The sequence below is a fragment of the Lactuca virosa genome, chromosome 2 (genome assembly GCF_052849685.1).
Source record: "Lactuca virosa cultivar CGN04683 chromosome 2, Lactuca_virosa_CGN04683_v6, whole genome shotgun sequence".
Lineage (NCBI taxonomy): Eukaryota > Viridiplantae > Streptophyta > Magnoliopsida > Asterales > Asteraceae > Lactuca > Lactuca virosa.
This window is the reverse complement of record NC_136427.1, coordinates 146,924,591-147,068,769: the sequence shown is the minus strand read 5'-3', so window position 1 is coordinate 147,068,769 and position 144,179 is coordinate 146,924,591. Positions and strand designations below refer to the sequence as shown.

At 39.1% G+C, this 144,179-nt stretch overlaps 2 protein-coding genes and 2 long non-coding RNA genes across 4 annotated transcripts; 2 read left to right on the top strand and 2 right to left on the bottom strand.

Annotated features, from left to right (window-relative positions):
• Positions 1-86,346: 86,346 nt before the first annotated feature.
• LOC145157211 (uncharacterized) lies at positions 86,347-87,936 on the bottom strand. The gene is made up of 3 exons (XR_013737172.1): positions 87,915-87,936; positions 87,740-87,824; positions 86,347-86,386 (listed from the first exon to the last, which is right to left on the bottom strand). It is a non-coding gene; the product is annotated as an uncharacterized LOC145157211 (long non-coding RNA).
• A 6,605-nt stretch (positions 87,937-94,541) lies between these two features.
• LOC145157212 (uncharacterized) lies at positions 94,542-96,131 on the bottom strand. Its single transcript, XR_013737173.1, has 3 exons — positions 96,110-96,131; positions 95,935-96,019; positions 94,542-94,581 (listed from the first exon to the last, which is right to left on the bottom strand). It is a non-coding gene; the product is annotated as an uncharacterized LOC145157212 (long non-coding RNA).
• A 15,652-nt stretch (positions 96,132-111,783) lies between these two features.
• Positions 111,784-113,984, top strand: LOC145157837 (uncharacterized). The gene is made up of 2 exons (XM_079076821.1): positions 111,784-111,855; positions 113,331-113,984. The coding sequence occupies exons 1-2, from the start codon at positions 111,784-111,786 to the stop codon at positions 113,982-113,984; spliced, it is 726 nt and encodes a 241-aa protein (XP_078932947.1).
• Positions 113,985-117,515: 3,531 nt separating this feature from the next.
• On the top strand, positions 117,516-118,519 carry LOC145159576 (ras-related protein RABA5e-like). Its single transcript, XM_079078580.1, has 2 exons — positions 117,516-117,979; positions 118,076-118,519. Exons 1-2 carry the CDS (start codon positions 117,646-117,648, stop codon positions 118,396-118,398), a joined length of 657 nt encoding a protein of 218 aa, XP_078934706.1. The 5' UTR covers positions 117,516-117,645; the 3' UTR covers positions 118,399-118,519.
• The last annotated feature ends 25,660 nt before the right edge of the window (positions 118,520-144,179 follow it).

Below are 144,179 nucleotides of genomic sequence, written 5' to 3'. Positions count from 1 at the left end.
TCATGTTTGTTGGACCTTATCTTTTCATTTCATACATCATCTAGCGTTCGAACTTCTAAATACATATAACATTATACAAATTCATGTGAAGACAAATGGGATCCAGTGAGACGTGTCGGTTGACACCACCGAGTGTATGGCCGTAGCTTGTAGTTATAATCAGAGTCTCCTGGAGGGAGAGCGAGATTTTGTGTATAGATCTATACGGGGGTGACTCCCCCACACTTGAGCTGTTCGCTACAGTTAGACTAGGCCAGTCTAGGGTGACAAAACCTTGAACGAAAATCCGGCATTTGGAAAAATGCCAAGACAGGCAAATCAGTCACTATCATGTATGGTTATAACGACTCATATAGAGATCCATTCCCATTAAGACATTACGGAAAAATTAAAAACTCGTAATTCATAATGATACAAAACATTTCTACAGTACAAGGACCGTGACACTTTTATAAATCAGAAAATATCGGATTTTCTGGGGAAATACTATTATTCAAATACTACTTACATACAACAGAAAGAATACAAAGGAATTTCAACTGCATTTATATATGTTACTACTATGAAATTCACACATGCATTTATACTCGATTTTCACATCATTTTTCGGACATTTTACAGAAAATATCGGATTTTCTGGGTTTACAAAAGATACAAAGACTTTTATTCAAATATGCTTATGAACTCACCAACACTATATATGTTGACCGTTTTCAAAATAACTTGTATTCTCAGGTAATCGTTAAACAGGAGGATTTTCAAGTGTGTATGGATTTATTTTGTGTAACATCACTCATCGTGCTATTAATACTTTGGATTTATGTAACCTATGACAATGTACTTGATGTGAACAATATCAGCTGTAATATGTAATGTTTGGTGATGAATGTGTTATGTTTCATGTATATTCATTGTGATGATATTTCAATTGATATTCACAGAGCCGTCAGACGTTTCCGCCGTCTGGTTCAGGGGTGTGACAGAATGACTCTCTCCTCCCTTATACACCTATTCATACTTACACCCTTACACCTATCTCATCCATCCGCCCACATTTCATTCCTACTCACCTATACATTACCCACCCCCATTCAGTGGGTAGGGGTTAGGGTAGTATATAAGTAGGTAGGTAGGTAATGGGTATAAGTGGGTGAGGATAAGTATGGTGGGGTAAGGGTAGATACGGTGGATGTAGACCGAACATATGTGGGTGTAAGTGGATGGAGTGGTATGGGTGGTGGTAGGATATTGTAGGGGTAAGGCCCTACCATACCCCCTACACACACACCTTACCCACCCATCATAACCTATCTACATCTACCCTGATTAGATGGGTAGGGTGGGGATAGGTAGGTGCATGTGGGTAAAGGTGGATGGTTGTAGGAGATAGGTATGTATGGGTGTGGGTGTGTTTATGGGGATGTAGGTGTTAGGGGGTTGATATGTGTAAGGTTGTAGGTATGGGTGGGGGTAGGGGTGGGAGTACATAAGGGTGGGCGTACGTAAGGGTAGGGGATGTGTAGGAGGTATGTGGGGTGGAGTGGATAGGTAAAGGTGGCATGGTTGTGCAGGATGAGTAGGTTGGGTGGTATAGGTGGGTCAAAGAGTGGGTATGGGGTAAGATAATGGTGAGGATAAAGAGGGTGGGGGTAGGTGGGTGAGTTGGGTGAGGACGAGGTGTGGATAACATAAACTTAAAAATGAAAACCAATAGAAAATACACATTCAAAAAACGTTTTAAAATAGAAAAATGAAAATTCAATAAGTTTTGATTAAATGCATTTTTAAATTTTCAATAAAAACTAGAAATAAAGACTCATTTAAATTTAATGAAAACATAAATGAAATACATTTTTTTGTAACTGCGTTTTTTAATTTTTCAATAAAAACGGAAAATAAAGACTCATTTATATTTCATGAAAACATAAATGAAATATAGTTTGTCGTAACTAAACACACACTTATGTTTTCGTCAGTTTTTTTGTATTTTTTCCAAACTTGTTTTTGATATTGGAAATTAATAAAGTTTTCATGGTTTATCTGAAACAAACCATTAAGCAAAACATATGGGTTGGCCATGATTATAAGGTATTTTCGTGGATTCGGAGGGGTTAAAATGATATTTTTCAACTTTTAATATTTATATATATGTTTCTCATGCATACGAGATAGTACATGAGGTGAAAATCGATCTTAAGAAACCACTAAAACCTTGTATTAACAACATATTGATGAAATAATTGACGAAAACATCATTTTTATTATATAAAAATCGTCTTTTTATAAGTTTGAAAATTAGTTTTCCAACCTAGTTTCAGTCAAACCGATTCTAATAATGTAATCCTCGGATCGATATAAACCATCGATTTGATATCAAGTATGATCAATTTCAACTAAATCGGTTCTTAAAACGAATCAAATTTCGATCTACCGGTTGAATAGGAGGCAATTTAGGGGTGAGCAAAAACCGAACCGCAAAAAGAACGAATAATTGAGACCGAAAAAGCGTAACTGAACATAAAACCGATGGTTTGGTTTCTATTTTTTCAAAAACCAAAACATTCGGTTCGGTTATCAGTTTTAGGAATTAAAAACCGCAAAAGAAAAAAAAAACCGCACAAAAAAAAACGCACCAATTTGTATAAATTGCTTATAAATATATTTAATTTACAAATCTGTTTAATTCTATAACAATTAGCAGCATGACAAGTTGGTTAAGGTAGTGACATATAAATTTGATGTATGAGGTTTGAATTCTTTTAGCTTATTTTACATAATTTTTAGGAGTTTTTAATCAAAATGGGGTTATTGAAAAAACTATTTACCAATCTAGTATAGTTCCAAAAATATTTACCAAAATAATATTTTTCTTCATTTTACTTTTATTATTCAGTTTTTTCTTATTATCTTTTTACTTTAAATATATATATATTTTTTAATTTTTTTACTATCTTAAAAATTTTATTTTTAATATCAGTTTTTTTCTTGTTTTTTAAAATCAAAAGTGTAGATGAATATAACGAATACACAAAAATGAATATATATATATATATATATATATATATATATATATATATATATATGACTACATGTCTTATAAAAAATATATGTTAATTAATATCATTACGATATATTAGATGTGAAATTAACGTAATATATAACGACTAATATTTTTGTGCTATTACTTCTATAACGCAATTATATATACTAGTAACAAAGGTTTTTTATTATTATTATATGATCTTATATTTAGATTACCTTTTTTTCTGTTGCTTTGATCAAAGTTTTTTTTTAACATAAAGGGAACAACATAAATATATATAAAACTTTAAAATGGAAATACTAAGCCGTAACAAGATTTGAAAAACCATTAGGTTTATTATGGAAAATAATTGTAAAAATTCAGTATAACTAATCTAGTGCACACTTGTTATTTTGATTCATTAGATGTCTATTTGTTCGATTTTTTTAGCGTTTCTATAGTGATTACAATGTTTTTTTTGAATTTTTTTACCTTAGAAAAAACATTGTATAATTTTGAAGTTTTTGCATCTTCAAGAACATTGTATGTGTAATGGTAAATTTAATTTAAGATGGCTAAAATTTGTTGTTCGAAATGGTTTGTATAATTACCAAAGGGCTTCTAGCCCAACGGTATCGGGTGTTGCCTTCCCTTCTAGAGGTTGAGGGTTCAAGTCTCATTGGAGACATATGCGGTATTAGGTGTAATTTAGGAGTAGTGTAGATTTGCCGTTCTAAAAAAAATGGTTTGTATAATTTGTAAAAATAATGTCAAAGCATTTATGTTAAACATAATTAAAAAACTAAAAAACTGAAATAAAAACTAAAAAAACTGATTTAAAAAAATGAAATAGTTAATATTTAAAAAATAAAATAAAAAAGATAATAAAAAACTGAAAAAAAAGTTTTTAAAATAAAAAGATAATAAGAAAAACTAAAAAATACAAGAAAAATACTATTTTAGTAAATATTTTTCAAACCATACTAATTTGGTAAATATTTTCAATAGCCTCATTTTGGTTAAAAACTCTAATTTTTAGTTGTGATTTACTCATCTCATATCGGTTGGGGTACTAAAAATCATGTATGGTTACTAATGTATTGATCCATTTGGAAACTTCTACACTAAATTACATCGTTATAAATATATTCTATCTAATACACTCCCCTTTCTTGATTATAATGGGAATAGAATAACTTTTGTAGGCCTTTTATTGCTTCGTATATTTCCAACTATGGAGTATTCGAGGCCTTCCGACTTTTGTTGCTGAAATCTATCCTTTCTCCTACTTCTACACACTGTTAAGCCCCTCTAAACCACCCCGAAGCCCCGGTAACACCCCTAGCACACGACGCAAGTCCCGACGCCCCGAATCTCCCGAGAATTTAACTTCTTTCCAGTCGAAGTGCTGCCCGAGTTAAACATTGTTTTCATCAAATTGTCACTTCTACCAAGTGAGTTCATACCCCTACTACAACACTTTTAAATACTTTGTAAATACTTTTTAAACACTTTTAGGGGGAGAATGCAAGTAAACACACGACTAAAAAATCGGGTGAAAACATCAATCTTTTGCTATACTTTTCATGCAGTTGTGTTAACTATCATACGAAAATGTTAGCATGCAAAACATCTCACGATACCACTTTACCCTCACAAGATGAAATATGTTAATGAATAATAACATGTATTATTTATATATGTTTACATAACACATCATGACAAGGGTAACCGTTTCAACTATAATATTTTGTTTATGTAAGAAAACACAACTCATTGTTACGCTTTTATCAATATAGTAAAAGGGGAAATCATTTCGGACATAAACACATTCATTTTCAAGAATACGTGACTTAATTGAGAATCTGTGAGTCATTCGTCTTCACTATACCTGTCAAGGTACCACTAGAAAACCCTGTTTTATAACCAGAGTCTCTGTTGTGAGAACGTCATAAGTGTGTTATAGATCTATACGGGACTGATGATCCCACACCCTGACTGTTAGCTACAGTCTGTGGGGTGACAAATATCATAACGCTTCGACACCTGAAGAACGTCGCCGCAGGCGAACCCATCATAGTACGGTTATGAAAACTCACAGGATAGACAATTATTATGGTATTATGTTTTTACGGGAAAAGTAATATTACAATTATTTTTATGTGAAAATACAAGCTTCCTATAGTTTTGTTTACTAATAAAACTATACATCATCATTTTAAGTATGACATATTTACTTACAAGTTACAGTCTTGGACATTTAAAACTGCTTTTCAACTTTAGGAAAATATAGGATTTTCCTGGTTCAATATATTCCTTTCATACAAACAACGATTCATAACTCACTTTATAAGAAAATATCAGATTTTCTGGAAAACAAACGTGAACTTTCAAATGGCATACATTTACATAAATATCTACTTATGAACTCACCAACTTAATTGTTGACACTTTTTCTTTGAAATAACTTGTATTCTTAGGGAATCGCTAAACACCAGGTTACCAACTACTTTTGGGGACTAATGCTCTGGCGTTAGCAATATATTTTGGAACATCATATTGTATTTGACTTTTGAAACATGTAATACAACAATCATGTAAACTTTTCAAATATATATTATGGTGGTGTGTACTTTCTTTACTATTCAATTGTTATGATACTGTACATGATGTCCTCCGCCCCCGAATGTTTCCGCCGTTTAGGTTTGGGGTTGTGACAGATTGGTATCAGAGCATTGTTTATAGTGAACTAAGTATATCAAAACCATTTTTGATATACACCTATTAACACAACTGGGCCAAAAACACTCTGATTAAGATATATACTTTTAAAAATATAGTTTTATTAAAAGTATACATGCATACATTACATAACAGTAACAGTATCATAAGGAAAACAATATAGAAGTATTATAGATGAGTTGTGCACTACAGGCATGCCTTGGAATATGTAATCGGGACCGGGATGAATATAGTCTGATCAACTATATTTATCCAAGAACCGACTAACATATGTCAGGGAATAGTTGCAGTGGACGACAAGTCTAAAACTTACCAAACTTATAAACTATAGAACCAAACATAACATTTAGAATACTATAGGAGTATTTTGTAAATACAATAGCTTAACCTACATGTTCAAATTTACACGCTTTTGTATTTAGACAATTCTCATATCCCTGTTCTCGTACAGACACAATGGCCGGATTTCACTTACCAGGGGACCCCTACTACCCGAACCAAGGCAATGGAGGATGGATAGAGAATGATCCGGGAAAGGATCCAGAAGAAATTATGGACGAAGAAGAAGAAGAAGAGGAACCAATCGAGGAAGAAGAAGAATTCAAGGAAGAAATGCAAGAGGACTCCGACTCAGATCCCGAAGACAATAACCTACCCTTAGTGACTCCGATCCAAAATCCTAATCCTCGACCGGGATTTCAAGGCTCGACACCTCTGTGGGCAGTGAACCTGAATAGGTGGAGTCACGAACAGGGCCAACCCCTCCGTACAATGGAGACCGGAGCTTCTACAATCTGAGCAAGGGAGGCTCAGCAGACAGAGTCCTTTCTATTCTGGTTCGCCGAATTACTTGCAATGATGAGAAAGGAAGGGCAACTATCCAACGAACCGAGGAGAATGATGCGAACACCGGAGTCAATACAGTTCGCATCCGACAGTTAGGATCATCTCATGGAAGAACCAGAAATCAAAATGAAGCTTTGCAGAGAGAGCTAACTGCAACTCAAACTGAAGTCAGGGAACTTCGAGCACGCCAGGCAAGGTATGAAATGTGTATGCTCGAGATGGAGCGTCAGTTGACAAAACCAAAGGCTCATCAGAACAGTTCCCGTCGCAAGTAGAGGATACTCTACTCGCTCCTTCTTTTGGTTTGTGAAATAACCTTCGTATGTACTCCAAGTAGTACTCTTTTCAAGTAAATATCCCCGTCTAGCAATTACTGTTTCACTAGATCTCTATGCTGTCAAAATTTTCTCATTCTGGTTTGATGTAAGGCCTACTCTTAGGTCATTTTTCCTGAACTTGTTACATCTTTAATACCAATGATATTGACTAACATCAATAAATTGGATCACGAAATCTCAATTGAGAGTGATTATTTCTCAAAATTCGTAAGTCTATTTTATGTAGACTCTATTAAGAGCTACTTTCAAATCTTCGCAAAAGTTGGAACATGATATCCTCCAACCAAAACTAAATTAGTTCGAAGGACACCCGCCTTATGACCATTCTGTAAACTTACTTCTACTCCTATACCGACTATTATAACAGACCTCTTGTTTCCTTTAAAGATCATCACCATCAATTCATACTTTGGCTATGTAAACAGTTCATGTCATAAACTGTTATAGCAACTCACTACACTATCCTTTTTGATCTAATCTATTGTAGTTCAATGTTATTGAACTCGAAATCACTGTCGAAGTCTTACCACCGTGTCATCTTTAACCCTATAGCTGGAAAATGCCGTCTCGCTAATCAAACAGACCCGATCCTTTGATAAATCCAACTTATCGATCACCTACACCCTTTAGAGAAAGAGACAGTTACCATAGGATAACAAATCTCTACAACTTCAACTAGGGCAATCAAAACAATGACGGAGATTCAACATGACTAAGAAAAATCAAGGATACCCTATATAGATACCAGGAGACAACAAATCATTACCACCAAAAATAGGACAGAGAACAGAGGAAACCACTCGTGAAGCATGCGAGGTGGTAGAGAACCTGATGCGTCAAACGAATAATTAATAATTAATATTACCTAGTGAGTTGGTAATTATATTACTCGCGCTATGAGATAGGTATATCACATCCTTCTTCATAACTAGAAATAGTAAGAGGGATGCCCTCTTCCAAAACCCATGAAACTCGATCGACTTAAGATTTCAACATCTATACCCTAATTTGCTAAAACTTAACTTAAATATGATACCTATTTCAACCCTCGTTCATAAATACATCATAAGGATGTAAGTCGAAGCATTAGAAACCGAATAATAGGATGAGGAAATTATACTTATAGAATCCAACTAACAACGATCATAGTTATCTAACCAACTCGTTTCACATCATGTAACAGAATCATGTCTTCACATAGAAATAACCGACCAACCAACGAAACACCACTCCTACATATAGACTCAGCTACTTTTCAAGCTGCGGTCATAGCCGCCGTGACAATCATCATGGCACATCTCAACGCAAGTAAAAATGGGAACGATGTCGACAATTCAAATTTTTGTGACAACCGAGGAAACCAACGAGTGTCTACTTGCAAGGATACTCCAAACCACAAACCTAGTAACACGAAACGAAAATTCTGGAATGAAAAAGGGGGCAGTTCGAATCAAGGATCTACCAAAAGACAACAAGATACAACGATCCTTACCTCCACTCCTGAGCTAACAAAAAGGGACGACTATAAGAGGAAGTCGTGGAGTAAGAAAGAAAGACAACCAACACAAGAAACCTCGAAATGACAACAGAAAGTTGCTATTCATACTGCCACAACACCTACCACTCCAGCACCTACTAGTCGGTATGCTGGAAACCTTCCGAAATGTAATAAGTGTAACTTTCATCACACGGGAGCTTGTCGGAAGATGCGTTGCAGGAACTGCAATAGGAAAGGACACACTACTCGTTTTTGTAAAGCATTGGCACAAACAACCTCTCAGATCCCTGGCTGTTACAAATGTGGGGAAACTGGACGCTTCCAGAGGGAGTGTCCAATAACAAGAAACTCTGGCGAAGATGGAAGACTACTGATGATCACCGCAGGAGAGACTATTCCGGAACCCCTGTGAACAACGATAGGTTATACGAAGCTTAACTTTTTACTGTAGGGATTATATTATGAACCTTCATCATTTTCAATTATCGAAACACCCGTCCGCTAGTAATCGCTAAACGAAGTACAAGGTTCGCAGTAGTAATAGAAAGGATAAACTAAAAGCACTGAAAACATACACATAGAATGCACCATCGCGCTAACGAACACTTTTTCCTAATCAACTTAACACCTGCTACGGTGGGAAGTTCCGACATCGTCATTCGACATGGATTGGCTTGGTCCTCACTATACCAACTCCATGTACTACAGAAAGACCCTTCACGCTAACCGCCAACTAATGAAACTCTTCCAACCTATAACGGCAAACTCGACACAAACCTCCAAATCGTCTCTTGTTTCAAAATTCCGAAGTACTCATTTGAGGAGTACTATATCTTTTGCAATCTACCTGAAGTATTCCCGACAGACCACTTAGGAATAAGCACGCGTACAATGAGTCAAGTTCAAACGCAGAGGCTAGCAATGAATACGATTAACCTATCACTACAAAATGTATATGCGACTTGTATACACAAGGCGATGATAGACGGACCAGGTAGAAATTCAACCATGAACTCCAAGACAAAGCTAACATGTATTACGAGTGATCAATGCTAACATTCAGATGAACATAGAAAAATAAACCCAAATCCACACGACCTCTACCGATCAAAACAACAGACGAAATAAGGAAGGCCCGCTGGAACACCCACGCTAGGATCCGAATTCACTAGAGAATGAGAAGATCAAATGGAACAGAAGTACACTCAACTTTCCTCAACAATTGATGTCCCAGTCAAAATGCGAATTTCGGGACGAAATTCTCTCTAACGGGGGGATAATGTAACACCAGTCAAATTCAGGTAAAAAATAAATTGTTCAAAAATCTCAATTGGGTTAGATAAAGTGGTAGAGATCATACCTAGGTTTCCAAAAATATAAAGAACACTGAAATCCGAGTTATAACGAAGAAGTTATGACCGATCGAAGATCCGCGACAATACTTGTAAAACACTGTTAAGCGTAAAACGCAAAATTTCAATAAAATGCTTTATATCCTTAGGTATCTAAATGAAAGTCGTAGATATCATTAAACCGTAAATGTAGATAAAAAGAACGTCCAAATCTGACTTCATGCGAGGAACTTATGATTTTCCTAAGTTTCGGATATAGCAGTAGACAGCTACAAACTCGAAATAGAGATCGAGAGACTTTTAGCCGACACAACCTAAACGAAAATCTAAGACCTCAACAATAGTAACGCAACGGTAAAAGGACAGACGAAATCGGACGTCGGATGAAGAATTTATGGATTTTTAACAGACTTTTCCAGTCCCGGCCCGTCAAAAATATAATATTAAAAATAAAGTCAAAGCTAGCCGGCGGAGTCTAAACGAAAGTTGTAGATCATAATCTCACCTACGCGTGGATATAAAGAACGTCAAAAACGGAACTCGTATGCGAGAGATATGAATTTATGAAGTTTGGGGCACAAACTTCGACATATGTCAGAGTTCACGTCGTGAGTACAGTGTTCACGACGTGAACAGTTTGATTGACCCTTCCAGAGCAAGTAGACGGATGACGCAAGCCATGAGCTAATCAGGACCAAACTCACGACGTGAGTTTCGTAATTTACCCTATATATAGAAATCGAGGCCTTCCGACTTTTGTTGCTGAAATCTATCCTTTCTCCTCCTTCTACACACTGTTAAGCCACTCTAAACCGCCCCGAAGCCCCGGTAACACCCCTAGCACACGACGCAAGTCCCGACACCCCGAATCTCACGAGAAACTAACTTCTTTCCAGTCGAAGTGTTGCCCAGGTTAAACATCGTTTTCATCAAATCGTCACTTCTACCAAGTGAGTTCATACCCCTACTACAACACTTTTAAATACTTTGTAAATACTTTTTAAACACTTTTAGGGGAAGAATGCAAGTAAACACACGACTAAAAAATCGGGTGAAAACATCAATCTTTTGCTATACTTTTCATGCAGTTGTGTTAATGCAAGTAAACACACGACTAAAATATCATAACGCTTCGACACCTGAAGAACGTCGCCGCAGGCGAACCCATCATAGTACGGTTATGAAAACTCACATGATAGACAATTATTATGGTATTATGTTTTTATGGGAAAAGTAATATTACAATTATTTTTACGTGAAAATACAAGCTTCCTATAGTTTTGTTTACTAATAAAACTATACATCATCATTTTAAGTATGACATATTTACTTACAAGTTACAGTCTTGGACATTTAAAACTGCTTTTCAACTTTAGGAAAATATAGGATTTTCCTGGTTCAATATATTCCTTTCATACAAACAACGATTCATAACTCACTTTATAAGAAAATATCAGATTTTCTGGAAAACAAACGTGAACTTTCAAATGGCATACATTTACATAAATATCTACTTATGAACTCACCAACTTAATTGTTGACACTTTTTCTTTGAAATAACTTGTATTCTTAGGGAATCGCTAAACACCAGGTTACCAACTACTTTTTGGGACTAATGCTCTGGCGTTAGCAATATCTTTTGGAACATCATATTGTATTTGACTTTTGAAACATGTAATACAACAATCATGTAAACTTTTCAAATATATATTATGGTGGTGTGTACTTTCTTTACTATTCAATTGTTATGATACTGTACATGACGTCCTCCGCCCCCGAATGTTTCCGTCGTTCAGGTTTGGGGTGTGACAAATTTAGGTGAAGAAGACAATAAGATTGAAGGTGGTTCACGACTGAAATTTGTAGATAATCATATTCGAAAACAAAGGGCTTTACAAAGGTTTGGGTATTCTTGATTTTCCCTATAATGAAGAACACGAAGTTCGATTTTGTGCTTACGTGTAATAACTCTTGGCTTACGTGGCAACGATGAGTCGACTCGCCACTGAATCATTGTTGACTCACCTGCTTAGTTGGCAGTTGACCAGGCAGTTTAACCTTCAAAAATGTGTAAAGGTATGAAATTAACCGGTAAAACACAAGTTTGTACCCTTTAAAGGCAGACAAAATCTTGAGGGACCGTTTAAACCAATATGCAAAACATTGTTGGCTAAAATGACTATAACCCTAGGAAAGACTACACAATATTAAACCAAAATTCAAGTCAAAAGGGTTTAATAATCTATAATTCAAAGTCAAATAGTTTAATCGCCCACAATCCAAATTTAAGTTCCAATCCACACAATTACTAAAAATGGTTAGCCAAATAAGATCAAAGAATTTCCGAATAATTCAAAAATGAAAATGACATAATTCAATCGATAAATAATAATAATTCAGTATGCATATAGCATATTTCCAAGTCAATCTCAAAAGTCCAAGTTCACAGTGATGGTTCAACATTGGGTCGGTGTAGTCTAGAATCACACTATACGGTGGAATCACTCCACTTAATACACCACATCTCACATGTTCAATTTGGTTGGGCATTTGTTGGACCATCCCACAAGATCCACACAAGGGGTCACAAACCTCGCTTAAACATCACTTGTGCATAGTGATGCTTGTTTAGAAATCTGATTACTCCAACTTTGTCAAATCATGTATGGATATACTAAATGACTCTCATATTCTCCCATCCTAATTGAATGTACACAAGGATGTCATAATATTCACAAACAATACACGAAGTAGGTATTTAACACATAAAGAAAGTTATATAGATCAAATCAATCAAAACAAAGTGTGTACACACACACACACACACACACATATATATATATATATATATATATATATATATATATATATATAAGGTTATCTATTAGTAAACTTTGCTTGAGGTTTTGTAGCTTCTAATACTCCCTTTCCATTCTAGAATGGTTTGAGAATTTAAATGTCAACTATAAGTAACAATAGGTGTGTCAAAATCTCATTTAGTGGCCCATTAAGTCACTTATTAAGCTCTTAATTCAAAAACTTGAATTTTATTGTTTCAAGTCTTCTTTATTTTAAACATAGACATAACAGAAAATAAGGACTGATTTGGAGTTATTATGTAAAAGTTATATCATTTTCCAATTCGTCATAATACTACTCGGGAAAGTTACACTGTCTGTGTTTTTTCTTCACCACTAAAACACGGTCGATGTCTTTTTTTGTTGAGATGATTATTTTGAATATATTTTTGTCATTAAGGCATATTACTTTGGCTATTTTCTTCCACCACTTCTATAATCCATTTCTGACATTTTATGGATAGTTTAACATTAAATAACATCAATTTATGGCATTAATCATTTAACTTATGATATTGACTTAATGACTAATATGTTTATTTATCTTAAAAGCTTAAGGAATGATCATGTAGAAATCAAATACTCTCAATTAAGTCATGTACTCTTGATAGCCTCTAATACTATCAATAATCATTCTAATCGCTTAATCTTCATATAATCTCAATTCCATTCTATAGTTACATGATTCAAATCTCAAACTTGAATTTGAGTTGATTCTAATCCATTATAGTTATAAAGTTACTTATACTTTGGGATAATGTCATAATTCTTTCAAAGTTACTTCTAGCTACTTCATATGATTCTTTTGAAATCTCGAATCAATATTTGTTTCAAAATCACTTCAAATCATTCTAATGGTATATCACTAGTGGAATCTCTAATTTAAATCATAACTTTAATATGTCTCATGGAATAATAACTAAATTGTATATTAGAATCCATAACTACATTACTCAATTTATATTAGAATCTAAAAATGCTTCTAGAACTCAATGTATAGGTCAATTAAGCCTATGTATAAGTTATTCATGATATTTGGATTCAAATCACCCAATTTCGTTCCCGTAAAATGGTATAATCCATCTTAATGGTGACATTATGACACATTAGTGATTCATTTCAAGTAATTAGAATTAAAAAATACTCATAACTAAGATCAAATGATGAAGTTCGAATTCCTCTTCAATACCTAGGGTTTAATGGCTCAATCAAGTTCATTAACCCAAACAATCAAGAAATTGTAGATTGGAGTTTAAATTCATGGAATAATGTTTAGATTGAGCTAAGAATTCATTTTCATTAACTAGATTCAAACAAATTTCTGATTTAGATTAAGCTTCAGACTCAAAATCATTCTATAAGTTGAGTTGGAGAAGTTTTATATCTTGAGATGCTTTGGTGATGAAAACCTTGCTTCAAATCCTCTAGAAACACTTTGAATTCAGTTTAATTTCTATAGATCTTCAACAAATCGCCATACTAGTCTCTCCCCTCTTCTTGCAATTGATCACTGCTTAATAGGAGAGTGAAGCTAGTTATTCTTATAACTTGGGTGTTTTCACAACCAAATCCCTTCTCTTATTAGTTATTTTGTTTAATTTATATGTTAACCTAAAAGGCTTGGTTAACTTTCTCTCATATTTGAAATAACCCCATTTCCATAAAATTCTTGTCATTTTGTTCCTTAAGCCATGTTATGACCAATCAACATAATTTTGGCTAGTTTGACATTTTCAGTCCCTCATTACCATCTTAACAAATTATGGTCAAATATATTATGTCCCTCGTTACTATCTTTACAAGTTATAGTCAAATGTATTATCCAAACTCATATTCTCTGAACTTTACCAATTATTTAATTATTATTAGTTGTAGTAATTTAACTCTACATTTCAATCATTTAATTATTATAAAATAATTTGTTAACAATTAATAAAAATAGAGGGTGTTACACCAATAATTTTTTTATTAAGTCTATTTAAAAGATAGAACAACTTACTTGAATATCTACATGGAAATATCTCAGTTCAAGTGGTTAAGTGATTAGTTTTGTCAAATGTAGGTTGTTAAAGACTCAAAGTGGTTGAACGAAAACCATTTTTGATTCATGAAGTTTATCATTCATCCACAAACCAAATCATTGTTGAAATTCCATGTTTTTTCTTTCTGGTGTAATGATATAACACCCCTCATATGGGCTATTTGAAAGTCTTTTAGAATAAAGTTATTGTGTTATTTTCTAAAACAAAATGATTTGAAGAAAAAATTAAAATTAAAGGTTTCAGATGGTCGATCCCTTAACATTTAAACTCTTAAAGTGTCAAGGAACATGAGGCTGTGACAATATAATCAGGAATAAATGGTAACATCTTACATGCATCTTAAGTCACAATACGACATCTTCTAAGCATCAAAACTATAAACCCTTCATTGTATAACTAAACATCTTACATGCATCCTAAATCACGATACACATCTTCTAAACATCCAAACTCTAGACCATTCATGGTCTTCAACTAAGTCTTCTAATATAAACACGTCTAAAAAGACATAAGTTAGCCTTGGAAATGTTGGAGTAATGTCTAATGTCATAACTAATTGGTAAAACTTTCATTAATAGCATGCTATTTTTTGTGTTGCCCTAAATAATCCAAATAGTATTAGAACGTTACGAGAGAGAAATAAAATAGTTTATTAATTATTCATGTGATGATAAATTAATTAGAAACTAGTTTGGAATTCATTTGGAATTAACTAAAAGTGCATGGACTAAATGTTAGTTATTAAATAGTTGAATAATGGAAGGTTGTGGATCCCTTAATAGGGTGGATGAACTAAAAGTGCATGGACTAAATGTTAGTTATTAAATAGTTGAATAATGGAAGGTTGTGGATCCCTTAATAGGGTGGATGAAAATTAGCAAAGATAACCCTTGAATTTTAGTCCAGCCTATACAAGGAAAGAGATTTGAATTTCAGATAAATTGGATTATTTGATTATTATCTTTATCTTGTTTCCAATTCAAATCAACTTTGTTTCAAAGCAACCAGAAGCTTTAAATGCCCCTCCTTGGCACCTATAATTTTCGTCCCACTCTCCTCTGCTTGACAGAATGAGAGTTTTTCTTCTCTCTTGATTAATTCCTTGGTTAATATCTAGTGTTCTAAGTGTTATTATTCTTATATCTAATAGTTTGGAGTTGTTAGGTGTGAACAATTATAGGTAATTTACTTTGGTTACTCTTTCTTGGCTTGGAGATTTCGAAATCATCATCAAACTTTCTTCAAGCAAATCAGTTTTGCTAAATGTTAGCATTTTTTTGTATCCATCTTGTAATTATTTAGGTTATATATCCAAGTAGGTTTTGAGTCGTTTGCTTGACTTAGATTAAAATACATGTTTCCGGTGCCAATTGAAAATCTAGAGAAGCATATCGGGCTCAACTATTAAGGGTATTAGATAAGGTTAAAAATCTAAATCTATGTATATATGAATTTCGAATATGATATATATATATATATATATATATATATATATATATATATAATGTTTAATATTAATTATTAACATGTGCCTCACATGATTAAAAATTTAAATAGTGATTTAATATTATCTTTTTTAACTTAAAAGTATTATTAGATTTTATTTTATGCATCTTTATATTAGTTTTTTATTAGTGTTTTGCATTATATTTATGCTTTTTCATATGCATTAGTTAAAATAATGTTCAACACATGTTCATCTCTGGAATTCCCCGTATTGCTGATGTTTTTATGTCTTTTTCAAATATTTCGAGTGCAACTGTGATTTGGAAGCAGCTTGGATGCATATTTGGAGCTTAATGGACCTAAAATACCTGAGGTAGATGGAACCTAGGTTAGATTTGCTGAAACTGAAGAGCTCGTGTCTGAAACGCTCGTTTTATGATTTACACAATCGTGTTTTTCACCCCGTGATCGTGTTTTTGATCGTGCTTCACCCTCTAAACTTTCCAAGCCAAAAATCGAATTTCGGGACTTCGTAGAGTTTACACGATCGTGTTTCTCCATTAAAAACAATTGTGCTTATGTGAAATATGCCTAAAACAACATCGTACTTCATTAAACGTGAAAAACAAAAATTTTCGGGACTTCTGAGAAAAAACATGATCGTGTTTCTTCCAAAATCATGATCGTGTATTTCTGAAAATCGCTCTTGATGTTGTTGGCTTACATATAAATATCCCCTATCTGATCAGCTAAAACCCCAGACGTTCCCAGACGACCAAAGATGACTTTTGGAGGCAATTTCTACACTTTTTCATCAATTCCTAAAGATATGAAGGCTATGGATCATCTATTTCATTTAGTTTAGTAAGATTAGTCGTTTAATTTCTCTTTTCATTATTCTAGATCAGATTTTAGCCATGTCTGACTAAACCCTATATTTTGAGTTCTGCAAAGATTATTACTTTTTATGTAGTTAATCATTAGACTTTGTTTTTATCGTGTGATTCTATCTAGTTGTTTCAGTTTTGATCGTAATTAACATATGATTTTTAATTCTTCTTAACCTGATCACCTAATTTAGGATTAAATCATTCTAGTTAATCAGTTATTGAATTCCGTAATTGTTTTGATAGACTGGTAATACGTAACAAGTAACAGATCGGTTCCGTGTTGGAATTTGACTCTATTATAAACTGAAATTTCATATTTTTATGCTTCCGAGCTTGTGAGAAGTATTGAATATTGTTGGGAATATCATAATGCTGCTTTTCTGACTTGATTAAGAGCTTGTTTAATTAGGTTAGCAAAAAGTTAGGATTAAGTGAAGAGCTTGTTTTGGTTAATTAGCTAGGTAAAAGAGAACTTACTAGAGCTTGTTAGTAGCTTTCAATACCTTAGATAGAACGTATCTTAAATAACCAGGTCTATGTTGTGTAACGACCCAAATTTTCCAATAAATCTTTCATTTTTAAATAACCAAAACATTCCCATAAAATATGAAATAACAATGACAATTGTTTTCAAAATCCATAACATCAACATTTTATTTCAATTATCAGAGCGTCCCATCAGATCAAATGTCGAAGAGTGCATGTCGCACCATCAAGCCTTGCCCTTGACCTTAGGTTCAGATGTACCTGAAACAAATCAACAAACTGTAAGCTAATGCTTAGTGAGTTCCCCAGAGCATACCCCACACAATCCACATAATCACATAATCCATATTAGCTATAAAAGCTACATAAACTGTTGAGTCTAGGGTGTTGCGTCTTTGGGCTCGTGTTATAGTCCATTTCGTATTCATGGTTTGGGCCTGTCCAACCGTGTTTTGTCTTTAGGGTTAGTATATATAGTGCATGCATGCTTAGTTATTGTTACGCTTCTCATTGATTGTTTTGCATTGAATAGCACTATAACCCTAGCACACCTCTATAGTCGAAGTTCTTCATCGAGCTCTTCTGAGGCGGAGCTTAATTTAATCATTCGACATCCGTTTGATTCATTCTTGTGTTCTTTTATTGCTTTATATTTGTTTATCTGTTTAGAATCTGTCGATCTAATAACGCATTATTCTCAACAATTGGTATCAGATCAGGAGACTGTGTAATACATACGCATCTCTTCTATTTGAAGAATCCTTTAGGGTTTCCGCTTTTATCGAATCTACAGGAGCCATTGTATCTTTATCGATGGTGTTTCGTGTGTTTGATAAAACCCTAAGTCAAACTTTACAAGTCTGATTCTAGCAGATAAAAGAAGAAGGTCATCATGTCTCACGACGATTCTCAAACCAATCCGATCAACATCTCCAACAGCATTGGATCCACTACTAGGATTACCGTTCTCTACACTCAAGACTATGAAGTATGGACACACCACTTCGAGGACTACGTGGTTGGATCAGAAGACAATGGCTATCTGATCTGGGAGGCGATTACCTTGGGTCCATTTGTTCACTCTGGAACGAATAGAGAAATTAAGACTCAAAAGGAGTATAACCAGCTCTTAATAGATGTGGAGAAGATTCCTCAAGATGAGAAAGACAAGCTGTTGTGTAATGTCAAAGCCATGAGAATGATCAGATTCGCTTTGCAATCTGACACATTTCGTCTAGTAAGCTCATGCACTATAGCAAAAGAAATATGGGATAGGCTGAAAGAGTTGTATTCCACTGATGAGGATCTAGAGCACTCAATCCAAACCTTGTTGCTTTCTGAGTTCGGTGCTTTCAAACAAAAACCAGAAGAGAAACTCATTCAGACGTTCGATCGCTTCAACCATCTGCTTAGTAAAATGATCAAGCATGGTATTGAAAGGAAGGTGATAGAACAAAAAGTTACATTCATGAATGGCTTAAGATCCGAATGGATGGCAGTGGTCTCGACTGTGAAGGCTCATGAGCAATTTAAATCCTATTCACTGGCGAAACTGATGGGTATTCTCAAATCACATGAAAGCGTGGTGTCAAAAGATGCGAAAGTAGTTTCGGGTGTGGGATCCTTGGCCCTTGTTTCTAAGAGAAAGAATATGATAGAAGAAGAGGAAGAATCAGATATGTCAGAATGCGATCTGACAAGTGAAGAATATGCAATGATGGTTACTAACCCAAAAAGGTTTGCTCGTAAAACGTTCCCTGTCAACAAGAACCGAAACTGGCAGGGAAGTTACAATTCTGAAAAGACGAAAGAGGAGACCAAGAACATTTCTCAGAAGGACGAAGAGAAGAAGGAGAGCAAGCTTATGGGAGATTCAGGATATGATTGCAACTACTGTCATGGCAAGAACCACTTTGCTAAGGACTGCATGCTGAGAAAGATGTCTGAGAAGAAGGATGGTGAAGATGATGAAGCTTACTACATGCGTAAGCTGGAGGAACTAAAGAAGAAGAAAGTCTCTAACTGTTCTATGAATGCTTTAATTGTGCAGGAAACCTATGATGATGATGAGTTCGGTGGCGTGGAGGTCTGGTCTACCGACTCCGAAGACGATGAAGTACGAAAGCCCTCGCATGGCAGAGCCTTTGTGGCGAAGAAAGAAAGTGAAATGGTTGCTGGACGATGCTTAATGGTGACGGCTGGAGTATCGCAAATGAGGGGATATACGACCGAAGGTGAGCATGATGAAGCGAAGCAAAAGGAAAAGAAGTGTTTCGCTTCCAAACCTGTGAGTGAAAGGATCAACGATTGCGATCAGTTGATCAAGAAGGTACAATCCACTCTCGAATAACTTAAAATACTAGTAACCAATTATGAAAAAGACTTAAACGAATTAAAATTCAAGTTTTCTAATTTAAGTGGAAGTCTAATGCAAACACGTCTAGCGAATGCTAACCTAACTGATCAACTCAGCAGGGTGTCTTCCAAGAGTGAGGAAAGAAGGATGTGGATAGAGCAGAAGGAATCGGAGTTAGTTAGGGCTAGAGATGAACTTATTTATTTGCAAAGTGACAATTTGAAGTTTTTAAAACAAAGGAATGTTTTTTGTCTGATTGCTAAATGTTTATATACAAATATCACCCAGTTGCATCTAGATTGTGAAATAGGCAAAAAGATTCATAAAATGATTTTGCCCTTCCTTGAATTCAAGGAGGATGAAGTCGATGCTGAATGTTATGAGTGTGAATCTATTCTGTCCTCAGAGAAGGTTTCAGAAACCTACAAATACGGACTGGACAAAATTGAGGTCTTTATTGAGTCCAAAGAACACAAAATCATGCTTAAGAATCTATTGGACGAAAATGACAAATTAAAAATCAAAGCCGAGACCATACAAAAATTTGACTCATCGAATGTCAAATTAAGTTCAGAACATAAGATTAATATGGAAACCACTTCTGAATTTAACGATGATAGTGAGATGAACGAAATCTCTGTAGAAGACGTGGTTGATTGTTCTGAGTTTCTTAAGAACGAAACCGAGCCCATGAAACCACTCATATCTGAAAATTCTGTTGGGTACGCTCGCTTGTCCAAGTACAAATCCAAGGTCCTCAAAGAAAAAGCAGTTGTTTATCAAAAAGTGCAAACTGTGCCTAATCAAGTGTATGCCGTCACAGGGGTAACTAAGAAACAAACAGTGGAGTTGATCTCCTTGGTTGACAAAGATAATGCTGAAGGTTGCAAAAATTACTTCTGGTCCGCCCCCATTAACAATGCTGACGAAACAGTCGGTCTGTCGGAGCGAACCTCATGGAGAGTCAAGGGCAGATACGTGGCTGAACCAATCAACAATCCTTCAAGTTTCGATAAACCCAGTACAAGTGGCACAAAAGAAATACCAAACGAACCACTGAAAGCTTCCAGCGAATCATCAACGATAACCGAAGCTCATGAGAAGAAAACGAAACCCAAAGCCAATATTCACTTGACCCAAGAACAACTTGTTGAACAGAAACGACAGAGGAAAAAAAGATATTTAAAGAATCTTAATGAGAGGAAACAGTTTTGGCAATCCCAAAACCCCACTTATGTTCCCTCTAAAAAGGCTTCCAATCTCAAGATGAAAGAGAAATCAACGGCCACGTCTCCTTCGAACAGTCACTGCCAATCATTCAGTCAGATGAACCGAAAACCAAGTTTCGGTCCCAACACTGGCAGTCACAAGAACCGAAAGCCCAGTTTCGTTCCCAACAACCGAAAGCCCAGTTTCGGTCCCAAAAACCAAAAGCCCAATTTCGGTCCTAAATCCTATAATCCTCAACCAAAGACGAACCTAATGAAGGATATCAAAGGAAAGGGAAAGCTCAACTCTAATTCTGAAGTCAACATTCAGAAAACATCAGCTAACCCTAGGGATCAAAAGACTAACAAACAAACTAAAAATAAACCATGTGAATCACCTCAACCAAAACAAGCCAACAACAAAATCAAAGTGTTTACCGTCAAAAGAAAAGATGAAACCACCTTAATAAAAAGAACTTATATGGTCGATCTTTCTGTTGCAATTCCCTATTCTGTAAAACACTCACGTGGGCCCAAGAAACTTTGGGTTCCTAAATCTGCTTAATTTTGCAGGTTATAAGTGACGAGCAGTTCGACGACGAATGATATATTGATACTGGCTGCTCACGGCATATGACAGGAAGAAAGGAAGAGCTAAGAGAGTTTCGGTCCCTTAAGGATGGTGGATATGTCAAATACGGGAACAATTCATATGGCACGATCAAAGGGTATGGTATGATCACAAATGGTGAATTCTCAATACGGAAGGTAGCATACATGGAGGGATTACAGCATAACCTCATAAGTGCCTCTCAACTAGTTGCGGGAACCGGATTGAAAGTTACGTTCGATGATGAAGGCTCTGAGATAGTTGAAAAGCAAACGAAGAAAGTTCTGTTGAAATCTGAGCGCAAAGGGTAAATGTATCCTCTAAATCTCAATCCAATTAAAGGGAAGCCGACAATTTGCCTGCTGTCGAAGGCGAACTCAGATGAAAGTTGGTTGCGGCACCGAAGGCTCTCGCACCTCAACTTCAAAGATATTAACAAACTGGTGCTTGGTGATCACATGCGAGGACTTACAGTTCTCAAATTTGATAAGGAGCATTTATGTGCTGCATGCGAAATGGGAAAATAAAGCCGAACGAGTCACCCTACTCGCATTAATACAAAGATCATCGAACCTCTTGAGCTTTTGCACATCGACTTATGTGGCCCTTCGGCAATCGAAAGCATCGGTGGTAGTAAGTTCATACTTGTTATTGTAGATGATTTTTCACGCTTCACCTGAGTTTTCTTTCTAAAACAGAAATCAGAGGCGACTCCTAAGCTAAAGATTTTCATCAAGCAAGTGGAAGTGCAACTGCAAAAGGTGGTGAGGAACATAAGAAGTGATAACGGGCTAGAGTTCAAAAACAAAGACCTTGAAGAATTTCTAACTGAAAAGGGGGTATCTCACAACTTCTCTGCTCCCTATACTCCACAACAGAATGGAATTGTCGAAAGGCGAAACCGTTCATTGTGTGAAGTCGCCCGAACCATGTTGAGTTTCGCTTCTCCACCGTTATATTTCTGGGCCGATGCTATAGCCGATGCATGCTATACTCAGAACCGAACCTTCCTCAACAAGCGATTTTCCATCACCCCATACGAAATTATGAACAGTCGCAAACCCGATGTAATGTTTTTTCATGTGTTCGGTTCAAGATGCTTCATTTTCAACTCCAAAGAGCACCGAAACAAGTTTGATGTCAGGGGAGATGAAGGGATTTTTCTTGGTTATTCGCTTACTTCAAAGGCATATAGGGTTCTAAATAAACGCTCAAGGAAAATTGAGGAAACCTACTATGTGACTTTTGATGATAACTACATGAAGAAAATTCGAACAACCGAAGATCCAACGGAGGAAATTTTTCCTGAATCAGGTCAAGTCTCAGTTCCCATATCCAATCTGTTTGAAGAATACATGTTGCTTTTTGATGAACCAGAGAAAGCAATTCACTCAGAAGCAAAAGCAGCAGATAATAAAATCGACAACTTGAAAAAGATTATCGACGAAGCTGCTAAAGATATGGAAAACGAACCTCAAGAACCAACCGAGAAGCTGACCCCAAGCAAACCACTCGAATCAAGCAATCCTCTAACTTCAGATGAAACTCCAAAAGAAAACTCTACTTTCCAGGGGGAGGGTTCGTCAACACCAAAATCAACAGATTTGCCTTTTTAGGGGGAGAGTCCATCACGAACAATAAACCATAGTTATCCAACCGAGGGGGAGAATTCTGAACCTGACATGGGGTTCGGTTCGCCATTTGAGGGGGAGAATGAAAATACAAATGACGAAGGCGATCTCTCAGAACTGGAAGAAGAAATTAATGTTGAGTTGGATCCTGCCTATGATCCAAATTACCCTCCTCTCACGAAATGGACAAAAGATCATCCTAAAACTCAAATCATTGGTGAATCATCTGAGGGAGTTCTCACACGCTCTCAATTGAAGGCGAAGCAAACTGCTTTATTCTCTCAAGTAGAATTCTGCATGTTTAATTCGTTTGTCTCTAAAATTGAATCGAATACGGTAAATGCTGCCCTTGATCACTCCAATTGGGTCCAAGCCATGCAAGACGAACTCCATGAATTTGAACGAAATCGAGTTTGGAGATTGATTCCCACTCCAAAGGATGCATTCGTTGTTGGATTAAAATGGGTCTTCAGGAATAAGATGGATAAAGAGGGTAATGTTATTCGCAACAAAGCGAGGCTGGTGGTGAAAGGATACTGTCAGGAAGAAGGGATAGACTATGAAGAGACCTTCGCTCCTGTAGCAAGGTTGGAATCAGTAAGAATCTTTCTGGCGTATACTGCACACAAAAACTTCTAAGTTTTCCAAATGGACGTCAAGTGTGCTTTCTTAAATGGGGAACTCGAAGAAACAGTGTACGTCGAACAGCCACCTGGATTTGTGAACGAGAAGTATCCAGATCATTGCTACATTCTGGAATAAAGCAGTCTACGGTTTGAAACAAGCCCCGAGAGCATGGTATGAAACTCTAACACGCTTTCTTAAGTTGTCTAAATTCAAACAAGGTTCGGTTGACCCAACCTTCTTTCGCAAGAAAGAAGGCGAACACTTAATGATAGTTCAAATTTACGTTGATGACATCATCTTCGGCTCCACGAATCCTAGCTTAACAACTGAATTCAAGAAGTTGATGGAGACTAAATTTGAGATGAGCGCAATGGGTCCGATTAACTTTTTCCTTGGACTGAATATTAGACAGGGACCAGAAGGCATTTTTATTAATCAGGAGGCTTACACAAAGACTCTGCTAGCGAAGTTCGGTATGATGGGAGACTCTAAAGTAAAGATTCCAATGGCATTCGGCACAAAGTTAACACCATCTCTGGAGAAACTGGCTGTTGATGTGACACTCTATCGTCAAATGATAGGGTCTCTTATGTATCTAACAGCTAGTAGACCAGATATTATGTTCTCTGTCTGTTATTGTGCCAGGTTTCAAGCAAACCCAAGAGAACCTCATATGGTTGCAGTGAAAAACATCTTCCGGTATTTGAAGCGAACTTCGTCTCTCGGTCTCTGGTGTCCTGCAAAATCCGACTTCTTTGTTCAAGCCTTCTATGACGCTGATCTTGGTGGTTGTGGACTGGACCGAAAGAGCACAACTGGCGGGTGCCAATTCCTTGATGGTAAAATCGTAAGTTGGCAATCAAAGAAACAAACTTGCATGTCTCTTTCTACAGCCGAAGCTGAGTACATCGCCGCAGCATCCTGTACGTCACAAGTCATATGGATACAAATCCAACTTAGGGATTATGGCCTAAGCATGAAGAAGATCCCCCTCTACTGTGACTCCGAAAGCGCAATAAGAATTTGTCACAATCCAGTGCAACACTCCAAGACGAAACATATTGCACTAAGATACCATTTCATCAATGACCATGTTGAAGATGGTAATATCGAAGTCCATTTCATTAGATCTGCTGATCAACTGGCTGACATATTTACCAAGGCCCTACCTGAAGCAAACTTTAATAAGATACTCCAAGGCTTGGGAATGATGGAAACTGAGTCAGTACCGAAACCTCTTTCTTCTCATTAAAAATTGTACAAGCGATATAGAGCGAACGCTCGGTCTATTTCGGTTCTGGAATTTTTGGGAACCGAAATGAATCAACACTCGGTCTATTTCGGTTCCGGAATTTTTGGGAACCGAAATGAACCGAACGCTCGGTCTATTTCAGTTCTGGAATTTTCGGGAACCGAAATGAACCGAACGCTCGGTCCATTTCGCTTCATCTTTTCTCTGGATTGAGTTTGGTTGTATTTTTTTTGTATAACTTGATTATCCTTTTGCCTGATTTACTTTGGTATTTACTAATAATTTATTTTCTGTTTTTATTATTTTTCAGAATTTCCAAAAAACCAAAAATATTTTATTTTCTGTTTTTATAATTTTTCAGAAAAATCCAAAATTACAAAAATATTTCTATATGTTTTTAGTGTTTTCTCTCTATTCTTAGCTTGTTTCAAGTTCACAGATGCGACACAAAACGATGATGGGGCAGGTATAACTTTCTTATCTTTGTACTAGCTAGGTGTCCCTAGAAGCATGCTGCTGCATGTAGATCGAAGCCTCCAAAACTCTGAGTGAAGCCTTAATGATTCGATAAACACCAATCGTTTCTTCCTAATCAGGCTGCTAAAATCACTCAAGTCATGAGCTGCCTTACTCTTCTCATATTGAGTAAAGAGTTGTCTGCTTTGTCATTTTCGTATAGCAGAGGTACTTTCGGTTCCTTAACCACCTCCACTCATTTCTCCATTATGTTTCGTTCCATAAACGTAACCCTTGAGACTCTCAGCATTTACCACTGAGGTTTATGGTTACACATCATCTGTGTTAATGATCTTAGTTTCGTTCACCACGTGCTAAGTGAAACCCAATATCCAATACCATAAATGAATTAACGGTGAACGCTTTAATGTTCAAGCTATTACTTGTTACCTCAAGATATCTCTTTTTATTTTTGCATGATCTTTATGAAATTGTCCAACACCAAGACGTTTCTTCCCATAGGATCCAGTTTTATTTTTTTGGGAGATTTCTAAAATACATCAAGTCACTGAATATTTTATCAAACCTACTTGTTCAACAGGCCACATCGGTCTCACAAGTACTTTATCCAACTTTCGGTCTTATTTCAAGCACTGAAGTTCGGATGAAGTTAAACCACCCTTTAAAGCCTTATTTTGAAAAGAATCCTTTCAATGTTTCTTTACAAACATTTGATCGTAATTTAACGGGAAACCAAACAGACACTTCTAAGTCTCTCTTGACTTTGAAGGAAGCGATTCATGCCCGAGATCAAGAGTTTCATGTCTACATTGACATCACTTACATTCCCACAAATCATTTTGCTTTATTTCTTTTTATTGGTACACTCTTGCATGAGAATCCACGTGATTTTCACAAGTCTAGTTCGAGTTACTAATGGTTACTTTCAGACTTGAATCGATTAGATGGGTCAATGTTGGTCAATGAATTTGAAGAGTCTTTGAAGTTGAAGAGGCGGTAACTAGATAAGAATTCAAACCGAGTCACAGGATAAGAATTGGTATGGGCGCGTGAATTTGAAACGGTTTTTACCTTCATGCCTGATGACGTCTTCATAGGGAAACACAGCTGTCAAATCGTGCTTTTTCAGGCGCCGTTTCCGACGATCATGGAATCATTACTCAAGATCTTTTCTCTCTCATGGTAATCGTATAAAAGGTTCAGAATTTCCTCTCTCACCTTTTTACCATTTACTACAACTCTCTCAAGATCACACCGGCGATTATACTGTTCATCTTCTTCTTCAAACCTGCATCAATGGCTGAATCTTCTTCAGTTTAAGAATAAACTGCCTCATCAAATTTGCTAGTCATCAAACCGAATCAGAATCTTCTTATCGACTTGAATCCCTTTCTCTATGATTCCTATATGCTCCAGGTGGTTGAATGTCTGAAATATTCACCACTCGTAACTGCTCTCACTAAGGTGGAATTTGTGCCAATGTCTCTGCTTTCTCAAGTGCATACCTCTGCCGTCTATGACAAACGCAAAGACAAAATCTTTTTCGACATCTTCAATCACAAGACTTCAGTCTCTAAAGCTCGCTTCTGTTCACTGTTAGGGCTTCCTACTGGTGATTCTTTGGTGAATCCTGATTCCATCACCAACACTCAGTTATTCACAATGTTCTACGATATGGGGTATACTGATGTCCTCACTACGGTAAGGAAGTTCAAGAAATCCTGTCTTCCAACACAATGGAATGGAATTTGTACTATTCTAGTTAAGGGTTTATCAGAAAGGGTTGCGGGTTCAGACGAGGCAAGCAAAGGGTTTATGACTATTCTCTATGGTCTCTACCATGGTCTAAATCTCGACTATGGAACGCTTATTTGGGCTCAAGTGGTACAGAGTCCCAATTCATCTTCGAGTGACTCCGAAATTTCATGTGGTCGGTTCTGGACCCTCATCACTCACAGAGCGATTGAGACCTTTCAGGTTCCAGTAATGGCGAATGCCCTGCGCTCATCAATTGCGACCTTTCACACAAAGAAGATTATTGTTACTGATCCTACAAAGTTCTTGTTCATTGGGTCCATTCCTGAATCGATGTACCGAAGTGTTGCTACCGTAAGCAATGACATGGCTGAATACATAAAACTTCCTCCTACGGGACCAAGGGAATTAACTCTGGAGATGCAGAGTGCTCTGGATTCGGTTTAGAAACCAACAAAACGGGGGAAGAAACCGGATCCTAAGAAGAAAGAAACCGAAGGTCCTTCATCACAGGCTAAAACGCCCAAAAAGCGTAAAGCTGACAAAGCAGCTCCTTCGGCTCCAAAGAAGAAAAAGGTTAAGAAGATGGCAAAGAAACTGAAGGCATCCTCGCCTAATGACTCAGATTATGTTCCTTCTGATGGGGATCACGAGAAGTCAGCCGAAGGTGAAGATGTTCACCATGAAAACTCACCAAGGGGAAACACGCCTCCACGTTCTCCAACTCCAGAGGTAACACTTAATGACTCTGTTCCAACCCTTCCTCCTTCTCCAAATCATACTATTGTTCCTATTACCATTGCACCACTTCCACCACCTGTTTCTTCTGTACCCACTTCAACTATACCTCTAGCACCCCCCATCATTACTCAAGCAACTTCAACAACAACAACCACAACCGAAACTCAGGTTCGTGTCAACGTATCTGATACGGGGGCACTTACCTCAGGAACCGAAACCACTGTTCCAAACCCACCTCTATCTCCCTCACCCTCTACTGAATCTGGCCATACTCTCGGTGGAGATGACATGGACTTTGACTCATTTTACTATAGTCCGTATCGACTTCAATGTGACGAAGATGATGATGATGTTGCTCTTACCAAGCGTTACTTGAAGGATCTCAATGACAAGCTTGATCAGCTATTGGGATCTTCTGCTACTTCCTCCACTTCAGCATACTCTGATGTTGCTATGAAGGCTTTGGTTGAGACCTTGATCAAACAGCATGATCAATCTATTGATAAAGTTACTCAAGCTGTTGATGCTGCCACTCTCTCTTCCAACAACGCGATTGGTGAGGTCAAAACTCTCCTTTCTGATTCAAAGTTATTCATGGAATCCTTTCAAAGCACTGCAGAGGTTAATACCAGTAAAGCGAATGAAGCTTGTGCCTCTCTGTCAAAATCTCTTAAGGCTGAAAGAGAAAAATTTGAAGCAGTTCGCCAAGGTCTTCAAGCTGATGGTGCTACTCTTCTTTCTTTTGTTGAATCACGTCTTGCCCAATTTCAAGCAGACCTAGCCATGTATAACCAAGTGAGGGAAGATCTTGCAATCTCCCAAACTCAGATTGCCACTATCTCTTTGGGACTTAGTCAAGCACAGAAGGATATTGAAGCCCTCAAAACCGAACGCACAGTCATTAAAAGCTGTGTGAGTGACGTGCATCTACTTCTTTCAGATCTCTTGGATGCTCACGATTCGGTTCTCACAATCACTGTACGACAACATTTAAAGGAGAAACTTCATCCTGCTCTGGAAATGTTGAGTAGAATTGAGGGTGTTATGGAGCCGATTGCTACTCCGCAACAAGGGGAGAAGATTCTTAAAATTCTCCCAAACAACCGAATCAGCCAAAGGTCACCACTAAACCGAAGGGTAATGAAGCTTGGGGTTCTAGTGTGTTGGACAAAAAGAAGGGCATTATGGGTGAGAGTGATGATGAAGAGGAAAATGAGGAAGAAGCTCTGAAAAGAAAGAAACGTGATAAAGAACTTGATAAAACTCTAAAAGTGGCAAGAGAAGAAGAGAGAGAGAGAGAGAGAGAGAGAGAGAGAGAGAGAGAGAGAGAGAGAGAGAGAGAGAAGGGAAAAAGAGGCGCATGATACGTTGGAGTGCAGGAAAGCTTTATTTCCTTTATGGACTAAGGAAAATCTGATAAAAGAAGCGATTGAGTTTCCAAGTACTCATTGGCTGGAACCAGTTGCTTCCTTTGATTGTGATAACACCAAGGATTCACAGTTTGATATTCCTATCACCCGAAAGGCGTTTGTGTTTCATTGTTTTGATGCGACAGTAAATATTCCTTCTCCAGGCCCAAAGGTTGATCGGGATCTTATTGATTTCTATCTTCAATATTCTCAACCTCAGTACTTGACGTGGAGTGCACAGAAGATTACATCCGTCAAAGTATTGAAGCCTACTTCGGCAGGGCCTTTTGTTAATGTTAGTTTCAGGGTGACCCGAGGGTCAGATGATTCGGTTCATATGTTTTCACTGGCTGATCTACCGAACCTGAATCCCCACGATTGGATTCTTCTAAACAACATTCTGCTCTCCAATTCACAGCAGTACGAGCCAATTATTGATCATATCAAGAGAATGCGAGCTTCCTACATTCATGAGGTTGCTAAGATGGATCAGGAGGTTGATCTTGTCATGAGGAAAAAGCCTACAGTCAAACCCATTGGAACATCATGCGATGCTACCAAGATGAAGATGGGAAAGACTGATTCTAAGTATCGTGCTGTTATGTTCACCAGACAAGACAATCATAAGTTCGTGTTCTATCTTGATTATAAACACCTGTTTTCCACGGCTTGCTTGGAGCATATTTTGGATATCATCCATAGGTGCAAACAGAACGGTGCAACAGATAAGAAGAACTTCACGGATATGCTTCGGTGGTACATAGGATTTCTTCATACTCTTCTTGCTATCATACCGAAGATCTTCAAGACTGTGAAGAAGGTTTCTGTATCACATATATAACTAGAATACCACTTAGCATATAACCAACTAACATACCACATATTACTACGTCAACTAGTGTACCACATATCACAGAATGGACTAGCCTTGATGCCTTAGACCCATTGGTATGGTGAGGAGACTCACCTCTCAAGAATGTTAAACTACTAAGATAAGATCAGATAAGTCCCACACGCAACTCCAACTCAACTGCCTATAATCAATACGTGACTAGTTTTGTCAAAATCCCGAAATACCAAAAATACCCTCAAAGTCAAACTTGGTCAAACACGGTCAATGTCAAGGTCAAAATTAAATATTGACCCAACTCATCGAGTGCATCTAGCAACTCGTCGAGTCCCTTCCGAGTTTAGAAAACCAGGGAAAAACCTAACCAACTCGCCGAGTTGTCTCATCAACTCGCCGAGTTACTCGTTAGACCGAAAACGGGAAAAATCCGATCAACTCGTCAAGTTATCTTATCAACTCGCCGAGTTTACTCTGCAGACCGAAAACGGGGAAAACCCGGTCCAACTCGCCGAGTTGCCAGGGAAACTCGTCGAGTATTCCCTTGTTTTAACATAATCGGTCCTTTTAGTCGAATCCAAGGCTCCATACAACAGATCCATAACCATAGAGACGTCTAGAAGGGTAAAGTATCCAACTTTACCCCCAAAGACCATCCAATATGCCTTAAACCCAAACCCTAGCTCCTTTGAGGAATGTCATGACTCATTAAGCCTTTAAACCTTCATCCCACTGACCCAAAACACAGATCTGCAGTCCAAGGGTGGAAAAATCACGTAAAGTTTCTAACTTTACGTCCATGCATGCGTGAAATACTCTCCAAGATCCATTTTAGCCTTCCTTGTGGACATAATGCATGAATGGGACATGGAGGCTATTAAAGTTTGCAACTTTAATCCTCTAGAGGTTTTATAGAGGCCAAATCTACACTCCTAACCTCTAGAAACCTCTTATCTTGGAACATCCAACCCAAAGTCTCAAAACAAGCCCTAAACTACCAAAGGACGAGATCTAATACACTACATGTCAAGGTTATGACTTTATACCTTCAAAATGCAGTCCTTGATGTAGAATTTTTGGATCCAAGATCACTCCTCTAAGATTGCTACTTCACCCTTCAATGCTTCCTTCAAGAATCAGACCAAAACACTCAAAACTTTAAGGGACAAGAGGGGGAGGTGGTTGTAGGGTTTTTCTGAGTAAGGAGGCTGGTAAGGAGGTGGTTCCAGAATGCAAGTTTCGATCCATCTTCGTGAAATCCTAAGTATTAAACAAGTAATAAGATAAGCTTTGCATATGTACTGGGAGTGCTTTAAAAAACTTCTTATTTTGTGTCTGCAACATGGAATCAACGATCATCAGTTATATTAGTGTTTCTGCGAGGGCCTGACACCCATGGAGTGAAGGTTGATAAATGCTTCAAGTGGTGGATCCTTAGGTAGCATGACACTAGCCGAGATCTCAGAGCTGATAGAAAAACTTGCCAACGAGTTAAAGCATTCCGGTAACGAAGAGGAGTGGTATGCTGATCAATCATGAGGGGTTAAAGAAATAAATTATCCTCATTTGGAAGCTCCGATTTTTGAACTGATAAAAGCAGTTCTGTTGCTGACAAAAGAAAAAGGAATCATGTCTGCAAAGAAACAGTGTGGAATCTGCATGAAGACTGAACACCCTATTGATATGTGTCCACTACTACAAGACGGTGTAGCTGCAGTGAAAGTTATCGAAGGCTATCAACAAAATTTTCGGAATAATTTCCAACAATGACATCAATATCAGAATCTGCCTGGATTCCTACAGCAACAAAATTTCTAACAGCAACCCAGTTGTAACATCCCAAAACTCAAGGCCAAAAATTTCATTTTTAAATAAGTTATTATAAAACCAACAGTATAAGAAAACATCCATAATATCATGTCATGTCAAAACCAAAGTAGAAATAATCAAAACATGTTATCATAAAACAATATCAGAGTGTAATCCCAAAGATCTCATGTGCGGAAAACCATAGTGTGATGCGCTGGGATCGAGCCGACTCCTTTCCTTTGAAAACGAAGTACCTGAAACCAAAGCTGAAAACCGTAAGCACGAATCTTAGTGAGTTCCCCCATCATACCACATACCATACAATCACATAGCATACATACTGCAGGGCAATTCTGGGGTGCCCGACCTACCCGGTCTGGCCATTTTGGGATGCCGACCTACCCATGTCAAGCCATTCTGGGGTGCTGACCTACCCGTGCCAAGCCATTCTGGGGTGCTGACCTACCCTTCGGTCCTAACAACTGAACTCCAAGGACTATTTCACCCCTACTACTACCACATATATCATAACATAAACATACTGTCAGGCATATCTGGGGTGCCCGACCTACCCTTCGGTCCTAACAACCGAACTTGGGGACTAGTCCCCTCCTACTACCACTATCACATATAACATATCATGCTAGCACATAAACATACCAGGTGGTATCAAACCATACAATTATCACAAAGACAATCGTCTCAACTATAATCAACTATTAGTGGGCCGGCCTTGGTGCCTTAGACCCACTTCTACTGAAAGGAAACTCACCTCGAAAACTGAGTGTCGAATCTCGCGGATAGTAGTCTCTAAGAGCTGCTCTAATGACTCCCGTCTAATCATAAACACATTAACACCCGATCAGAGTCTATAACACAACTTGGGGTAAAATGACCATTTTACCCCTTGGTCTAATTGGGACATTCAAGAGTCCCAACTCTAATCTATTAAGCCCAGTCCTCCAATGGCCTATTAAAGACCCCTTAAGGCCCACTAATTGCCCAATTCCTGATTTGGGCCTCATCCCCCTAATTGGGCCCAAAAGCTCCAAGTCCAAAGGTAACAATTCCAAGGGTCCAATCTTGGCCCAATAGGCCCAATGCTCTAGTTCCAGATTTCTAAGTCCAAAGTTGTACTTCTCAGTAGGCCACAGGGCCCTAAGCCCAGGCCTAGATCCTTAAGACCCAAAAGCCCATGGTTTCCATTCTGCACACGTATGCGCGGCGTACCTGGCAAGTACGCCCAACGTACTCTTGGCCGCAAACGGAGGTTGACCGTAAATGGTAACTCGCCGTGAACCACCCCAGTACACGCAGCGTACCAGGGTTTACGTTTAGCGTACTACCCAGGTTCCTTGGGACTTCACTTCTGACTTAATCCATTAAGTCTTTACATCCAAAATGTAGATCCAGGTCCTTTAAGGCCTCCCAAGCCATAAAGTTACGAACTTTAGGTGCTTGCATGCATGGTTGGGGTCAAAACATGATTTTGGTCCATTATATAAACTTTAAGACCATCTAACCCTTGCATGGTTTTGGCTTAACCACCAAGATCCAATTTTTATGACCCTAGGTGATTCTAAGAGTCCAAAAGGACAGCTCTTATGCTCTGGAACCAACAATACTCAAGCACTCCCAACAATGGGGTCAAAAGGACATAAAAACCCCCACATAAACAAGTCTAAGCATACAATGGCCAAGTATGGAACTTGATACCTCAAAGGAGTCAGAAATGGTGTCAATCCTCTGGATCTACAAGCTATTGGTGGATCCTTGCTTCTTCTTCAAGCTCCTTTCTTCTTTTCTCACTAAAACAACACACAAACACTCTCAAATGGCTTCTAGAACACAAAGGCACACAAAGGGAGCTAGGGTTTTCGTGGTGGTTGGGTAAGAGTGAAGGGAGGCTGAACCAACAGGGGTTATGTTCTTTATATAGGGAGCAAACTCTAATTTTAGGGTTTAAGGATCTTCACACGTACGCTGGGCGTACGTGCATGGCTTCCACGTTTCCTTTTCCTGAGTATGTTGAGCGTACATAGCAATGCATGCCACGCGTACGAGATTCCTCAGCCCACCCTTAAGGGCCCAAAGTCAAAGCCCAACCAAAACAACCCATAAATTAATTATGTTAAATACTCATAATACATGGAAAAATCCCGGATGTTACAAATCTCCCCCACTTGAATTAGACTTCGTCCTCGAAGTCCGCTGTTGCTGCTGAAAACAGCTCAAGGTAGTGCTCCCTCATCTCATCTTCCAGCTCCCATGTCCATTCCGAGTCCTTGCGGTGCTGCCATTGCACCTTTGCCAGCTCCACCCTCTTGTTCCTCAAGTCCTTCGACTTCCTGTTGAGGATCTGAAGGGTTTTGAGCATTCTAACACTCCTAAGGTGTACATGCAACCCTAGAAACCTTGGATCTATGTTTTACTAAGATACATGCAAATTTGATTTCCAAGGTTCTTAACCTATCTAGCATGGCATGGGGAACTTGAATCATAAAAGCAAGTAAGAAAACATACCTTTCTTGTTTCTTGGATTCCTTGAGAACCTTGTGAGCCTAGCACCTCAAGTGTGATGCCTAAAATGTCTCACACAACACCACAACACTTGGAATAACCTTGAGAGAAGTTCACTAACACTTAAAATCGGCTAGCCCTCTAGTTCTTCACTTAGTGGCCGATTTTGCTTACCATAGGGCTTCTTATATAGTGTGCCACATGTAGGGTTACTCCATGTAAACCCTAATGTGCATGGCTTTTCATATTCCATGATCCATGGGTTTATAACCTCCATGGACTATCCATGGAGCACCTTATGGGTTTTAGCCCAATTCATATAAACCATGGATCATTAGCCCACTATACAAGAATGGATGATTTACACAATCAACCCCATATATTTAATTAGTCTCCTTTTGATCACTTAATTAATTCCACATTAATTCTTGATCAATACTAATAATATTATTAATATATTAGAACTTATAATATATTAATAAACCTTAATTGTCCTTTCTCTCATTTGGTCTATCCAAGTATTGCAATGCCATGCAACCCAAATGGATCATGCCAACCGGGTCAAGTACATACCAAAAATAGTTATGGACTTAGACACCTTATCCAACAGTCTCCCACTTGGATAAGTCTAATAACTATAACTGCAAGTATGACTTCAGGAACCGATCAACAATCGTAGCTCTTCCAAGGTCTCGCGGAACTGAGATGATGATGATACGCCATTTAAGATAAGTGATCATATAATTCTCTGTTCTGGATATCAGCTGGACAAATACATGGAACATTGTCTTACTTATTGTCCAACAATTTGTTTCCCGATTTCTGATTTGTTTGACATAGAACTTAATCGAACACATCAATTTAGTTCTGACCGGGCCCGGTACATAGGTCAAAACAAAATCATCGAGGGGCCCAGATATCGCTTCTAATCCTAGAAGGAATAGATAAACTTCAACTCATATGCTTGTTCTACTACTTGTTGAATCATACATAAAGGCACATTTTATAACATCGAGTTACCAATGCGTTTTTGTACAATCAATGTATAACCAACTCATAGTCAACAACTCATATCTCTAGGTTTGAAGACTTATATGATATTACCGTCTCACGATCACTCGAGATAAATTCCATGAAGTGATACAAGTGAGCGTGGGTTGAATCCAATACTCTGAACTTATGAGCACTCATGAGTGTTGTAGCAACTCTTGCTATGTCCAACATCTTTGACATCTACAAGCCAACTCACGACTGTGGAGAATTTGAATAATATGATATACTATAACATAATTATTCTGGAAGTCAAAACATGCAAAATGAAATGATAGTAAACAATTGACAGAAGATAGCAACACTTTACTTATAAATAAACAACAACTTTTATTTATCATCAAATGTCAATTACACTTTACAAATTTCAAAGCTATCTAATTATTAAAACTAATATCTTCCTTCAGCCCTATGCGCCTCGTATGCTGGAGATGCTTAACCCTACCCAGTCCCTTCGAGAGGGTTTCTGCTGGGTTCTCATCCGATGATACCCTCTTTTCCACGAGGAGTCCTTCTTCTATTCGATGTCTGATGAAATGGTATTTTCTGTCGATGTGTCTGGATCTCCCGTGATCCCTTGGTTCCTTGGATAAGCCAACTGCACTTTCACTATCACAGAAAATCTCCATAGGCTCCATGATAGCTGGTACAACTCCAAGGTCTCCAATGAAGTTCTTTAGCCATATAGCCTCCTTTGCTGCCTCACTTGCCGCTATATACTCTGATTCGCAAGTTGAATCAGCCACTGTCTCCTGCTTGGAACTTTTCCAAGTAATTGCTCATCCGTTTAAGGTAAAGACCCAGCCTGACTGAGAGCGGAAATTATCCCTATCAGTCTGAAAGCTAGCATCACTATACCCTACTACTCTCAAGTCATCACTCCCACCGAGGGTAAGGACCCAATCCTTAGTCCTCCGCATATACTTGAGAATGTTCTTTACCGCAGTCCAGTGAGCCTTGCCAGGGTTCCCCTGATATCTGCTGACCATGCTCAACGCAAAGGCCACATCAGGCCGAGTACAAGTCATAGCATACATGATCGAGCCTACAGCGGAAGCATACGATACTTGACTCATCTCAGCTATCTCAGCCTCTATACTCGGGCTCTAAGTGTTACTCAATCTGGCGTTACTATGGATTGGTAACTCTCCTTTCTTGGAATTCTGCATGCTGAACCTATTCAACACCTTATCCAAGTAGGTACTCTGACTAAGTCCAATTAGTCTTTTACTCCTGTCTCTCAAAATCCTTATCCCTAGGATATAGGTAGCTTCTCCAAGGTCCTTCATAGCGAAACACTTCCCAAGCCAGGACTTCACTTCCTGCAGAGTTGGGATGTCATTTCCTATGAGTAGTAGGTCATCCACATACAATACCCAAAAGCTAACTATACTCCCACTAGCCTAGACATATACACAAGACTCATCTTCGCTCCTCGAAAAGCCAAACACTTTGACTTTCTCATCGAAACAAAGATTCCATCTGCGAGGTGCTTGTTTCAATCCATAGATGGATTTCTCAAGCTTATACACTCTATTAGGGTACTCTGTGCTGACAACACCCTCTGGCTGACTCATGTAAACATCCTCAGCCAACTTTCCATTAAGGAAAGCGGTTTTGACATCCATTTGCCATATTTCATAGTCATGAAATGAAACAATGGCTAACATAACCCTAATAGACTTAATCTTTGCTACTGGTGAAAATGTCTCATCATAATCAACTTCCGGAGTTTGAGAAAAGCCCTTTGCAACCAGTCGTGCCTGATAAGTGTGTACATTACCATCCATGTCGGTCTTCTTCTTGAAGATCCATTTGCACCCAACGGTCTTGCGACCTGGTACATTATCAACCAAGTTCAAAGCATGATTGTCATACATGGACTGTATCTCGCTGTCCATAGTCTCTTTCCATCTACCGGCCTCAGGGCCTGCCATGGCTTCCAAGTAGCTATTAGGCTCATCCAGACTTACCAGTGTGCTATCACTGATAAGTGTATCACCTTCCATAGTAATATTGAAACCATAGTAATGCTCAGGTGCATTCCTAACTCTCGTGGAACGCCTTAGAGGTACAGACTTGTCTGTCGGATCAACAGGAGTTTCCTCCTCAGGTTGATTGCTAGGGTTTGAGGTTCCTTCACCACTTGACTCTTGAATTTCTTCAAGGTCAATTTTCCTCCCACTGTTTCCTTGGCTTATGAACTCTCTCTCGCGAAAGACTCTTCTTATTGCTACAAAGACCACATTATCACTAGGTCTGTAGAAGAGGTAACCAAAGGATTTCTGTGGGTAGCCGATGAAAATACACCTCTCACTTCGAGGTTCGAGCTTATCGTGAGTCTCGCGCCTCACGAAAGCCTCGCAACCCCAAAACTTGATGTGGTCTAGATTGGGAACTTTTCCAGTCCACATGTTATGAGGTGTTTTGGCAACCTTTTTGGTAGGGACTAGATTAAGGATATGGGCGGCAGTCTCTAAGGCATACCCCCAGAATGAGATTGGTAGCGAAGCTCAACTCATCATGGAACGAACCATATCCAACAAGGTTCGATTGCGCCTCTCAGCCACACCATTAAGCTGCGGTGTCCTGGGAGGTGCCAATTGTTAGAAAATCCCTCATTCCTTAAGATAGTCAAGGAACTCTGTACTGAGATACTCACCACCTCGATCGGATCGAAGCATGTTAATGTTCCTGCCCAACTGATTCTTCACTTCCTGTTTAAACTCCTTGAACTTTTCAAAGGTTTCTGACTTATTCTTGATTAAGTAGACATATCCATATCTACTATAATCATCAGTAAAAGTCACATAGAAGCGGTTAGCATCCCTTATGGCGGTTCTGAAGGGTCCACACACATCAGTATGTATGAGATCCAACAAACCCTCACCCCTAGCAAAAGAACCAATGAAGGATGACTTTGTCATTTTCCCAAGTAAACAAGATTCACAATTATCATCCGACTTTAGGTCAAATGACTCCAAGACTCTGTCCTTTTGGAGTTGGCCTATGCGTTTCTTGCTTACATGTCCAAGACGACAATGACATAATGATGCTTTATCCAAGCTAGTGGAATAATCGATACACAACACATTATTTCCTAGGTTATCTACAACCGACACAGTTTCATACACACCATCACAAGGTAATGCTTTAAAATAAAGAACATTATTAAAGAAAGCATTAATACCACCACGTTCATTATCAAACAAAAAGGCAAACCCTTGTTTGTACAAACCATGAAAGGAAATAATATTCCTCGCCATTTCAGACGAGTAACAACATTTATTCAAATCTAATGTAAACCCACTACTTAGCAACAAAGAGTAAACTTCAATTTTGGTGATAGGTGAAGCTTTCCTATTCCCCATGATTAAGTTATCTTCCCATGCTCCACATTCTCACTTCTTCTTAGTCTCTACAAATCAGAACATATGTGAATACCACAACCTGTATCAAGGACCCAAGAATTAGAATAGGGTGAGTTATTAGACAATATAGTGTATATACCTGCATGGTTGGGTTTTACTTTTCCATCCTTAACATCTTGCAGGTACTTCGGGCAGTTTTGCATCCAGTGCGACTTTTCATGGCAATAGAAACATTCAGCCTCTTTAGGGTTGGTAGAAGGAATGATAGAACCTCTCTTGGTTCCACTTGAAGAGGAACCTTCAAGGGACTTTCCCTTGGTACCCTTCGAAGGGCTCTTCCTCTTCTTTCCTTTACCTTGCTCGATTTCCAAGACAGGGGTCGTGGTAGGAGTAGGAGTGGTAACAACTGATATACCCTTAATACCACTTTCGGCGGTCTTCAAGAGTCCTTGAAGTTTGCTGAGTGTAACTTCCTCCTTGTTCATGTGGTATGTCATTCGGAATTGATCATAACACGAATGTAAGGAGTGAAAAATGATGTCAATTGCCAACTCCTCGGGGATGTTCACATTCAGTTTCAGCAAACGATCCACATACCTTTGCATTTTCTGCATGTGGCTCGTGATGGGTTCACCATCCTTCATTCAGGTTGTTATCATGGAGGAGATTATTTCATACCGCTCTTGACGAGCACTCTGATGGTAGCGGTCCATCAAGTCCTGGTGCATCTCAAAAGGGTAATAGTCCTCATAGGACTTTTGGAGCTCGACTGTCATTGTGGCCAACATGATACATGCCACTTTGGTGGCATCCCTCTCATGAGTTCGGTATTCAGCGATCTCCTCAGGAGTAGCTAAGCTCCTTGTCGAGTACATATTCCTTATCCTCGTAACGAGTGACCATCCTGATGTTCCGGATCCAATCCATAAAGTTGGAACCATCGAAGATGACTCTCCCACAAAGGTTCATAAGAGAGAAGGAGCCGGTAGGGTTTGAGCCAGAAGCAACATTGTTGGAAGACATCTGAAAAAGAAGAAAGACAAGTTTAGATTAGATATAAAGATAGTCCTTAATAAGACACCCAAATGTAATATTAAGGCTAGGACCCAACACAATATTTTATAACTTAGAAGAGGGATGCCGTAATCCAAGCTATAAAATATTTGAATGTAGGTGAATGACGATTCACCAATTTCCACCATGAAAAATGAAATAAATTATTAGGTTTTAATTGGTTTTGAAACTCCTAGATTCTTTGATATTCATTGAACTTTTCAATGGCATGTTTCAATCTCGAGTGTGCCCTTCAAGTTTTGTGACTGGGATGCCGAGGATCACAAAACAAGGTGTGAAGTAACCATGCAAATTACTTGGTACTCTTAATGTTTATCACTCAACCGATGTGCCGGTTAACCACACGCGCTCCACCGATCTATTATAAACCTTAATCCACCCTTTGCCTACCTTGTTAAGTCCAGGTTAGTGTGCCGGTTAACCACACACGCTCAACTAACGACTTAAGCAAAGTGCAAAGTGTAATTTCATGGGTTAGCACCTTATTCACATTTTCCTAAAGTAACTAAGATTGGGAATTTATAAAAAACATTTAGTTACTTTATAACCATCATACTTTTAATGATGATTTAAAGTCATTGTCCTACCCGTTCGGCTAACGACCCTCCACCAGTCAAGGAAGCGGTGGGTGAGAGTGGACACCCATTAAGCTGCCATTTTATAGGCAACAACCTTATACCCTCCTTATAGACCGGCTTCGTGAATGAGGCCTACTAACGGTAAAACGACTTGTTCTTATACATATATATATATATATATATATATATATATATATATTATTAACTTATAATATTATAAAGTATAAGGGTTGAATTCTAACTTTTAAAATTCTAGGGGTTGGAACTAAATTTTATATAGTGACTTTACATGTTCCAAAACTTGAGGGCAAGTTTTGTAACTTTCAAAACTTTTCATCTTTCATAACTTATGAGTTAATGGTTTATTAAAATGATAGACTTTTCATTTTATGTAACCTATGTGTTTCTTTAATGGACTTTAAAAGAGTGACTTTTGGTAATCCATAACTTGAGGACAAATTATGGATTCCATTAAAACACATCAAGATCAAGAATTAAACTAACAAACTATTTGCAACTAATTCCTATGATCTTCTAAACTCATAAGTGTATGAATATTCATATCAACAATTTCAAGAATCATAAATAAACCATACAAAACTTGAAATTTTGATAATAGCCATTGAAAACGGATTAGTATAACCATTACACTGTAACAACGTAAATTTTCAAACAATTTTTCATTTTTAAAACATAATTCATTCATAACAAAATCCATTGTATCACATAATATCTCAATGAACAACCCCAGAATCTCAAGTACATAAATCTTCATCAGTGTGTACAGACCATGCCGACGCCTTCCCGCGATCCTCGCTAGTACCTGAAACACATAACACAACAACTATAAGCATAAATGCTTAGTGAGTTCCCCAAATACCACATACAACACATACGCCTTTCCAGGCCATAACTCTGTGGGACCTTCCGGTCCAAGTGTCTCAGGGGACTTCCGTCCCTAATCCCGGTAGACCTTCCGGTCCTACCCGTATCGACCTTCCGGTCCGTAACCTCTTGACCTTCCGGTCCATATCATCTTGACCTTCCGGTCCTTATCACACATAGCATACATATCACATAACAACATACAGCTCATACATCTCATAGCATATAAGACCTTCCGGTCACACATAGGTACCCTTCCAGGTACAGTATAGTGAGATGACTCACCTCAATGAAGTCGGATAAGCTCTCGTGCTCAACGTCCCGACCTAGCCTCCTCCTATCATTCAAATAACATCCCCGATCAATACTTCTCTCATAGTCTCATCTCTAAAGATTGGGTAGAAGGCCATTCTACCCCTCCCTGAACTCTCTTGAATCAGTCTTGACCAGAATCCTAAGGTCAACGAAAGTCAACGGTCAAACTTTGACCCGACTCGTCGAGTGCACATGGGCGACTCGGCGAGTCCATGCGGGTCCTCTGAATCCTTCTAGCCTCTCTTGGCTCGTCGAGTCATCCTTCCACTCGACGGGTTCCTCCTGTCACGAATCGCGGGGCAACCCCGACTCGACTCGTCGAGTCCACTTATGAACTCGGCGAGTTGCTTCCATGATCATACTCAAATGACCTTCTGAGGTCAGATCTGCTTCTCTAATCTATAGATCTGACCTTCCCAAGCATAATAATCACGTAAAGGTCGAAACTTGGTACACATGCAACACACCCAAAGCTTCTTTTGGTGAAATAACCTCTAAAATGGCCTCCTAGGCTCATAACTCAAAAGGTATGGCATAAAGCAGAGTGGGAAGGACTCTCTGGACCTCTTAAGGTCCAGATCTATGAACCATTTCACCTTGGGACCTCACATACTCCAGATTAAACTAAAAGAGGCATAAAGAAAACCCTAGATTCCACTAGAATCATTATAAACATGAGAATGGCACATATTGTTACCTCCAACAGCTTCCTCTGATCAAATAGAAGTGGATCCAAGCTCCTCAACCCGTTTAGCTTGTTCTACCTCCTTCCTTCTTGCTAAAACACATAAGAAATGGTGAATTAGCCTTCCTCTTGCACCACAAACGATCTCTCTGCTCTCTAGGGTTTCTATGGGGTGTAGTGGCCGCAAATGGAGGCCATAAAGGCCTTTAAATAGGGCACAGACCCCGAGAATTAGGGTTTCAATCCACAGTGCGGACTCGTCGAGTCCACCCTTTCCGACTCGTCGAGTCCGTTCATTAATCCAGTCAGCACACGCGATCCTACTCGACGAGTCTACGCCTCAACTCGTCGAGTCCCTCCCTTTTACTCAAAAAGAAATACTCAAATTGTCATGCCTGGAAATCCGGATGTTACAATTCTCCCCCACTTGAAATAGATTTCGCCCTCGAAATCGTTCCTCACCCACATAGATGGAAACCAAAAACTCGAAAAGCACCACTGAGAGGTTCTCACACCAAAACGATATCCTTCCCCATGAATACCTGGATCCGACCAGGAACTCCAAATTTGGAACAAAATCGGCCCCTCTGTTGCTAAAATACCCCTTCCTGACCTTCCCAGAATCGGGAAAGTCTAGTGGCCTGGCCTGCCGCCAGACCCTCCACTCACGCTATCACCATGATATTCGCTCTTCGAACATCAAACCCTGATAACTCACTGCTCCTCTGATTCTCACAAGACAAAATCCGACCATCGGCTACCGATCGCTCATACCAACATACCAAAACAGCCCGAATCACGCCCCAAGGAACGAAAGGGTTTACATCCCACCAGGGCTCATCCACTGAACTTCTATCAGAATCCATCCGAACAATAAACTTTCAACATCCTGTTCTCTGATACAAGAGAATCATGCTCGCTCAGAAGTCCTCAGACATCTAAAATCATAAGCCTCGGCTGCATCCCTCGTATCCCTTTTTAACACTGAGTATCAGATCTGATCTCGACCCAACAGTTGAACCTCCAGGGTCATCCGTTGCATTATCCCAACCATCTCCATGGTTTCCTTCTTACTATAACCACATCGGCCCAATGTGACAGACAAATGACGAAGTTCGCTTAACCCTAAGCGAATGCTACCTCCCCAACTGGAGATTGACTCAACCCCGACCTCTGTTATCCATTACTCATCGTTCCGTGCGACTTGCGGTACCTCCCGTACCCGAGTACTGACCCACACAGGTCTAAGACATCAGATGACAAACAATACTCCTCAACATGGAACTCACCTCAAAATCCAGAATCTCATCTCACCTATCCAACGCACCACCAGAGCCAAACTCAAACTCGAGAGTTTGATCCGACCCAGAGTTGGAACCACTCGTCCCAATGAAACACTCAACTCATAGCTCATTCCCCGCAACCCATGCGTACCTCACTTATCCCATTCTTTTGGATTGCGATTACCCCCTTACTCAGAACATAATAACTCCCTATCATTGAGGAGACCCCGGTCTCGCCCCTGGTCCGACCACCAGGTTCCCAAGAAAACTCATAAATTGGGGCCACCCCATGCCTAAAACTCTTCTGCGCCCTGCTCTGATCAAAAAGTACTTTATCATGACAACTTCTCGCTGACTAGTGTGTACTACGTCTTCCCGTAGCATCACATCAACCTCTCACTGACTGGTGAGTACTGCGGCTTTCCACAGTATCACCACAACCTCTCACTGACGGGTGAGTACTACGGCCTCCCGTAGTATCACCACAACCTCTCACTGACTGGTGAGTACTACGGCTTCCCGTAGCATCACAACAACCTCTCACTAGTGAGTACTACGGCTTCCCGTAGCATCACAACAACCTCTGACTAGTGAGTACTACGGCTTCCCGTAGCATCACAACAACCTCTGACTAGTGAGTACTACGGCTTCCCATAGCAGCACAACAACCTCTGACTAGTGAGTACTACGGCTTCCCGTAGCATCACAACAACCTCTGACTAGTGAGTACTATGGCTTCCCGTAGCATCACAACAACCTCTCTTGACTAGCTCACAATCCGCGGGTCAAACATAGATAGGTGCATGCACTTACCCAAATTATGCATCACTATATACGGCGGAAATCGTCATAACAAAACACCCTCCTCTGCTGCAATCCATATTCTCGGACACTCTCACTTGCTGACATTAACCGAAAGGGCTCTCACTGGAATCATCGATACTTGACCCACCACTTACCGTCTCCACTCAAGACTCAAAATTATCCGAAATCCAATGCATTAAATTCGGATACCTCGATACACCACATGGGACCTCACGATGTCTCGTGTCATCCACTGATCTTCCTGTTCCACAACCTGAAATTGGTTGTCTAATCAACTTCTGCCCTTTCCAAGCTGAATAACAACCCCATCGTTGAACCAGAATTTCTCAACCGCCGAACTCACCCTACGAGCCAACCATCTCCAATTCACCATTATGACCTTGAAGAATTCCCGTTCACCCCAAGGTCTCCGATCAACGGCCACTTGCCGTGGAGGCACTCATCCTTTTTAAACATAACACATGCATTATCTCGCTCTGCACCTCGTCTCAATCACCAACAACCTTGGGCTCAATGAATTCTCACCGCCGGTCTCTATATCCAGAGCTCTAACCATTCTCGATCGAATCTCTGATTCCCTCAATAAAATACCCGGTTCTCCCCCACTTAGGGTTCGAACCATCCCCAGTTGGCGTACCAGCAGCCTATCACACCGACTGTTTCCACCAGTAATCACCGCACCTACTCTTGGAAGGTGCTACGCAACGCTCGATGATCTCCCGACAGAGATCGAGCAGCTCCAAATGCCCTGAAACTCCGATGAAATCCTCAGAACTTCCCACCATGACTGCCTCTAGTCATTCAGAATCTCACACCATTCCATCACCGGACCTCCCAACTGTCCGGTATTAACCCCGACTCTTAGTCTGGAAGTAATGATCTACCGTACTCCTCATCATCGACTCCTCAACCAACGTTCCATCATGTCACTTATCATAAGAGCAGAAACCATATTTCCGCCCTTAATACCCATCAAAGACAATAAGGGCCACCGCCCTGATATACTCCTCTTGATCATCCGACGCTGCAGCTAACACATGCCCTACTATACTCAATTAGGGTGTATCCTGGTCATTGACCATCTCAGTCCCCACTGACGACCTGTTCAAGCTATATCTTTACCTCGCGGCATATTTACTGCCATATACTCTGGTTAAAGATCACCACCCGTGCAATCCCTCAGGGCTCACCCCCAACTCAAAAACCGAAATCTCAACACCTCTTACGTCTCCCACCGGAAACGGAAATAGCACCACTTGGGTCACAGAAAGTGACCTCTCCACTATCGGCCTGTCGCCCAGCCCAGACCGTATTCTCCCATAATGCACCATCCCTACTCATCCCTGAGTCTTGCGACTCCAACTGGTATATCAACCACAATTCATCGGAGCTCACTCGATTTCCCTTTTCAAGGGATGCTCCACTAAAACTTGTTCATCGTGGCCTTCTGGCCCCGTACTCTATCACTTCGATCTCAGTCTAGACAATCCTTACGGAATAACTTGTAAAAACCAGAACACTAACCGCCACATGTCATGATACTCAAACCACGTTCCCTCTTCTCAATCCACCTCAAATCATGGCACTCGAACCATGACATCAACTCTCGACCTGCTACAACTCATGGGACTCGACCCATGACATCACTTCTCAATCTGCTACTTATCATGGTACTCGAACCATGACATCACTTCTCAATGCTCAAATACCGTCTCATGCGTGCCTGCTCAGACGACACGTGCTCAGGGCAAAACAACGCACTCTCGTGAAACATCCGTGTAATCACAGTCACGGACTCCGTCCCCTGCTTGAGGGACAAGAACTCCTGTGCCAACCATTCCCGCTCCACCGGGGAAACATACTCGTCTCTGAACATGATGGTGAACCTCTCCCAGGTCACCTCCGAAGTCTCTGCAAGAGTGAAGTTCGCCGCCACGAACTTCCACCAGTCCTTCGCCCCCAAGCGAAACTGTTTCAGTGCAAACTGAACCCTCAGATGCTCCGGACACGAACAGGTGTAGAAGCATCCCTCGATATCAGAAATCCATCTCATCGCAACAATCGGATCCTGCGTCCCATCAAACTCCGGTGGCTTCGTGTTGCTGAACTCCCGGAACAGCATCGAGTCACCCCCCCTGAGGTCTAGCAGCATCCGCAGCCTCATTAACCGCTGCGTATCTCTCGTCGCACGTCTCAATCAAAGTGGTCTTGATAGACCCAAACATCCCCGGTATCTCTGCGTGGATAGCCGCAACCCCCCTCGCCGTGGATCATCTGACGAAGCTCCTCGTCACTCACGCCACTGATCTCTGGTCTGTGGCATGTCTCAACCATGATGTCTCCGAAATACAACATAAAAAAATATCAGAGACTCACTCGAGTGTACTCGCACTCGATAACTCAGCCCTACTTGTTCCTTAGTACCCTAAGGATTCTTACTTGGACTGCGCACTGATCCGGTGTTTTCAGTAGTACGGGCACAATACTACCTTCCACACCGCATCATCATTCATTCCAAGTCCTCCTCCTAGGATCCCAGATCACAAGTACTCTACATCTCGCTAAGCATAGGCTACCCTTCAGTAGACTTCTCATAAGCTCCTCACTGCTACCTACTCACTCTCGAAGCATCTCATAGCAGCAGTAATCTCCTAGGCTAAGGCATCACAAATCAGGCCACTCTAGTCCTAATATGAATACCTAGCCTACTCTAGCATGCATAACATATCATATCATATCTCATAACACATAATGTAAGGGTATTTTGGGAAATCACCGTTCGGGCGCTGGCTGATCGTACACACTGCTCCGTTCTGCCTTTCTCAAAATCTTTTACTCTTTTAGAAAAATTGTTTCTTTTTTGAAATTTTTACTCAAATCCTCAGTTTGAGTTCAGATACGCCCGAAGGTGCATCCGAATCCCTCAAACCAAGGCTCTGATACCAACTTGTAACAACGTAAATTTTAAAACAATTTTTCATTTTTAAAACATAATTCATTCATAACAAAACCCATTGTATCACATAATATCTCAATGAACAACCCCAGAATCTCAAGTACATAAATCTTCATCAGTGTGTACAGACCATGCCGGCGCCTTCCCGCGATCCTCGCTAGTACCTGAAACACATAACACAACAACTATAAGCATAAATGCTTAGTGAGTTCCCCAAATACCACATACAACACATACGCCTTTCCAGGCCATAACTCTGTGGGACCTTCCGGTCCAAGTGTCTCAGAGGACTTCCGTCCCTAATCCCGGTAGACCTTCCGGTCCTACCCGTATCGACCTTCCGGTCCGTAACCTCTTGACCTTCCGGTCCATATCATCTTGACCTTCCGGTCCTTATCACACATAGCATACATATCACATAACAGCATACAGCTCATACATCTCATAGCATATAAGACCTTCCGGTCACACATAGGTACCCTTCCAGGTACAGTATAGTGAGAAGACTCACCTCAATGAAGTCGGATAAGCTCTCGTGCTCAACGTCCCGACCTAGCCTCCTCCTATCATTCAAATAACATCCCCGATCAATACTTCTCTCATAGTCTCATCTCTAAAGATTGGGTAGAAGGCCATTCTACCCCTCCCTGAACTCTCGTGAATCAGTCTTGACCAGAACCCTAAGGTCAACGAAAGTCAACGGTCAAACTTTGACCCGACTCGTCGAGTGCACATGGGCGACTCGGCGAGTCCATGCGGGTCCTCTGAATCCTTCTAGCCTCTCTTGGCTCGTCGAGTCATCCTTCCACTCGACGGGTTCCTCTTGTCACGAATCGCGGGGCAACCCCGACTCGACTCGTCGAGTCCACTTATGAACTCGGCGAGTTACTTCCATGATCATACTTAAATGACCTTCTGAGGTCAGATCTGCTTCTCTAATCTATAGATCTGACCTTCCCAAGCATAATAATCACGTAAAGGTCGAATCTTGGTACACATGCAACACACCCAAAGCTTCTTTTGGTGAAATAACCTCTAAAATGGCCTCCTAGGCTCATAACTCAAAAGGTATGGCATAAAGCATAGTGGTAAGGACTCTCTGGACCTCTTAAGGTCCAGATCTATGAACGATTTCGCCTTGGGACCTCACATACTCCAGATTCAACTAAAAGAGGCATAAAGAAAACCCTAGATTCCACTAGAATCATTATAAACACGAGAATGGCACAGATTGTTACCTCCAACAGCTTCCTCTGATCAAATAGAAGTGGATCCAAGCTCCTCAACCCGTTTAGCTTGTTCTACCTCCTTCCTTCTTACTAAAACACACAAGAAATGGTGATTTAGCCTTCCTCTTGCACCACAAACGATCTCTCTGCTCTCTAGGGTTTCTCTGGGGTGTAGTGGCCGCAAATGGAGGCCATAAAGGCCTTTAAATAGGGCACAGACCCCGAGAATTAGGGTTTCAATCCACAGAGCGGACTCGTCGAGTCCACCCTTTCCGACTCGTCGAGTCCGTTCATTAATCCAGTCAGCACACGCGATCCTACTCGACGAGTCTACGCCTCAACTCGTCGAGTCCCTCCCTTTTACTCAAAAAGAAATACTCAAATTGTCATGCCTGGAAATCTGGATGTTACATACACCATCTAAAACAAGTTTTATAAGACCAAAACAGTCTAGGGTAATGTTTCTAGTCCATTTCCAGCAGCAAAACTCGAAAAACTGCGCTCTGGGCATTCTACTCGTCGAGTGCATGAACCTAATCGACGAGTAGGATGATTTTACACATGGACTCGTCGAGTCCCCCCATGGACTCAGCGAGTTCATTCAGCAGAATGCATTTTTTCGACTTTCTTCAACAATTTGCATCAAGTATCAAGAAAACAAGCCTAGGCTCTGATACCACTGAAGGGTTTTGAGCATTCTAACACTCCTAAGGTGTACATGCAACCCTAGAAACCTTGGATCTATGTTTTACTAAGATACATGCAAATTTAATTTCCAAGGTTCTTAACCTATCTAGCATGGAATGGGGAACTTGAATCATAAAAGCAAGTAAGAAAACATACCTTTCTTGTTTCTTGGATTCCTTGAGAACCTTGTGAGCCTAGCACCTCAAGTGTGATGCCTCAAATGTCTCACACAACACCACAACACTTGGAATAACCTTGAGAGAAGTTCACTAACACTCAAAATCGGCTAGCCCTCTAGTTCTTCACTTAGTGGCCGATTTTGCTTACCATAGGGCTTCTTATATAGTGTGCCTGAAAGTCCCCAATCTGCTTGTGTATCAATCAGATCCATTTGATGGTGCGGAATCCCAATCAAACGGATGATGCCAGATCAAACTAAAAGAGAAGGAGAAGAAGAAGATGATGAATCTTGTATGAATTGATTAGAATGAAGATCCAAATACAAGAGATTCACACACACAAAACTTCTCTCTAGTTTCTCTCTCTAGAACATGCTCTCCTTCTCTCTAGCCTTACTTTCCTCTTGCACACACATGCACTCCTCACCCCTTACACCTATATATATATATATGATACATGGGCCGTACACGGGTTTACGACCGTAAACCCGTTTACGGCCGTACACACCAACCGTAAACACATATATAGCCGTAAACACCGACCTGTTTACGGTCCTAGACATAAAAATACATTTTCCTAGAAAAGCAAAGTATAAACCATAATTTTAGACCCAACAATCTCCCCCTTGGTTTATACCTTTCTTTTCTAATTGAACCAACAAACTCCCCCTAAAAAGTAGCTGGCTTTTCTTGTTAATCTTCATTGGGAGCTTTGGCTTCAGCTTTAATATTCGATATCTTCATGACTTCAAGATGAACTTGACGAATCTTCAATGAATAACTTCATCTTGAGGAGTTGGGCTTTTCTTCAAAATTTGACTCTGAACGTACATTGGGCGAGGAGGCTTCTTAATAAGATTCTTGAAAGATAGTGCTTTCAGCTTGAGAATCTTCTGAGAGAACAGAGAACGAAACTTCTGGATCACTTCAGCATGTTCATAGATAGCAACAGACTGATTGAGGAGGCTTCAATGCAATCTGTCACATAATCTTCAAGTCAGCTTCACCTTGCTTCTGGGGTTGAAGGATCAAATGTTGAAAGAATAATCTTCATTTCTTGCTCCTTCGAATGAGAATTCTTCGATGCTCACGGATGAAGCCTTGGCTCAGAAATTTTTGATTCAGTCTCCATGAGTCTCATCTACATCTGAATTCACATTTCAAGACAAAACAAAACTAAAAGAAAATTTAGCACACAATATTTTTGAATTTTTTTAATTTTCTAAAAGAAATAAAACAGAAACAAAAATATTTTTGGATTTTTGATTTTCTTGAACAAAAAATAAAACAGAAATAGCACTATTTTTGGATTTTTTATTTTCTTGAACAAAAATAAAACAGAAATAACACTATTTTTGGATTTTTAATTTTCTGATTTTTGTTTGATTTTTGAATTTTTTTTAATTCTCCCCCTTGGTTTGGGGCTAGCTGTGACTCGGTCCTTCTCAATTATAAGTACATCGGATCCTCCCATTGCCCCTTGCCACATCTCCTTTGCAATAATCTCAGCAACCATTGTTGTGTACTCTTTAGCAGAAAACTCGAAAATATCTTCAGCCACCTTGATCTGATGTAGGGCCAAATGATGAATATCCCACTTTCCAAATTGAAGTAGGTCCTTTTTGTCGAACAAATGAAAGAAACCATCTTGGAACTTGATGATAGCAGTCGCAGTGGTTTCATCATAGACCTAGTATAGCATGTTTGCAAGAGATCCATCACTGAAGGTCTGCAGCACTGGAATTTGTCTGACTTGATTGGTTGGCGGCCACATGACAGTCTGGAAGGGCTCATTTGTCTTGGGATCCAGTACTTTAGGGAAACTTTTAATGAAAGACTCAACAATCTTCATGCCAGTAAATCCCTTCTTTACTTGGTCCTCCAAGAATAGCTTGAAGTGAGTTGCCCGTGGATCTCCTGATGGATTTGCAAATGGAGCATTTGATAATTCAGAAAGATCCACCCTTGTCCATGAACTGAAATCATGGAAATCGCTGTAATACTCTACATTTTTGCTTTTGCGCTTTACTATCCACATGTTCAGCCTGTCATGAAAGCCCCATGAGACAATTCCAGTTCTATCACTGTACCTTTGCCCAAATTTTCTATTTTCAAGATCAGTGACGGTGATTTGTGGTTGACCTTCAGGAGCGTTTTGATCTGAACTCTTTTTGAACATTTGTTTCTTTTTCTTATCGGATGCTGCTAATTTTGCACGTTTGAGAGCAGCAACGCTGGGCGCTTGAACGAGTTCCTTTTCAAAGTGATCAACGATCCGAGTCCTTCTTTGAGTGGGCGGGTCAGCATGAGGGTCTTGAACTTGTTGAGCAGAAGACTGGCCAGCATTGAGATGTTGAACAGATGACTTGAACTTGTCGCCAAATTCTTCTGCTAGTTTCTTCATATTCCATGATCCGTGTAAACACTAATGTGCATGACTTTCATATTCCATGATCCATGGGTTTATAACCTCCATGGACTATCCATGGAGCACCTTATGGGTTTTAGCCCAATTCATATAAACCATGGATCATTAGCCCACTATACAAGAATGGATGATTTACACAATCAAACCCATATATTTAATTAGTCTCCTTTTGATCACTTAATTAATTCCAAATTAATTCTTAATCAATACTAATAATATTATTAATATATTAGAACTTATAATATATTAATAAACCTTAAGTGTCCTTTCTCTCATTTGGTCTATCCAAGTATTGCAATGCCATGCAACCCAAATGGACCATGCCAACCGGGTCAAGTACATACCAGAAATAGTTATGGACTTAGACACCTTATCTAACAGGATCGCCACTGGCCGCTCAATATAGTTCAGGCTGTCATCCACCTGAATATCCTCCAAAGGCACCACTACCGAGTCGTCCACCAGGCACTACCGTAACTGGGAGACGTGAAAAGTACTGTGAATCTGACTGAGTTCGGCTGGCAGGTCCAGCCGATATGCCACCTTGCCCACCCGGGCTATAACCCTGAAAGGTCCAATGTACCTGGGGCCCAACTTTCCCCGCTTCCAGAACCGAATGACACCTTTCCAAGGCGACACCTTCAGGAGCACCATGTCCCCGACCTGGAACTCCATGTCCAAACGACACTTGTCGGCATAGCCTTTCTGCCGACTCTGAGCAGTCTGGAGCCTGCTCCGAACCTGCTGGATCCTTTCTATGGTCTTAAGTACCACCTCGTTACTCCCCATGACCCTCTGACCAACCTCACCCCAGCATATCGGGGTCCTGCACTTCTTCCCATACAACATCTCGAAGGGAGGACGGTCGATACTCGCGCGATAGCTGTTATTATGGGAGAATTCTGCCAAAGGAAGGTAAGTATCCCAACTACCTCCGAAGTCCAGAACACACGCCAGCAGCATATCCTCCAGAGTCTGGATGGTCCGCTCACTCTGACCATCTGTCTGTGGGTGGAAAGCGGTGCTAAAGTGCAAACGAGTACCCAGCTCGTCGTGAAACTTCTTCCAGAACCTGGAAGTGAACCACACATCCCTGTCGGAAATCACCGAGGTTGGAACACCGTGCTGAGCTACTACCTCTCTGATATAGATGTCGGCCAACCTTTCGGCCGAAATGATCTCCTGAATCGGGATGAAATGGGCGCTCTTGGTCAACCGATCCACGATGACCTAAATCGAGTCCACTCCGCGCGCTGTCTTGGGCAGCTTCGTGATAAAATCCATGGTGATATCTTCCCATTTCCACAGCGGGATATCCAACGACTGAGTCTTGCCGTGAGGCCTCTGGTGCTCGACCTTGACCTTCCTGCAGGTCAGGCATCTCTCATCTGACTACCCAACTTCTGATAACTCGAGGTTCCCACTATAAATCAGGACCACAAGCCAAATTATCTCTGCAGGTCACTTATACTCGGCTAAGGCTCAAATAATCCCGTTGTGAGTGACTTGCTACTTCCCAATCAACCAGCTATTCCGTCCGTATTTGCAACCTGAAACACAAATACTAACACTGGCCAAATGCTAAAACTGTCCGAACACTGAATTGCCTGAAGCAATATGTTTCCACACGGCTGCTTTCCAGAATCTACCGAGACCTGCCTGGTCTCGATTCATTCACCAATCATCTGAAATGTCGGGTTCCGGCCCGGCTGAGGGGCCAAAGGACTCCCCACTTTGTTGCCTCACACGACTTCTGAACAAAATATTTCCCTGGAACTAGTTTCCACTAGTTATCATGCCACTGTGGCTCTAACAACCTCCCGATCTAACCGATCGGGTCCATGCGTCGTATCCTGTCATCATCAAATCCAAGGCTAAAAAGTGATTTCCACCTAACCGATGGTAGCCTTACATCACAAGAAATCTTATATGGTCCATTGCTTTCCTGATCCCATAACTGGTGGGGCGGGGTGGTCCTGCTGTATCTCGCTGGTAGGTGATGTGGCAGAATCCTTGCCTGAGTCTTTTTCTTCATCCATGTCATCGTCGGTACCATCAAACTTGTAGTCTGTGTCCGTGTACTCGTCGGGACCCACGCCGTGTTCCCCTCCCTGATCTCCCTCAGGCTCATCCTCGATCATCCCATAGGCCACTAAGACCTGATGAAACTGAATGCCCTGGTTTTCTCCTTCCATGGTGACTGAGAGGAGGTGTATGAGTAAAATATTATTACTACTAATATGTTTTAGTTATTATGAAATTTGAGTTGATGTTCTCTTCTTGGTAACAAGGGGTATGTTGTTAGGTTTACCGACCATAGAGGTTTTCCCGGAGCATGTAATAGTTGTACTTCGGAGAAAATGTAGTTGATCAGGCTACATCCACCCCTTAATACAACTAAGAACAATCCCGACATAACCAAGATGTCAGTATTATCTTATTTGATTTGGTATTATGTTCTTTTTCCTATATCGCACAAGTAAAGATGTTTCTATCGTTGTGTTTTATTTTGTTTTGTTCAGAGTTATTTTAGTCCCTCTTTGTTTTATAGTTGCATATCAATGTGTGGTTAGATATGCCAGTTCACTATAAACAGAGCTCTGATACCAACCTGTCACACCCCCGAAACCAGACGGCGGAAACGTCTGAGGGCTCGCGTGACTTAAATTGAATATCATCACAATGAATATACATGAATCATAACATAAACATCACCATGCATCAATACATTACAACTGATATTGTTCACATCCAGTACATTGTTTTAAATATTACACGTCTACAACCCTAAATTGTTTGAGAATTTTCAAAACATAATATCCTAACATACTTGATATTACCCTTCAGCTTACCTGTTACCTGAGAATACAAGTTATTTTGAAAAACGTCAACATATGAAATGTTGGTGAGTTCATAAGTAAGGTTGTGATAAAAATGATTTGTGTAGTTTGTAAAACCCAGAAAATCCGATATTTTCTGAAAGGCAATAGTTTATCAAAGTGTGAAGATCCATAAGTTGATGCATGAATGATTTCAAAACGTGTATATAAAAGGGAGTTTTGTATTATAGTTATAGAAATTACAAGCGAGTGGTGTTGATTTCCTCGAAAAACCCGATGTTTTCCGATAACGCGAAATATACTTGTTTACGAATTGCTACACCGCCACAACAAATGATTTTTGATTACTCTTCCTTGATTACTCGGGTGGTGTCGGATATTATCAAATTTTTGTGAGTCGTTGTAACCATGCATGGTAATGACTGGTTATAACTACCAACTACAAATGACCCATAGAGGTGTCGTCCGTTATTACTCACTTAATCCAAACCACCTTGATTACTATTGATTAACGACCTGAATTTGTTTACTTTGATTACACATAAGCCTAGCAAATGAGGAGAAGAGAGGAATACAAAGTCCTGCTACTTCCGTGAGTTATTTTAGGCTGTTGGGTATACGAAGGACACGATGGCCCATTTCACATTTGATTACTTGGACCTTACTAGCAATGCTAATGGGCCACTAAGGCCCAATGGCACTTAAAAGCCATTGAAGGTCCCTTTAATATGGAATTGGGTCATAGAAGGCCCAATAACATTGGTTACCATTATCCCTTGGGCCCAACGGTCATGTTAATGGATCATGTTGGGCTTATAGTGTTGCGTCATGGGCTCGGTCCTTAGCCCAGTTTTGGTTGCCGGTTTGGGCCTGTCCAACCGTGCATGTTTTATTCTAGGGTTTAGTATTTAAGCTGCATGCATGCAGTCTTTGTGATTAACGCTTTCATTATTTTTCTCATTGAGTTTTGTAAACCCTAGCTCGCCTCTACAGTGGAAGTTCTTCATCGAGCTCTGCTGAGGCGTGACTATATTTGAATCATAAGCATAATGTTGATTCTATACTGTGTTCATATTATTATTGTGTTTGTTTTGTTTGATCTTCATATTTTTCCTGTAAAAGATCTAATCGATCTGAGATTTATTCTCATCAATTGGTATCAGAGCAGGAGACTGTGTAATTCATACACATCTCTTCTGTCGAAGAAGTTATTAGGGTTTTATTCCGCATTGATTGATATTAATTGAGCCGTCATTCCATATTGATGTATCTCATTAATCGTCAATCTTACTCTAATTGATAAAATTACAAGTCTGATCTTAAAACAGGTAATTGATCAAACGCCGTCACAATGTCCATGGATGATTCTCAAACCAATCCAATCAACATCTCTAACAGCATCGGTTCAACAACAAGGATTCCAATCTTGTATACTCAAGAGTATGAAGTTTGGATGCATCACTTCGAAGACTACGTGATTGGATCTGAAGATAATGGTTACTTAATCTGGGAGGCAATCACTGTTGGCCCTTTCGTTCATGCAAGTACTTCCAGAGTTGTTAAAACTCAAAAGGAATATAATCAACTCATTGGTGATGTGAAAGATATACCTCAAGACGAGAAGGAAAAGTTTCAATGCAACATCAAGGCCTTGAGGATGATTAGGTTTGCTTTGCAGTCAGATACGTTCCGTTTGGTGAGTTCTTGCGCTACTGCTAAAGAGATTTGGGACAGGCTAAAAGAATTGTATTCCACTGATGAGGATCTGGAACATTCGATTCAAACTCTTTTGCTTTCTGAATTTGGTGATTTCAAACAGAAGCCCGAAGAGAAACTGGTTCAGGCTTTTGATCGCTTTAATCATCTCTTAAGTAAGATGATAAAGCATGGGATCGAAAGGAAGGTTATTGAACAGAAGGTTACATTCATGAACGGTCTAAGACCTGAATGGATGGCTGTCGTATCCACTGTTAAAGCACATGAACAGTTTAAATCGTATTCTCTGGCGAAACTGGTGGGAATTTTGAAATCCCATGAAAGTGCACTGTCTAAGGAAACGAATCTGATTTCTAGTTTAGGTTTGTTAGCCCTTGTTTCTAAAGGGAAAAGTTCTGTTGAAGAAGAAGAGGAATTGGATCTTGCCGACTACGATCTAACCGGTGAAGAGTATGCCCTGATGGTGGTCCAATCCTAGAAAGTTCATTAAAAGAAAATTCCCCGCCAACAAGAACCGAAACTGGCAGGGAAGTTACAGCGCTGAAAAGGTTAAGGAGGAACCGAAGATAGGGTCAAAGTCAGAAGAGTCCAAGAAAGAAGTAAAAATTGGTGGAGACTCAGGATTTGATTACCATTACTGTGGAGGCAAGAATCACTTCGCCAAAGACTGTATGCTGAAAAAGAAGGCAGAAAAGACAGATGAAGATGATGAGGAAGCGAGCCTCCTGAGACGACTGGAGGAAATCAAGAAAAGAAAGTCAGCTGCTAACAATAAAACTATGAATGCTTTGATTGTACAGGATACAGGCAACCGTGATGAATTCGGTGGCGTGGAAATATGGTCCACGGATTCAGAGGATGAAGAAGTAAGAAAACCCACTCATGGCAAGGCGATGCTGGTGAAAGAAGAATCTGCTGCTGTAAGGTGTTTAATGGTGACCGAAGGTGTATCTCAGATGAGAGGATATACAACTGATGGTGGGGTAGAAGGCGAGAAGGAACGAGAGGACAAGTGTTTTGCTGCGAAACCTGTTAGTGCACAGATCAACGAATGTGATGAGTTGATCAAGAAGGTACAAAATATTCTTGCTTCTCTAAATATACCTGTTACTAACTATGAAAAGGAATTGAATAGCTTAAAATCTAAATTTTCAAGTATAAGTAGCAGTCTTACCCAAACCCGTGTCACAAATTCTAACCTGACTGATCAAATTAGCAGGATATCGTCGAAGAGTGAGGAAAGGAGGATGTGGATTGAGCAGAAGGAGAAAGAGTTGATTAGGTCTAAGGATGAATCGATTTATTTACAATGAGACAATCTTAAACTTTTGAAACAACGAAATGTTTTTTGTTTGATTGCTAAAAGACTTTATTTTAATATCACTCAGTTGCATCTCGATTGTGAAATAGGAAAAAAGATACATCGCATGATTTTACCCTTCCTTGAGTTAAAGGAGGATGAAGTCGATGCCGAAGCTTACAACTGTGAAAACGTTGTATCCTCTGATGAGGTCTCACCTGCATACAAAATTGGTCTTGACAAAATTGAATCCTACATAAAGTCCAAAGACCATAAGGACATGCTCAAAAATCTGTTAGATGAGAATGATAGATTGAAGTTAAGAACCGAAACCGTACAGAAATTTGACTCATTAAATGCCAAATTAAGTTTAGAAAATAAAATTGATGTTGAAAATGCATCTGAACTTAATGAGGATGATGATCTGAGTGAAATCTCTGTAGAGGATTTGGTGGACTGTTCAGAATTAGTCAAGAGCGAACCTGAAACACGCAAAAATCTGATTTCTGAGAATTCTGTTGAGTTCGCTCGCTCATCAACAGACAAGACCAAAATTCTCAAAGCAAAAGCTGTTGTGTATCAAAAGGTACAAACCACTCCAAATCAAGTCTACACAGTTCCAGGAGTCACTCCACAACAAACCGCAGAACTGACAGCTATGGTGGAAGAAGATAATGCAGCTGGATGTGATGAGTTCTTCTGGTCAGCACCAATCGACAACGCTGATGAGACAAAAGGTCTATCTCAGAAGACCTCATGGAGAGTGAAAGGTAGATACGTGCCAAAACCACTAAATGAGCCTACAAGATATAATGTGCCAAGCACAAGTGGAACCAAAACATCATTGGGCGAATCAGTGCAAACTACTAGTGAAACATCTTCAACAAAGAGCGACAACTATGCTCGTACTTCAAAGAAAAAGGCAAACATCCACAAAAATCCAAAACAGGTGGCAGATCGAAAACACCAACGAAATCTGAGATACAAGAAGAATCTCTCAAAAAGAAAACAGTTTTGGAGATCACAAAATCCTCACTATGTAAGGAACGAAAGGAAGCATAAGTCACAAGAGGAATCAAGGAACCGAAAGGGTAGTTTCGGTCTCTCGACTGAAAGGAACCGAAAGGGTAGTTTCGGTCCCTCGACTGAAAGGAACCGAAAGGAGAGTTTCGGTCCTCAGAACAACATCAACCGAAAGAGTGGTTTCGGTCCTCAACCCAATAGCAACCGAAAGAGCGGTTTCGGTCCTCAACCCTACAAGTTCAATCAGACGAACGGAAGATCCAATGTCACTTCTAAACCCAACTCCTCTCATTCTAACTCTTATCCTTCAAAAGATTTAAAGGGGAAAGGAAAGCTATTTCCGGAAGATGACAGACGTCCAAAAGAGATCCAAAAGAATGCAGACGTCAAAACCTCAAATCCTACGCCTACTGAATCAAACTCAAACAAAATTAAAATTTTCACTATAAAAAGAAAAGTTAAAACAACTTTAATTAAACGTACTTATTTGGTTGATATCTCTCTTACTATTCCCTATCGTGTAAAAGGCTCACAAGGACCCAAGAAACTTTGGGTTCCTAAATCTGCTTAATATTTTGCAGGTTATCCGTGACGAGCAGTTTGACGAAGAATGGTATATTGATAGTGGCTGCTCGCGTCACATGACAGGAAGGAAGGAAGAACTGAGGGAGTTTTGGTCTCTCAAGGATGGTGGAATTGTGAAGTACGACAACAACTCATATGGCGCGATCAAAGGCTATGGAATGATTACGAATGGTGATTTCTCGATAAGAAAGGTCGCATATGTTGAAGGGCTCCAATACAATCTTATCAGTGTATCACAGCTAGTAGTTGGAACTGGATTGAAGGTATCGTTTGATGATGAAGGCTCAGAAATAGTCGAGAAGAAGTCCAATAACATTCTGCTGAAATCGAAGCGAAAGGGGGAAATGTACCCTTTAAACCTCAACCCAATTCGAGGTAAACCAGCAGTTTGCTTACTTACGAAGGCTCACTCAGATGAAAGCTGGTTATGGCATCGAAGACTCTCTCATCTTAATTTCAAGGATATCAACAAGCTGGTTTTAGGAGATCATGTTCGAGGTCTTCCAGTTCTCAAATTCGACAAAGAACATCTATGCGCAGCCTGTGAAATGGGAAAGCAGAGTAGACAAAGTCATCCTTCTATTATCAACACAAAGGTGATAGAACCGTTGGAGCTGTTACATATCGATCTGTGTAGTCCCTCTTCCATTGAAAGCATTGGTGGAAACAAGTATATTCTGGTCATAGTGGACGATTTCTCTCGATTCACATGGGTGTTCTTCTTGAAGCAAAAATCTGAGGCCACTCCAAAGCTCAAGCTCTTCATAAAACAGGTAGAAATTCAACTGAGGAAAGTTGTTTGTAACGGAAGAAGCGACAACGGCTTGGAATTCAAAAACAAAGATTTTGAAGATTTTCTTGCTGAGAAGGGAACGACTCATAATTTCTCAGCCCCATATACTCCACAGCAGAATGGTATCGTGGAAAGGCGAAACCGATCTCTGTGTGAAGCAGCTCGAACGATGTTATGCTTCGCATCCTTGCCTTTATATTTCTGGGCTGATGCAATTGCTGCTGCTTGTTATACTCATAACAGATCATATCTAAACAAGCGATTCTCTATCACTCCTTACGAGATCTTGAACAATCGCAAACCGAATGTAAAATTCTTCCATGTGTTCGGTTCAAGATGCTTCGTCTTCAACTCTAAAGAGAATCGGAACAAGTCTGATGCTAAGGCTGATGAAGGAATATTCTTAGGTTACTCCCTGAATTCTAAGGCATATAGAGTTCTAAACAAGCGTTCTAAGAAAATTGAAGAAACATATTATGTCACTTTTGACGATAGATATGTCAAGAAGATGAAGACAACCGAAGGGGCAATGCAGGAAATCTTTCCAAAGACTAGTCAGGTTACAGCCTCTATTTCAAATCTTTTCGAGCAATATATGCTTCTTTTTGATGAGCCTCAAACGGCAATTGATTCTGAATCAACGGCGAAAGACAACAAGGTTGATAATCTAAAACAAATCATCGACGATGTTGCTCAAAAGATGGCTGCTGATCAACCTAAAGCAACCGAGAGGCCAGACGTGAGTGAACCTCAAAAGGATTGCTCTCATGCTCAGGGGGAGGGTTCGACTGATATTCCAAACCCTGATCCATCATTCCAGGGGGAGAGCTCGACAACCGAAATTCAAATTCCAATGGACAATTCTGAGCCCGAATTTGAGGTGTTATCTCCTCTCATCGAGAAGGATTCTAATCCTGCCACAGAAGATGCATCTTCACTCGAGGGGGAGAATGTAAACAATAACGATAATGACAATCTGTCGGAGTCTGAAGTAGAAGTGAATGCTGAACTGGATCCTTCATTCGATCCTAATTATCCTCCACTCGTCAAATGGACCAAGGATCATCCTCAATCGCAAGTTATTGGTGACTCCACGGAAAACGTTCTTACACGCTCTCAACTAAAAGAGAAACGAACAGCACTCTTCTCTAAAGTAGAGTTTTGCATGTTCAACTCCTTCGTTTCCAAAGTTGAACCGAAGACTGTTAATTCAGCACTTGATCATTCTGACTGGGTTCAAGCCATGCAAGATGAGTTAAATGAGTTTGAAAGAAACAAAGTATGGCGCCTTATTCCAACTCCAAAGGATGCTTCGGTTGTCGGTCTCAAATGGGTATTCAGAAATAAGTTGGATAAGGAAGGGAACGTGATTCGTAACAAAGCTCGGTTGGTTATGAAAGGCTACTGTCAGGAAGAAGGTATTGATTATGAAGAGACCTTCGCTTCTGTTGCAAGATTAGAGTCAGTTCGTATCTTTCTTGCCTATGCTGCACACAAAAACTTTGAAGTCTATCAGATGGACGTCAAGTGTGCCTTTCTCAACGGAGAACTTGAAGAAACTGTGTATGTTGAGCAACCGCCAGGCTTCATGAACGAGAAGTATCCAGATCACTGTTACATACTTGACAAAGCGGTATATGGCCTAAAGCAGGCTCCCAGAGCATGGTATGAAACTCTAACTCGATTCTTAAAAATGTCTAAATTCAAACAAGGTTCGGTTGACCCAACCTTCTTTCGTAAGAGAGAGGGTAACCACCTTATGATAGTCCAAATTTATGTTGATGACATCATCTTCGGCTCCACGAATCCCAGCTTAACAGCTGAATTCAGGAAGTTGATGGAAACTAAATTTGAGATGAGCTCAATGGGTCCAATTAACTTTTTCCTTGGCTTAAATATTAGACAGGGACCCGAAGGCATTTTTATCAATCAGGAGGCATACACAAAGACATTACTTGCTAAGTTTGGCATGATGGGAGACTCCAAAGTTAAAGTTCCAATGGCTTTTGGGACAAAGCTTACACCTTCGTTGGAGAAGCCAGCCGCTGACATGACGCTTTATCGTCAAATGATTGGGTCACTAATGTATCTCACAGCCAGCAGACCCGACATCATGTTCTCAGTTTGTTATTGTGCCCGATTCCAAGCTAACCCACGCGAACCTCATATGCAAGGTGTGAAAAACATCTTTCGCTATCTAAAGCGAACCTCCTCTCTCGGTCTGTGGTATCCAGCCAACTCGGGTTTCTTTGTCCAAGCGTTCTCAGACGCTGACTTAGGTGGCTGTGGATTAGATCGTAAAAGTACCACTGGCGGATGCCAATTTCTCGACGGTAAATTGGTTAGCTGGCAATCAAAGAAACAAACTTGTGTTTCTCTCTCCACTGCAGAAGCTGAATATATCGCTGCAGCATCATGTACATCTCAAGTTGTATGGATACAAAGTCAGCTTAGAGATTACGGGCTGAACATGAAGAAAATCCCACTATATTGCGACTCTGAGAGTGCAATTAGGATTTGCCACAACCCAGTGCAACACTCGAAGACTAAACATATAGCACTGAGGTATCACTTTATCAAAGATCATGTGGAAGATGGCAACGTGGAAATTCATTTCGTAAGGACAACTGATCAACTGGCAGATATATTCACTAAGGCTTTACCTGAAGCAAGCTTCAACAAAATTTTGCAAGGCCTAGGAATGATGGAAGCAGAATCAGTACCAAAATCGCCTTCGCTCCAATAAAGGTAAGAAGCGAAATAGAGCGAACCGAAATGAACCGAACGTTCGGTCTATTTCGGGTTCGGTCTATTTCAGGTGAAGCTTGACCAAGAACCGAAATGAACCGAACGTTCGGTCTATTTCGGGTTCGGTCCTTCTGAACTTGTTCGCTTCTTATTCTTATCAAGGCATTTTGATTGTATTCCTTTGTACATTCTTTTAAATACTTCTTTTTATATTCATAAAATCCAAAAATATTTCTCTTTTTCGTTCAATTGAACAATTTTCACAAAATACAAAAATTATTTCCGTTTTAATCTAATGATTTCTTTTGCATAAGTGTTACTCTCGATGATGAAGATCCATAAGGTATAATTTCTTTTCTATACACCTTCTACGTGTCCCTAGAAGCATGCTGCTGCATGTTGACCAAAGCCTCGACAGATTTTGAGTGAAGCCTTAATAACGTGATACATACAAATCATGTTTTCCCAAGCTAGGCTGCTATATTCACTCTAATCATGAGCTACCTTACTCTACTCATATTGACCTTAGAGTTTTCTGCTTAGTCCTTCTTTTATAGCAGAGGTACATTTGTTTCTCATACCACCTCTATCATTTTTCTTCATCACACTTCATCTCACCAATATAACCCTTGAGACTCTCAGAATTTACCACTGAGGTTTATGGTTATACAAAAATCTGTGTTAATGATCTTAGTTTCGTGTCACTATGTACTAAGTGAAACCCACCATTCAACACCATTAATGAATTGACGGTACATGATCACTATGTTACAAATTTTAAATGAAATTTTTTTATTTTGAGTGATTCTTTTGAAAATTTCCATTACCAAGAACTTTTCTTCCCCCAAGGATCCAGTTAATATTTTTTGGGATTTCTCACCTATCCAACAGTCAATACATATCTTCCCTACCTACTTGTTCAACAGATCACATTGATCTCACAAGTACTTCGTTCAGTTTCGGTCTTATATCAAGTATCGAAATCATGAATTGAAGCGAAAGCCACCCTTTATAAGCTTTAATTAAAAAGATGCCTTTCAATACTTCTTAACAAGTTATTGATCGTTATTTAATGGGAAACCACACAAGCACTTTTAAGTCTCTCTTGACTTTGAAGGAAGAGATTTGTGCCCAGAATCAATTGCTTTATGTCTCAACAAGACATCACCACTACCCACAAAATGTTTGCTTTATTTCTTTATCTTTTACACTCTATGCACGAAAATCTTTGATTTTCCAAAATCTGGTTCTATTAATGATGCTCTACTTGTTCCAGCCTCGTTTCTTCAAGTATTCCCTTGATCGATAAAGTTAAAAGGCAATGACGATTCATGTGAAATATGGGGTGACGTTTGGGATAAAGTTAATGCTGAGTCAGCAGTTATCCAATCGTTTTGACGATTTGAAAAAGCACTTTTTATGGAATGGCGTATAAAGGAAACATCCTTTCTCTTTCCTGCGTCATCATCGGGTATGACAACTGTTCACTCCGTCACATTAGGCATGGTTTCAAATAAATCCAAGATATCAGCCGGATTTTTCTCTCTCCTACTAGTACGTATAAAAGGATCAGGCACGCTTCACTTTACCCCTTTTATCACTTACATACTCTCTCAAAGGCAAAGAGCGATTTCTCTCACTGTTCACCTTCTTCTTCTCAAAGCTTCAACAATGGCAGACTCCTCTTCAGTTCACGACACATCTGTTCACCAAACCCTCCTCACCATCAAACCTCAACAAAACCTGATCATCGATCTCACTCCTTTCATCTATGAACCCGACATGTTGTATGTCGTCGAGTGTCTCAAATACTCGCCTCTTGTCGACGCTCTGTCAAAAGTCGAAGTTGTTCCCATGTCCTGCCTCTCACTCGTCTATTCAACTGCTTACTACAACAAGGTTGCTGAGAGGATTCACTTTGAAATCCACAATGAGAAGACTTCCATCTCCAAGAACCGCTTCTGTGCCCTAATTGGTCTCTCTCAAGCACCAACTTTGGTAAACCCTGAATCGATCACTACTGGTCAACTGTTCTCAATGTTTTATCAAATGGGGTACACTGAAACCCTAACCACCATTACCAAGTTCAAGAAGTCCTACCTTCCTCCTCAATGGAACAGCCTATTCACTCTATTGTTCAAAGGACTTTCTGAGCGAAGCGCCAGCTCAGATGGAGCAAGCAAGTCATTTATGACTGTGCTTTATGGTCTATATCACGGGATAGCTTTGGATTATGGAACCATCATCTGGAAACAACTGGTTCAAAGCTTGGTTTCTTCATCAAGACACTCAGAGATCTCCTGTGGAAGGTTCTGGTCAATCATCACAAAGTGGGCAATGGATCGTCTCCACGTTCCAATCATGGCGAACTCTCTTCTCTCCTCCATCGCCACCTTTAATTCCACCAAGATAATCGTCACTGATCCCACCAAGTACTCCTTCATTGGATCCATCCCTGACACCATGCTTGCCTGTGTGTCTGCAGCAAGCAATGTTCTGCAACAATACAGGGAGATTCCTTCTTCGGGTCCAAGGGAGCTCACGCCAGCCATGGTTCGCTCCATTGAAGAGGCTGATAAACCAGCAAAGAGGGGAAAGCGAACCGCAACCCAGAAAGAAGGGAATGTCGCTAAACCAACCAAGGGTCAAACCCCTAAGAAGCGAAAGTTAGACAAAGCTGCTCCATCACAGTCTCAACCGAAGAAGCAGAAGAAGCCCGCTCGGAGACTCATACTCCAATCTTCAAGCGATTCAGACTCAGAGTATGTTCCTCCTAAACACAAATCTGCTCCTCCTTCAGATTCTGAAAGCGAAAGCTCTGATGATGAGGCTTCGGGTCGTGGTGATACCCCGCCTCGCTCGCCTACCCCAGAAATTCCAGTTCGTTCCCAACCTCCTTCTCCTCCACCCATTTCTGTACCAATATCCATCCCTCCAATATTTCCTATCCCTACCTCTCAACCATCAACCACTATTCCCATCCCTGCTCCAATCTTCACAGACACTACCACTACCACCACTACTACAGGGGCTCATTCTATAGCTCCCACCCCACCTGTTACAACCGAACCACCTGTTACAACCGAACCACCAGTAACAACCGAACCTCCTACCACTACCAAACCCTTATCACCTACCCCATCTACTGACACCACCCCAGTTCTTGGCGGTGAGGACTTGGAATTTGATTCCACTTATTTTAGTCCTTACCGTGTGCAAAGTGATGACGACGAAGATGCACCTGTCACCAAACGTCATCTCAAAGCAGTCAATGACAAACTGGATCAACTACTTTCCTCCTCTTCCACTGGTGCTTACTCCGATGCTGCTCTGAAGTCGTTATTCTCTTCTATTGTCAAAGAGCACGATGCCTCTCTCTCTGCCGCAGCAAAGGCCATTGATGCCTCCAGTTCCCAATGTCAGAAGGCTTCGCTTGCTGTTGAGGCCTCAACGAAAGAATGTAAAGATGCAACCGCAAAAGTCGAAAAACTAATTTCTGAGGCTCAGTTATTCCTCGACTCTTTACAAGCTGCTGCTCAAAAGAATGCTCAGACAGTGAATGCTTCTGTCGATAATCTCCAGCGCTCTCTTGAAACCGAACGGTCTAATCTTGAAGCCGCTCGACAGGCCATTGAAGCTGCTAATGAAAAACTTCATGGTGATGTCAAGGACCGTCTGACTCAGCTGGAAGCCGAACTGGCTGTCCAAAATCGTATCATGGATGAGCTCGACAAAAGGACCTCTCAGCTGAAGATGCAGAACCTCAAGCTTCGCGCTGCCACAACTGAACTCAATGATTTGAAATCTGAGAGGGAGGTTATTCGAAGCTCTGCTGGCGATGTTCACTCCATTTTACTTCACCTCCTTGAAGCCCATGATCCCATCATAACCATTACCATCCGAAGGCATTTGGCTGAGAAACTCAGACCTGCACTGGCCATCCTTAGTCGTATCGAGGGTGTTTCGGTGACTGGTGTCCAGCCGAAACAAGGGGAGAGAAGGTAGCGAAGACTCGACCTCCTCCTGAACCGAAACCAACTGCTGAACCGAAGGATAATGAAGCTTCGGTCAGTAACAGAGACAAGAAGAAAAAGAAGATCGGTGAAGATGACACTGATGATGAAGAAAATGTTTTTGAAGAAAATCCCGAAAAGCCTTATCAGAAAACAAAATCTACTGATAATGAGCTTCAAGAAAAGGTCAAGAAGCAAATGGCTGACCTAGAAAAGAAGCAAAAAGAGAAGGAGCTTTTGGAAAAGAAGAAGTCCATTTTTCCAGAATGGACTATTGACTCGCTTCAAAGAAGCGCCATAGACGAACCAAGTGTTCTTTGGCTCGAACCAGTCATGTCTTTTGGGCTTGAAAACTCCAAGGATGCACAGTTTGACATGCCGATCACTCGAAAGGCATTCATCTTTCACTGCTTCAACTCAACTGCTGCTATCCCTTCTCCAGACCCGAAGGTGGATCGAGATCTGTTGGAGTTCTACCTAGAGTTCGTTCAACCTCAGTACTTGACCTGGAGTTCGTAGAAAATCACAACTATCAAGGTTTTGAAGCCCTACTCAGCCGGGAAGTTTGTCAATGTCAAGTTCCGAGTGACTCGAGGATCTGAAGGCTCGGTTCACCACTTCACTCTTGCTGATCTACCGAACCTCAATCCCCACGACTGGATACTCCTCAACAATATCTTGCTGTCAAATCCACAGGAGTATCAGCCGATCATTGACCATGTCAAGCGAATGCTTGTATGCTACATTCACGAAGTAGCGAAAATGGACCAATAGATCGCCTCTGCCATTCACAAGCGAACCACGATCAAACCAATGGGCAGAGCAGGCGATGTCAATACGATGGTCAAGGGCAAAATTGATTCAAAGTATCACACAGTGATGTTTATCAGGGGCGAAGGTCAGAAATGTCTATTCGCTCTTGTTGACAAACACCTCTTCTCAACTGCTTGCTTGGAGCACATTGTGGAGATTATTCAGAGGTGTAGTCAGAACACTGCAGCCGACAAGAAGATGTTTACTGATATGCTGAGATGGCACATTCAATTTCGGCAGACACTTCTTGCAATCATCCCTCGGCTGTTCAAGGTTGTCAAGACTGTGAAGCCTACTCAAAGAAAATGATCTCTCGCCTCATTTGACGCAAAGGGGGAGATTGTTGGGCTTATAGTGTTGCGTCATGGGCTCGGTCCTTAGCCCAGTTTTGGTTGCCGGTTTGGGCCTGTCCAACCGTGCATGTTTTATTCTAGGGTTTAGTATTTAAGCTGCATGCATGCAGTCTTTGTGATTAACGCTTTCATTATTTTTCTCATTGAGTTTTGTAAACCATAGCTCGCCTCTACAGTGGAAGTTCTTCATCGAGCTCTGCTGAGGTGTGACTATATTTGAATCATAAGCATAACGTTGATTCTATACTGTGTTCATATTATTATTGTGTTTGTTTTGTTTGATCTTCATATTTTTCCTGTAAAAGATCTAATCGGTCTGAGATTTATTCTCATCAGATCACAAAGGTCCAACTAGCATGATTGAAACTTTCAAGTCCAAAGTTTGAATATTTACTTGTTTTAGGTATTGCATAATTGTTGGAAGGTTTGATTGAACGATTGTTATTTTTGGTTCGGCACGAGACCGTTCGGTTGTTTATAATGATGTTTTTAAAAATATAGGTATATTCTTCATTCTGTTTTCGTAAGTTGTAAATTTGTATTCTTTTGACTCAAATATCTTAAAATAAAATAATTGGTTCAAAATATTGGTTTGACCTTTTCAGCCCTTCTTTAATAAAAATAACAATTTTAGTCCTTTATACAAAAGAAAAGACATTTTAAACCCTTAGACCATTTTCTTGACACTTTTGAATCATAGACTTGTTCAAATGATATTTTTAGCTCAAAACTTATTCTTTGGCAGTTTCAGACCTTCCAGCAAAGTGTTTTTCGGTTAAAGTCCAAACTTTTCGCAATTTTTACAACTTTGGCCCAAAATCCAAAAACTTTACATTTTTGATCCTTTTTGGAAAAGAAAAGCATTTTAACACTTGAAATAGTTTTTTTTAACTTTTTATCCCCTGTTTTGAAGAATTTACCATTTCAGCCATTTGAAAGTCATGATTTTCGCAACTTTGGGCTTAATGGGCCGAAAAGCCCAAAAATTAGCCCATTAAGCTAATATTTACATTTCAAGTCCTTTGAAGAGCATAATATTCATAAAAACATTTGTTTTAACTGATTTGACTCTTTTGACCAGTAAGAAAACCGTGAATGGCAATTTTTAACTCAACTTTTGTTTATTTGACAATTTAAGCCCAAAAATTAGTTTTATATTACAATATGTTTATCATAATCTTGGAGGGTAATTTTCTTGACTTGTTTAGTGTAATATACATTAGTTCTTGTTTGTTTTCTTACTCATGCCATAGATCTCAAGTTTTCTTCCCTTTTTGTTTACATATTCAACACATAAGCACATAAAATCACACATACATATATAGAATCATACATAGCATACCCATACACATGGATCTAAACATTTTACTTGTATTCTCCCCCATAAAACTTATGAAAACCGAAAAGAGAGAGGTATGAACTCACCTTGAGTTTGTGGATTCGGTTTAGAAAAAAAATGGAAGAAGTTTGATGCAAATCTCGGCCTAACAAGCTTCTTGGTGGATCTTTGGCTTAGATGTGTTCTAAGATGCAAGATCACGAGTTTGAATAGATTTAGAAGAGATTTTTGATGAAATGAAGTAGCTAGATCATGAATTTAAGCATCAACTTACCTTAGATGATGACTCTTAGGGAGAATCCTACTTGAAAGCTCCTAGATCTCGAAATTTTTGATGAAGAAGAAGGAAGAGTGTTCTTTGAGAGTGTTTGAGTGAATTGTGTGTGTGTGTGTGTGTGTCTTTCCCTTTGTGGTTCTCGGCCGAAGAAGAAAAGAGAGAGGAGAAGAGAGTGTGAAGTGATGGATGCTTGGAAATATGGGAAGGGTGCATGGATACCCCATGTACAATTGTGAGGTGGCAAGTAAAAAGTCAACTCTTCCCCCCATTTGTGTAGTTGGGCCGAGAGAAGGGGAAGGAAGAAAAGAAATTGGGCTTTTTGTGCTTAAGTCCAATATATGGGCCCAATTTACATCAAAGTATGAGTCTTATGGCCTTTTTAAGTTAATTAGCTTTGTTATGGCCCCCTTAGGGTATTTTATTTCATTCTGGGCCCATTATGGCCCAAATTGTTAAAATAAATTAAAGTGGGTCCAATTAGAGTCCATATAGGAGTTCTAAGCCCAAAATAGTCAAATTGGAAGCTTATTGGTCCATTAGGCCCAAATAAGAAAATCCTAATCCAAAATGGACTTAAACCGGGGTTTCTAGGGTTTCCAATTCTTTGTTGACTATTTGCAGTGCTTGTATAAAGTGTTTGATGGAAGTTTGTTGTTATTGAATAAGCATCATACATGCTTTCACATTTTTGGTTCACAAATGTTATCATTGTTGTTGTTACAAAGCATCAAAATTCCTAGTTGTGACACTTACAACACTCTAACACTATCTGGCTGCTAGTGAATGCTACGGCTACCCCCGTAGTCTTACAACACTCTAATACTATCTGACTGCTAGTGAATGCTACGGCTACACCCACAGACTTACAACACTCTAACACTATCTGGCTGCTAGTGAATGCTACGGCTACACCCGCAGACTTACAACACTCTAATACTATATGACTGCTAGTGAATGTTACGGCTACACCCGCAGACTTACAACACTCGAACACTATCTGGATGCTAGTGAATGCTACGGCTACACCCGCAGACTTACAACACTCTAATACTATCTGACTGCTAGTGAATGCTACGGCTACACCCGCAGACTTACAACACTCTAACACACAACTGAACTTGAATCCTAACTGGAGCTCTACCCTGGTTCCCGAAAGTTGTTGTCTGAGAGTCTCGATGGGTGTTTGTTGTTCAGGCCCCCAACAAAGGCCACCGACTTCTTGGTCAATCGGGTCAAAGGAACCGCAATCTCGAAGAAGTCCCGTATAAATCTCCGGTAATAACCCGCTAGACCCAGGAAACTCCGAATCTCAGTTGGAGACCTCGGAATCTCCCACTGCATCTCGGCCTCTATCCTGGACGTATCGACCAGAATACCCTTCTAATTGACAAGGTGCCCAAGAGATTGCACCTCACGCAACCAGAACTCACATTTGGAGAACTTTACAAAAAGTCTCTCCCCCACTTAGATTCGACTAAGTCTTCGCGGTACATGAGAATTGAAGGATTCCCAATCCTTCTTACTTCCTAATAGTCCACTGCCGACAATCTGAGCTTACCAATGCTAACGATCAATTACCAGTCAAACCTTAAGACCGGCCCATCCTCTGAAATCTCAAAGAGTACTCTTGAAATCTGGTCCAGTCTGACACCTTAGTCCATCTACCATGCTGTCAACTCAAGGCCTTAATCTTCACTCTGGCTGACGAATCCTCATTCCCACTTCCAACCTTGCAGCACCACTGAACTCTAACCGAACACAGCCCATGCGAAAATACAATTATCTTGAACATCCAATGACCAACCACTTATGCATCTAACACCCACAACTGAAATTACCATCTTCATGCTACCGATCCTTTCCAAGCAACAGTAGTGCCTTGAACTCCAAAGTTCATCCATAGACAATGGTCGACCACACCCGAACCATGATAGAACCACTAAATGCTGACTTCACTGTATAACTATCGTTCTAACCCTGATCGAGTATCCTCTACATATTACTCCTGCACCGATCTCGACAAAGATCTAGAATGATAACCCAAACAATGACAGAGAACCGACCCGAGATCTAACTTGCCCAAACTCGATCAGAACTCCAAAGTGGTACGTATTCCCAACATCCATCTAGTAGCAGAAGATAACATACCAGCGAACATCTGACGAAATCCTGGTGTTGATAACAGGAACCAACTATAGAATCTTCCTTCCCAAAGGATTCTAAGGGTCCACAGACCTTGGGTTTCTAATGAACCCCTAACTACCTCGTGACAAATCGGGCCCGAAAGGCCCTGAGACGACTACTGAGAGCTCCTAAAGTCCTTTCCCTGGCTGAACGAAAGACCACCGAGGTCCATTCCCATAACTCTGCAAGTAATCTCCGATGAGATGAACTTATGCGATCGCGCATCGACTGGTCCAGACCCTGCTCCTGAGCCAGAACCAGAATCTGAATCTTATTCTTGGGTGCTTAACACCATATTGAACTCACATTCCAAGGATTCAAATATACCCAAGAATCATTATCACCTTTTGCTGACATGACCAACCCCGCTACCTTGTAGTAGCCTAAACCCTTGGAGCGACAACTTTCTTGTGCACTTTCCTGTACATGCTTCACTGACTCCGGCCCCGCTGGCCTTTCCCTCGATAATCAGAAGTCATGGGTCTCTTCCCAGGACCCTCTACTATACACACCTAGCACGACCCTCTCTTCTGAAACAAAATGATTTTCAAAACAGATTTTTCAATTTCAAAAACTCATAAAACATATGTCTCATCATTAATTCTCAAAAACAACCACAATTTTTCAATACAATTATTCAAATCCAGGATCCACAATCATGGCTCCATATCAAGAGTGTGTATACAATCATGCTGGTGCCTTCCTGCGATCCTCGGAAGTACCTGAAACACATAACACATAACACGGTAAGCACGAATGCTTAGTGAGTTCCCCAAAATACCACATACAACACATTCGCCACTCAAGGGTATACTCTGTAAGACCCTCCGGTCCATGAATCTCAGCGGGACCCTCCAGTCCCGTAGCTCGTTGGACCCTCATGTCCGGTCTAGCTCGTTGGACCTTCCGGTCCGGTATGATTGAGAACCCTCTGGCCTCATAGTTCGTTGGACCCTCCGGTCCGGTCTAAGAAACAAATAATATAGCATACAATACATATCACACAATCATGCATAACTCAAGCAAGCACATAAGACCCTCTGGTCACACATAATTACCACTCTAGGTAAAGTATAGTGAGGAGACTCACCTCGTAAGATAGTAAGATTTCGTGCCCGAAATCCTCTGTCTAGCCTCCGCCTATCACAAGATAATATTTCTAATTAATATTCTACTCTTATCTATGAAGAGTGGGTAAAAGACCATTCTACCCCTCTCTGACCCCTTTCACTCATATTGACCAAACCCTAAAGTCAACAGAAGTCAACTCCAGTCAACGGCCCAACTTTGACCAGACTCGTCGAGTGCACTCGGGAGACTCGTCGAGTCCAGTCGATTCATGGAAACCCAAAAAGCTCCAACTCGACGAGCTAACCCCTAACTCGACGAGTCACCATCTGACTCAGTTCATCGGGACAAAACCCTAGGCTACTCGCTGAGTCAGCGGCTCGACTCGGTGAGTCTATTCAGACTCTTTTTCATTCAGCCGATTTGGGGCAAGATACTTTCCCAATTTTCAGATATATGCCCTCAAGGCTCATTAATCATGTAAAGTTTCAACCTTTATGCCCATGCATCACTCATTTAGCTCTAAATGACAAAATACCCCTAAAAATGGTGTCTTTGATTCAATATTCTTATGCAACTGCATAAAGCTGGGTTCTTGGGACTCTCTGGACCTCTCAAGGTTCAGATCTGATGTCTAAGTCTCAAAGGGACTTCATATATTTCATAAGTCAACTTAAAAGAGGGTAAAGAAACCCTAACTTCAAGAAATCTACTAATCATACGAAAACAGGTATAGATTCATACCTCTAACAGCAGCCCTGAATGAAATAGAGAAGGATTAGAGCCCCTCTCGACAGCTAAGCTTGAACCCTCTCCTTCTTCCTTGCAAGAATGCACCAAAATGAAGAAATTAGCTCTCTCTCTCTCTCTCTAAGCTCTCTGGACCGATTAGGGTCTCTCAAGGGAAAGTGTGGCCGCAAATGGAGGCCATAAGAGCCTTTTAATAGGCCACAAACCCAAGCAATTAGGGTTTCCCTCAACAGCGCTGACTCGGCGAGTCAGATACCCGACTTGTCGAGTCCATTCATTAAACACGTCACCAAGACGTGATCCCACTCGACGAGTTGAGGCACCAACTCGTCGAGTCCACCTAAGATCCTTAAAATAAATGCTTAAATTAATATACCTGGAAAACCGGAAGTTACAATTCTCCCCCACTAGAATCAGACTTCGCCCTCGAAGTCTTGCTCCGCAAATAGCTCGGGGTACTGCTCCCGCATCTCCGACTCCGGTTCCCAAGTCAAATCGGACCCCTTCCGATGTTGCCACTGGACCTGAACCAGGGGCACTTCCTTGTTCCTCAGAACCTTCACCTTCCGATCTATGATCGCGATCGGCCTCTCGATATAATTCAGGCTCGCATCCACCTGAATGTCCTCTAACGGTACCACTTCCGTCTCATCAGCCACACACTTCCGCAAATGGGACACGTGGAAGGTTCTATGGATCTGGCTCAACTCCTCAGGTAGTTCCAGCTGATATGCTACCTTGCCTACCCTGGCGACCACCCTGAAAGGTCCAATATATCGAGGCCCCAACTTGCCCCGCTTCCTAAACTGGATTACTCCTTTCCATGGGGAAACCTTCAGAAGCACAAAATCTCCGACCTGGAACTCAAGCTCGGATCGTCGTTTGTCCGTGTAACTCTTCTGACGACTCTGAGTCGTTTGCAACCTCTGTCTGACCTGCTGAATCTGCTCGGTCGTCTTCAGCACTATCTCAGTGCCGCCCATAACTCTCTGCCCCACCTCTCCCCAACAGATGGGAGTACGAAACCTCCTCCTATAAAGGAGCTCAAAGGGAGGCATACCGATGCTCGAGTGATGGTTTTTGTTGTAAGAAAACTCAACCAAGGGTAGGTATGTGTCCCAACTCCCACCGAAGTCCATAACGCATGCCCGAAGCATGTCCTCGAGCGTCTGAATCGTCCGCTCACTCTGTCCGTCTGTCTGTGGGTGGTACGCGGTACTAAAATGCAATCGCGTTCCCAACTCCTCATGGAACTTCTTCCAGAATCTGGAAGTAAAACGCACATCCCGATCCGACACTATGGACGTTGGCACTCCATTCCGAGCCACCACCTCTCGCACATAAATCTCTGCCAGCCTCTCAGCAGAAGAGCTCTGACTAATAGCAAGGAAGTGAGCACTCTTCGTCAACAGATCCACAATCACCCAGATCGTGTCAACTCCACGCGTCGTTCTCGGTAATTTGGTGATAAAGTCCATCGAGATCTGCTCCCACTTCCACTTGGGAATCTCCAAAGGCTACAATGGACCATGTGGACGTTGGTGCTCTGCCTTGACCCGACGGCAGGTCAAGCACCTCTCGGCCACCCAAGCAACATCCCTCTTCATACAGGGCCACCAATAGTCTCTCTTCAGATCCAAATACATCTTAGTGGCCCCGGGATGGATCGAAAATCTCGACCTATGCGCTTCCTCTATCAGAGTGCTACGAGCTCCGCCCGTATAAGGTACCCAAATCCGACCTTGAAAGGTCATAAGTCCCCGGCTATCCGTCACAAACTCGGATACTTGCCCAATCACCCGCTCCCTCTTGTGCTTCTCCGGTCTCACGGCCTCCGCCTGGGCCTCTCGAATGATGTCCAATACCGGAGTCATCACTGTCATCCTCATGCATATATCCCGAATTGGGGCACTCTCCGCCTTGCGACTCAGGGCATCGGCTACCACGTTAGCCTTGCCCGGGTGATACAAAATCTCACAGTCATAATCTTTTACCACGTCCAACCACCTCCTCTGGCGCATATTCAGGTTGGGTTGATCCATCAGATACTTCAAGCTCTTGTGGTCCGTGTAAATGGTACACCGAACCCCGTACAAGTAATGACGCTAGATCTTGACGGCCAACACCACTGCCCCCAACTCTAAATCGTGGGTTGGGTACCTCGTCTCATGAGGCTTCAGCTGCCTCGATGCATATGCTATCACGTTCCCTCTCTGCATAAGCACTGCACCTAACCCTGATATAGATGCATCGCAGTAAACCACGAAGTCCTCCATCCCTTCAGGAAGAGATAACACAGGAGCTTCGCACAATCTCTGGCGAAGAGTCTCAAACGAGATCTGCTGCTCGGGACCCCAAACAAAAGCAACGCCCTTCCGGGTCAACTTGGTGAGAGGAACATCAATCTTGGAGAAATATATGATAAACCTCCGGTAGTAGCCGGCCAACCCAAGAAAACTCCTGATCTCGTTGGGGGATCTCGGCACCTCCCAACTCATAACCACCTCAATCTTGGCCGGGTCGACCAAAATCCCATTCTGATTAACGAGGTGTCCCAAGAACTGCACCTCTCGTAACCAGAAATCACACTTGGAGAATTTGGCATAAAGCCTCTCCGATCTCAATACTCCGAGGACCTCTCTCAAATGCTCCTCATGATGTTCTCTAGGTCTCGAATATACCAAAATATCGTCGATGAACACGATCACCGAACGATCCAACATAGGCCTGCATACCCGGTTCATGAGATCCATGAACGTTGCGGGTGCATTGGTGAGCCCGAAAGGCATCACCACGAACTCGTAATGCCCATAACGAGTTCTGAATGTTGTCTTCTGAATATCCTCCTCACGAACCCTCATCTGGTGATAACCAGACCTCAAATCGATCTTGGAAAACCAAGATGCACCCTGCAACTGATCGAACAGATCGTCGATCCTCGGGAGTGGATAACGGTTCTTGACCGTCAGCTTGTTCAACTCCCGCTAATCAATGCACATCCTGTGCGAGTTGTCCTTTTTCTTGACAAAAAGGATCGGTGCTCCCCACGGCGAGCTACTCGGCCGGATGAATCCCTTCCCTAACAGCTCCTGAAGTTGCGAGAATATCTCCTGCATCTCTGGCGGCGTAAGGCGATAGGGTGCCTTGGCGATAGGTGCCGCCCCTGGAAGCAAATCAATGCGAAACTCCACCTGCCTCTCGGGAGGCACACCTGGTAAATCCTCGGGGAAAATGTTCGGAAACTCGCTAACCACTGGCACCTCAGCGACAGTACTCGGTCTCTCCGTAATATCCCGCGTATCCGACACGTACGCCAGAAAACCCATGCAGCCCTGCTGCAAGCTCTGCCTCGCTCGAGCAGCCGAACAAAATGCTGACCCAGATCGGGTACCCTCGCCGAATACTGTAAGTTCTCCCCCACTAGGGTTCCAGATGGTCACCAATTGACGCTCATAGTCGATCATAGCTCCGAATCGACTCAACCAGTCCATGCCCACGATGACACAGACATCCCCCATCGCGATAGGTACCAAATCTATCGGAAACTCGACTCCACAAATCTCAAGCACACATCCCCGGATCACCTCAGTCGCAAAAACAGCATGCTCATCAGCTATGGAGACTCTCAAAGGTCTACTCAACGCCTCACGACGAATACTGATGTGACGACTAAATGCTAGCGATACGAAGGATCAACTCACACCCGAGTCAAACAACACCAAAGCAGGTACAGAACTCACAAGAAAAGTACCTAAACATATCACAAATAAGCACCACATATAAACAAAAGAATAAGCAAAAGATCACATACCAGCCACAACATCGGGTGCTGCGCGGACCTCCTCCGCTGTCAACTGAAAGGCTCTACCGCGAGCCTTCGGTGCCTCGGTCTTCACGGGCCAACTATCTGTAGCTCGAGTAGTAGAAGGCGCAGATCCCTGCGCTGATCCCTGAAGCAACTGCGGGCACTCGGCCTTCCTATGGCCAATCTGGTTGCAATGGAAGCAAACCGAAAATCCCTTGGGGCAATCTCTCGCGATATGCCCCTCCTTCCTGCACTTGTAACAGACACCTGCTCTACACACCCCATCATGGCTCTTGCCGCACTTCCCACAAGTGCGGCCCTTCTGACCTCCCGATCTTGAATCAGCAGGCTTTGCCCGCTTGGCCGCCGGCTGAGACTGTGTCGGCCGCCTATCCCTCCTCTGAGACTCCGCCTCCTCCCTGGCCTGAGTCTCTAGCTCAATCTCCCTCTTCCGAGCATTTGCCTGGAGCTCGGCAAATGTTCGGTATGTCGAGTTCGCCACAAACTCATGAATGTCTCTCCTCAGAATGCTCAGATATCGGCTCATACGTGCCAGCTCAGTAGACACGTGCTCAGGGCAAAACAACGCCCTCTCATGAAACATCCGTGTGATCACAGTCACAGACTCAGTCCCCTGCTTGAGGGACAAGAACTCTTGGGCCAACAATTCCCTCTCCACCGGGGGAACGTACTCGTCTCGAAACATAGCGGTGAACCTCTCCCAAGTCACCGCGGTAAGCTCTGTAGAAGAAAAGTCAGCTGTCACAAACTTCCACCAGTCCTTCGCTCCCAAGCGAAGCTGGTTCAGTGCGAACCGTACCCTCAGATGCTCTGGACAAGAACATGTGTAGAAGCATCCCTCAATGTCAGAGATCCATCTCATCGCGGCTATCGGATCCTGATTCCCATCAAACTCTGTTGGCTTCGTGTTGCTGAACTCTCGGTACAGCAACGAGTCACCCCCTTGTGTCCTAGCAGTGGCAACGGCTGCGGTGGCCGCAACAACAGCAGCATCGGTAAGAGCAGCATACCGCTCGTCAAATGTCTCAATCAGCGTGGTCTTGATAGACCCAAACATCTCTGGTATCTCAGCTTGAATGGCTGCAACCACCTCATCATGAATCATCTTGTGAATCTCATCCTCGCTAACACCGCTGCTCCCTGGGGTGTGGCGCGTACCCACCATGATGTCTCTGAAACACAATACAAAAGAAATCAGAGACTCGCTCGAGCATTCTCCCACCCGATCACTCAACCCTACTTGTTCCTTAGTACCCTAAGGATTCTTACTTGGGCTGCTTACTGATCCAGTGTTTCCAGTAGTACGGGCCCTATACTACCTTCCACACCACATCATTATTCACCCCGAGTCCTCTTCCTAGGATCCTAGGTCACAAGTACTCTATATCTCGCTGAGTGTAGGCTACCACCCAGTAGACCTCTCATAAGCTCCTCTATGCTACATACTCACACTCGAAGAAATTCACAGTAGCAGTAACTCCTAGGCTAAGGCATCACAAATCAGGCCCACTCTAGTCCTAAATATGAATACCTAGCCTACTCTAGCATGCATAACACAACTCACAACACGTAACGTAAGGGTATTTTTGGGAAATCACCGTTCGGGCGCTGGCCGATTGTACACACTGCTCTTTTCCGCTTTTTCTGGAATCTTTTACTCTTTTTAGAAAAATTGTTTGTTTTTGAAAACTTTTCTCAAATCCTCAGTTTGAGTCCAGATATGCCCGTAGGTGTATCCGAATCCCTCAAACCAAGGCTCTGATACCAACTTGAAACGACATGATTTTCAAAACAGATTTTTAAATTTCAAAAACTCATAAAACATATGTCTCATCATTAATTCTCAAAAACAACCACAAGTTTTCAATACAATTATTCAAATCCAGGATCCACAATCATGGCTCCATATCAATAGTGTGTGTACAATCACGCCGGTGCCTTCCCACGATCCTCGGAAGTACCTGAAACACATAACACATAACACGGTAAGCACGAATACTTAGTGAGTTCCCCAAAATACCACATACAACACATTCGCAACTCGAGGCTATACTCTGTAAGACCCTCCGGTCCATGAATCTCAGCGGGACCCTCCAGTCCCGTAGCTCGTTGGACCCTCAAGTCCGGTCTATCCCGTTGGACCTTCCAGTCCGGTCTGATTGAGAACCCTCTGGCCTCATAGTTCGTTGGACCCTCCGGTCCGGTCTAAGAAACAAATAATATAGCATACAATACATATCACACAATCATGCATAACTCAAGCAAGCACATAAGACCCTCTGGTCACACATAATTACCACTCTAGGTAAAGTATAGTGAGAAGACTCACCTCGTAAGATAGCTAGTAAAATCTTGTGCCCGAAATCCTCGGTCTAGCCTCCGCCTATCACAAGATAATATTTCTAATTAATATTATACTCTTATCTATGAAGAGTGGGTAAAAGACCATTCTACCCCTCTCTGACCCCTTTCACTCATATTGACCAAACCCTAAAGTCAATAGAAGTCAACTCCAGTCAACGGCCCAACTTTGACAAGACTCGTCGAGTCCAGTCGATTCATGGCAACCCAGTAAGCTACAACTCGACGAGCTAACCCCTAACTCGACGGGTCACCATCTGACTCAGTTCATCGAGACAAAACCCTGGGCTACTCGCCGAGTCAGCGGCTCGACTCGGCGAGTCTACTCAGACTCTTTTTCATTCAGCCAATTTGGTGCAAGATACTTTCCCAAATTTCAGATCTATGCCCTCAAGGCTCATTAATCACGTAAAGGTTCAACCTTTATGCCCATGCATCACTCATCTAGCTCTAAATGACAAAATACCTCTAAAAATGGTGTCTTTGATTCAACATTCTTATGCAACTGCATAAAGCTGGGTTCTTGGGACTCTCTGGACCTCTCAAGGTCCAAATCTGATGTCTAAGTCTCAAAGGGACTTCACATATTTCATAACTCAACTTAAAAGAGGGTAAAGAAACCCTAACTTCAAGAGATCTATTAATCATACGAAAACAGGTATAGATTCATACCTCCAACAGCAGCCCTGAATGAAATAGAGAAGGATTAGAGCCCCTCTAGACAGCTAAGCTTGAACCCTCTCCTTCTTCCTTGCAAGAATGCACCAAAATGAAGAAATTAGCTCTCTCTCTAAGCTCTCTGGATCGATTAGGGTCTCTCAAGGGAAAGTGTGGCCGCAAATGGAGGCCATAAGAGCCTTTAAATAGGCCACAAACCCGAGCAATTAGGGTTTCCCTCAACAATGCTGACTCGGCGAATCAGATACCCGACTCGTCGAGTCCATTCATTAAACACGTCACCAAGTCGCGATCCCACTCGACGAGTTGAGGCACCAACTCGTCGAGTCCACCCAAGATCCTTAAAATAAATGCTTAAATTAATATACCTGGAAAACCGGATGTTACATCTTCCAAGGGCGCTCCAAACCAATCTCGCATCTACAAACTCTTGGAAGTCATATCATTCAGGGTCTGACACCCTGTCACGCTCACTAGCTCACTTGCCCATGGCTAAGCTGCAACAACTGGAACATCCTCTGTCCCCAAACCGGGTCACAAACTCCTCCCCGAAGCTTCTCATATTCTCCAAGACTCTCACCGATTCGAGTATGGATCATGTGCTTCCAGTAGTACGGGCCCAATACTACCTTCCACACCTATCCATACTTTCCTCAGCAATCCTCCCGAATCCTCCAAGTTACTTCCTCAAACTGGTACCCCCAAGTCTCACTGAACCTCACTACTAACCCACTGAAACATATCCTAGGCTTTCCTAGGTTCCCGAACCCACCCAGTCCTCAGCTGCTGAAAGATTCCCAGTATTGTCAACTAGCTACCTCATGAATATAGCTAGCTCACATTACTAAGAGTCCCCCAAAGCACAAAGCAAGCAACATTCAGACAATGGAAAATCTAACCATCATATTCCAGTCAAACCATTATATCCTCTACTCAGGAATCTATACATGCAAATCAAAGGCTCATACAATCAGGCATAACCTAAATAGGCCATCCTATCACTGACTGATCAGTACTATCATGCAGCTCATTAAGCACATACATCATGCATATAAGGCATCTTCCTAGATCCTTAGCCCTAATCTAGCATGCAGTTCTCATACACATACAGTAGGCATATAAGGCATCCTTCCTAGATCCTTAGCCCTAACTAGCATTCGGTTCTCATAATCATATCATATCATAACATGTATGGGTATCTTGGGGAAAACTTACTTGAGCTCGGCTGATTGCACGCAACACACACTTTGTTCTTTTCATAGTTCTTTTCTCTTTTCAAATTCTTTTCAAACTCCTTTTTAATAAATGATTTTTCTTTTGAAAATTTCCATACCAAGTCCTTAGTTTGAGTCCATACACACCCGAGAATGTGCCCGAATCCCTCAAACCAAGGCTCTAATACCAACTTGTAACATCCCAAAATTCAAGGCCAAAAATTTCATTTTTAAATAAGTTATTATAAAACCAACAGTATAAGAAAACATCCATAATATCATGTCATGTCAAAACCAAAGTAGAAATAATCAAAACATGTTATCATAAAACAATATCAGAATGTAATCCCAAAGATCTCATGTGCGGAAAACCATAATGTGATGCGTTGCGATCGAGCCGACTCCTTTCCTTTGAAAACGAAGTACCTGAAACCAAAACTGAAAACCGTAAGAATGAAACTTAGTGAGTTCCCCCATCATACCACATAGCATACATACTGTTGGGCAATTATGGGGTGCCCGACCTACCCGGTCCGGCCATTCTAGGGTGCCGACCTACCCATGTCAAGCCATTCTAGGGTGCTGACCTACCCGTGTCAAGCCATTCTGAGGTGCTGACCTACCCTTTGGTCCTAACAACCGAGCTTTGGGGACTATTTCACCCCCTACTACTACTACCACATATATCATAACATAAACATATTGTCAGGCATATCTGGGGTGCCCGACCTACCCTTCGGTCCTAACAACTGAACTTGGGGATTAGTCCCCTCCTACTACCACTATCACATATAACATATCATGTTAGCACATAAACATACCAGGCGGTAGCAAACCAGACAATTATCACAAAGACAATCGTCTCAACTATAATCAACTACTAGTGGGCCGGCCTTGGTGCCTTAGACCCACTTCTACTGGAAGGAAACTCACCTCAAAAACTGAGTGTCGAATCTCGCGGATAGTAGTCTCTAACAGCTACTCTGATGACTCCCGGCTAATCATAAACACATTAACACCCAATCAGAGTCTATAACACAAATTGGGGTAAAATGACCATTTTACCCCTTGGTCGAATTGGGACATTCAAGAGTCCCAACTCTAATCTATTAAGCCTAGTCCTCCAATGGCCTATTAAAGAACCCTTAAGGCCCACTAATTGCCCAATTCTTGATTTGGGCCTCATCCCCCTAATTGGGCCCGAAAGCTCCAAGTCCAAAGGTAACAATTCCAAGGGTCCAATCTTGGCCTAATAGGCCCAATGCTCTAGTTCCAGATTTCTAAGTCCAAAGTTGTACTTCTCAGTGGGCCACAGGGCCCCAAGCGTACTCAGTGGGCCATGGTTGTCATTCTGCACACATACGCGCGACAAACCTGGCAAGTACGCCTGGCGTACTCTTGGCCGCAAACGGAGGTTGACCGTAAATGGTAACTGGCCGTGAACCACCCCAGTACGCGCAGCGTACCAGGGTTTGCTTAGCGTACTACCCAGGTTCCTTGGGACTTCACTTCTGACTTAATCCATTAAGTCTTTACGTCAAAAATGTAGATCTAGGTCCTTTAAGGCCTCCTAAGCCATAAAGTTACGAACTTTAGGTGCTTGCATGCTTGGTTGGGGGTCAAAACATGATTTTGGTCCATTATACAAACTTTAAGACCATCTAATCCTTGCATGGTTTTGGCTTAACCACCAAGATCCGATTTTTATGACCCTATGTGCTTCTAAGAGTCCAAAAGGATAGCTCATATGCTCTGGAACCAACAATACTCAAGCACTCCCAACAATGGGGTCAAAAGGACATAAAAACCCCCCAAATAAACAAATCTAAGCATACAATGGCCAAGTATGGAACTTGATACCTCAAAGGAGTCAGAAATGGTGTCAATCCTCTGGATCTACAAGCTATTGGTGGATCCTTGCTTCTTCTTCAAGTTCCTTTCTTCTTTTCTCACTAAAATAACACACAAACACTCTCAAATAGCTTTTAGAACACAAAGGCACACAAATGGAGCTAGGGTTGTCGTGGTGGCTGGGTAAGAGTGAAGGGATGCTGAACCAACAGGGTTTATGTTATTTATATAGGGAGCAAACTCTAATTTTAGGGTTTAAGGATCTGCACACGTACGCTTGGCATACTCCTGATACGTTGGGCGTACGTGCATGGCTTCCACGTTTCCTTTTCCTGAGTATGCTGAGCGTACATAGCAATGTACGCCCCGCGTACGAGGTTCCTCAGCCCACCCTTAAGGGCCCAAATTCAAAGCCTAACCAAAACAACCCATAAATTAATTAAGTAAAATACTCATAATACCTGGAAAAATCCCGGATGTTACACCAGTTTTCAGAAACATTGTAATTTCCAACAACAACAACAGTAATTTTTTCAGAATTAGAATTTATAGCATCAACCTTCGAATCAACCATCTGGCAGCTCCAGTGTGGCCTTGGAAGATATAGTAAAAATCTTAGCCTCTAGTACACACACGTTCTTGAACAAAACGAAAGCAAGTAGGAAAAATATGGAGCAGAAAATGTCTCAACTTGACACTTCTATGAGTCGACTGGAGTCTCAAGGGAAATTACCAGTACAAATTGAACACAATCCAAAGCATAATGTGAGCGTGATATCCTTGAGAACTGGAAAATTTTATGAAGGCCCAAGCAAACTAGATATAGAAAAAGAAGAGGCTGGAGAGAAACTGAAGAAGTGGTGATTGAAAAAGAAGCTGAAAAATATGAAGAGAAAGAATCTCCAAGACCAGCAAAGCCGATTCTGGAGGAGTACAAGCCAGTGTCACCGTTCCATCATGACTAAAGACCACGAAGTGCGAACGAGAGGATGAGGAAATCATGGACACCCATCGTAAGGCGGGGGTAAATATTCCACTTTTAGATGGTATTAAACAAATTCTTCATTATGCTAAGTTTTCAAAAGATTTATATGTTTCAAAGGAAAAGTTAAAAAGCAATGGAGCTATAAAATCTGACGAAAATATTTATCTATTTTACATAAAGGTTTACCTCCAAAGTGCAACGATCTGAGAATTTTTTTGATACTTTGTAAATTGGGAAGCCTAACTTTTCTAAAATTCATGTTTCACTTAGGTGTTTCAATTAATGTCCCCTCACTTTCTGTTTTTGAAAAGTTAAAATTTGGATCTTTAAAAATGACCGGGACTAGCATTAAGTTGGATGACCACTCAACAGTACACCCAAAAGATAGAACTGAGGATATTTTAGTCCAAGTAAATGAACTAAATTTTCCCTTTGATTTTTACATTTTGGACATGGGGAATGTGGATGTTTTTGAAAAATACTCAATTATTTTAGGAAGGACTTTTATGAAAACTTTTAAAATGAAAATTGATGTTTTTTGTTGGTAATTTTTCTATGGAGTTCGATGGTGATATTGTCAATTTTAAAATAAATGATGCTGAAAATTCAACTGATAATCTTTATGTTAACTTTCTGGGTACCAATAGTCCTTAATTTGAGGACTGCTGTGAGTTATCTAATCGTGTTTTGCAAGAAGTATTTTTAGACATGAATTTAGGTGATGACACATTCAAGAAGCTGACGGAAAAAGACAAGCTTGGGGAAGAAGAGAAGATTTTTGGACAGAATATCATGAAAAAGGAAAAGATTCAAGAAGCTGAAAAAAGAGTCATCTGATAACAATCTGAAGATTTTTCATTCTACTGTGAAACACCAGATCCAACAACTCTTCCATATCTGAAGGGGATTTGGAGTTAAAGAAAAAGAAGTTGATATGAAGAAGAGCCCCACAATTACCAGTTAAAGATTAGGTTGGGCAAAGTCGAGGCAACGACTTTAAAAAAGGACAGATTTTCGGGAGGCAACCCGATGCATAGTTTACCTTTTTTCGTTTTCAATAAGAGTTGGTCGTAGTTCAAAGCAATCTTGGGAAAATCAGAGGATCTTCTAAGTTGCTGTCACACCCCCAAACCAAGGATGGCGGAACCGTCCGGGGGTGGAGGACTTCATGTATAGTATCATAACAGCAATTGTAATAGTAATTCAAGCAAACACAACCAACATATATATAATTGAAAAAAATTACATCATTGTATGAATTACATGTTTACGAATCAATTACAATATGTTGATAAAATATGAAATAGTAGACGCCTTAGCGTCCCATCCTCAAAAGCACTTGATTTCCTGTTTAATGATTTCCTGAGAATACAAGTTGTTTGAAAAAGTGTCAACACAAAGGTTGGTGAGTTCATAAGCTTTTCGTTTGTAAAAGCAGTATTTGTGTTAGAAAAATCCAATATTTTCCTTAATGTGTAAATGTAGTCTTAAAACCCAAAGACCGAAATGTACAAGTAATTTGTCATATTTATAGTAAAACAATGCAAGTTTAAATCGACATAAACTCGTTAAATTTTAATGAAGTTCCCGTAATTTCCAATGTTTGTTAATACTTTATGTGAGTTTATTATAACCATACTATGACCAAGGTTGCCTAAAACGACGTTCTTCAGGCGTCGGAAATGTTATGACATTTGTCACCCCAGACCTATCGGTCTAACTGTTGCATGCAGTTTAGGTGTGGGTTTGTCAAACCCAATATAGATCTATACACAAGTATCACACTCTCCCTCAAGGAGACTCTGGTTACAATACAGGACTTAATGGTAATTTGAAGTAAATGTCTCACAAAGTCATTAACGGAATTACGTGTTATGAAAACTTGGTACCGTATGGCCGTACCTTGCTTAATGAAAATATCCTTTGTATAAATGTACCCTTTTTAAATGTATGTGTTATGTAATGTATCATAAACTATACCTATTATAGTTTATCAACCAAGGGTAGTACGTGGTAATGTATGCAAACTATATTCAAAATAGTTTATTTAATGTTTGAATGTATCGATTGTACTTTGATTATAATCACTTGTTATTCTTTATATTTTATATGACCAAATCCAGTTGTAAACTGATATGTGACTAAATATTAAGATAAAATGTCATATATTGCAGTAACATATAATCACATAAAGATATACACCTTGCTCAACATGTTACAAGGTGAAATGAAATTAACAGCAACTTTTCGTTAAAAACAGTTTATGTTACCGTTCTTAGAAAATTTATAGAAAAATCATCAAAGCTCTAAATCCAAATCCGCAAATTTTGAGAGTTTGGAATATGAGTCTAGTTTGTTCGTAAATTTTATCATGATTTTTAGTGATCTCTAACAGAGGTGAAAATGTTCATAATCACAGACTGGTCCGGGTTTGCCTCTGAAATGACAGGCAGTTTTGTAAAAATCACCATAAATTGTAGAAAAATCATATGGAGATGTGCAAGTAGCCATTTTAAAGCTAAGAGTTTGAACTACTTGAACCTGAAACAGTTTTGAAAACTAAAATATTTAAGTTGACCAAAACAGTCCGTGATTAACGTCCATCTTTTCTGATGTAATCTGTTAGGAAAAGTTTAATTGTGTTCTTGATGATTTTACTTGTATTCCCCCCCTTAAAACTTAAGAAAACATGTAAATGTATGGGTATGAACTCACCTTATGTGGTTTCAGTAGATGAAAGTGAGAGAGAGGAAGTGTTCAACCCAAGAACACTAAGAAGATGTCTTGACGACTCGAGAATCTAACACCGAATAAGATGGAACTTGTGTAAGATATCAATGATTTGAGTAGAATGGAGTTTAATAATTATGTGAATGATGAAGATACTTACTAATTGAAGAAAGAAATCCCTGGAGAAAGCCTTGAAGTTCTTGAAGTTGAGAGAAAAGATGAGAGAATTTTGGAGAGTGTTCTTGGTTGCTAAGTGTAGAATAAAAGAGTTTTATGGAGAATGAGGAGAGAGGATCAATCCTCCAGCTCTTAGAACGTGGGAAGAGCTGGAGATTGGATGTAAAGGTCCACTAAGGAGACAAGGGGTAGTGGGAAAGAATGGCTAATCATAGAGTGAGGTGGTGGTGGTTTGCTTTTGCCATAAATTAAGGAAAAGCAAATATTCCCTCAATAATTAGTTCAATCACCAATTCTTTTAATATATTTTATAAAAACCCTGGAGATTTATATATTTTGGGGCCTTAGTTTATAAAATAAAGTTTTGGGTGAAAATCCCACGTTAAAATAATGAAAAACGGAGTTAAAACGAAGTCGTAGTCGAAAAACCGGTAAAAAGGAGCTGTCTGCGAGGCTTCGGACCTTCGGACCCTCGCTTCGGACCTTCGGACCCTCGCTTCGGATCAGAGGCCTCGGATGCGAGGCTTCGGATGCGAGGCTTCGGTCCAGAAGCTTAGGTTTCGGATCCTTAAAGCTATTTTACTCGTTTTTACTCCGTTTCAAGCGATTTTTGACCCGGTCAAGGGTCGAGATGACCCAAATGATTACAAAAAGTTAAAGTAACTTTTGAGTGAGATTTGGGAGAGATTTGGGAGAGATTTGGGAGAGATTTCAAATAGAAAGAGATAGAGTGAAAACGATTTAGAGAGGTTTCGTTTGTGCTTAATTTGAGTGTCCGGCTTCACAACGCAAGGTTCGTAAACCCCATTAAACCGTGTTTTAGTGTCTTACACAATCCCGATGATTGTGTAATAGTGTTTTATCGCTTTGGTTCGTTGTTTAGCACTTGTTAAGGCTAAGGAAAATCAAACACATGAACTTTCCAAATGATGATTTCTCATTAAAATAGCGAATTGTATAGTGATTACATAACGTAAACCCTAGCATACAAGGGTTACTGGAGTTGACCGGTTTGACTTGTTGACTTTGAATTGACCGAAATTTGACGGTTGTCACATCATCCCCCCGTTAGAAGGAATTTCGTCCCGAAATTTTCATTTTGACTGGGATTTCAAGAGTTTGGGAAGGGATGTGGATACTTTTGTTTCATCTGATCCTCGCGTTCCCAGGTGAATTTGAGTCCTCGTTTAGCGTTCCAACGTACCTTCATGATGGGAATACGACTTTGTTTCGTTCGTTTGATTTCCCGATCCATGATTTCGACTGGTTCCTCCACGAAGTGGAGATTTTCGTTAACTTTGATTTCGTCGAGTGGTATTACGACTGTCTCATCAGACAAACACTTCTTTAGGTTCGACACGTGAAATGTGGGATGTACTTTGTCGAGTTCCTGAGGTAATCGAAGTTTGTATGCTACTGGCCCAATCCTAGCAAGGATTTCGAATGGCCCGATGTACCTTGGATTTAGTTTCCCGCGTTTGCCGAATCGTATCATTCCTTTCCAAGGGGAAACTTTTAGTAGTACTCTATCACCCACCTGGAATTCCAAGGGTTTGCGTCGTTTGTCTGCGTAACTCTTTTGCCGATCGCGAGACGCTTTCAGTCTCTTTCGAATTTGAACGATCTTTTCTGTGGTTTCCCTTATGATTTCAGGGCCAGTGAGGGTGCTATTAGAGACTTGCCCTCTAGCTAGCTGTGTATCCCCCACCTCAGCCCAACACAGGGGTGATCTGCATTTGCGACCATAAAGAGCTTCGAATGGAGCGACTTTGATGCTAGTATGATAGCTGTTATTGTAGGAGAATTCGATAAGCGGTAGATGGGTATCCCATGCTTTACCGAAGTCTATCACACAAGCTCTTAACATGTCTTCCAACGTTTGAATGGTTCGCTCGCTCTGTCCGTCGGTTTGTGGGTGGTAGGCCGTACTCATGTCAAGCCTAGTTCCCAATGATTTTTGTAGAGACTGCCAAAACCGTGAGGTAAATGTACTGTCTCTATCGGAGATAATGGATATCGGCACACCATGGAGTCGTACAATCTCTCTGATGTACGTTCTAGTCAGCTTCTCCATCTTGTCGGTTTCTTTCATTGGTAGGAAGTGTGCTGATTTGGTCAATCTGTCTACAATTACCCATATTGTGTCAAGCCCGCCCGATGTCTTAGGCAGCTTCGTTATGAAGTCCATGGTTATTCGTTCCCACTTCCACTCAGGTATATCCGGCTATTGTAATAGCCCGGATGGTTTCTGGTATTCGGTTTTGACCTTAGCGCAAGTCAAGCACTTGCTCACATAGGTAGCAATCTCAGCTTTCATGTTCGGCCACCAGTATAATTTCTTGAGGTCCAGATACATCTTATCCGACCCGGGATGGATGGAGTATCGAGTCTTGTGTGCTTCATTCATGACGACATCTCGGAGTCCACCGAACTTCGGTGTCCAAATCCGGTTCATGATATAACGTGCTCCATTATCCTTGACTTCTAAGTTTTTATCCATTCCCCTTAATGTCTCTCCTGCCACCTTTTCTGGTTTCAAAGCTTCCAGTTGAGCTTCCTTGATTTGTATGGTCAGGTGGGAATGGATTGTCATTATTAAGGATTTTACTCGGCGGCCCGAGTACTCCTTCCTGCTTAGAGCATCGGCCACTACATTGGCCTTGCCCGGATGATAACGAATTTCGCACTCGTAGTCATTCAGCAACTCCACCCATCTCCTCTGTCGCATGTTGAGCTCTTTCTGATTGAGGATATGCTGAAGACTTTTGTGATCAGTGAAGATAGTGCATTTCGTGCCGTAGAGGTAGTGTCTCCAGATCTTCAAAGCGAATACCACTGATCCTAATTCCAGGTCGTGCGTAGTATAATTAACCTCGTGCGTCTTAAGCTGTCTTGATGCATACGCGATAACCTTCCCTCTCTGCATGAGCACACATCCGAGGCCTTGATTCGAAGCATCACAGTACACTACGAAGTCCTCGGTTCCCTCTGGGAGAGACAAGATCGGTGCGCTGCATAGGGCTTGTTTTAACGTTTGGAAAGCAGTTTCTTGTTTATTTTCCCACTTGAATATCACACCTTTCTGCGTCAAGGTGGTGAGTGGTTTCGCAATCTTGGAGAAGTTTTGTATAAATCTTCGGTAGTAGCCAGCAAGCCCAAGGAACTGTCGAATTTCGGTTGGCGTCTTGGGTGCTGACCAATTCTCGATTGCCTTGATCTTGGAGGGATCCACATGTATGCCTTTCTCACTTACCACATGTCCAAGGAAATCCACTTCTCTAATCCAGAATTCACACTTAGAGAACTTAGCATAAAGCTTCTCCGCTCTTAGTGTCTCTAGCACTTGGCGTAGATGTAGGCGATGCTCTTCTTCGCTTCGCGAGTAGATCAAGATATCGTCGATGAATACGATTACAAACTTGTCTAGGTAGGGTCGACACACTCTATTCATTAGGTCCATGAATACCGCAGGTGCGTTTGTTAAACCGAAGGACATCACCACAAACTCGTAGTGCCCATAGCGAGTTCTGAATGCAGTTTTGGGAATATCTTCTTCTTGAACTCGTAGCTGATGGTAGCCTGACCTTAGGTCGATCTTTGAGAAGAAATTTGCTCCTTGGAGTTGGTCGAAAAGGTCATCGATTCGGGGTAGAGGATATCGGTTCTTGATGGTGAGCTTGTTTAGTTCCCGATAGTCGATGCACATGCGAAAGGATCCGTCCTTCTTCTTTACAAAAAGGACTGGTGCTCCCCAAGGTGAGAAGCTTGGTCTGATAAACCCTTTGCTCAAAAGCTCGTTCAACTGACTGGACAACTCTTGCATTTCTGATGGTGCGAGGCGGTATGGAGCTCTGGCTACGGGGGTAGCTCCAGGTATTAAGTCAATTCTGAAATCGACTTGTCGTGCGAGTGGTACACCAGGAAGATCTTCTGGGAAAACATCCGGGAAGTTACACACTTCGGGGATGTCTTTGATGTCTTTCACGTCTTGTTTCTTGTCTACTACATGGGCTAAGAAGGCGTGGTACTCCTTCCGGAGATACTTTTGGGCTTTGATGCATGAGATGATTAGTAAATTCGCACTAGGTTTGTTACCATAGATGAGAAGGGTTTCGTCATTTGGTAGATTGAGGCGAACGGCCCTTTCGTAACATAGAATGTCGGCACGGTGAGGAACTAACCAATCCATCCCGATGATTACGTCGAAGCTTTTTATGGTGACCGGCATCAGGTCAATTTTAAATGTATGGTTGCCTAGAGTGAGAGTACATTCTGAGTATATATCGCTAGTGCGTTCTACTTTCCCATTTGCCATTTCTACTACATAAGTATCCTTTAGTGATTGGGGATTTTGTTCAAGTAACTGTTTATATTGGTGGCTCACGAAACTCCTCTCCGCTCCACTATCGAATAGTACGCATGCATAAGAGTTATTGAGGAGAAACGTACCGGTAACCACCGTGGGATCCTCGACTGCTTCCCCATGTCCTATTGCCAGGACTCTTCCTACTCCACCAGCATTAGGGGCTTGTGCTTTGGGGCAGTCTCTTTTGAAGTGACCTGCGTCTCCACAGTTGTAGCAGGTCCGGGTTGCCCCCGTACTGGCGACTTGGTTGATTGGTTGAGCCGGCGCTTTACAGAAACGAGCAGTGTGCCCCTTCCTGTCGCAGTTGTTACAGTGCATCTCCCTACAAGCACCATTGTGGTGAAAGTTGCACTTGTTGCACTTAGGTAGTTTTCCCGCATATGGCTTCGGTGGTGCTGGAGTGGTAGCAGTAGTGGCAGTATTAGTGGCAGCATGGACAGCAACAATTTGTTGCTTCTTAGCGGGGTCCTGTGCTGGTTGGCTCTTCTTTTCGTTCCAGAACTTCCTTTTGTTGTTTCCTCCTTTTGATTTATCAGTGGTGGTGGTTGTAGTATTATGACCGGCTCGGTGGTCAACAAGTTGTTGTGCCAGCTCCCTGGCACTGTCAAAAGTAGTTGGCCTTGAAGCCAGGACACTACTTTGCACGTGGAGAGACAGTCCCCAAAGGTATCGCTCCACCTTTTTCTCCTCCGGAGTAACCATTTTTGGGCAGAGGAGAGCCAATTCATTGAATCGGGTGGTGTAGGTTTCAAGGTCAGAGCCCGTCATCCTGAGGTTCCAAAGTTCTTGTTCCAGCTTTTGAATTTCACCTCTCGGGCAGTACTCCTTCATCATCAACGTTTTTAGTTCTGCCCAGGTTATGGAGCTAGCCACTTCGAGAGTAAGTGACTTAATCCGGCAGTTCCACCAAGTAAGGGCCCGGCCGGTGAAGGTGAAGGCTGCGAACTTAACTTTGCTCGCTTCGGGGCAAGAGCACACCTGAAAGACTACTTCGGTCTTTTCAAACCATTGCATCAACGCGATGACTCCCCCGCTTCCATTGAAGTTGTCGGGTTTGCCATTTGTGAAGTCTTTGTATGAACACTCTTTTGCACGCCACGTACTGTCTCCGTGGTTAGAGTGTGTAGCTCCCGATCCCGAACCACCAGCTCCGTTGGTCCCTATCTGCAACATTGCGGCCGCTACGGCTGCTGTTACTGCAGCCTGGAACATCGCGGGATCAAACTGTGGAGGCGGCGGCGGAGGAGGTGTTGCTGTGTTGCTGGAAGGTCTTGGTCTTCTTCTTGGCGGCATGGTTCTGTCATAAGTTGCAAAGTGCATACTAATTTAGTCGGGACATAATTAATATATTATATTTTAAAATGATCTTTATCGGTTACTTAATTAGTTGCAAAGTGCATACCAGTCATATGTGATTAAGATATAATAGTCCTTCGAATAGATGACCCTAACTCCAAGACCACAACCAAACAAGGACAGGAAGTGAAACAAAGATACATAAATTCTAAGTCTATAGCATCTTAGTTACATATGACCTTAGCGCATCCACTTAGCAGCTATTAATTTATAAATAAAGACCTATTTAATTATCAGATAATTTATTATAGTAACACAAAATACTCCTATAGTATTTGTAAATGTTTAGTTTTGAGTCCTTAAAGTATCCTTTGTAGTCTGTTATTAGGTTTGTTAGATTTGTTGTCCATCCTGACCATCCCCCGATATATGCAAGTCAATTCCCGGACAGATATAGTTGATCAGGCTATATCCTTCACAGACTTGATTTACATATACCAAGGCATACCCATAATGTACAACTCCTCTTCTTTTATTTTATGTTCTTCTAGTTATGACACTATATGAGCATGTATGCATGTATTTATACTTTTAATAAAAAAAAAATCATTTATTTTCTAAAAGTATATTTATTTGAAAATGCACAAATCAGAGACTATTAGTCCCAATTGTGTTTATAGTTTGTATATCTTATGTGGTTTGATATACTTAATTCACTATAAACTGCGCTCTGATACCAATCTGTCACACCCCCAAACCAAGGATGGCGGAAACGTCCGGGGGTGGAGGACTTCATGTATAGTATCATAACAGCAATTGTAATAGTAATTCAAGCAAACACAACCAACATATATATAATTGAAAAAAATTACATCATTGTATGAATTACATGTTTACGAATCAATTACAATATGTTGATAAAATATGAAATAGTAGACGCCTTAGCGTCCCATCCTCAAAAGCACTTGATTTCCTGTTTAATGATTTCCTGAGAATACAAGTTGTTTGAAAAAGTGTCAACACAAAGGTTGGTGAGTTCATAAGCTTTTCGTTTGTAAAAGTAGTATTTGTGTTAGAAAAATCCAATATTTTCCTTAATGTGTAAATGTAGTCTTAAAACCCAAAGACCGAAATGTACAAGTAATTTGTCATATTTATAGTAAAACAATGCAAGTTTAAATCGACATAAACTCGTTAAATTTTAATGAAGTTCCCGTAATTTCCAATGTTTGTTAATACTTTATGTGAGTTTATTATAACCATACTATGACCAAGGTTGCCTAAAACGACGTTCTTCAGGCGTCGGAAATGTTATGACATTTGTCACCCCAGACCTATCGGTCTAACTGTTGCATGCAGTTTAGGTGTGGGTTTGTCAAACCCAATATAGATCTATACACAAGTATCACGCTCTCCCTCAAGGAGACTCTGGTTACAATACAGGACTTAATGGTAATTTGAAGTAAATGTCTCACAAAGTCATTAACGGAATTACGTGTTATGAAAACTTGGTACCGTATGGCCGTACCTTGCTTAATGAAAATATCCTTTGTATAAATGTACCCTTTTTAAATGTATGTGTTATGTAATGTATCATAAACTATACCTATTATAGTTTATCAACCAAGGGTAGTACATGGTAATGTATGCAAACTATATTCAAAATAGTTTATTTAATGTTTGAATGTATCGATTGTACTTTGATTATAATCACTTGTTATTCTTTATATTTTATATGACCAAATCCAGTTGTAAACTGATGTGTGACTAAATATTAAGATAAAATGTCATATATTGCAGTAACATATAATCACATAAAGATATACACCTTGCTCAACATGTTACAAGGTGAAATGAAATTAACAGCAACTTTTCGTTAAAAACAGTTTCTGTTACCGTTCTTAGAAAATTTATAGAAAAATCATCAAAGCTCTAAATCCAAATCCGTAAATTTTGAGAGTTTGTAATATGAGTCTAGTTTGTTCGTAAATTTTATCATGATTTTTAGTGATCTCTAACAGAGGTGAAAATGTTCATAATCACAGACTGGTCCGGGTTTGCCTCTGAAATGACAGGCAGTTTTGTAAAAATCACCATAAATTGTAGAAAAATCATATGGAGATGTGCAAGTAGCCATTTTAAAGCTAAGAGTTTGAACTACTTGCACCTGAAACAGTTTTGAAAACTAAAATATTTAAGTTGACCAAAACAGTCCGTGATTAACGTCCATCTTTTCTGATGTAATCTGTTAGGAAAAGTTTAATTGTGTTCTTGATGATTTTACTTGTATTCCCCCCCTTAAAACTTAAGAAAACATGTAAATGTATGGGTATGAACTCACCTTATGTGGTTTCAGTAGATGAAAGTGAGAGAGAGGAAGTGTTCAACCCAAGAACACTAAGAAGATGTCTTGACGACTCGAGAATCTAACACCGAATAAGATGGAACTTGTGTAAGATATCAATGATTTGAGTAGAATGGAGTTTAATAATTATGTGAATGATGAAGATACTTACTAATTGAAGAAAGAAATCCCTGGAGAAAGCCTTGAAGTTCTTGAAGTTGAGAGAAAAGATGAGAGAATTTTGGAGAGTGTTCTTGGTTGCTAAGTGTAGAATGAAAGAGTTTTATGGAGAATGAGGAGAGAGGATCAATCCTCCAGCTCTTAGAACGTGGGAAGAGCTGGAGATTGGCTGTAAAGGTCCACTAAGGAGTCAAGGGGTAGTGGGAAAGAATGGCTAATCATAGAGTGAGGTGGTGGTGGTTTGCTTTTGCCATAAATTAAGGAAAAGCAAATATTCCCTCAATAATTAGTTCAATCACCAATTCTTTTAATATATTTTATAAAAACCCTGGAGATTTATATATTTTGGGGCCTTAGTTTATAAAATAAAGTTTTGGGTGAAAATCCCACGTTAAAATAATGAAAAACGGAGTTAAAACGAAGTCGTAGTCGAAAAACCGGTAAAAAGGAGCTGTCTGCGAGGCTTCGGACCTTCGGACCCTCGCTTCGGACCTTCGGACCCTCGCTTCGGATCAGAGGCCTCGGATGCGAGGCTTCGGATGCGAGGCTTCGGTCCAGAAGCTTAGGTTTCGGATCCTTAAAGCTATTTTACTCGTTTTTACTCCGTTTCAAGCGATTTTTGACTCGGTCAAGGGTCGAGATGACCCAAATGATTACAAAAAGTTAAAGTAACTTTTGAGTGAGATTTGGGAGAGATTTGGGAGAGATTTGGGAGAGATTTGGGAGAGATTTCAAATAGAAAGAGATAGAGTGAAAACGATTTAGAGAGGTTTCGTTTGTGCTTAATTTGAGTGTCCGGCTTCACAACGCAAGGTTCGTAAACCCCATTAAACTGTGTTTTAGTGTCTTACACAATCCCGATGATTGTGTAATAGTGTTTTATCGCTTTGGTTCGTTGTTTAGCACTTGTTAAAGCTAAGGAAAATCAAACACATGAACTTTCCAAATGATGATTTCTCATTAAAATAGCGAATTGTATAGTGATTACATAACGTAAACCCTAGCATACAAGGGTTATTGGAGTTGACCGGTTTGACTTGTTGACTTTGAATTGACCGAAATTTGACGGTTGTCACAGTTGCTGAACTTCATATTTTTCGTCAACACCTTCGTCAAAATTAGAAATTTATGCAACATATCAAGTACATTCTTTCCTAGCTGCAACCTTTTTCTTTTATATGTTTTATTGAGTTGTGCATTCCTCTCTAAGCATTGAGGACAATGCTTTATTTTAATCTTGGAGAGGGGTTTATTTAAAAATCTGCATTTTGGTTAAAAAAAATTAAAATTTTCATTTTTTCAGTTAAATTTTTCGATTTTCTTTTTTGCACTTTATTTTCTGCATTGCATTTAGAATCAAAATGAGAAAAAGTCCAAAAATATTTTCCTTTTATTTTCTGTTTTTTGCATTATAAAAAAAACCAAAAAGATTTTTATTTTTACTTTGTTTTCTGCATAAAAATAAAAAATTAAAAAAAAAACATGATATAATGACATTCTTTGCATTCGATAGCCATATAAAGATGGAAAATGAAAGTCTGAAAACAACAAGATCGATAACGGTAAGTGTAGTGACAGTTTCCATAACTAGGGGGTTGCAAGAGCAAAAATAGAACAGTTTTTAGACTAATTCTTCAAAACTTAAGATTAAGAACCTGGCTCTATAACTCTTAACCCCACAAGACACGGACATATTTGTCGGCACACGATACCTTACGGGATAATAGAGAGCTCTATATCGTACTCATACAACCAAAACAAGAAATGAAGAAGCGAGAAAAAGTGTCATATCTGAGGTCGCTGCGGGTATAAAAAGTCAAATTCGATACCTAAGCAAATTTCAAGCACTTAATCGAAGAAATCTCAAGAAATACACTAAGACGATTGAAGAAATTAAATCCGAAGGCAAAAGGTACAAAATTCAAGTTTCAATCAAGCCAAACGTCACCTCAAAGTCAAATATGGCGTAACTAAAGAACTATGTGATATGGTATATGATGCTCACGGGTTTAGGTGCAGTGTTGATGCAGCGGGGTCATGTGATTGCATACGCGTCGAGGCAGCTGAAGCCTCGTGAGGCGAATTACCCTACACACAATTTGGAGTTGGGGGCAGTGGTGTTTGCCCTCAAGATTTGGCGACATTACCTATATAGGGTATGTTGTACTATCTACACGAATCATAAGAGCTTGAGGTATTTGATGGATCAACCAAATCTGAACATGAGGCAGCGCAGATAGTTGGATATGGTGAAGGATTATGATTGTTAGATCTTTTATCACCCGAGGAAGGCAAACATGGTGGCCGATGCTCTTAGCCGCAAGGCGGTCGCGACTCTGATCAGGGATTTATGTTTGAGGATAACAGTGATTACCCCCTTATTAGAGCAAATTCGAGAGACCCAAATTGAGGCTATAAAGGAAGAGCACTGGAAGAGTGAGCACATTGTGGGGCAGGTGGCTTCCTTCGATTATGATAGCCGAGGGTTACTGACCCTTCATCGGAGGGTGTGGGTTCCATATTGGGGTGGTGCGCGGCAGATTTGAATGGAAGTGGCACACAAGTCGAGATTCTATATTCATCCCAGAGTGACAAAGATGTATAGATATCTCCGGCCTGATTGTTGGTGGCCATGTATGAAGCGAGATGTGGCATGGTATGCGGAGAGGTGCTTAACTTGCAGGAAATCCAAGGCTGAGCATCAGTGGCCCCATGGCAAAATGGAGTCGTTGAATACTCACGTTTGGAAATGGGAGGAGATTACAATGGATTTGTGTAGTGGTGTTGATTATGATGGCATGTACAGAATTAGAAAAGATCTAGTGAATCATCATGTAAACTCAAGAACACAACGAGTAAATAAATCTTTGTAAGCTCATATTAGATCTAGAAAGGATATACAAATGGGTTTGTACACAATTTCTCTCTCTAGTCTAACACTCCAAATGGTTCCTTACATAATGGGAGTCACTCACTTCCTATTTATAGTAATGACTCAACCCATTTACACATACAAGAGGGTAAGCCTAAAACACTACATCCAAGAGTGACTTTGCACCCTAGCATTCTCCCCCTCAAAATTAGGATCGGATGTCCCGGCTTCAGTCTCCAACGAGCTAGCGCGATCAAGACCAAACTCCCCCTCGAAGTAACATCGGTCTTCAAATCCGCAAATGAATATTCGATAAACCCGAGAAGCTTCGAATACCCATCATTCTCCCCCTTTTTATAATCAAACAAATGATTATAAAACCCATTAAGGGTGAGAAGCGCCCGAGGAATAAACTTCACAATATTCCCCCTTGATGTGTACCAAAAATGAATCACTAAAAATCTTCCACGGAAAAACAATCAAGAAAAAGCCTCAAAAAATTTCCAATTTGTCAAAATTTTTGACTTTTTGGGTGAAAGTTGCAAGATTTTTCAAAATCCGCGTAAAAATGTCACTTTCTGAATTTTGCAGCGACCCGTTGCGTCTAAAACATCCAAATATGCGAAACTCTATCCCATTTGCGAAACTGGGCATAAAACGTAAATTCGCACAAACTGCAGGGACCAGAAATGAACATTCTTCAATTTCTCAGAAAATTAGTCCAATTTCGAAGTTGGGTATTTGCTGCCAACTTTTCGAAACTTGAGGGACTAAATGAGAAATTTTGCCATTCTTCACAAACTTTTACTCCAATGTCGTTGGACCTTTTCTGCCACTTCGTTAAAAGTTGAGGGACCAATTTCGAAATTTTGTGTTTTCTTCTTCTTCACTTCGTTAACAGATACAGAAGCGAATATTTCTTCCCCAAATTTTCGTTAGTTTCAGTCACGAACATCGACACCATTTTAACGAAAACTTTTCAATGTACCATTTTAACGAAAGTTTTTGCTTTCGTTAGTCAAAAAATTACAAACTTTCGTTAGTCCGGGTATCACCAAGTCCTTCGATTCGTTATTTCCCCAACCCAACAACCATCGACTTTTCGTTAATCAACAACAAATTTGCGTTTTGAGTTAGACCAATCGATATCTAAACTATCAAAATCAAAATCCATCTCATTTTCGTTATCAATCATACTTCCCAAATCGTGAACCAGATTTTCGAAAATTGGTAACCCAAAATCTTCGTTAATTGTTACCCAATTCTCACAACCATTGAAATCAAGACACCAAAATCCAAACCTTCGTTCTTTATCAACGAAGCGTAGCTTAGGATTTGCTAACGAAATACTGATCCTTAATAACGAAATCAACTAGTCCTCCTCTGTCACACTTCGTCAACAGAACCCATCGACTCCAAAATCAACTTCGCTTTTCATTCAAGAACATCAAATTCGTTAATTTGAGACCTTCGCTTTCATGCTTTCATTCATCCAAAAACGACATCAAAACCAAAACAAATTCGTTTTCCCCACTCCAAATTCAATCGATTTCAACCCAAAGCAGTCGACATTAACGATTCCATTGTCGATACCAAATGAATCCAACATTCAACTCCTACAACTTTCGAAATCAACAATCAAATTGCTTCATCTATTTGTTATCAAGCCATCTGTTAACCAACATCGATTTCTTACTCCATCAAAATTGACTCCAAACTTTCGAAACAATCAACTTCAATCTCATTACTTCCTTCCATTTCGAACAATCAAACATCGATTCCAAACCATCGACAATCACTGTGACCAAATCAAACCTTCGTCATCGTTGATACACCCATCTGACCAAATCAACCATTGTGACAATCATCGACAATCGATCATAGTCCTTCGTCATTCGCTATCAACAGGCTATCATTGATACCATCATTCGACTAACAATCAGTAGATATTAACCTACTCGGCATCACTTGAATCCCAGAATTCGTTATCTACCTTCATTGCATCTTCAATTTCGAAATACCCCTGAACATGCTTCAACGAAATCGAACACCAGTTGGAACTTCAAAACCTTCATATGATTTCAAAATCACATGCTTCTTTCTAAAGATCTTCCCAAAACATCAAGCCTTTTACACCAAACCAAACTCGATCCGTCGATCAACACCAATTTCGATTTTCAGATTTCTCTAGCTATCGATTTTGACTTTTAGGTTTGACCTCAATAGAACGTACAAGTACTTGAAGGCTCAATCATAATGAAGGAACGAACGAACGAAAGTCTTCAATTTCGATTTCAATTTAATGATCTGTGAAGTTAAAAACAATAATATCGGATGAATTATGGGCTCATATGATACGAAATTGTATCCCATGAACTATGGGTTCAATTGATGGACATGAATAGTAACAAATTAAAATTGGGCAACGAAATCAAAAGCTGATGAACAGTAAAAATTGGAATTAAATGTTCATTTTCATTTGATGAGAATTTTGAGAGTTTGATTTTGATATTTGGAATTTTGATCTAAACAAAAACAATTGGATCAATCAATGGGGTTGAAACGGATTTGATCCAATGAAGCAAAACGATCAAAAATGAAAAATGTAAAATATGAATCGAAATCATGGATGTTTTGGAATCCATTTGAGAATTCGTGATACCTTTTTGACGAATCGAGATCCATTTGCAACAAACGAATCGAATTTAGAAGATCTTGGTTCTTTTGTTGGAACGAGAAAATCTCCAATTTGAACATTATACCACCCATTATGCGAGATGTACAACTCGTTCTTCGTGTTCTTCGTGTTCTTCATCGATCCAAAAACATCTTCAAAAGAACCACCAACACTTTTGGGTTTTGACTTCAAATTCAATACAACATTTGGAGATTGTTGCTTTGGAACCCAAATTTGCTTCACGGATTTCGGATTCACAACAACATTCGGCGATTTTTGTGAATAAACCCGCTTATTCTTCCGTTTAATCTTCTTCTTCTTTTTCTTTCTCATCTTTTTGCATCTTGAAGACTTGATTTCATGAACAAACCCACTTTCTACAACTGCAACTTTGTGAATTTGAATCAAATCTTTTGGAGTTTGATACTTGTGAATTTCTTGGATCACCGGCTTCCGATAAGGAATCATTCCTTCAAACGAATCACAAGAACACAAAATGTCATCGGTTTGAACTCCAATTGAGCAAAAAACCTTTTCATCTTCATGAGAATCAACTTGAACTCCTTTTTCTTGAACATCATGAACATCCGGGTAAGAAGCAAGAACATTATCACCATATTTGCATTCATCAAGACTAATTCCTTCAATTACTTCACCATCTTTCTTCTTCTTCCTTCTTTCATGATAAGTTGTTACCAAACGATCAAGCAACACCTTATGATTATCATGATCTATAGGATAACCATTGAACTTTCCACATTTACATTTCTCCTTAGAAATGCGTGCTTTTCGTTTGAAATACCCGGTTACAAAACAATTGAGAACTCCTTCAAAACTGAATGACCATGGAAGATCCTCAACAAACCAATTTTCACGAATTCTTTCTTCCATTTTTGATCAACCGATAAGATCTTGGGTTTTTCTAGAGAGAGAAAGTGAATATGAACCAAATTCTAGTGAGAGAAAGTGGCACAAACAAGTATTCTAGAGAGAGAAAATCGAATTATGGATCAAATCAAGGAAAAATTCGATTTCTAGAACACAAAACACTCTCTAAACACGAAGATCAATAAGAGCATGAAGAATCACCAAATCTAGATAGCCATCAAGGATCAATTCTTGATCCATCAAGAACACCCGCTCTGATACCAATTGTAGTGGTGTTGATTATGATGGCATGTGCGGAATTAGAAAAGATCTAGTGAATCATCATGTAAACTCAAGAACACAACGAGTAAATAAATCTTTGTAAGCTCATATTAGATCTAGAAAGGATATACAAATGGGTTTGTACACAATTTCTCTCTCTAGTCTAACACTCCAAATGGTTCCTTACATAATGGGAGTCACTCACTTCCTATTTATAGGAAAGACTCAACCCATTTACACATACAAGAGGGTAAGCCTAAAACACTACATCCAAGAGTGACTTTGCACCCTAACAATTTTATCACTAAATTGCCCCGTACGGTGCAAATTGGATTCGATATAGGTCATTATGGATCGATTGACGAAGAGCGCACATTTTATCCCAATCCAAGAGAGTGTCTCTACAGAGAAGTTGGTAGATATCTACATTCGGGAGGTTGTGGCACGCCATGGGGTGTCGATTTTTATGGTCTTAGATATGGATGTTTAGTTTATTTCCCGATTTTGGAAGAGGTTCCACGAGGAGTTGGGTACTCATCTTCACTTCAGTATGGCTTTTCACCCACAGACAGATGGTCAGAGTGAGCGGACCATCTAGACATTTGAGGATATGTTGCGAGCATACGTTCTGGATTTTGGCGGTAGTTGGGATATGTATCTTCCGTTAGCGGAATTTTTGTATAACAACAGTTATTATGCCAACATCGATCGACCTCCTTTTGAGATGCTCTATGGGAGGAAGTGTAGGACCCCGATATATTGGGGTGAGGTTGGTCAGCGGGTCATAAGGATTACCGAGGTGGTACTCAAGATGACCGAGATGATTCAGCATGTTCATGGTAGACTTTAGACAGCGCAGAGTCGGCAGAAAAGGTACACAGATAGATGTCGGTCAGACTTGGAATTCCAAGTCGGGGATATGGTACTCCTGAAGGTGTCTGTAACATTCCGTTATTTTCTACTTGTAAAAGTCAATTTGGTCAACTAAGGTCAACTTGAATCTTAATCTACCTTAAATAGGTTAGATTAATGTTTTATAGGTGTTTACACCTTGTATTCAAAGTGTTAGATGTTCAAAAAGGGAATTAGTTAAAAACCGAGAAACCTCGCATCTTTTCTTCTTTCTTTCCTTCGGACCGCACACACACTTCGGGCTGCAAAAGGTTCACAACCGTGAACTCCTCGGACCGTGAACCCTCGCAACCGTGAACTCCTCGGACCGTGAACCCTCACAGCCATGAACTCCTCGGACCGTGAACCCTCGCAGCCGTGAACACTTCGCAGGCCGTGAACCCGAAGGTCTTATCTCCTCGGGATGTGTTCACTGCCGAAGACTCTTAGGTATAAATACAAATATTACTGATTTTTCTCTCATTACACACACTCCAGCCGCAAACACACTCTTCTCTCTCAAGTAGCCAGGGGCTGAAAACCTCCTATCTCCTCAATAACATCAAGTATTCTACATCTTTATCAAACAATCACCTTCCAATCTTCATGTACTTGGGCCAAAAACACTTGAATCTTCAAAGTGTTCTTCAATTCATCAAGAGTATCAACCAAAAATCCAAGAACATCCTCACTATTTGGGCCGTGAACTCAAGAACACCAAGTATTCTTGGACCGTGAACACCCCTTCTGGCCGTGAACTCTTTGCAGCCTCCATGTTAGCTTCTAACACTCCTATTTGTAAGTTATACTTACAAATTAGTCCAATTTCCAATCATTCCTATGATTATATTCACTAATTGGTTGCATATATACTATACAAATTGCTATATAGGACTTGTTTTACTACGGGATTTCACTCGTGGAAGTAACATCCTAAATCAAATCTTCAATCAAATCACTCACGAAAGGTGAGTTCATACCCCCTACATTTTTATGATTTTTAACTATTTTAGGGGGGAATACATGTGAAACACAATAAAATTGTGTTAACATCTCAAAAGATTTTTTAAATGTTTTAGTATATTTTAAATTGTTATAATTGTGTAAAATTACATATTTATATCTGTGTAAATTATATAATTTGGATTCAGAAGATTTAGAATATGTAATTTGACCCCATTTCCTGTTCCTTGTTTGGTTGTGGGCTTGGGGTAAAGTTATTTAATCGAATATCTAATTAATCACAATTATATAAATATTACATTTATATAAATATAAAATGGTTTTCAAACTGTTTGATACTACATGGGTACAAACAGAGAACTTCATGGAATAACAGTATTACAAATTTTTACAGTAAAACAAACAGCTAAACTATAATAGGTATAGTTTAGAGGACTCATTCATTAGTTTCAAATTTTCAAAGTACATAACAGGAAAACAAACATAGTACATAACAGAAAACAAACAGAGGATAACTATTGGAAAACAAACAGATTACCTTACTGAAAACAAACTTATAAACTATATTCTATACAGTTTACGAAACTTACTTATAGTGTATTTATTAGAAAGTAACCTTTCAATGTTCTACGCGTAATCATCAATATAGCATTTGTGAGACTACCTTCATGTACTTTTCCAAGTACCAACAAAAGTCCTGAAATTATAACCAGAATCTCCTTAAAGGGGAGTGTGACACTTGTGTATAGATCTATACAGGACTGACAATCCCGCACCAGAGCTGCTTGCAACAGCTAGGTCGGCAGACCTGTGGTGACAAATGTTGTAGCTTTTGCGACGCTGAAGAACGTCGTGTTCAGGCCATCTTAGGTCATCTAGTATGGTTATAATAACTCACAATTTGGTATTGAACAAAATGTATATAGTATGAATAAGTAACACTTCACATAGTTTTATTTAAATATAAAACTATAATACAGTATCTTACAAGTATAAACATGGAATACTATTTCATTTCAGAGAAAACATACTTTTCATGGTTTTATGAGAACTAAACTACATTTTACAAGTTTTTGTTACAGAACTCATTATACATTTTGCTTACAGTATATAGGATTTTCTGGGAAAAACATGTTCACTTTATCAATACATAGCAGAAAATATAGGATTTTCTGGGAAAAACATGTTCACTTTATCAATACATAAGAAAACAGATTCCAGTTGCAAACATAGTTATGAACTCACCAACTTAATTGTTGACACTTTTTCAAAAACTACTTGTATTCTCAGGGAAACAATAATACAAGTACAGCCACAACTTTTGGGAAGACGGAGATCTATAAACTCGTGTCTTTTAAACTTGTACTTTTGAGTTCATATACATTATGTTTTGAACATAGTTGTAAAACTTATAACTTTGTAAATACAATGGTTGTTGTTGTACTTTGATTACTATTATGCATTGTTGTGATACTATACGTGATGTCCTCCATCCCCGAATGTTTCCGTTGTTCTGGTTTGGGGGTGTGACAGTGTCACCTTGGAAAGATGTCATCCAGTTCAAGAAGCGATGTAAGTTGGGCCCCAGGTATATTGGTTCTTTCAGGGTTGCAGTCCAGGTGGGGAGAGAAGCGTATTGATTAGATCTTTCGGAGGAGCTCGGTCAGATTTATAGTACTTTTCACGTGTCTTAGCTGCGGAAGTGTTTGGTTGATGATTCTGTAGTAGTTCCATTGGAGGATATTTAGGTGGATGACCACCTAAACCACATTGAGAGATTGGTGGCAATCCTTGACCGGAAGACAAAAACCTTGAGGAACAAGGTTGTAGGATTGGTGAAGGTGTAGTAGCAGCACCAGAAGGGTTCAGAGTGGACTTGGGAGCCTGAGAAAAGAGATGAGGGAGCATTACCCAGAGTTATTTTTGGCAACAGACTTTGAGGACGAAGTCTGATTCAAGTGGGTGAGAATTGTAATGCCTGAAACGTCAAGTAAAGCTCTTTTGCAATTATCTTTATTATACATGGACTAGACCAGAGTACGCTGGGAGTATACAAGGTACGCACTACGTACTCCCATGCATGCGCAAATTGGGTGTGTCCCTTGCATACGTTGGGCGTACCCATGCGTACGTGGGGTGTACACAAGCCAGGGGAAAACCCTAACTTTTAGTGTGTGCATCCTATTTAAGCTCATTAAGTCCATCGATTTCATCACCTTATCAGCCCTTAATGCCCGTTTGTGCTAATCTTAAAACCTTATCCATCTTGAGAGCATTCTTGAGCTTACAAGGAGTTTTTGGATGTTCTTTTGTGATCTGAAGAATAAGAAGAAGAATTGAGGAGAAGATTGGGATAAGAAGGAGCTTGTAGATCCAAAGATTGTTCATCATTTCTAGCTGATTAGAGGTATAAAATCTGAAACTTGTTTATTCTAAGTCTAGATCTAGGTTTGGGGAAAAACTTAGCATCTTTTGGTCCCTTAACTTAGTCTCATGGAGTGTGGACTACTCCAAACCATTTGAGCTATCCTTTTGGGCTCTTAGGGGGTGCATGAAGTCATAAAAATCAAATCTTGGAGGTTAGAACTCAACCATGCATGAGTTGGTTACCACTTAAGGGGGATAGAATGATTAATTCATGGTTTGAGTCCCAATAAGTCATGAAAAAGCATAAAGTTTGCAAATTTATGGCTTAATAGACTTTAATGACCTTGAATCTGAATTTGGATGTCAAAAGCTTAATGGGTAAGACAATACCAGATGGATGTCTGTCTGACCAGTACGATGGGCATACTCTTGAGTACGATGCATGTACTGGGCCAGCGCCCCGATTCTGGATCATGCAGCGTACCCCTGGCGTACGAGCCAGGTATGTCGCTTGTATGAGCTTCTGTGGGCCTTGGGAGTTTTGGGATCGAGATTTGATGGGCTTTTTGCCTTGTTTGAGTTTGGGCCTTAGGCCTTTTGGTGGTGTTAGGTCATTTGTGGGCTTAGGGTCATCATGGATCCCTTGGGCCTATGTTGGGCCTCAGGGTCCTTTTGTTGGACTTGGAGTATCTTTTTGGATTAGTATGGATTTGGGCCTTGGTGGGTTAGGCCCAATAAGACAAGGATTAAGGTTTGGACCCACCGGTTAGATTATGGACCTAATTTCTAAATAGATTTTCATTATTTGTGATTTAGTGACAGGATTGCGAGAGTCAGCATCTCAAGTGTGATTTGATACCTTCAGTATGAGGTGAGTTTCCTTCACTGTAGACGTGGGTCGAAGGCACCAATGCCGACCCATTAGATTTTGTTTGTAGTATGATGATTGTCTTCATGACAATTACCTGTTATGCATGTATCTACTTGATGTCTTTGTGACTCTTGTTGTTATGATTATATGTGTTAGTGGTAGGGGTGAAATAGACTCGATACCTGTTGAAAGATACCGATGGGGGTGAAATAGACCTAATATATTTTTGACTCTTATATATATATATATATATATATATATATATATATATATATATATATATATATATATATATATATATATATATATATATATATATATATATATATATATATATATATATGGTATGAGGTATTTTAGGGGATCTCACTAATCTTTGTGCTTACAGTTTTCAGTTTATGTTTCAGGTACTTCCAGCTCGAAAGGGAAGTGACCGGCCTGATCGCACTGCATCCGCCCATATTTTCCGCATTACGTGATTTTGGGATTTGTACTATGATATTTTTACACTATGATGCACTTTTGGTTGTTTTGACATGTTTACTAGACATTCTAGAAGAATTGGAAATGAAATTTTTGTCTGTAAATTTTAGGATGCTACACAAAGATTTTGGTAACATGTGATCATCTCACATGAAAGCATGGAATGAGTTTGCAAATCCCTTCTTGTAGATCATTGCTATCTAGAATATCAATAATACTCACAAACATCAATGCTTTCCATGGATAAAAAACATAAGTCTCAAAGTTTTAGGACAACTCACAACTTTCAACCCAACACACATTCATGATTGACATCTGATTTCAAAATAAAGTAGTTTGTCTCCATTTCTAAAACTTATTTACAAATACATTTTGTGAATATATATATATATATATATATATATATATATATATATATAATTTTAGGTAGTAGATGTATATAAAAATTCAAATACAGGATGATAATAATTAACTTCTAATCTTATGACTATTTTAATGGCCTTAAAATAATTATTAATTAATTATAAAGTAAATTACAGTTTTGGTCCATATGGTTTGGTCAGATTCACACACTTAGTCCTACCTTTGAAAATTTGACAAGATATATTCCTGTGGTTTAAAGAAATCACACCTTTATTCCCTGGTCCAGATAAAAAGACAGTATTACCCTTTCTAATTTAATTTTTCTTTTTTCTATTACTCACTTATATTCATATTTATTAATAATATGAAATAAATAAATAAATAAGTCTAATTTTAATTAATATGACATTATAAAAATCACTCACTTCACCCCTACACCCATCCCTATGTTGACCTTCTTCTTTCTATCTTCGTCCTCATTACCCTTATTTAACCTCCAACCATAGAAAAAAACATGATCTTAGGTTGTGTTTGGCGCGCCACAGCTAGCTTATTTTTCGAGCTTTTTTATGTTGTCGTGTTTGGTAAGCCAAAAAGTAGCTTATAAGCTGGCTTAAAAGCTAGCTTTTTGAAAAGCTACTTAGACTAGCTTTTTAGGAGCTTTTTTAAAAATTTCCAAATATACCCCTTAATTAATTATAGAAACACATACTCTTACATGTCCTTTTATGTAATTTTATATATTTCAGCTAGCTTTTCAGCTAGTTTTACCAAACGTTATTTTTTATCAGCTAGTTTTTCAGCTATCAGCTAGCTTTTTATTTAACAGCTAGCTTTTCAGCTATCATCTAGCTTTTCAGCTAACAGCTAACTTTTCAGCTAACAGCTAACTTTTCAACCTTTCAAACCTAGCAGATATTAAAGACAGAGGAGAGAGTTAGCAAAGTAAGAGCAGGTAGGTGGCGTTACTAGGAGTGGTGATTGGTGATCTCCTATTCACTATTCTTTCCTTCCCCCTTCCTCTAACCCTTTATCATATTCTATACATCTCGCATCTCCACATACTAACACCATCTTTATACCATTATCGTATCCCAATAACACAAAATACTACTCATCGTGTGTACGGTGACACCCGTGTTCATCAAGAACACCCAGAAACCCATGTTTATTGCTTTTGTAATCTAGAACTGCTAACTAGTTATAGAAGCATCAAAGTTAGAGGAAAAAAGACGCTACATGCAATTCGAATGAGAAAGAAAAAAAAGGAACAACTCCTTTCGTCTGATTCCAATTTACTCCACCATCCATATTTTAATAAGTGAATGAAGGTTTCATTATAAACCACGATTCTCGATATCGGTTTGAGTTCCACCCTGAATTTGGGTTCCAGAGATATTGCGTATTTTGTTCATAGGAGCGGTTTGCAATCTGGTAATGGTTCTTTGAGAAGTGATGTGGTAAATCATAAAGGTTATGATTGTGATGCAGACAATAGTAAAGAACGAGGTAAGATTCATTGATTTGGTTGTATTTTGTTTTGAGAAACAATTGAGAAAAGATAAGGCTACGGTTGTGATGCTGACAATATTTCATTAGATGCTTTTTAACTTGCACATCAATTGTTTGTAGAAATGTCTCTATGTAACCATCATCAGAAACATCACATGTATTCGGGGTGAGCATGATGCGGTTCAGTGCGGTTTTTTGCCAAGAGCGAACCGAAAACCGCAACTTCGGTTTTTTGAAGTTTAGAAACCGCACCGTACGGTTTTTATGCGATTCGGTTTTTGCGGTTTTTTTTTGGTTTTTTGCGGTTCGGTTTTTTCTTTGCGGTTTTTTGTCAGTTTTTTTATTTGGCTTTTATTTTGCCTTTTTACTAAAACTCAGGTAACTCAACGAGTTGCTTTAACTCGGATGAGAAGTGTTAATCAATTTTTGAGAAACTTTATGTAGAGATGAGGAGCACCAAAATTTTTCATCCCCAGCAATGTGCGACTCCTCAAAGATGTGGGTTAAAAGCATAGACTTGACTCTCTTATATGAAATGTGAGAATGGTGAACGTTTTATCTCAAATATGATGAGGGATACTCTTATAAGGCTGGCAAAATTAAAGCTCAATTGATATCTTGGAGATGAACCGATACCACCACCTCTTGGTTTGAAATCAAATAACATAACCACTCATCCAACATGCTTCTAATGCTTGAATATAATACGAATTAAATATAATATTTGTTTCACAGGTATATACGATAATATCGATTAATGTTTTCATAAAAATGATACTATCATCACTAGTACTCTTAATATTAAAATGTTAAAAAATATAATAAATATTATTTGTCCTTATAAATATCACTATATGTATGCTTAAAAATATACAATCATCATCTGATAAGATAAATATTTATATTTATAGAAAGTTTAATTGTCATGAGTTCTTCGTTCTTACAAATATATATATATATATATATATATATATATATATATATATATATATATATATATTCAGTGCGGTTCGGTTTTTTGCGGTTTTTGCAAGACTAGAAACCGCACCGCACCGAACATTTTCGGTTTTTGCAAAACTAAAAACCGCACCGTCGGTTTTCATTTCGGTTTTGGTTTTTCGGTTTCGGTTTATGCGGTTTTTTCGGTTTGCGGTTTGGTTTTTGCTCACCCTAACATGTATCACACACGCATCACCTGAATCTGTTATTAATGGTGTTTAAGAGCTTCCTTCTAATATTTGGGAAGTGTGGTGTATTGTGTTTGAGATGTTGATTGGAAATCCACTTTCGTTTTGTGAAAAAGAATTGTCTTGGTGTTTGGCTATATAAGGGATGACAAGGGCCTACAAATTAGAACAAGGGTTGAAGATGATGGTGGTGTATGGTGGTTCAGTTGCTGATGTTGTTGGTTTGATGATGTAGAGATGAGAATGGCTTGTGATGTGGTGGTGGTTTATAGACCGATGCTTGATTTCATATTGTTTACAAAGCGTAGATCTTCACAAGTTGTGGTCGGAGATGGTAAATTTGGTAACCGAAAATCAAAATGGAGGCGGTGGTGAAAAAGATAGACGAAGACTATATGATGGGGTGAGGTGGTTCTAAGTGGGCCATTTATCAAAATGGAGGCGGTGGTAAATTTATACCTAAACATTGTAATTAGGAATCAAAGAATTTAATACGTAAATTGATGAAAATAAACTTCGATTTTTCAATTAAATCAATTAAAAACATGTCATAAATATTTTTCTAAAAAATTGACGATACTGTATTAAATAATGTTTTATAAAATTTAGCACAAAAAATATTAGAATATATTATGATTTATTTTTCATATTTATATAAAGAACTTCAACGACCATTATTGTAATAAATTTTTATTTATAAATTTGTCAAAAATATCATGCTTTTGTCGTTGAACTTTTTTTTAAGTATTGTAATTTTTTTTTTCAAATTGTTTATCACTAATAAAGTTGGAATAAATATAAATTCAAAAAAACTAAAAGAAAAATAAAGATATATGTGTTTTTTTAGTCTAGAAGATGTTAGAAGACTCTGGTCAACATCTGCGCCAAGAAGAGGGCGCGCAGACACTTTTAGATCAGCAGTTTTCAGAAAAACAAACAGTTTGCGAATGCTAATATCTGCGCGTAGTCTGCGCCGCACAGAAAGAAGAGGCCGAGAAGATTTGCGGATAAAAAACAAACACCACCTAAGTGTAGCAGATTCGTCTTCATTCCCAACAATATGAGTAAGCTCTTCATCTTGTAGCAAAAATATATGAGTTAATGTAGTCTGAATTGTACATGCTTTGGGATGTGGATTATGGAATAGTTGTAATTGGAAATTGGATTGGTATACAACTTTCATTCCTCGATGTTCTTCATTTGAAGTAGATGAATATGTGTGAGGCTAACATCTGATTATTTGTTTGCAATAAACTTTTCTACCATCGGACCAATCATCAATTTTCCCTCCATAATTATGAAGGACTAGTCTGGTGTTTTTTTTTCTTTTAGAAATTGAGTTAATAAGTTACAAATTACACTGGTTTTTTTAATTGTTTTATAGAAATTAGATTAATCACTTTCATAATGAAATTGGTATTAAGTGTTTCAGTTTTAATGTTTTAGGGATTATATTGTGCAGTTTGCTAAGAAATACAAGATTAGTTTTGCCGTTTTCAAAAACTAATTAATATGTTTATTGGTATAGTAGGCTAAAAAACTGGTGGCCCTTCAGGCTTCTTAAGGGGTCTACCAGTTATTTACAGTAACACCAAAAAAAAAAAAAAAAAAAAAAAAAAAAAAAAAAAAAAAAAAAAACTCCATGTGTTTACCCACTAGTTTACTCTTAATGAAGATTTAGTCGAATTCTAGTCCAAAATCCATTTCAAAGGTTAATAAATCTCTATTTGCTATATTTAAAGAACTGCTTATCCATATTGAGTTAAACAACATCAAAACATGATTCCGAATTTCAAATTGGTGAATAATTGATAAATCAATGATATGATCCAGTTTAAAATGAATCAAATCATTTACAAGATATAACGTAAATTCCAGTCGTCGGTATTCAACGATATCTACCTTGGAAAGTCGCACGATGTACCTTTTCAAGCAAATGGGGTAGCATATTATCGTGGATACTATCTTACTGACGATATATATCCTCCCTTGTCTGTTTTTGTGAAATCGTTTACATGTCCTAACGACTCGAAAAGGAAAAAGTTTAAAGAGGCGCAAGAGTCAACTAGGAAGGATGTGGAGCGAACATTTGGTGTACTTAAGAGACGTTGGCAAGTACTAACGGTCGGGGCAATGTCATATGAAGTGAAAAGATTGCAGCACATAATGTATGCATGTATCATATTGCATAATATGATTCTTGAATACGAAGGAAGAGCGATATGTCGGTACAACGAAAATGAAGTTTTGCCAAATGTCGAAGGAGTAGCCGTTGGTACACAAGAGTATAGGGCAAATAGAAGAGATGTACACAATCGCGACATTCATCACACCCTTCGTGCTGATTTGGTGGAGCACATTTATAGGGCTTATATTCAGCCGCCGATAGAGTTTTCTCACGATGATTTGTTTGACGAATCAGACGAAGATTCTGATATATTCGTCGAGAGCGAAGATTCCGACGACGAGAGTGACGTTGGGGAGAATGATGAAGACGATGAGGTTGATGACGGGGACGATGATTCCGAGTGATGTATTTTGTTTTTTTTTAAATTAGGATATTAGTTATGTTTTCTATGTTATGATTTGTTTGATTTTTTGTTTGCGTTTTTTTTTTAATTTTCTACTTATTTAAATATTAGATTTAATGTTAATTTTTATTTTACTTAATGAAGTGCTTTTTATTTTTAATTAAATCTTATGTTTATTATTAATTTAAAAATTGTAAATTATAAAAAAGAATAAATTAAAAAAAACAAAATAGTGATGGAAGCTTCCCACCCATTCTTTGCGTTTAGGTGAGGGAAAGGGTGGTATGGCCCACAAAAAGTAAGGAAAACTCCCCTCCCATACCTTCCGGTCTAAGTTTTATATGAAAGTACGATATAACACTTTTTCAAAGATATTCATGATGTTTGTTGAAATTAGTGTAAGTTTATTAACGATGTATGAGAAAGAACAGTAGAAATATAAAGTTTCATAGAAAAACAAGAAACCGAAACAGAAAAACCATAACTTTGTATACTCAAATTTAAAAACAAAAAGTTTCAGTTTGGTTCAAGTTTTTGTAAAAAACAAACCATTATCACTCTTGGGGGTTAACAAATTTCGTTCACTGAAAAAATTACATTCTTTTTTAATAAAAAAAAAACATCATATATAAAAACCGGAAAAACAGTTATCTCATTTTAGTTTGCTTTCTTACATATAAAAATCGGAAAAACGAAACTAACCAAAATATCAAAACTACATTGTTTTCTGAATCTAAGAATTTCAAGTAAAAAAGCCAAAAAATTTGAAGCAAACCGAAATTTTCAGTTCGTATATTGTTTGCCCAAATCAATTCATAGCTATAGTTGTTAACAAACTTTGTTTCATGTTTAAAAATTTGTATTATGAGAAAAAAAATCTAAAAAATGATATTTATTGAAAGAAAAAATTTGATATGAATGGCGTTTATGAAAAGTTTAAGAGATATAAATGGTTTTTTTTAATAAAAAATAAATTAATAATTTTTCAGATAAAAGCTTAAAAAAAATTATAATATATCTGATGTTAAAAAAATATGATATTTTCTATAAAACAACAAACAAACTACCTAAAACTACAAGGCATCATTAGTCTAAATTAAATTACTTTGGAACCAAGAAACATCAAATTTTGCAATAAAATAGAAGGAGAATGTGGGCATGTGACCACTTGTTAATTATGGACATGGGAACGTGATCATCATCGTCACGCTTAATCACTTTGCGTTCCCATTTCTGACTTTCCCCCACTCTCTACCTCCCCACCCTCGCCTGGACAATAGACCTGCTGTTTTTTTTATTAAGTGATTATTTTTTATATATGTGTTCTAAAATAAGTATTAATTTTATAAACTTTACACTTTGAAAAAGAAAATACTTATTTTGTAAAATAGATTTTATAAAGAAAAATGTCCTTCGCTTCAAAAACTTAGAAAAGTTATATTTTTAGTGGACCCTTTTTGGAAGAATGATGTATCGCAAAAATCACTTTATGAAATATATACTTATTTTGCTATATATGTTCAAAAGATGGTACGTATAATACGAAACCTCTATTTTTTTTTATCATTTTGATGTTTAACTCTAAATTTGTCTAAAATAAAGTTTGTAGTTTAAAAGAATAAACCTTAAAATTCAAAAACTATTTGAAATAACTTTCAATAGCTTTTACAAGTTTTTTAACTTTTAACTTTTATATTATTTTACAAATTACTAAGTTTTTTAACTTTTAACTTTTATATTATTTTACAAATTTGAAAGGTTTACATCTAATTTTTTCAAATATTTTTATATAAATAAAAACTACACTTTTCAGCTTATTAGTATTGATTTATCAAACATATATTTAATATCAAATTAGGGTGTTTGATAAGAACTATAGTTTTTAGCTTCATATATTTAATAAAAACTATATTGATAAGAGACTAAGTCAATAAGTATTATTCGATTAGATTCAGGTCATTTGATACCACTCGATCAGATTTAGACCGTTTGATACCACAATTATAATGGTATTGTTTTTTCAGTACAAAAATATTATTAAAGTATACTATTTATATACAGAATACCAACGAAATACATATATGTTTAAATAAAAGCTTGTGGTAACCGGTTACTTCAGGTAAACAGAAAAACAAGTTAAAAAGGTAACGAAGTTTCCAAAATGTTCAAGAAATATCATTGTTTTTTTAGAACAAAAAATATCATTGAAGTATATCATTTGTAAACAGAATACCAACAAAGTACACACATTTAGTACAAAAAATATCATTGAAGTTTCTAAAATGTTCAAAAAATACCATTGTTTTTTTAATAGCACTTTTTGTTAATTTCGTTCTTGTCGGATTATGTAGAACACAGTCACCGAAGATCATTCACCGTCATATCATTTCACAACAGTTGTGCACTCTCTTTCATTCCCCCACTCGATCATTCTTGCGGTAACATGAGAAGAAAGTGGGTAATAACATTAGTTAAAAATTCTTGCTTCCAAATCATATTATATGCCTCAAAACTAAAATGTATACATGTTATATACGTACACATATTATATACGTACACATATTATACTTTAGGGTTAGCCGCTCATTAGTGTTGCAGCACAAGAGAGACACAAAAAACTAGACAGATGAATGGTTGCAGATTTTCCGACACTTCAAAGGTTGTTGGAGAATGATGTTTCACATAATCGGTTAACGAGAGAAGCGAGTGTGACATTATGTCGTGAGAATTCCTAAATGTGGATGTAGAGGGTAAGAATTGTATTTAATTCTCCAGGACCATTGAGGGATGAATGGTCAGGAACACTCAACGTCATGTGACTGAGTTGATAACGATTTGTAGTCAAACTATAGAGGGGAAAAATATGTGTTGGAGCACTTGAACTACTTGCATCCTAATTGATGGATTCTTAGTTATGTGTTTTTCTATGATTATTTAGATACAAACCAATCGAGTGAGAGAATAAAAGAGTGTGTACAACTATTATGAACTGGTATGATGGTGCATGATCTCCAATGACTATGTTCTACATAATCCGGCAACAATGAAGTTAACAAAAAATGATTTAAAAAACAATGATATTTTTTTGAACATTTTTTAAACTTCAATAATATTTTTTGTACTAAATGTGTATACTTTGTTAGTATTATGTATACAAATGATATACTTCAATGATATTTTTTATACTAAAAAAGCAATTGTATTTCTTGAAAATTTTGGAAACTCCGTTATACTTTTAAGTCATTTTTCTGTTTTACTTGAAATAACTCGTTATCAAAATATTTTATTTGAACACATATATATTTTTTATTGGTATTCTATTTATAAATAATATATTTTTTAAACATTTTAAAAACTTTGTTAGTAATTTTCCCTAAATTAATTTGAGACAAATTCAACCAAATCAATTTACCAAATATATGAAACATTCTAAATTTAACTTTGTCCATGTGATATAGCACGCGAAAGGTGTGAGCGCGTAGGAATTGACTTGGTGTCAATCGCTAACAAAAAGGTCCACAAACGCACCCCTGTCTCTGACACCTTTTTACCTTTTTTCTTCTTCTTCTTCTTCGTCTTTTTCTCCCAAATCAAACCAAAATTCACCTCTTCGATCGTTATCAACTACAATTCCACTCAGATTCTACTCATTTTCTCAAAAAATGGACTCATCGGATGATGAAGGAGAGGAGTATCTGTTCAAAGTAGTGATAATCGGAGATTCAGCTGTCGGCAAATCAAATCTGCTCTCCAGATACTCCAAGAATGAATTCAACATGCACTCTAAATCCACCATCGGAGTCGAATTTCAAACTCAAACCATGGAGATCGACGGCAAGGAGGTTAAAGCTCAGATTTGGGACACCGCCGGTCAAGAACGCTTCCGCGCCGTCACCTCCGCTTACTACCGCGGTGCTGTCGGTGCGCTCATCGTTTACGATATCTCCCGTAGCACTACTTTCGATAGCGTCACCAGATGGCTTGAAGAACTCAAAAGTGAGTTCGAATTTCGTATTACTAAAATTTGTTAATTTTCGATTATCTGTTTCAGAAGAATCTCATGTTATTAGATCTGGTTGAAACTGTATGCAGCTCATTCGGATACAACAGTGGTGAGGATGTTGGTTGGGAATAAATGTGATTTGGGGAATATTCGAGCTGTAAGCGTTGAAGATGGGAAAAAACTTGCTGAAAACGAAGGGTTGTTCTTCATGGAAACGTCTGCACTTGATTCAACTAACGTGAAAACAGCTTTCGAGTTGGTGATTAAAGAGATCTACAACAATGTTAGCAGGAAAGTATTGAATTCTGAATCATATAAATCTGAATTGTCCATGAATAGGGTAACCCTTGACAATAGGGGTGACGATGATGGATCAAAGCAAAATCAAAGCAGATCCTCTTGTTGTTCTTGAATCTTTGAGTAGTTAAGAACTAAGGCAAAAAAATGAGGTCTTTCATGAGTTGTATCTATGTTTATACTTTATAGACTAAATTTGATTTCACATATTTAAAATAATTATTTTTTTCCAGAAATCAATTGTTTTGTGCTTGAATTCTATTCAACTTATGGAAACCATGTTCAAGATATATCCGGAAATAAAAACATTCTTTGTCATGTTTGACCACAAATGAAACAAACTCATGATTTTTGTTTACAGAATCTCGTTCGTCTATATTGTTTTGAATCACTTGACTTTGATATATTGGACCATCTGATATTCCCTTTAAAATAATGATTATTCAAGATGTATTTGCCTCTATTTAAAAGTATACTTTTAAATGACAAAGCTGCAAAAATGGTCATATTGTGATATGCATTTTATCCGGAAAATAGTCCAAACCATGAAAGTTTTGGATTTATGGTCTTTTTGAGCATGTTTGTATGTTGTTCTGGTTCCTAAGAAAATTAAAATGATTAAATTACCCTTACAATATTTATTATCTATTTTTACTGTTTACATTAACCAAAGATAATCTCTCTCTCTCTCTCTCTCATCGCAAGCTCAAAAGAGCCTAGATTATATGTAAATTTTGTTGAACTTGAAAACATAAAATCAATTTGCAAATGGACCTATATGCAAATTCTGTTGAATGATAATGAAGACACTTCGATCATATATTTCTTCATTTTACTGCAAATCTTTGTTTTTTAAACAAAAAATGCGAAGAATTTATTCTTCCCCAAACTTTTGTATTTCTCACGGGGAAAACTTTCATAGTCCTGATCAACCACGATTTAGGAATCAGATGGCACTAATATTTCCCCTTGAATCCTTGATAACATATATCAATCGTTGCTTCAAAGTAAAATTCTGAAACTAAGACTAAATCACACAAAACCCCCCATTTAAGACACTTGAAATCTCACCATAAACCACGGCAAGAACTCACAACCTCATTCTTCTTTGTGGATTTTGGCGAACCAGATCCATTTTTTTGGCTCAACAGGGTACTCACTCATTGTGGCGTTGCATATGGCAGAAATCAAAGGCATGTGCAAACATTTCCTATGCAGGGAGCCCCACCATTTTTATACATCAATTACTATCCCATATCATAAACCCATTTCTGAGTTAGGGTTTCATATGAACAAATTGATGGTTTTTGAAGTTTCAAAATCAAAACTTACCATGACCCAAAGCCAATCGAATTTCGAGTTGACAATTTCAAAAAATCAAACCTGCAAGTTGTCAACAAGAAGAAATGAACTAGAGGTTGTAATATTTTAGAATATCTGTAGGATTCCGACGAGATGGTGGATTCAGATGAAAATTATAGACAGTGAGGTTGGATCCTAAAGTAGCAGAGAAACAAGTCGCATTTTAGTCGAGACTAAATCCTACTCATTTCGAAGTAAAGGTTGTGAGCAAGAGGCTTATGGGCATCCTAAACTCATTTTAGGTGTTCAAGCCCGGACCCAAGAATAGACAAGAAAGTAGGTCCGAGATCAAGAAGATCTTGCAACATTATTGTATCCTAAAGTCATTGGCTACATGGGGAAAGAGGACGATATTGACATGCTAGTTAAAAATTTGTTCGACAATACTAGATTGAGATCATTGGACCAAGGAGGATACCACATTCAAGAGGAGAGAACATTGGGCATACCAACATCAGGCAATGTCTATGTAAGATTGTAGGTGGACATTTTACAACATTAGTGAAAGTATTATGCTCCTTGGAGATGCTGTGACAACCAGAAAAATTTTAAAATTTTGCCTTGCAAAGCCCAGCCAGTCAAGTCAACTGGATGTCAGACTCATTTCCGCTATCATTTAGCCTCGTTTGGAGTCCGTTTAAAGGTCCAAAGGTCAGTACATTCAAGCATTGAGCATAGGAATGGATCGCGTACACTTCTAGCATCAAAACCGGGCCTTACACTCCAACATCAGGAGTGTACGGTCGCACACTCGGTGTGCGGCCGCACACCCCTCTCCTGGCAGCACACTCTCGTGTATATAGGAGGGACTTAGCCTTCTTTCATCTCTTTTCACCCTCCCAAGCCTAGAACTCGATTTTGCTCTCAACTACCATCCAATTTTAAGCTTAGATCATCGAGTTGGTAAGTGTTCTTCTCCCGATTTGTTGTTAATCTTCATAAACTAGTTACATCCTTTGATTTCATCCATTTGAAATCATGTTTTGTCTAGATCTTCAAGTTACACCAAGAACACCAAGAACACACACTTGTTCTTGGCGATTTTGAGCCTCCTCGAGCTTCCGGATCGTAAGTACTCTTCCCATAAGCTTAGAACTTGTTAAGAACACGAGATTAAGGCCTTGAAACTGCCCAGAACTCAAGAACATATGAGTGTGCGGCCGCACACACTCATGTAGCCGTACACCCCTCAAAAACCCTCAAAACACCCTTCAAACACCCCTAAAGGCTTCCATATTGTAAGAACCATCCCCTAAGCTTGTTAGTTACTAGATATGAGCCTTAGAAGATGTCCAAACCATGTGCATCAAGGAGTGTGCGGCCGGACACACTCCATGTGGCCGTACGCCCCTTAGTTTGGTGCTTTAGGGCTTCCAAATTGCCTTTCTAGCTTCAACACTTGATGAGCATCAGTCCTACAAGCCTCCCTACCATTTGGAAAACGTTTTGTGAACTCTTTACCATGAGTGTGCGGCCGCACACTCCTGTGTGCAACCGCACACACATGCTGGCCGCACACCCATGGCCGCACACCCATCAATATGGTCGTACACTCCCTTTTAGTGAATCACATGTGATTCCAACACTTGGACAAAGTGTTTCCTAGTCCCGTAAGGTGTTTCCTTGCATTTGGTTGCTTCTAAGCACTATATTTATGTCAATATATGACAATGTATATCATTTAGGACTTGTTGTGTCTCGGGACTTCATTCGTGGAACTTTTCATCCTTACGCGCGTATTCGTTTGAATCACCCACATCAGGTGAGTTCATACCCCGTAATGAATCTTTTAACTGTTTTCAATGTTTTAAGTGGGGGAATACAAGTTGAACACAATGATAATTGTGTAATTGTTTGTTTCAAACATCTTTCAAAATATTGTTTATGCTTTTATAAGTGATCAAAACATTTCAAAAACTCTTTTAAAGTTATGTTACTTTATAGTTTCACAAAACTCCGTTTTCTTTAAAGTACTGGCATAACTTGGTAGATAAAAGAGTCTTTTCAATATCAGTTCAAGGAAAACATTAGTAAACTATAATAGGTATAGTTTAGGAAAAACACTATTCATTTCCTTCTAATACAATAAAGCATGCAAGGAGTCAGTTCAAGTACATTAAAAGTAAACTATAATAGGTATAGTTTAGAAATCCAGTTCATGCTAGATACAATACACGATAATATAAAGAGAACCCACTATAAAGAGAAACAGGGAAGAATACACCATACTAAGTACCGGGAAAAATCACGTTAATACATCTTGCCGGGTTTGCATTGACACTGGTATGATTTCACGTACCAGGACTAGCAGACGCGAGATGATAAACCTAATAATACACTTGCCGGTTTTGCATTGACACTGGTACGATTTCACGTACCAGGACTAGCAGACGCGAGATGATAAACCTAATAGTATATCTTGCCGGGTTTGCATTGACACTGGTACGATTTAACGTACCAGGACTAGCAGGCACGAGGTGATAAACCTAATAATATATCTTGCCGGGTTTGCATTGACACTGGTACGATTTCACGTACCAGGACTAGCAGGCACGAGGTGATAAAACTATCATAATATATCTTCCTAGTTATATACTAGTTCACATTTAAACCTTTAATTAACCGACTTAGGACTAAAGGCTACTTTAGACTCCCCGAGGTGTATCGTTCATTTAATACTACCTGGAGTCTGTATTTTATTACTTTATAACCAGCGGTGTCATTGCTGAGGTAAAACATTATTTTCCCTATTACATTTACTTGTGATCTTCTCACATATTCATTAATGTATAAACTATATTTAGTTAAAGATAGTCTCACTTGGGAAAATACCTACTAATACAAGGAAAGAACACCCATAACATTTGATGCCTTGGTAGAAGGCTACGTTTAGTAGAAAGGACCATAATGCTAACCTTATGATTCCCTAATGTATACATCAAAGGATACATATATATCAATAGGATCCGGCGGGTAATAGGATGTGTGCTTTCCGCTTCATTTCCTGTTCCTTGTTTGGTTGTGGGCTTGGAACAGATTCACCCAGTCTACTATCTATCCGATTCTAGATATATATGTCCAGTATACATTGAGTCATCATGAGGGTACCAGGTATGGGTCAAGTCATAGGACACAGAGTCAATGCACAGTTTTCTAGCTCGGAATATACTTTCCAAATCAGAACTTTGGGTATGCAAAGCTAGAAACTTACCAGTTAAAGGTTTAATCCATTTTATTAAACCAGTATAAACTTAAAGGACCATATGTGATTAACTCTATAATACTTTAGTTTATACATCACGGATATATATATAAATATATATATATATATATATATATATATATATATATATATATATATATATATATATATATATATATATATCATTAATATCCAATAGGTAGTTGGATGTGTGCTTTCCGCCTTACTTCCTGTTCCTTGTTTGGTTGTGGGCTTAGGGCAGATTCACCCAACTAACTCTCTATTCGATATTAGATCATATATAGCCAGTATAAACTAAGTGATTATAGGAGTAATCACTGTGGTCACCATTTTATTATAGGAAATAAGAGTTTTCCTTAAAGAATCTTTTCATTAAATATAAAGGAACCATTACAATTAACTCCATGAGTAACAAGTGAATACACTGGGGTTATATACTACAATGATCAAACAAACAATGGGATGTGTGCTTTCCGCCTTAGAGCAGATGCGCTCAATTGATTGTTTGTTTACTCTGAGTTGTATATCACTTGTATACATTTAGTACTCATAGAAAGGATTGTAGAATCATTTTACGTATCTTTCACCAAAGTAGAAAATATAGGATTTTCTAAGAGGAACTGGCGAAATTTTCTAAACAGAATTTACGATTTATTTATATCACTAAAATCTTATGAACTCACCGGCTTAATTGCTGATAAACTCTTTCAAATAACTTGTATTCTCAGGAGCCTAGTAGACAGGTACTCGTGCTGGGAACTCAGAAGATGGAGCATTATAGCTTCACGTATTGATTGTTATTTGCTTATGTATTCTATGTTTTGTGAACACACTTTGTAAACACCTTCTTTCTAATGAAATGGTTGTTCATTACTTTGCTTACTATTATGCATGTCTTGTGATACTAAACATGACGTCCTCCACCCTAGAACGTTTCCGCCGTTCCGATTTTGGGGTGTGACAGATGCTCCATATGATGGTTATACCATAAAGGCTTTGGAGGCTTAAAATTCAAACAAGCCGCCCCATCCATGTTGAACACATTTTCTAAGCCTTTGCTTGTAGTGGAGAATGATAGTGTCCTTGGTTGCATTAAGCTGTTTCCTAAAGGAATTTCATTGTAGGAGGGACGACTTTAGGGCACAACATTTTTTGGATTCTCTATGTGGAGAGGGGTCTGATGTAGCCACAGATCTCTTACGTGCAATCACAACAATGATTAATTTTTAGCTAGGGAAAGATGTATGTCGAGTTTGGTAGAATTTATTGTGTCTGCTCCTCTTACGTTGCTTTTAAAACCCAATATTATTGTATCCTAAACTCATTGGCTACATGGGGAAAGAGGACGGTATTGACATGCTAGTTAAAAATTTGTTCGACAATACTAAATTGAGATCATTGAACCAAGAAGGATACCACATTCAAGTGGAGAGAACAATGGGCATACCAACGTCAGGCAATGTCTCTGTGAGATTGTAAGTGGACATTTTACAACATTAGTGAAAGTATTATGCTCCTCGGAGCTGCTCCATATGGTGGTGATACCATAAAGGCTTTGGAGGCTAAAAATTCATACAAGCCACCCCATCCATGCTAAACACATTTTATGAGCCTCCGCTTGTAGTGGAGAATGGCAGTGTCCTTGGTTGCATTTAATTGTTTCCTAAAGGAACTTCATTGTGGGAGGGACGACTTTAGGGCACAACATTTTTTGGATTCTCTATGTGGAGGGGTCCGATATAGCCATAGATCTCTTACGTGCAATCACAATAATGATTAATTTGTAGCTAGGGAAAGATGTTTGTCGAGTTTGGAAGAACTGTTGTGTCTGCTCCTCTTACGCTGCTTTTAAAACCCGACAATGGAGTCCGACCTATTTTAGTTGGCATTATATGCAGGCATTTGATTTCCAAGGTTGTATCGGGTGGTGCTAAAGAAATGACAAAATTCCTTAATGATTTTTCAGTCTGAGGTCGGCGTATCGGGTGGTGCTAAGGCCGTATTAAATTGTAACATCCGGATTCCCAGGTATTCTATGTTATTCATTTATTTTGAGTTATGAGGAGGGACTCGACGAGTTGACACCTAGACTCGTCGAGTAGGATCGCGATTTGCTGACTGGATTAATGAAGGGACTCGACGAGTCGATGGGTGGACTCGACGAGTCCGCGCTGTAGACAGAAACCCTAAATCTTTGGGCATGTGCCCTATTTAAGGGTCCTTATAGCCCTCAATTGCGGCTACCAGTCCAGAGAGAGAAACCCTAGAGAGCTTGAACGAGTGGTATAAGAGAGAGAGCCTTTTTGATCTTTATTAGTGTGATTTTGCAAAGAAGAAGGTGTTTCCAGCAAGAGGAGGTCAAGGGGATTGCTATTCTGTGGGTTTCCAGCTTGGATCTGCAACTTTGAGGTATCGATCCCTTTTTCTGTTTAGCATGAGATCCTTGAATTTAGGGTTTTCTATACCCTTTTATTGGCTTGAAATGATGAGTATATTGTCCCTTTGAGTGTTAGACTCTGGATCTGGACCTTTAGAGGTCCAAAGAGCCTTATCCAACCTGCTTTATGTTGTTCCATGGAAGAAATGATCTTAGGTTGCCTTTTTAGAGATGATTTCACCAAAGAGAGCCCTATGTGTGTTGCATGAGTGTAAAGGTCGGACCTTTACGTGATTATTGTAAATGGGGAGGGCAGATCTATAGGTTAGAGAAGCGGATCTGACCTCAGAAGGTCATTTGAGTGTTGTCATGGACGCTACTCGCCGAGTTCATAAGTGGACTCGACGAGTCGAGTCGGGGTTGCCCCGCGATTCGTGACAGGTGTAACCCGTCGAGTGAAGGGATGACTCGACGTGCCAAGTGAGGCTAGAAGGATTCTGAGGACCCGCATGGACTCGCCGAGTCGCCTATGTGCACTCGACGAGTCGGGTCAAAGTTTGACCGTTGACTTCAGTTGACCTTAGGGTTTTGGTCAAGCTGATTCAGGAGAGTTCGGGGAGGGGTAGGATGACCTTCTACCCAATCTTTAGAGATGAGGCTATGAGAGGGTATTGATCAGGAATGTTATTCGTATGATAGGAGGAGGCTAGGTCGGGACGTCAATCACGAGAGTTTATCCGATTTCGTACGAGGTGAGTCTTCTCACTATACTGTACCTAGGATGGTACCTATGTGTGACCGAAAGGTCTTATATGCTATGAGATGTATGTGTTGTATGTTGTTATGTGATATGTATATGTTATGTATGTTATGAATGAGAAGGACCGGAAGGTCATTATGATGTGGACCGGAAGGTCATGATGATATGGATCGGAAGGTCATTACGGGTAGGACCGGAAGGTCTACCAGGGTTGTGGGACGGAAGTCTTATGAGACACAGTGACCGGAAGGTCTTATAGCCTTGAGTGGCATATGTGCGTATGTGGTATTTTGGGGAACTCACTAAGCATTTATGCTTACAGTTGTTGTGTTATGTGTTTCAGGTACTAGCGAGGATCGCGGGAAGGCACCGGCATGATCCGTACACACTCATGGAGTTTATGTCTTGAGATTCTGGGATATGTTTTGTTATGATAACATTGGATACATCATGTTTTGATATTACCATATGAATAAAAGTATGTTTTAAAAATGAAAAATTGTTTTGGAAATTTACGTTGTTACATAAATATTGTCAAAAGGGTGTTGAGTGAACGCTACGTTAATGGGTTTCTTTCAATGCTTACACTATATTTCCCGAATTCCCTTAATCTGGTATATAGATCAACATATTTGGTCCATCATTGGGGTTCAACAAGGCGACCATTTGGAACCACTTCTTTTCAATATCGTAGATTTCGTAAGGGATGTCTAGGGTTCAAACCTTGGCATGCCTAAAATATCGCTAGTATTCCACGATTAACCTCCCATGTGGGCATTGGGGAAAGTTGACATTAGCCGCTCAATGGTGCATTTTATGATTTTTTATATTGCACCCATTTGTGCAAAAATTTAGAGATAATAGCAAGCTTCTTCTTCATGCATAGTATCTTGATGATGGGAACATCATTGGATATTTAAAGGAGGTAGCTAGAGTGTTGGACTACATTGTGGTGCCAATACCAAATTGGATCTTGAACTGAATATCAAGAAAACTGAGTTTTTTTTTTTTTGCCTTCATGTAATGGTAGGAAGCTTCGTGAGGGTTTTTTTTCTCTATATACATCAGGAAGATGTTTGTAACGCCTAGTTCCGAGTATGCTATTTATTAATTACTTAAGGAAAAAAAGAAAGAGGGTTTTGGGATGAAGGTGACTTCGCGACGCAATCTGGTGTTGGTTATGGTGCGTGATAGATGGATTAGTTGCGACACGGCCATTAAGTGGGTCACGGCACGACGCCGCCACAAATCCAAACCCTAGTTCTTGGGTTTTGGACCTTATGTAGAGACACTAACTTCTAGTGTTTCCTCTCTTATCAAGCTCCATCCTCCAGGAACCGTAGAGCTTGAAACCCTAGCCTCCTTCCATGTGTTCTTGACCTTTAGCGTGTTACTTGAAGAAGAAGAATATTCTTTTGGTGCAAGAGAAGCAAGAGCCAGATAAGTTTCAGCCTTCTAGTAATCTTCTCAACCTTTGTAAGTAATAAAGTTTAAACCTTTCTGATTCTACTTCATGGATCTAGTGTTTTGGTGCATTTTGATGCATTTTAGTCTCTTTTGTCTTGATATTTCTTAGGGTTTGGGAAACTCCAGGTTGTTGGTTGCATAGATGACATTTCTAGACCCATTGTGGTGAAAAGAGAGCATGCATGAGTTCTTTTTGATCCATGCAAGAAAACTTTAGCCTTTTGGATTTGTTTTGCATATATATATATATATATATATATATATATATATATATATATATATATATATATATATATATATATATATATGGGGAAAAATCAATAGAAAATGCATAAAGGTTTGGAAACTCTAAAACCTAGAAAATCAATTGAAATACATAGAAAAAAATATTTTAAGATATCTAATCATTTTTTTACTTTATACGGCTAAAAATCGTAGGTTTCAGAACAAATTTGATGAAAAAAATTTATTTTTTTTACAATATATATATATATATATATATATATATATATATATATATATATATAAATTTTCAGCGATTTTTATGTTTGTAAAGTCAAAAAAAAAAATTAGACATCTCAAAGTATTTTTTTTTATATATTTTTAAGGTTTTTTTTTGGTTTATACATTTTCTATTGATCTTCTCACTCACTCACTCACTCTCTCTCTCTCTCTCTCTCTCTCTCTCTCTCTCTCTCTCTATATATATATATATATATATATATATATATATATATATATATATACTAGTAAAATGTCTGCGCGTTGCAGCGGAGACGATTAGTTTCATTTTGACGACTGGTATTCAATTATTAGTAAAATGTATGCGCGTTGCAGTGGCGACGATTAGTTTCATTTTGACGACCTGTATTCAATTATCGATTAAGTAATATGTGTCTACGAGTAAAAAATATAAATACATTGTTGTTTTTATTAAAAACACATAAATATGTTTACACAATATGGTGTTATAATATCTAAGGATGCGTTTGGTTCGCTGGAATGGAATGAAATTCAGGGGGAAAAGAATTCTAATTCCACCACATTGTCGTGTTTGGTTCAACTTTGTATGATAGAAATGAAATCCTAAATAAGAAAACTTTTCATCAAATAAGGGAAAACGCTTTCCTTCAAGAAGATGATGGAATTAATTCCCTTCTAGGAAGGAAAGTGACATTTTACCTTATTACCCTTGTTTTATTTCAGAACATAACCTCTACCACCATCACCCACTACATATCGTCACCGCCGCCACCACGACCATCACCTACCACCGCCACTGCCACCTATTGCAACCGTCACCACCACCAACCACCACCACCACCATTGCCACCACCAACTATCACCGTCACCACCACCATCACCTTTCGCCTCCGCTACCACCTACTGCCACCGCTACCCACCACCTGCTACTGCCACCGCCACCACCACCACCACATATCCCTGCCACTATCTGATGGGTTTTGAGCATTACATTAATCTTATGGTGCACATGCAAACCCTAAAGCTTTGGATCTAGTTTTTCTAGTTGTACATGCAATAATTATCCAAAGCTCATAAACCCTAATCTAGCATGCTTATTTCGAAATAGACATAATAAACAAGTTAGAATGATAACCTAAACTTGTTATGTAGTAATAACAAGAACTCCTTGTGTAACACTAGTCAAAATAGGTCAATAAGACAATCACATGTGATTAGGCCAATCATGAAATGTGATTTTGTTAAACTAGTAATGTGATAAGAGTGTTATGTAGTTCATGATAAATTCTAATACAAATATGAAATTTCTTTATGATACAACTCAAAGTATACGTCCATACGATTCCAAAAATATAGAGAATGTCTGAATCTGACTTCGCATGAAGAAGTCATGATAAACCGAAAACTATAAATCTCTATAATAAGAGGAATTTAAAATAGACTTAGAATTAGCTATTGGAGTCTAAAAGATAGTTGTAGTACTTGTAAATACCTGCGTGTTCATATAAAGAACGTCAAAAACGGAGTTCGTATGTGAAAGTTACGACCTTCCGAAGATTCAGCTATCAGAAACCCTAATCTGACTGAGCCCACGACGTGAGCACATAACTCACGACGTGAGGAGTCATTTATCTACATCTCGGAATCTAGAAGGTGTGTGACGAGGCTGCGAGAGGATAAGATCCAAACTCACGACGTGAGCAAGGATATCTCACGACGTGATGAGTCACATGGCCACCTTCCGAATCTAGGGACGCAAATGGCAAGTCTACGGGGATAAGATCCAAACTCACGACATGAGACTATAAAACTCACGACGTGAGAGTCCAAAATACTTAATATAAATAGCAGGTCCGACTTCAGCTATTCTTACACCTGAACTTCTTTCTCCTCTCTCCTTTGCTGAAGCCATCTTGTATCTCGAGCCCCGACGACCATGTACGTTGACCGTTTCTGCTTAGATTACATAAAATCACGCTACTAGGGTGAGTTTCACGGCCCCACTTTCTAATATTTCGGGGGAAAACACATGCTAAATATTATATATACGTTATTATTATATCTATATGATAGTATATTAGCATCAACGTAGATAGTTATAATAACCGGGATATAGTTATTTCGTATTTGAAAGTATACAACTATCGTAAAGTTGTTAGCATAGTAGTATACTAATGTAGATCTTGAGTTATACTTAGGATTCTATATATATGTTGTGTGCGATATAGTTCCGAAGTTATATTCGGAAGTTCTATATGTTAATTTATAAAGTATATTGTTATTGTTAGTTTTATGACAAGATAAAACTTGGTATGTTATATGTTGTTGTTGTTATTGGTTTTATGTCAAGATAAAACCGGGTTTTACTTCAAGCTATAGCTGTTATACTGCCTAAATGTTATGAAGTTAGGAGTAATGTTTAAAAGCATAGTCTAGTAATTTAGGGTTTTAGACATGAAGATGCTTTTGTTGTTAGAGCTATAGGAAGCCGTCGAAGTCTACATGAGTAATTGTATTCATCAACTAAGATTGGGGATCTTAGTGGAAATCCTCTGAACTGTAACCGTTAATCTCGTGTGAGCGAGGAAGTCGTGTATAATTAGTATACGGGTTGACCACCCCACTTGTGACCGTTAGCTACAGTCAACCAAAAGCGAGTGATGAACTATCCTTTTATTTGTTATTGTTCCGGCGTCGATGAAGCGTACGGTGTTGTTTCTCATGGTAAATCATGAGTGTATTGTTTCTTATGGTAAATCATGAGTGTGTTTTATCAGAGGTATTATGTCATAGCAGCGGTTATAGGCTCATGGTAGCAAATTGTTAGAAACATTATACTTTGTCGTATACAAGTATTAATGTTAAGTATAAGTTTCCCCCTACTTATACCTTAGGTTTAAGGAATGTTTAGGTATAACACTTAATTGATAAGTAAACTATTATACCTAATATACATACTAAATGTTGGAGAGTCAAAATGATACTTTCAAAACTATACTTTTGAACGTGGAAAATGTATTATTTTATGAAGTCAAAACCTATGGACTCACCAACTTTATGTTGACGTATTTTAAAATTCATGTGTTTTTAGGAACTTGAAAAGCTGGTATGTATTCAAACAGAAGAAGTTTTACTATTACCTTTCTGTTCATTAAGAAGTATGCCATAGTCGGATATTATGTAATAGGTTCTAGAAAAACAGTTATGTAACTTTCAGTTATCAATAAAGGTATGTATTTTCTTTAGTACTGTTCAATGTATGTTATATAACTGTGATACGAAGAATGACGTTACACCACCCGGTGTTTCCGCCGATGGCTGGGGGTGTGACACCTTGACCTTTGAAAGCTTAGTGCCTCAAATGTTGCACCTCTAATGGAATCACAAACACCGAATGCAACAAGATGACTTCGGAGAGAGGAGGAAATCGGCTAGGGAAACTCCAAGAAGCATAGGGCCGATTTCCATATACAAAGGGATCTATTTATAGTTGAGGCTATTAGGGTTTTATGGTGGAAACCCTAATTTCCTTGCTTAGGGCTTAAGCAATCCATGGAGCCCATCTAGAAAGCCCTTGGATGAAATCTTCTTGGACTCTCCATAGATTTCGTCCAATCCCTTTCTATTAGGAATCCATAGCCCAACTAGCAACTATAAGATAACTGCAATATCAGTCCCCTTTATTTAATCAGTCTCTTTTGATCACCAAATTAATTCCAAATTAATTTCCGATCAATACTAATTAAATAATATGATTTCCAAATAATATATTAATCTTGTAATATATTAATAAAACCATTTTGAGTACGAATTTATTATTCATATAATAAATTCTACTCTCTCTCCTCTTGTCATCCTATCAAGTTGGATGAGTGAAGGCAACCCAAAAGGACCATGCTCATAATCGGGTCAAGTACATACCAAAATAGTTATGGGCTTAGACACCTAATCCAACAGTCTCGCACTTGGATAAGTCTAATAACTATTTTGCAAGTACGACTTCAGAACCTGATTAGCAATCGTAGCTTTCAAAAGCCGTTGTTAACTCTGATCTTATCAGAAACACATCCTTTAGATAAGTGATCATATATTCCTCCATTCTAGATATTGTATGAACTGAGACATGGATTTTAATCATACTCTCTGTTCATGTGTTGTTTCCCGATTTCTGATTTATGACGACTGATTAATGAACAGATCAAATCAGTCCAGGCTTGGCCAAGCGCTTAGGGTGTCATCACAAAATCATCGAGGGGCCCACATATATCGCTTTTATCCCTCTTAGGGTAAAAGGACCGGATAAACTTCAAATCAAATGCTCGCTTGTACATACTCATCAAATCACACACAACAATATGTTTTATAACACCAAGTTACTGGTTCTTTTACATATGTCAATGTGCAACCGACTTGCAAACTACAACTCACATGTCTCTGTTTCAAGAATATAAGATATTATCGTCTCACTAATCACTCGTGATAAAATCCATGAAGTGATTCAAGTGAGCGTGGGTTTAATCCAATACTCAAATCTTATTTCAGGAGCACTCATGAACACTGCAACAGACCTTTGCTGTGTCTAAAACGCTTTAGACAATCTACAGTTGGATTCATGACAGTCTTACCTCATTACCTACTTCCAAAGTATGATCGACTATGGATGTTTGAACAACCTAGTTATTCTGGAAGTCAAAACATGCAAAGTGAAACAAAAGAATAATACTAATCCTATATGGTCCCAAACTCTTGAGTATAAATAAAACACATTTTATTTAATCACCATATTAATTACTCATTATTCATTGTATAATGTTTCGGATAATCAACTTATTACTTGAATTATAACAACAGTTGTCCCATGCTCCAAGCATGCACACTATGTTTACCTACGGTACATACTTTGTGAAATAGGTCAATTGAACACATTTCCAACGATACTCATTTCACAACTCCTAATCCTTATCATAAGTGTAAGAATACCAAATTCTTGCCACTATTAGAATATGTTAGATTCTAACATTTTATGCAACGATCCTTTCGTAATGTCATAGCACCAAAGCCACCAAGACTTTGCCAATGATATTACAAAGTGCTCTATTGGAGATTGTTACAAGGCAATTCCATATATATGAAGTCTCACATTCAAAGTACATTCCTTTGAACATCCTTCTTGCATAAAAGTTTCTAATCTAGACATAGATTCTTGATATTCAACTCCCAATTATGGAAACATTTCCATATTTTCCATATGAATACTCATTCTAAATAGAGTCCTATCTATTCATAATAATGTCAATATGGTCCATCCATTACTATACTTCCAACTGCCCACAAGGACCAACCCTTAGCAAACCTTAGATTGTCCTCGATAGTTGTTTAATTATTTTAGTCATTTCTGGTTCTAGTCCTTTTTCCCTCTTAATGCCCTAGGCATTTGGAAAGTTTAGAACGGTCGAATATTACAGCATATGAAATCGATCCTATACCAGAAGCGTATGGGACACGATTCATGAAAAACGTGATACTTTACCAGTTTCTTGCTATAATATTGTCATATATAGAATTCTATTATGTTGAATCTTTTCAACATAACATCCATATATATCTTTTGACTAAATTTGATTAAAATATCTCGATCTAAGCTTTTAGATTTAAAATGAAGTATACTATTCTCTCCCTTAATTAGAGCAAAACAACCTTTCAACCCCTGCAACTTTGCAAAGTGAAACTTTTTGTTTTCTATAATCAATATTGCTAACTTGCAACACTTAAAATAATAATCATGCTCCTACTAACATGATGATTATATCCTTACCAGCATAACACTTATGCTCCCACTAGCTTTGACATGTATCCAGAAATCTAGTGAACTTCAAGAAAACAATACTTATTGAATTTCTTAACGAAAGTTCATATTTCTGATACGAGATGCTTTGATAAGCCTTTATCTAAGCTTCTCAAACTCATACACCTTTCCTTAGATAGCTCATATGTGTGTCTAAACAATTTCAGCACTTATAGCAATAAGTCTTAAATGTTTAAACTAATTGCCAAATCTCATAATTCGAACTATGAAGAGGGATGACGTAGTCATAATCGAATTTGAGAATGCAAATATCACAATTGCTATCTTCTTAAAATCTCTCTTAGTGAAAGCGTTTCCTCACAATCATTTTCATGAAGCGGAGAGAAACCTTATCACTTATATTTCATGGTGTATGTGTTCCTATCCATGTGAATTTGTCATAACCATAATCATAAGACAATGTTTGTGACAAATCCAAACTCATATGGACTGAATTTGTTCAATCTTAACTTCTTGCCATCTGGCAGCACAAGGGCCTACCATGTCTTCCAAGTAGTTGAGCAGCTCACCCATACAGATCAATGAACTTTCATTGATTAAGGTGCTTCTGCCTTTATTCATTCAAATGAGAGCTCATAGAATTCACATGTATAGTCAACTCAATTGGAATGGCATAGAAACAAAATTATGTCAACACGATAGGTTGCAAACCTCAAGTCGTGTGCTAGTGATTAACAATAGGTCTACTCTTGATTAATTCTTGAAACTTTTTCAAGATCTTTAAGACTCCCACTGACCTTTTGACATATAAAATTCTCTTGTCAAGAAACATTCCTTGACAAAACAAATATTCAAGGGTTAGTGCGGGTTCCTGTCAAGACAAACACTTTACACAATCGGTCTTAGTTGCTCTTTATCTTATCGAAGACATCACAATTTACCAATTTCAAATGTGCAGAAATAAGAAAACTTTTCCTATTCCATATTTGATAAGTGTTATAAACCTACTTAAGACTATGTCACTCAAGTCACAATCTGTCACACCCCCGGACCAGAACGGCGGAAACGTCCGGAGGCGGGTGACTTCATTGCGCAGTATCATAACAATTGTATATAAATAAAACATAGCAAATCCAAACTTCATACATAAATATAACAAGCTTACATTGTTTTACATCATGTTCATGTTCTCAAATTTTACACAAAAGAGACATCAGTAAGCAAATCCAAAATATAGCAAAATAATCTTGAGTCCGCGATCCACAACATGCTTATTGGTTTCCTGAGAATACAAGTCGTTTGAAAAGCGTCAACATAAAATATGTTGGTGAGTTCATAAGCATTTTTGTATAAAACTTTGATGATAGTTTAGAAATCCAGAAAATCCAATATTTTCTTATCAAATAGTTGTATGTCTTGTTTCAACTCGAGTATAGTTGCATGTGTGTCTTAGTTAGTCGTTTTCGAAAATCATATATAGTTGTTTCCTCCAGAAAATCCTATATTTTCTGATGTATAAAATAGTAGCTTTGAAAACCATAACACTTGTATAGAAAAGTTTCATTTGAACAAACCAAAACGTAGTTGTTTGTAACCCAAAAGTGAAATCTGTATAAATACATTTCTGATATATTCTAGTGAGTCGTTATAACCATACTTGATATGACGGAGTGCCTGTTATGACGTTCTTCAGGCATCGGTTTTGATCAAGACATTTGTCACCCCTAGACTGGCCGGTCCAGCTGTAGCGAACAGCGAAGGTGCGGGGTGTCAACCCCGTATAGATCTATACACAAATTCTCGCTCTCCCTCCAGGAGACTCTAGTTATAACTCTTACAGGAATTAAAGCGTACAATATTGTATTAATATATGTACTGTGAAGATTTGTCTGACTAGAATACTAACCGATCTTTGAGCAAATCGTGAAAATCATTATTTACTAAATAAATAATAATATTTGTAGTCGTAACTAGATATTTTGTTTCGTTCGTTTCGTTTGTTGGAATCAATCCGCTTTGAAATATTTATCAAAATGACCCAATATTATCAAAGTCGGCAAACAGCCCCTTTTTCTTTATAAAATACTATGTGTGACTCAATTTGTCAGAAAGGGCCAAGTTATGATTTATATATAACTTTGACTTATGTGAGTGTATGACAACAGCTTTATGACATGCAAATTTTTCTGTCATAAAGGCTCCATTTGTGTATTTCCTTGGTGAAATTATTTATCAAATATTTATAAATAATCCCTAATAGTTTGCAAATAGTCACAAAGTTCCCATTTTCGAAAACTACTAGACATAGTGTCAACTTATCAAGGTCCCTTTTTATAACTTTTATCTCTAGACATAAAAATATAAATAAAGGGGTTAAGTTGGACACACCCAATAGTTGGGATGCTCTTTTGTACACAAAGTATCCTCTGTTCTTTATGAAGTTGTGAAATCTTACGTTCATGAGAATATTACTAAAATAATAATTTAATAATATTTCACACACACATACGAACATACGTATACATGCAATTATTCAAGTATTTAGGCAAGATTTGACTTGTACTCTCCCCCAAAAACATTAAAACATTGAAAAAGGTGGGGTATGAAGCTCACCTTGATTAGCTTGCTGGGTGATTTGAAGAGTGATGAGGAAGTTTCCAAGCACCAAAGCTTGGAAGATTCTTAAATCTTTAGAGGATTCTAAGAATAATTTTTGGGTGTAAATATAATAAAATCTTAGAATAATGTGAAGAATAATTATTCAAAGAGGATAAAATACTCACCAAAGAAATCTGGGAATTTCCTTTGAAGGGATTAACTTGAAGCTTGAAGGAGTTGAGAGTATTCTTAGGAGTTTTCTGGAAGTGAAAAATGAGAAGTGGGACTTGGGAAGGAAAATGAGTTCACGTATCTAAAGGGAAGGATAAGGGTGACTTGACATTTGCATGGAGGGCTGGTGGGTAAAGCTTTTTATCCATGGATAATGTGTGGTTTACTGAGATTTTCATGGGGAATGAAGGATTTACATCACATCACAAATTCAAACCCCTATATTTCCTTAGAATCTCCTTAACAATCTTGGGTATTATTTTATATAAATATGTTTAAAATAATTAATTTTGGCATAAAACAGGGGTTTAAGGAGTTTAGGATATGAAAAATACGAGTTTGGTGTGATTTTCGGCGTCAAAATGTCTTAAAATGATAAAAAGATCCGGAAATGATAAAAATCCGAAGCTTAGAGGCGAATTCCGGAGCAAGGGTGGGTTTCCGAAGCAAACAATGGAGTTCCGGAGTCATCAGGCGGGTTCCGAAGCTGCTCCCTAAATTCCAGAGTACTTCCTTCGGATGCGAGACCAGCTGATCCAGACCAAGGTGCGAAGTCGGCTAGGAGCTTCCGAAGCACGCCTTAAGCAACACCATCCGGAGCACTTCTTCCGGACGTGCGAGATTGTCCGAAGCTAGGGGGTTCCGCAGAATCGAGTCCTCTTGGTTCCTTAGGAGGCATTCCGGACTAAGAAGGTTCCGGACAAGAGGTTTAGGACCAAGAGGGTTCCGGACAAGAGGTTTAGGACCAAGAGGGTTCCGGAGGAGAGGTTCAGGACCAAGAGGATTCCGGACGAGAGGTTCAGGACCAAGAGGGTTCCGGACCAAGAGGGTCCTTTTGGGTTTTCTCCTCCGGTTTTGGGCTGTTTTCGACTGAGGAAGGTACATAGAGAGATTTGGGAGAGATTCCACATACTTGGAGAGATTTCACATACTTGGAGAGATTTGGGAGAGATTTCACATAATTGGAGAGATTTCATATTCTTGGAGAGATTTGGGAGAGATTTCACATACTTGGAGAGATTTCATATTCTTGGAGAGATTTGGGAGAGAGGGAGATATAGTGGGAGAGATTGAGAGAGACTTTGTCAGGAGCTTTTATTAATGTTTTTCTTCGTAGTTCAAATACCGTAGACTTAGTTATATCCCATTTTGAGTGATATACACCTCCGAAGGGCACTCAATAGTATTTTATAGAGTTGTTACTTCCCTCAATCAGATTAGGGTTTTAAATTTTGAACATTTGAAACTTTCAAGTGTTACTTTGCATTAGGATTTATAGTTATACATTAGTAAACATAAAGAAATTCCTAACATATAAACACTAGTTGAGTTGACCAGATTGACTTGTTGACCTTGACTTGACTTTGACTTGACTTTGACTTGACTTTGACTTGACCAGAAGCTTGCCGGTTGTCACACAATCTTGGAGTATGACTCTAAGACTCGATATTGGAACGAAGTATGATTCACTTTTTGATTTAACCATTTTAACAATTCACGATTCCTTTACTTAGCCATACTAGTGCACTAAGTTGTCCTTGGAGGATCAATTGTGATATGATTTCATACTAGGCTTAATACCTTGGAAACACCTTTGCATGTATAATTAGTGAAAACATAGATCCAAGGTATTTAGGATTGTATGTGCACCATAGGATGTTGTAGCATAGAAAACCCAACAATGGTATCAGAGCCATGGGTTGTTTTCAAATTATTTTTGATGCTACTTGTTGAAAAGGCTGAAAAAATCGAATTTTTTGCTGTCTGGACAGGGACTCGACGAGTCCATGTGTAAACTCATCCAACTCGTCGAGTTGGAGCCCCTGACAGCATATATTCGAGTTTTTTTTGGCCAGTTTTGGATTAGAATCATTACCACAAAGTGTTTTTGTTCATAAATTTTGATTTTGTTATTATGGTAATGATGATTCTCATCCAATTAAAGGATAATTGTCATAATTTTAAGATTTGTATTAGTTTATATGTTTATGCTAATTTCTTGAAGGTTGATGATATGAATTATCTAGTTTTTATGAGTTAGTTTAGATTAATAGAAAAATTATGTGATAATTGGTTTTCGATCCAAATTGATCTAAAAGTTGTTCATAATATGTGTTTTTGTAACTTGTCCTCAATTTATATGAAAAGTCTCATTTATGAATTTTAATACTCATAAAATTTCCATAAGTTATGAAAATGAAGAGTCTCATTTTTAAATGTTTTTTAAAGTCTTCCATAACTTGTCCTCAAGTTATGGAACTTGAAGAGTTTTTCATTAAAACTACTTTAAACTCATAAGTTATGGAAACCAAAAAAAAAATTAATTGTTCAAAATTTGCCCTCAAGTTTTGGGATTTATAAAGTTACCCCCCATGTACAATTTAATTCCAACGCTTAGAATTTTAATAGTTTAATATTCAACCCTTATACTATTATAATATTATAGGTTTAATATTTATATATGAATAAGAGTAAGTCAGTCTTACCGTTAGTAGGCCTCATTCACGAAGTCGGTGTATAAGGGGGGTATAAGGTTACTACCTATAAAATGGCAGTTTAATGGGTGTCCACTCTCACCCACCGCTTCCTTGACGGGTGGAGGGTCGTTAGCCGAACGGGTAGGACATGACATTAATTATCCCTTCATTAAAAGTATAATGATAAAAACTAAGTAACTAAACACTTACAAAATTCCTAATCTTAGTTACTTAGCAAAATGTGAATTTCGTGCTAACCCGTGAAATTTCACTTTGCACCTTGTTAAGTCGTTAGTGGAGCGCATGTGGTTAACCGGCACACAAATCTGGGACTGACAATGTGTGGTAAATGGTAGCTTGATGTTAATCATAAATAAATAGAGTGTGTGTGGTTAACCGGAACATTGATTAGGTGGTTGTAAAATTAAGTGTATCAAGTTAATTTGTATGGTTATTCACTCCTTGTTTGTGATCATCGGCATCCCAGTCACAAATTTGAAGGGCACAATCGAGATTTAAACATGCCATTGAAAAGTTCAATGCATATCAAAAGATCTAGGAGTTTCAATTCAATTAAAACCTAATGTTAAATTTCTTTTTTCATGGTGGAAATTGGTAAATCGTCATTCACCTACCTTCAAATATTTTGTAGCTTGGATTACGGCATCCCTCTTCCAAGTTATAAAATATTGTGTTGGGTCCTAGCCTTAATATTTCATATTGGGTGTTATATTAAGGACTTAAATCAACTAAACTTAAATTTCTCCCTCATAGATGTCTAGTTATGACAACTATGGTCTTCCTTATCCTTTTGGATAAAGCTATCCTAATGAAGATGATATCCCAAATAGAAATCAAGGTGAAAGATTAATCCCTTTGTTGTGCATTAATGGGACAGGAAATCATGCTTCACTTCCTCCACATCCTCTAATTATTCTCCCTAACCCACAAGTTCTTGAAAAGTTCAAGGTCACTCAATCCCTATTGGCAAGCAGCGTCTATATGTACTCACATCTTGGAGATGAAGTCTCATATTTACAGGCTGGGAGAGTTGGGTGTTGAAGTCTCGGGGAAGCTGGATGTTGACTTGGTTCTTTGGTCACACCCTGATGAAAGACCACGACATGAACCTTATGATCTTACCTATTTGCTTGTTGCTGCTGAATCAGCAATGAATTGGAGCACTGGTAGAGCAATGATTTGGAGCACTTCCCAAACTTTCATGGACATTGACAATGGAAACATTGGAACTCCAGAAAAGTCTTCTCTTCCCAATGGAAAGGGATCAGCCATAGTCAACCCGGTTGACCAAATGGTAAAGAGAAAGGCTAAGTCTGAGATAGTCCCATGTACAATTACTAAAGAGTCCATATGTTTTATTGCCAAAGGAAGGGACATTGGTTGTGAAGCTGCCCTGTTTACCTGAAAGATCATAAGGATGGTAAATTCAGAGTATATGACTCTACTTCATGTAAGTCCACTATCTAACTCTATTAAGTTCCTATTTGGAGATTCTTATTACATGATGTGACTAGGTCGCATTTTGATGTTTTGTAGAATCGAAGAAATGAAAGGGAACTTAAAAGAAGAGTAAGCTGATTCTGATCGTGAATAGATGGATTTCGATCGCATGATTCGATGATCAGAATTTTGAGCTGCTGCTTAAGAGTTATGATAGATTGCTTAGGAATTGATAACAACATAGTTTTCATATGTATTTGCATTGTAAGGATAAGTTTTTCCGCAATTTTTTAAATAAAAGAAAAGTTTTTGATTTTATTTATTTTAAGTATCCTTACAATGGCACTTGTGAAAATTGTTGTTTACATGTTTCCATTGATGGCAATATTGGAAAATGGATTTGATTCTTTCGTTTGTGGTAGTATCATAATTTACCAAAATAAGGAAAGATTTTCATCACCCAAGTTTCAGTTGGATAGAAACTTGGAATCATGAAACTTGTATTGTATGATGAATGAGAATTTTCATCTTTGGGAAATTAAGACTAATTCCTTATTCACATGTATATGTGAGTCAAGTGAAGGACTAGGAGATCGGGTACACTTGGTTGTGCGTTGATCAGGTCCACCACAAAGAACGATAAGGCTATTCATCATAATTTACTAAAGTTTAGTAAATATGGTTATGCTTACAAGTTTAAGTGTAATTCTGAAACATTGGAAAGGTGTCAATGTATGGTAGGACGAATGAGAAAAATCAAAATCGGCAGAAAGATAAAAGTTTATCCAATCTGAAGAGATAGGAGAGTACTTGAGTATCTTATTTTATGATCATCTTAATGATTATGAAAGACCATATCACAATTGATCCTCTAAGGACATCTTAGTGCATTTGTTTGACTAAAAAAGGAATTGTGAATTGTTGAAATGGTCAAATCAAAAGATGAATCATACTTCGTTCCAAAATTGAGTCTTAGAGTAACACTCCAAGACAGTAACTCGAGTGACATAATCTTAAGAAAGGTTTATAACACTTGTCAAATGTAGAGCAAAATGCTTTCTACTCTTGTACATTTGAAATTGGTAAGTTGTGAGGTCTTGGATAAGACAAAGACCAACTAAGGCCAATTGTGTGAAGTGTTTGTCTTGATAAGAATCTGCATTAACTCTTGAATATTTGCTTTGTCAAGGAATGGTTCGTGACAAGAGAATCTTATATGTTAAGAGGTCAGTGGGAGTCTTAAAGATCTTGAAAAGTCTCAAGAACTAATCAGGAATAAAATATGTTATTTATCACTAGCACACGACTTGATGTTTATAGCCTATCATGCTGACATATTCTTGTTTCTATGCCCATTCCAGTTAAAGTTGACTATGCATGTGAGTTCTATGAGTTCTCAGTTGTTTACATAACAACCTGGAAGCAATGGTAGGCCATTGTGCTGCCGGGTGGCAAGAAAACTAAGATTAAACAAGTTCAGTCCATATGAGTTTGGATTTGTCACTAACTTTGTCTTGTGATTATGGTTATGACAAATTTAGATGGATAGGAACACATACACCATAAAAATCTAAGTTTCATAAGGTTTCTCTCCGATTCATGAAAATGATGGTGAGGAAACGCTTTCACCAAGTAGATTTGAAGTAGATAGCAATTGTGATATTTGCATTCTCAGAGTCGTTAGTGGAGCATGTGTGGTTAACCGGCACACTAACATGGACTAGTGAGAAAGGCAAAGGTCTAAACATTTGAGACTATGATTACGACATCCCTTTTCATAGTTCTAAAATTGTTTCGACACACATGTGAGCTATCTAAGGAAAGTTGTATGATTTTGGGAAGCTTAGATAAAGTATTATCGAAGCATCTCGTATCAGAAATCTGAACTTTGGTAAGAAAGTCAATAAAGTGTTGATTTCTAGAAGTCCAGCTGATTTCTGAGTACATGTCAAAGCTACTGGGAGCATAAGTGTTATGCTGATAAGAATATAATTATCATGTTAGTGGGAGCATGATTATTATGTTAAGTGTTTCAAGTTAGCAATGTTAATTATAGAAAACAAAAGTTTCAATTTGCAAAGTTGCAGGATTTGAAAAGTTGTTTTGCTATAATTAAGGGAGAGGAAATTATACTTCATTTCAAATCTAAAACCTTAGATTGTGAGATTTTAATCAAATTTAGTCATGATTACATTATTTGTGTTCTAAAATTCGATTATGATTACGGCATCCCTTTTCATAATTCGAATTATGAGAACATGGCAAATTATAAGAAATATTGTAGCAAAAGACTGGTCAAGTATCATGTCTTTATGTGAGACATCATGAATCGTGTCTTGTATGCTTCGGATATAGGATCGATTCATGTGCTATAATACTTATCCGTTCTAAATTTTCCAAATGCCTAGGGCATTAAGAGGGGAAAAAGGACTAGAACTGGATGTGACTAAAATGATTAAGCAATTGTCGAGGACAATCTGAGGTTTACCAAAGATTGGTTGCTCATGGACAGTTGGAAGTATAGTGTTAATTTTGGAAGGACCATATTGACATATTCTGAAAAGAGGCAACTCTTGTTCAGAAGTGATAGTCAAAATGGGAATGTGGAAATGTTTCCATAGGTGGAAGTTATTAAATCTGTGTAAGATTAGAAAACTTAATGCAAGAAGGATGTTCAAAGGAATGTACTTTGAATGTGAGACTTCGTTTCCATGGAATTGCTCTCCATTGGAATACTTTGTAATGTCTGTTGCCAAGTCTTTGTGACTTTTGTGCATAGTCATTACAAAAGGATCAATGCATATAAGTTTAGAATCTAACAGATTTCAGTAAATGGCAAAGAATCTTGTATTCTTACATTTACGGTAAGGATTTGGGGTTGTGAAATGAGCATCATTGGAATCATGTTCAATTGATCTATTTCACAAAGTAAGGATCATATACAAACATAATGTGCATACTTGGAGTATGGCATAACTATTGTTTAGAAAACATAGTGTGCATGCTTGGAGCATGGGACAACTATTGTTTTAATTCAAGTATTAAGTTGATTATTTGAAACATTATGCAATGAATAATGTGTAATCAATATGGTGATTAAATAAAAGGTTTTTTATTTATATTCACAAGTTCTGAGACCATATTTGGATTCGATTATTCTTGTGTTTCACTTTGCATGTTTTGACTTCCCGAATAACTAGGTTATTCAAACCATCCACAGTCGATCATACTTTGGAAGTAGGTATTCAGACAAGACTGTCATGAATGGGTATGTAGTTTCTCTAGGTGGCCTAGACATAGATGTAGTATTCATGAGTGCTCCTGGAATAAGATTCGAGTATTGGATTAAACCCACGCTCATTTGAATCACTTCATGGATTTTATCACAAGTGATCTTGAGACGATAATATCTTATATTCTTCAAACGGAGAGATATGAGTTGCAGTCTACAAGTCGGTTGCACATTGATAATGTGAAAACGCACAAGTAACTTGGTGTTATAAAATGCATTGTTGTGTGTGATTTGATGAGTAGATAGAGCAAGGATATGAGTCGAAGTTTATCCATTCATTTTACCCTTAGAGGGAAAAAAAGCGATATTTGTGGGCCCCTCGATGATTTAGTGATGACAAACGTAAGTGCTCAGCCGGG

Excerpts from the sequence above, each read along its gene's own strand:
- LOC145157837 (XM_079076821.1), top strand. The coding sequence starts at position 111,784 with ATGGTAAATTTGGTAACCGAAAATCAAAATGGAGGCGGTGGTGAAAAA. Across the intron at positions 111,856-113,330 it reads GACGAAGACTATATGATGGG|TCGTCGGTATTCAACGATAT; the intron begins GTGAGGTGGTTC and ends CGTAAATTCCAG.
- LOC145159576 (XM_079078580.1), top strand. The coding sequence starts at position 117,646 with ATGGACTCATCGGATGATGAAGGAGAGGAGTATCTGTTCAAAGTAGTG. Across the intron at positions 117,980-118,075 it reads ATGGCTTGAAGAACTCAAAA|CTCATTCGGATACAACAGTG; the intron begins GTGAGTTCGAAT and ends AACTGTATGCAG.